Source organism: Crinia signifera, chromosome 2 (genome assembly GCF_055691185.1).
Source record: "Crinia signifera chromosome 2, ASM5569118v1, whole genome shotgun sequence".
NCBI lineage: Eukaryota > Metazoa > Chordata > Amphibia > Anura > Myobatrachidae > Crinia > Crinia signifera.
Window position 1 is genome coordinate 26,092,513 of NC_139218.1, and position 102,771 is coordinate 26,195,283.

At 46.9% G+C, this 102,771-nt stretch overlaps 1 protein-coding gene across 1 annotated transcript; it reads left to right on the forward strand.

Moving 5' to 3' along the window:
* Window positions 1-16,033: 16,033 nt before the first annotated feature.
* Window positions 16,034-76,576, forward strand: MAP3K7CL (MAP3K7 C-terminal like). Its single transcript, XM_083171834.1, has 5 exons — window positions 16,034-16,354; window positions 34,654-34,762; window positions 69,702-69,763; window positions 70,605-70,720; window positions 75,777-76,576. The coding sequence occupies exons 2-5, from the start codon at window positions 34,693-34,695 to the stop codon at window positions 75,955-75,957; spliced, it is 429 nt and encodes a 142-aa protein (XP_083027960.1). The 5' UTR covers window positions 16,034-16,354; window positions 34,654-34,692; the 3' UTR covers window positions 75,958-76,576.
* Window positions 76,577-102,771: the final 26,195 nt, after the last annotated feature.

The following is a 102,771-nucleotide window of genomic DNA, read 5'->3' on the forward strand; positions in this document are numbered from 1 at the left end:
TCAGTGCCAAATTTGAAGAGGTGTACATCCCTGAAAAATTTATTTGTATCGACGAGTCCCTTATACATTTTAAAGGAAGGGTTAAATTCCGCCAGTACCTTCCCAGTAAGAGGGCAAGGTATGGCATAAAAATGTATAAACTGTGTGAAAGCACCTCAGGGTACACCCACAGGTTTAGGGTTTATGAAGGGAAGGATTCAAGAATTCAACCGCCAGAATGCCCCCCCTCCCTCGTAGGTGTTAGTGGGAAAATTGTCTGGGATTTAGTGCACCCCTTCCTGGATAAAGGTTATCACCTCTATGTGGATAACTTTTACACTAGCATCCCCCTGTTTAAGGCCCTTGGTTCAAGAGGTACAGCAGCTTGCGGTACTGTGCGCAAGAACCAAAGAGGCCTCCCAAAAACGCACATTGCCCAAGTAATGAGAAGGGGTGAAAGCAGGGGAATATGCAACGAAAATATGTTGTTGGTCAAATATAAGGACAAGAGGGATGTCCTTATACTGACAACAATTCACGGAGACAGTACCACCTCCGTCCCTGTACGAGGTACCAGTACCCACACCTCAAAACCTAATTGTATCCTGGATTACAATAGGTACATGGGCGGAGTGGATCTTTCAGATCAGGTACTGAAGCCGTACAGTGCCCTGCGGAAAACAAAAATCTGGTACAAGAAGGTGGCCGTGTATATCATCCAGATGGCACTGTATAACGCTTACGTGCTATTCCGTTCTACCGGCCAGAGGGGGACATTTATGCACTTTCAAGAGGAAGTCATAAAGGGCCTAATATTTGGGAACCAGCAGGCAGAGGGCCCCAGTACTTCTAGTACTGGCCCCCGTATTGTACCAGGGCAGCATTTTCCTGATGAAATCCCCTCCACTGGAAAAAAGGGCAGGACACAAAAAAGGTGCAAAGTTTGCTATAAAAAGGGAATAAGAAAGCAAACTATTTTCCAGTGTGACACTTGCCCCGACAAACCCGGCCTATGTATAAAGGAGTGTTTTAAAATATACCACACATCTATGGAATATTAGGTTCATAATTTCACCGTGCTTCGGGGGTCTTGCTAATGCCACATAGCACCCACCATTCATTCCACCAGAATCTGAGCCGCAAAATCCAAAAATCACTCCTTCCCTTCTGAGTCCTGCCATGCACCCAACTGGTATTTTTTGGTCACATGTGAGGCATTGCCGTACTCGGGAGAAATTGGGGCACAGATTTTGGGGTGCTTTGTCTCCTTCATTCCTTGTGAAAATGAAAAATTTTGAGCCAGAACTGCATTTTTGTGTAAAAAAATGTAATTTTTCATGTTCACTGCCCAGTTTTATCAAAATTGGTGAAACCCCTGGGGGTTTGAAATGTACACTATACCCCTAGATGAATTCCCTGAGGGGTGTAGTTTGCAAAATGGGGTCACTTGTGGGGGGGTTCCACTGTATTGGTGCTTTGGGGGTCTTGCTAATGCGACATAGCACCCACCATCATTCCACCAGAATTTGTGCTGCAAAATCCAAATATCACTCCTTCCCTTCTGAGTCCTGCCACTTTTTGGTCACACATGAGGCATTGCCGTACTCGGGAGAAATTGGGGCACAGATTTTGGGGTGCTTTGTCTCCTTCATTCCTTCTGAAAATGAAAAATTTTGAGCCAGAACTGCATTTTTGTGTAAAAAAATGTAATTTTTCATTTTCACTGCCCACTTGTATCAAAATTGGTGAAACCCCTGGGGGTTTGAAATGTACACTATACCCCTAGATGAATTCCCTGAGGGGTGTAGTTTGCAAAATGGGGTGACTTGTGGGGGGGTTCCACTGTATTGGTGCAACATAGCACCCACCATTCATTCCACCAGAATCTGTGCTGCAAAATCCAAAAATCACTCCTTCCCTTCTGAGTCCTGCCATGCACCCAACTGGGATTTTTTGGTCACATGTGAGGCATTTCCGTACTCGGGAGAAATTGGGGCACAGATTTTGGGGTGCTTTTTCTCCTTCATACCTTCTGAAAATGAAAAATTTTGAGCCAGAACTGCATTTTTGTGTAAAAAATGTAATTTTTCATTTTCACTGCCCACTTGTATCAAAATTGGTGAAACCCCTGGGGGTTTTAAATGTACACTATACCCCTAGATGAATTCCCTGAGGGGTGTAGTTTGCAAAATGGGGTCACTTGTGGGGGGGTTCCACTGTATTGGTGCTTGGGGGGTCTTGCTAATGCGACATAGCACCCACCAAAATTCCACCAGAATCTGAGCTGCAAAATCCAAAAATCACTCCTTCCCTTTTGAGTCCTGCCATGCACCCAACTGGTATTTTTTGGTCACATGTGAGGCATTGCCGTACTCGGGAGAAATTGGGGCACAGATTTTGGGGTGCTTTTTCTCCTTCATACCTTCTGAAAATGAAAAATTTTGAGCCAGAACTGCATTTTTGTGTAAAAAATGTAATTTTTCATGTTCACTGCCCACTTGTATCAAAATTGGTGAAACCCCTGGGGGTTTGAAATGTACACTATACCCCTAGATGAATTCCCTGAGGGGTGTAGTTTGCAAAATGGGGTCACTTGTGGGGGGGTTCCACTGTATTGGTGCTTGGGGGGTCTTGCTAATGCGACATAGCACCCACCAAAATTCCACCAGAATCTGAGCTGCAAAATCCAAAAATCACTCCTTCCCTTCTGAGTCCTGCCATGCACCCAAATGGTATTTTTTGGTCACATGTGAGGCATTGCCGTACTCGGGAGAAATTGGGGCACAGATTTTGGGGTGCTTTGTCTCCTTCATACCTTCTGAAAATGAAAAATTTTGAGCCAGAACTGCATTTTTGTGTAAAAAAATGTAATTTTTCATTTTCACTGCCCACTTGTATCAAAATTGGTGAAACCCCTGGGGGTTTGAAATGTACACTATACCCCTAGATGAATTCCCTGAGGGGTGTACTTTGCAAAATGGGGTGACTTGTGGGGGGGTTCCACTGTATTGGTGCAACATAGCACCCACCATTCATTCCACCAAAATCTGTGCTGCAAAATCCAAAAATCACTCCTTCCGTTCTGAGTCCTGCCATGCACCCAACTGGTATTTTTTGGTCACATGTGAGGCATTTCCGTACTCGGGAGAAATTGGGGCACAGATTTTGGGGTGCTTTTTCTCCTTCATACCTTCTGAAAATGAAAAATTTTGAGCCAGAACTGCATTTTTGTGTAAAAAAATGTAATTTTTCATTTTCACTGCCCACTTGTATCAAAATTGGTGAAACCCCTGGGGGTTTGAAATGTACACTATACCCCTAGATGAATTCCCTGAGGGGTGTAGTTTTCAAAATGGGGTGACTTGTGGGGGGGTTCCACTGTATTGGTGCTTGGGGGGTCTTGCTAATGCGACATAGCACCCACCAAAATTCCACCAGAATCTGAGCTGCAAAATCCAAAAATCACTCCTTCCGTTCTGAGTCCTGCCATGCACCCAACTGGTATTTTTTGGTCACATGTGAGGCATTGCCGTACTCGGGAGAAATTGGGGCACAGATTTTGGGGTGCTTTTTCTCCTTCATACCTTCTGAAAATGAAAAATTTCGAGCCAGAACTGCATTTTTGTGTAAAAAATGTAATTTTTCATTTTCACTGCCCACTTGTATCAAAATTGGTGAAACCCCTGGGGGTTTGAAATGTACACTATACCCCTAGATGAATTCCCTGAGGGGTGTAGTTTTCAAAATGGGGTGACTTGTGGGGGGGTTCCACTGTATTGGTGCTTGGGGGGTCTTGCTAATGCGACATAGCACCCACCAAAATTCCACCAGAATCTGAGCCGCAAAATCCAAAAATCACTCCTTCCGTTCTGAGTCCTGCCATGCACCCAACTGGTATTTTTTGGTCACATGTGAGGCATTTCCGTACTCGGGAGAAATTGGGGCACATATTTTGGGGTGCTTTTTCTCCTTCATACCTTCTGAAAATGAAAAATTTTGAGCCAGAACTGCATTTTTGTGTAAAAAAATGTAATTTTTCATTTTCACTGCCCACTTGTATCAAAATTGGTGAAACCCCTGGGGGTTTGAAATGTACACTATACCCCTAGATGAATTCCCTGAGGGGTGTAGTTTGCAAAATGGGGTCACTTGTGGGGGGGTTCCACTGTATTGGTGCTTGGGGGGTCTTGCTAATGCGACATAGCACCCACCAAAATTCCACCAGAATCTGAGCCGCAAAATCCAAAAATCACTCCTTCCGTTCTGAGTCCTGCCATGCACCCAACTGGTATTTTTTGGTCACATGTGAGGCATTGCCGTACTCGGGAGAAATTGGGGCACATATTTTGGGGTGCTTTTTCTCCTTCATACCTTCTGAAAATGAAAAATTTTGAGCCAGAACTGCATTTTTGTGTAAAAAAATGTAATTTTTCATTTTCACTGCCCACTTGTATCAAAATTGGTGAAACCCCTGGGGGTTTGAAATGTACACTATACCCCTAGATGAATTCCCTGAGGGGTGTACTTTGCAAAATGGGGTGACTTGTGGGGGGGTTCCACTGTATTGGTGCAACATAGCACCCACCATTCATTCCACCAGAATCTGTGCTGCAAAATCCAAAAATCACTCCTTCCGTTCTGAGTCCTGCCATGCACCCAACTGGTATTTTTTGGTCACATGTGAGGCATTTCCGTACTCGGGAGAAATTGGGGCACAGATTTTGGGGTGCTTTTTCTCCTTCATACCTTCTGAAAATGAAAAATTTTGAGCCAGAACTGCATTTTTGTGTAAAAAAATGTAATTTTTCATTTTCACTGCCCACTTGTATCAAAATTGGTGAAACCCCTGGGGGTTTGAAATGTACACTATACCCCTAGATGAATTCCCTGAGGGGTGTACTTTGCAAAATGGGGTCACTTGTGGGGGGGTTCCACTGTATTGGTGCTTTGGGGGTCTTGCTAATGCGACATAGCACCCACCAAAATTCCACCAGAATCTGAGCTGCAAAATCCAAAAATCACTCCTTCCCTTCTGAGTCCTGCCATGCACCCAACTGGTATTTTTCGGTCACATGTGAGGCATTGCCGTACTCGGGAGAAATTGGGGCACAGATTTTGGGGTGCTTTGTCTCCTTCATACCTTCTGAAAATGACAAATTTGGAGCCAGAACTGTATTTTTGTGTAAAAAAAATAATTTTTCATTTTCACTGCCCAGTTGTACCACAATTGGTGAAACCCCTGGGGGTTTGAAATGTACACTATACCCCTAGATGAATTCCCTGAGGGGTGTAGTTTGCAAAATGGGGTCACTTGTGGGGGGGTTCCTAACTTTTAGCATCTTATGGTGCCTAGAAACCTACATGGTGCCTAAAAAATAATCTCATAAAAAGGAGGCTCCAAAATCAAGTAGGTGCTCCTTCTATTATGAAGCCTGTGGTTTGGTCACCGTGCACACTAGGGCCACATATAGGATATTTATGAAAACAAAAGAATTGGGGGAATCAATTTTCAGTCACATTTCTCTAGTAAAATGTACTGTGTTCCTTAGAAAAATGTATTAAAATTGCAAATCTGCAAAAAAAAAGAAATTTTGAAATTTCACCTACACTTTGTTTTAATTCCTGTGAAACACCTAAAGGGTTAACAAACTTCCAAAATGCTGTTTTGAATACTGTGAGGGGTGCAGTTTTTGAAATGGCATCATTTATGGGGGTGTCTCACATACAAGTCCCTCAAAGTCACATCAGAACTGAACTGGTCCCTAAAAAAATCAGTGTTTGAAATTTTCTTGAAAATTTGAGAATTTGCTATTCATATTGTAAGCCTCCTAGTGTCCCAAAAAATTAAAAGGAAGTTGAAATAATGATGTCAACATAAAGTAGACATATGGTCTATGTTAGTTATTCACTATTTTGAGTGGTAAGATTATTTGTCTCACAAGCAGAAAATTTAACATTTTGCAAATCGCTAAATTTTCCATTTTTTCACGATATTTTGGTATTTTTCACAAAAAAACACAGACTGTATCGACCCAAATTTACCACTAATTTGAAGTACAATGTGTCACGAAAAAACAATCTCAAAATCACTGGGATAAGTAAAAGCAAAAAAAAGTTATCCCCACTTAAGTGAGACATGTCAGATTTGAAAAAAAGGGCTCTGTCAGGAACGCAAAAACTGGCTCTGTCAGGAAGGGGTTAAAATTGAAAATCCGAAAAAAAAATGAAATTTTGAAATTTCACCTACACTTTGTTTTAATTCCTGTGAAACACCTAAAGGGTTAACAAACTTCCAAAATGCTGTTTTGAATACTGTGAGGGGTGCAGTTTTTGAAATGGCATCATTTATGGGGGTGTCTCACATACAAGTCCCTCAAAGTCACATCAGAACTGAACTGGTCCCTAAAAAAATCAGTGTTTGAAATTTTCTTGAAAATTTGAGAATTTGCTAGTCATATTTGAAGCCTCCTAGTGTCCAAAAAAATGAAAAGGAGGTTGAAATAATAATTGCAACATAAAGTAGACATATGGTCTTTGTTAGTTATTAACTATTTTGAGTGGTATGATTATTTGTCTCACAAGCAGAAAATGTGACATTTTGCATATTGCTAAATTTTCCATTTTTTCACGATATTTTGGTATTTTTCACAAAAAAACACAGACTGTATCGACCCAAATTTACCACTAATTTGAAGTACAATGTGTCACGAAAAAACAATCTCAAAATCACTGGGATAAGTAAAAGCAAAAAAAAGTTATCCCCACTTAAGTGAGACATGTCAGATTTGAAAAAAAGGGCTCTGTCAGGAACGCAAAAACTGGCTCTGTCAGGAAGGGGTTAAAATTGAAAATCCGAAAAAAAAATGAAATTTTGAAATTTCACCTACACTTTGTTTTAATTCCTGTGAAACACCTAAAGGGTTAACAAACTTCCAAAATGCTGTTTTGAATACTGTGAGGGGTGCAGTTTTTGAAATGGCATCATTTATGGGGGTGTCTCACATACAAGTCCCTCAAAGTCACATCAGAACTGAACTGGTCCCTAAAAAAATCAGTGTTTGAAATTTTCTTGAAAATTTGAGAATTTGCTAGTCATATTTGAAGCCTCCTAGTGTCCAAAAAAATGAAAAGGAGGTTGAAATAATAATTGCAACATAAAGTAGACATATGGTCTTTGTTAGTTATTAACTATTTTGAGTGGTATGATTATTTGTCTCACAAGCAGAAAATGTGACATTTTGCATATTGCTAAATTTTCCATTTTTTCACGATATTTTGGTATTTTTCACAAAAAAACACAGACTGTATCGACCCAAATTTACCACTAACTTGAAGTACAATGTGTCACGAGAAAACAATCTCAAAATCACTGGGATAAGTAAAAGCAAAAAAAAGTTATCCCCACTTAAGTGAGACATGTCAGATTTGAAAAAAAGGGCTCTGTCATGAAGGCACAAACTGGCTCTGTCATGAAGGGGTTAAATGCAAGGGCCTATTTGTAATCCCATTTCCACCCTCTCTCTGCTCCCCCCCCCTCTCTTTCTCCACTCTCTGAATGTGCAGACTGGCACCACTAACCCCCCCCTCCCATCCTCTCGCCTATCATGGTGCCCCCCCCCCCTGTTATTTTCTCCTGGATCTACCCCTGAGCTGGTTGGGTTGTATTTTATTACTTTCTCTGCAAGTCTTAGTACATACAGACCCCTATGTTGGAAACTACTATTTTATATATTCACTGCAAGAAAGAAAAATATTTGTTTTATTTTAACAAATTATCCTCAATCCCCTCACTAAAAGCTCTTCTCTCCATGGGAGGTGGCCATCTAGGCATCAATATCGAGGACATGCAGCTCATACAACTGAGCCAGTGATGGGAGCAGAGACAGGGAAGGCAGCAGTCGGCAGTAACAAAAATTGTCACCTTCCCTGGATGAAGGCTGCAGTACACTTGTACAGAGTCCAGAAGAATGAGCTTGTACTCAGTGTCTCTCTGCAGCCAAACCAGACTTCAATATCTGCAGAGTCTAAGCCGGGTGAGTGCTGTGCAAGGAAAAACGGGGTGGGGGTGAGTTGTAATAATGTGTGGCATATGTGTAAGTGGCATTACTGTGTGGCATTATGGAGGTGATTCTAGTTGACTCAGTAAACTGCAAAGCTCGCAGCTTACGGAGTCCTTGTGCCGCCGCCCTGGTGAATGTCCCCCCTCCCCCCCCCCCGCTGTTTCCCCTTGCAACCATGGGTCCTCAGTGGAGACTTATATATTTGTGGGCAGCAGGACGAAGACAGGATGTGCGGCTGACGTCACGTGACATCAGTTGCCCGCCCCCCAGCACACCTTGTCCCGCCTGCAATCCCATGGCAACGCCCAGCATTTTCATGGGGACACCCATGAAATGCTGGGAATTCCCCATGGGCGACAACTGAGCCCACCGCCACACGCCCCCGGCCTGCACCGCTCCTTGTGAATGGCCAGGCGACATTGTAAATCGACATGTCCATTCGCAATCTGGGTTTGTGCCTGCACAGAAATGCGCAAAGCCTGACCATCGGGGCAGGGGCTGAATTGGGTTCACTCTGAGTAAACCAGAATCTATGTTTATAAGCATGTTGCTAATGTGCGGCATAATGTGTAAGGGGATTTACTGTGGCATTTTGTGTATAAGGGCATTACTAGTATGTGGTATAATGTGTAAGGGGCATTACTGTGTGGAATTATGTGTGTGAGGGTCGCTATAACTGTGGCCCAACTTATGTGTTTAAGGTGCAATACAGTGTGGTGTAACATGTATAAAGGTCACTACTGTGTGGTGTAGTGTGAATAAGGAGCAATACAATGTGGTGCAATGTAAATAAGGAGAAACATGGTGTGGTGTAATATAAATAAGGAGCAATGGATTGGGGGCAGAAGTAGCAACGGTGCTAGCGGGCACCAATTAAAATCTTGCCTAGGGCAACAAATAAGCTAGGGCAGGCTGTGTAGGAGAGTGATAAACTGGAAAGAGATAAAGGGGTTGATATATCAGGCAGTTAAAAGAGAAAAGTGGATCAGTGGAGATGTTGCCAAGAGCAACCAAGCAGCATCCACTTATCATTTCATAGAATGTACTTGATAAAGGAATCCCCAAAGCTGATTGGTTTGCCATGGGAAACTCCTCCAATGGTCCATTTCTCGCCTCTTTTCACTGCTTGATACATAAACCCCAAAATACAAACAAATCAGCTCTTGACTGCCATTTTCCAAATAAAGCCTGTTATGTACATGTAATTATTGTTCTTAAGGACTATTCTACTGAAAAATGAAAAGTACACTGTCATTCTCTGCTATGCATAGCAGAGCAGTGGTCAGTAGATAGTGTGCGCATGCATGGGAAAGAGATACTGGTGACATGGCCAGCAGTCCCCAGAGTGTTGGGCATGTACCAACAATAATTGGAGGTGTGGATGACAAATGCATCATACCTGCAAAGCCATGCCTCTGTTTTTCAAGACCACACCCCCTTTTCAGATACGCGCCTAGGAGTGCCTTTTGGGACATCCATAATGTTGGAAGGTATGCAATCAGCAGATTTTGCAAATCATTTTTTCATAAAACTCATCTCCACAGGCCTTTTATAGTTACACAGACAAAATATGGTGGCATTCTGCCTATTAGTTAGAGACAGCTCTGAATAGCGAAACGTATGTTGGCAGCTCTGCTTTTCTGAAAAACAACAAAATAGGGATTCAGTATCGGTGTGGAAGGATATTTCATCTTAAAAACATATACGTTGCTAGATAATTTGAGGGCAATTTATTGGGCTTTATTTTTCTGAAAGTAATTTGCTCACAATCTGTTTTCTACTTATAGATACATAGGGCCTTATTCTGGTTGGAGCGGCCAAACGTGCGTACGTTCCAAAACAACGTACGCAATCCGTACGCGGCCGTTGGGGTTAAGTCCACCCACAACTCAGCCGCATACGTACGGGCAGAAACAACGTCGAAGGGGAGTGGCGTACAAATGTGCGTACGCCAACGTACACGGACGGGCCAGCCCTTACACTCCGACAACTGGCGTACACCTGAGCGTACACCACCGTTTACGGACGTCTCTCGGCCGTCTTCCCACCGACTTCTTGCGGCTATCTGAGCGTACGCCAGCTTGCACGGACGGGTCCCTATTGTTTTCAATAGAAAAGTCAGCTTATGTCACCGCTCGTGAGAGTGAGCGTACGTCCGTGTACGCTGGCATACCCTTCACATATATGGACCTGCAAATCTTGCCTTTCAACTATAATTATGAAAATTAATTAATTGATTGAATTAATTAATGGGCAAAATAGTGCCCATGGGCTTAAAACATTGCTGAAACATCCTTTGTAGGTGTTAGATGTGGTTTATGTTATTGTATCCTAAATACAAAACCTATGTTTGTATTAGAGTGAACACGTTGACACATGTCGACTTGTGTAGATTGAGTGTGCTACTGTGTAAAGTCTATGAAAGCACGTAGTGAATGTGTCTAACTGTTTAGCAAATAGCTACCTTAGCATATATAAGCAGGTCTTCAAAAGAGTCTTACCTTAAATTAAACAAACCTTTAAATGTCGAGAAGTATAGAAAGATAAGCTTCCAATGTGTTTGAGTGCTGTGTGTGGCTTGCAGGTAGTGAAATCATGGTTTGGACTTAATAGACTGCAGCATTGCTTATTACATTCAGGTGTATGTGTTTGAGTAGGAATCAGCGTTAATTAGCAAACTCAGGCGCACGCTGGCATGCGGTATCTGTAGGGGTGGTTTGAGATGGCGGTTGGCGGCCGCCTGTTTTGTGTCCGAAATGAACGGTGCCTTAGTCGATCGTGCGGTAGTAGCACCGCTCATTTTTGGTGCACACCCCCGTGTACGCCCATATTTACGCCCATTTTCCCTCATTATTTCGGCCGCTCCCCTCTTCACGCCCCTATGCCGCCCCCAATACCCGTACACTCGCGTACAGGTTTTTTCGCACGTAGAGACCCGTCCGTAAGCGTTGGTGAGTGGTCGCGCCTGCGCATTAGCGAATGTACGCATGCGCAGATCATAAAAAATCCCGGGGCGTACGGCCCGGCCGCTCCAACCAGAATAAGGCCCATAGTAGGTAAGGCTGAAAAAAGACTTGCGTCCATCTAGTTCAACCTGGTATAGATATCCATTGCTGATTCGGTAGGTTCTGATATTTTACAGACAGATTATATTTCTTATTTGTACCCATGGATGTTTTTCTCCAGTAAATATTTGTCCAACTTTGCCTTGAACGCATTTAATGAGCCAGCCGTTACCACCTCTCTGGGAAGAGAGTTCCAGAGTTTGACTGTTCTGACCGTAAAGAAATTCTTTCTACTAGCTGAATGAAATCTTTTTTCTTCTAATCTATACTCATGCCCTCGTGTCCTAGATTCCTTTCTAGTAGAAAAGAGGGTGTGTGACAGTTCCTTATATTGTCCCTTGATATACTTGTACATGTTGAGCATGTCCCCCCTTAAACGTCTCTTTTCTAATGTAAATAGTCCCAAATTGCTTAATCTCTCCCCGTAGCTTAAATTCTCCATTCCCCTAATAAGCTTTGTTGCTCGCCTTTGGACTTTTTCTAATTCTATGATGTCCTTTTTATAGTGTGGGGCCCAGAACTGTACTCCGTACTCTAGGTGAGGTCTCACCAATGCTTTATATAGTGGCATAATTACCCTTGAGTCCCTAGTTTCCATTCCCCTCTTAATACATGCCAGAATTTTGTTGGCCTTTTTTGTAGCTACATTACAATGGGCACTACATCCTAGTTTGCTGTCTATTTGGACTCCTAGATCCTAGTATGTATTATTGTATGAATTGAAAATTATATATTAAGATATCTAGATGTACAGCAGCTGTACCAGGTCATACGTGCCTACTTTTGAAAACGAGCTTCAGGGAGATTATAGTTGGTAATAGAATTTTGCACAGCGCTCCATTGGGAGGGCTTGTCATGCTCCACCCATAGGGCGTGTCTAGTTCCATATATGGAGAGATTGTGAAAAGAGTTTGTGAACGTGGCACCTAGAAGCGTGGGTGTATACTGATACATCGCAGGGGAATATTTTAAAATGACTTATATCTAGAGATGAGCGGGTCCGGATCCCCGAGATCCGTCAGATCCGAATATCGGGATCCGGGTCAGGATCCGAGTCGGCTCGGGAGTTCCCGCCTGAATTCCGGACCAATAACGAGGCCGAACGTCATCATCGCGCTGTCGGATTCTCGTGGAATCTGGATTCTATATAAGACGCACGCGCGCCCCGCCATCTTTACTCCAGCATAGGAGAGGGAAGAGGGTGGTTGTGCTCTGTGCTGTGTGCTGTGCTATAATAATAATATATTATTTTGCTGCTGCTCACTCGATTAGGGTCTGCAGGGGCTGCTGTACACAAGTCCAGTGTACAGGGGCTGCAGTGGCCAGTGTACAAGGGGCTGTACAGGGGCTGTGTTCAGTGTGACAGGGCTTGTGTCCAGTGTGACAGGGCCTGTGTACAGTGTGACAGGGTCTGTGTCCAGTGTACAGGGGTTGTGTCCAGTGTACAGGGGCTGTGTACAGTGTACAGGGGCTGTGTACAGGGGCTGTGTCCAGTGTAAAGGGGTTGTGTCCAGTGTACAGGGGCTGTGTCCAGTGTACAGGGGCTGTGTTCAGTGTACAGGGGCTGTGTCCAGGGGCAGTGAACAGGGGCTGTGTACAGGGGTTGTGTCCAGTGTGACAGGGCCTGTGTCCAGTGTGACAGGGGTTGTGTCCAGTGTACAGGGGCTGTGTCTAGTGTACAGGGGTTGTGTCCAGTGTACAGGAGCTGTGTACAGGAGCTGTGTCCAGTGTCCAGGGGCAGTGTCCAGTGTACAGGGGCTGTGTACAGGGGTTGTGTCCAGTGTGACAGGGCCTGTGTCCAGTGTGACAGGGGCTGTGTCCAGTGTACAGAAGCTGTGTCCAGAGGCTGTGTCCATTGTCCAGTTGCTGTGTCCAGGGTGACGGGCTGTGTCCAGTGTCCAGGGGCAGTGTCCAGGGGCTGTGTCCAGGGGCAGTGTCCAGTGTCCAAGGGGCTGTGTCCAGTGTGACAGGGGCTGTGTCCAGTGTACAAGAGCTGTGTCCAGAGGCTGTGTCCATTGTCCAGTTGCTGTGTCCAGGGTGACGGGCTGTGTCCAGTGTCCAGGGGCAGTGTCCAGGGGCTGTGTCCAGGGGCAGTGTCCAGTGTCCAAGGGGCTGTGTCCAGTGTGACAGGCTGTGTCCAGTGTAAAGTAAGGAAAATAAATAAAAGTAATAAATAAAATAAAAACACATTTTTGGAGGATGATGGAGGAGGAAATAGTGGGAGATCAGCAACCTGATAGAAGTGCTGAAGCTGCTACCACCAGTCATGACAAGGCTGATACCTCTTTGTATTTTTTGCTCTTTGGAGCATTTCTCTTTTTTTGGGATAATTTATTAAACTGCCACCCTGTCTGCCCCTGCAGTGCCGCTCTGCTTCCAAGATGTGCCAGGTTGGAAGTGTAAGGTCCACATGTATGTGATGCCCACTGCTGTCGCTTAGCTTAGTCATCCAGCTACCTCGGTATACCCTTTTGGCCCAACTACAGTAAATGAAAACAATTTTGTAAGCTGTGAAGTGATCAAAAATGACTAGAAATGAGTGGAAACTAATGTTATTGAGGTTAATAATACTTTAGGGGCAAAAACAGGCCCAAATTCTGTTATTTTAGCAATTTTTAGCATTTTTTCATAAAAATCCAGATCCAAAACCAAAACCAAAACCCACAAGGGTGGTTTTGACAAAACCAATCCAGATCCAAAACATGAAGGGAGATCCAGATCCAAAACCAAAACCCGAAAAAGTGGCCGTCGCACATCTACTTATATCCAAATGTAGATGAGCCCCAAAGCAGTTAGTAAGAGACACTATACTTGGTAAAGTGCTGGAAAATGGTGCTGATGATTCAATCTCTTTGGCTACATCTGTCACTCAAAGTGTGTCTGACTCTCTAATGCTGGGTGGAGCCTCTGACTCACATGACTGACTCACATGACTGAGAACCAGCCCAGTGAGCCCACAGTGCCAGACACCCTCTGCCTCCCCATGTTACCCAGCAAAGACACAGCTACTCACCAGACACACCAGGTGAGCGACCCCCCCTCCCGCGATTCACGCCCCCCGCGACCCCGCCTCCCGCGATTCGTGGCAAAAACCTCCCCCCCTCCCGCGATTCGCGGCACCCCCCCCCGCGACCCCCCTCCCGCGATTCGCGGGCCCCTCCCACGATTTGCGCGCTCCCCCGCCCCCGTGAACCCCCCCTACCACAAACCCAGCCCCCACGACACCCCCTCCGGAGATTCAGGGCACCCCGCGACCCCCCACCTCCCGCGATTCGCGGCAGCCCGCCCCCGCGTCCCCCCTTCCGCTATTCCCTGCACCCCCCGCGACCCTCCCGCGATTCCCGGCAGCCCCCCCTGACCCCCCCCTCCCTTGATTCGCGGCAACCCCCCGGCCCCGCGACCCCCCTCCCGCGATTCGCTGCAACCTTCGCCGGAGGGGGGGTCGTGGGGGCTGGGGTTGCCGCAAATCGTGGGGGGGGGGGGTGCCGCGAATTGCGGAAGGGGGGGTTCACAGGGGCAGGGGGAGCGCGCGAATCGTGGGAGGGGCACAGCAAATCGCGGGAGGGGTGGTTGCGGGGGGGGCTGGGGGCCGCGAATCGCGCGCGGGGGGGCTTGCCGCGAATCGCGGGGGGGCGCGTATCGCGAGAGGGGGGGGTCGCGGGAGGGTGTGTGTGCCGCGAATCGTGGGGGGGGGTCACGGGGGGGGGATGCCACGAATCGCGGGAGGGGGGTCGCGGGGTGGTGTGTGCCGCGGATAGCGGGAGGGGGGTATGGGGGGGTGCCGTGAATCGCGGGAGGATGGGGGTCGCGGGGGGCGATCACCTGGTGTGTCTGGTGAGTAGCTGTGTCTTTGCTGGGTAACATGGGGAGGCAGAGGGTGTCTCACTGGGCTGGTTCTCTGTCATGTGAGTCAGAGGCTCCACCTAGCATTAGAGAGTCAGACACACTTTGAGTGACAGATGTAGCCAAATATATGAGATATTTTTTTCTAGTTTCGGCCCTTCCCAAATCTAACTCTCTCTGCACATGTTACATCTGCCCCACCTGCAGTGCACATGGTTTTGTCCATCTAAGGAATTTGTCAGAAAGAGTGAACTAGAATAAGGCCCATAATCACAAGTGAAATAGTTCGCTCCACCTGTGGATCTTTTAAAATGTCTTAGGGCCAGATTCTCTAAGCTTCAAAAGTGATACAATGGAGAGTGATAAGCAGCCAGCCAATCAGCTCCTGCCTGCCATGTCACTGATTGTGTTTGAAAAATGTGAGACAGGAGCTGATTGGCTGGCTCTTTATCACTCTCCATTTTATCACTTTTGAAGCTTAGAGAATCTGGACCTTAGTGAATAATGAGTGACCTGGAAACGTGAACTGTTGGGGGTACTTGAGGACCGAGGTTAAAAACCACTGGTCTATACTATAACCGGGAAGCCCGCAGTCCTGCCTGTCAGAGAAGGTTGATGAAACATACATAAAGAAAAGTTTCAATAAAGTTTTCTTTTAAACTAGTACTGTGACTGTCTACTCCTCCAACGGACCTCACGCCTCTGTCGTCCTTGTCTATAGGGGAGCGGAAGCCTCCTAATTACCAACTCCGCTGGCACTTGGTCTATCTTGATAACCTGCCCTGCAGCCAGTCCAAGCTGCCTATGTCATCTCCCAGTGATTACAGCCCGCAGACAGTTTTGCTGACTGCAGTCCTCATCCCCTGCCAGCTAGCTGGAATAGATAGACACAGGCACAGATTGGATCATGCAAAAAAACATTCCTGCCCGGTGAAGTAATACTGTTTGTATTTTAAGTTCTCCGGGACTAATGAATTAAAAGCCTTGAACACCCGTGGTTTGTCACTTTCCTTTTTTTTTTTTTTAAGAGGCTGTGACAGGCGGATTTTTTTTTTTTTTCCATCCTTTCTTTTTTACTCCCAGAGCATGACAACAAACCAAGCCTCGTGGGGAAGGAGCATAAAGTAGGATAAGGGGAGAGAAGCAGAAAAAGACAGTGATTTATTTTTCATGTTTTTTTATTTTGTATTATTTAATAACAAGCAGAGCCAGCTCCAGTAGCCTTGCAGGTACCCTAACGCTGCGCTGCTGCCAGCTGTTCCCGCTTTTCATTCGCTGTCAGTGTTGCTATGCAGCAGGTGCAGACTTTCTCTCTATTGACTTCTTCCTCCATAAAGACGAGCACCAGCCAAGGAAGTGGCTGCTGACCTAGGATTACCGAGGCGCAGACACACTCGGCCGAGTGAGGTAAGACGACAGGTGCGGGCGCTGGACTGGAGAGAGACGAGGCTAGAACATCACTTAGGGGGGTTGATGCTCCGAGTCTTGGAGACGGAGAAAGCCCAAAGCTTCTAACTGCCATTTGTCTAGCACAGTCTTTGAAATGACAGACGCTGATTGGTTACTTAATTCCAGTCGTGTCCATCCAACACTTGGTGCAGCTCCCCTGTAATCTGTGATACACAGATTTTGCAAACAGCAGCTGGCAGCAGAACTGAATACTAATAGGTTCACGGCCAAGCTGCCTGCAAGTTCCCGGGCACCCCGGCCTCTGAACGGTGACTGTGATGTGTGCCTGGGAAGCACAGAGACAAAGGCAACTGCAAAAAACAATCCAGATTAAGATCATGGTTTTGTTTATCTGCCTTCCAATACATACAAATAAAGGCAACGCCAGACGCTGTATGGGAATTAAATACGCAGGCTGTGTATTTGCCAGCTTGACAGCAAGTAAATTGGGTAATATTTCTTATTCATTCAAAGCTAAGAACAATAGAAGGGCCTTTTATTAGCGTTTTAAAGAAAGGAACTTGTTAACGCCGGATGACGGGGAGTAAATAAGCGTTTATATAATCAGGCGTTGCTTTGTATACTGGAGATTTGTGTTTTTGCTTCTTTTTAAATACTGAATCGTAAATTTATTCCCGCCTGCGTTCGTGAAAGAATTAGGACGATAAACAATACTATCAATATACGGGATTGATTTACAGAACAATACCAGCGCTACCTATGGTATCATTTGTCTACTTGGCGTATTTGTTAAAAAATGCCGTCACTGTCAGTAGTGGTCTGTGCATATTGTTCTATAATCAGTGTCGGCTGCACCAATCGGCAGTTGACTAGGGGCCCCAGTATGTGCGGGGCACCACATAGTTTTGATGTCACAAAAGTAAGGATGTGTCTGAGGCGTCCGAGTTGAATTTAAGGCAGGTGGCGGCTGTTGAATGTCTGACTCCGCCTTCACACTTTCACATGAGGGACTGCAAAGTGGGTATTGGTGCATGGGGTGGGGGAGGGATGGGGGGCAGTAGCTAAAGTTTTGCCTAGGGTGCCGAGAAACCTTGCACTTGGCCTGTACATGGGGCCTGTTTCAGACCGTTTCGACAGCCTGCTTATGTTCACAGCCTAGCAAACAGGTAAACGCCGCCTGGCCGAAAGTCCCCCCCCCCCTCCCCCGCCGCGGATGTGTACACTTTCACATCTTCTAGCATGCGTACATCGGACAGTGGAGTGAATTTGTTCCGCAGCTAGAGGGTCTGAATCACCCCAATAATACAGGCACCAGAGATGGGACTCCCGGTGGCAGTGATGGCGTCGGGTGGATAGCTGACCCAGACTAGTCTATAGGGGATTGAAGTTAGGGCGATGTGCATTGAGGGCTTCTGGACCGGTTGGGCAGTGTCACTACCTGGCCATTGTCTTCATTTGTTTCTGCTCACACCCCATAGAGGTGCACATGAAATTAAGTAGGGTACTGTAAAAATACAGCCGGACATTTCAGAAATGTGGCAGCACGCCGCGCTGATTTATTATTGTTATTACTTATTATTTATTTTATTATATAGTGCAGCATATTCCATTGCGCATTACAATTGGAGACAACAGTGATTAAACAAACTGGGTAGATACAAACCAACATACAGTAGAGGTAGGAGGGCCCTGCTCGCAAGCTTACAATCTATAGGGATAATAGGAGGGATACATAAGGATAGGATTCCATAGCATGGCAGTCCCAGCAGATTACAGGACAGTCCTGATTAGATGCAATTAGATATGAAAGCTACTGGAGGTTTTGTGGGGTGACGGAATATGGTGGGCTGCCTGAAGAGGTGAGATTTCAATTGATTTGAATTGACATTCCCCTTGCGGTTATTGCTTTGAGGAAGTGTTTATAATTCCTGTGGATTGCTCATTGCTTTGCGTCACATCTAAATGAATGAAAATCCTTATATGCGTCACCATCACAACTGTTCCAGTTTTGCATAGATTAGGGTCCTGGTCTGTCCCATCAAGGATTAAACTGTACTGTACGGACTTTAGACCAAAGTTGAGATTTTGGAATTTACTGACACATAAAGTGACACCGTCTTAAACTAAAGTGTGACAAATATTCAGATCAAGGGCCATTAAACATACCTGAGAGTAACATATAATTGGGATATACAGTATATAGGGGATTATCCTCGGCCTGATATGTAGTTTCCGACTGTATCCGGATGACATATTGGCTGGTTTGTTCAGTGTGTGCGTCCGATCTGTGCACGTTCGTGGTCACCAGTGCGGTATGGGTTATAGGATTGACATTCATTAGGTCCACCACTAAAGGTCAACAGAAACAAGCATTAGGTCGACAATGGGAAGGTTGACAATGAAAAGGCCGACATGATTTTTTATGTTTTTCTTTTACCCGAATGTCGACATGGACTTTAGATCCGTGTACCGCGCTCGTCATGCTTTGGGTACTATTCCATTCTCCCTCCACGCCCAAGTGGTTGGTAGGGTATTAAATACCGCCTATTTTTGAAAAAAAAAATCTCATTGGTTGCTATCGGCAACATCACCGCTTTTAATTTTTAGAAGCTTTATTACATTTACCTCACAGTATTTAGCAGATTGTTTGTTTTCATCCCATCCAACATAACCCATGTTCTGCTAATTGTTAGAACACAAATCCTAATTATTACATTTTTATTAAAAATAAATAAATAATAAAAGTAATTCTGTGCTGGTAAGTACAATTATCTGGTAGCCCGGAGCTCAACATATAAGGGGAGATGTACATACCTCCGAAGCAGCAGAAAAGAGGTGGGGCTTTTGAGGTGGTGGGCATGGCCTTGCATTTAGGGGCTTGGCTGAGCACCACTAACCCCGTTTTAGTTATTGCCAGGGGCGTGTCCAGTGCGTGCCTAGATCCAATCACCGCACTACATAGATGCCGCTTTGTAGAGCAGAGCAGCGGTGATCTCCTGCTCCGCCAACGGTCCCCCCCCCCACCTGCGGGACTCTGCAACCCATGGGTGGGACAGTGTCCAATTAGTAGGGCTGTCCCACTGTAATCGGGACAGTTGGGAAATATGGATGTATCAAGCCTGGAGAGAGACAAATTAACCAATCAGCCTCTAACTGTCATTTCCTTGACTGTGCTAGACAAATGTCAGAAGGGGATACAGTCACCAGGTCTACAACAACTAGGTCGACAAGCATTAGGTCGACACCACTAGGTCGACATGCATGAATGTTGACATGACTGAAGGTCAACATGGGGTTAGGTCGACAGGGTCATTACATCGACAGGGTCATAAGGTCGACAGTCAAAAGGTCGACATGTTTTTTTTTTTTTTTTTGAGCCGACATGTGCCGACAGGCGGTATTTCATGCCCTACCAACCACTAGGGCGTGGTGTGAGAATAAAACCAAGCCCGAAGCATGGCGAGCGCACACTGTGAACTTTTTAGTGTCCATGTCAACTGTGTCGACATTCGGGACAAAAAAAGTGAAACCCCCCATGTCGACCTTTTGACTGTCGACCTTCCCCATCGACCTAATGACTCGGTCGACCTAATGACCCTGTCGTCCTAACCCCATGTTGACCTTTAGTCATGTCAACCTTCATGCATGTTGACCTAGTGGTGTCGACACTGGCGTAACTATAGCACCGCAGCCCCCGCCACCGCGGGGGGGGGGGGGGGGGGGCGCTGTACATATGGGGGCGCCGGGGGCTGCGGTGCTATAGTTAAACCTCCCCCCAATCCCCCGCAGGCTTACCAATTTCGCTGGTCCCGGCGGCTCCGTTCTTCTGCTGAGGACCACCACAAAATGGCTGCCCCCATATAGCACACAGTTCTCTGAAACAGTCTGCTGTATGGGGGACGGCCATTTTGTGGTGGTCCTCAGCAGAAGAACGGAGCCGCCGGGACCAGCGCGAAAGGTAAGGCTGCGGGGGATTGGGGGGGTTTGAATGGGCGGCGGGGGGAGCCCCCCCTAACGGCGGGGGGGTGCCCAAAACGTAGCTACGCCGCTGGGTGTCGACCTAGTTTCTGTCTATCCAATGATCCATACCCATCAGAAGCTGATTATTTGCAACTTCCCCATTTTCTCTCTCCCCGTGGGCCAGATTCTCGAAGCTTCAAAAGTGATAACATGGAGAGTGATAAACAACCAACCAATCAGCTCCTGTTTGACATTTTTCAAACACAGTCTGTGACATGTCAGGTAGGAGCTGATTGGCTGGCTGTTCATCACTCTCCATTTTATCACTTTTGAAGCTTAGAGAATCTGGTCCCAAGACTTGATAAGTCTCCCCGATTGTACCTTGTGACACGGATCACTTTGGATAAAGTCTGTGTTTGCTATGTAAATACTGTACATAGATACATGATGGAATATGCAAAGAGAGAGAACTGAAAGCCAGCCCATAATTTACATATCAGCATATTTACCGCCACAGATAATTCCTGAAAGTTACCGGAGCTCCGGAAGGAACCCAGAATCACCTGCTGCTAAATTCAGTATTGCTAATGCTGCCCACACACTAGGGTGATATTGCATACAATCCTTCGATTTCGACTGCATCTGTGTGATAAATCGATGTATTGTATACACGTCCAATGGATCACCTGACGCAATGCACGGGCCTGCGATCTAAGAGCTAATTTATTGTTGTGTCATTGATTTTGGCGGAAATTGTAAATTAAGAGTTGGTCGAATGTATTAAAATACACACACAGAGGCTCAGACTACAGAATAAGGGTGGGATGCACTAAAGTAAAAATTCGGTAAACCCCCCGTTGTTACTGCATTTTGTTATGCGGTAAAACCCTCACGCAGGGTTTTTGCTGCGGAGGTATCCCCCCCCCCCCCCCCCGAAGCCCACACACATAGCGATTTAGGGGCATCTCTACGTGTGCAGGGGCCTATTGATAGCGGAGAACACTGGCCCTGACAGGTCACTCAGCACACATCGCTGTGCCGCACTGTGTGCTGATCTACCATCGCTCAGCACGCTCAGCAAATTGCTACATTTGTAGGCCCCTTAAGAGTGGAGAGTGCCAGGAGGAATCCTACGCATCCCTCTCCCGCTAATATATGCAGCTACTGCCATATACTGCAAATAATAACTGAGGAATAGGTCCCAGGGTTCGCAAAAACGCGCTATAGCGCGTATTTTACCCTAAACCGGTCCCCGGGGACTCAGTTTTTAAAACTAAAAGGGTCCCCGAGGACGCGCTGTGCTGAACCTGTGAGCCGACGCCGTGTCTGGCTGTCACTGCGTCTCTTGTGATGCTGCAGTGTGGGCTGAAGAACCTTGCCCACTAACCTCCCACTCTGGAAGCGAGGAGCCGAGCACCTCAGGCCAGAGTGCCCCTCCCATACTGTGACATCAGAGTGTGGGCAGAAGTCGCCGCTTCCTTCTGGCTGTCCGTAGACGTAGCGCGTACGACAGCGTCCCGGGGCTGTGTCAGTGAGACAGACAGAGGGAGAGCACGGAGACGCGCACACAGCGAGTAACGGCTACACAGCACCGCAAGCAACATGGGTGAGTCTCACATCCAGCCCGGGCTGCGGCTGTGTGTACGGGCGGGGTGGTGGACGGAACAAGAGGCCCCACGCAGAGAGGAGGCTGGGCACCAGCAATGATGGGAGAGGACTACTGGGTGTGAGGGAGGCCCCGCTGTATGAATGAGCTCTACAGGCTGGGCGCGGGATAGCCTGATAAGTCACTGCCATGGGCTATATGTGATTAGAAGTGGAGTTATCAGGTTACCCCCATAATACTTCATGTGTCATTCTATATGGGGAGGCAGAGGTGTAATGGGGCTATGGCAGACCTTGGACTAATGTGGGCTACCGAATGGGGTTATGGGAGATCTTCGGGTAATGTGCCCTGTTTAATGGGACTATGGCAGATGTGTGCTGGGGCTATAGCAGACCATGGGGTATCTTGTGCTGTGTAGTGGGGCTATAGCATACCGCAGGATAATGAGGGCTGTGTAATGAGTCTATGGAAGACTGCAGGGTAACATCGGCAGGCTAATGAGGTTTTGGTAAAATGAAGGGTAACTTGGGTAGTATAATGGGGCTATGGCAGACCTCAGGGTAATTTGGGCTGTGTTATGGGAGTATGGCAGACCTCAGGGTATTGTGAGCTGCATTATAGGGCTATGATAGACCTTGTTCCAATGTGGGCTTTGTAATGGGGCTATGGCAGACGTCAGGGTAATGTGGGCTGTGTAGTAGGACTATGGTAGACCACGGGGTACCGTATGATATGTAGTGGGGTGTACCGCTGTGTAATGGGCTTTGGAACACTGCAGGGTAACATGGGCTGTGTAATGGGGCCCTGGCAGACCATAGAGTATTTTGGGCTGTGTAATGGGTCTTTAGCCGACCTGATGTTAATGTGGGCTGTTTACTGGGGTTATGTCAGACCTCAGGGTAGTGGGGGCTATGTAATGGGGCTATGGAAGACCTCAGGCTAAAATGGGCTGTGTAGTGGGACTATGGCCGACCACCGGGTACCATGTGTTGTATAGTGGGGCTATGGAAGACTGCTGTGTAATGGGGCTATGGCAGACAATTGGGCAATGTATGTTATATATGCTGGGAGCGTAAAGGGCTTGTCCTACTGTATGTAACCTGCTGTGTGCTTATGCTTTTCTAGTACTTTTTTGTTGAGAGAGAACTGAAGGTGTATAATGAAGCTTTCTGTACTACAGCTGTGTGGATTGATATGGACATTATTTGGACATTATTTCAATCATTTTATTTCTGATTCTGTGTTGTGTTTGTGTGTGCTTGTGACTTGTTTAGTTTTCAGGTTTATATAGTTTCTAGTATATATGTTTCTTTATGCGAGTGGGCCAATTGATACTTCCCCTCCGACCCACATGTGCCATGCTGGGGAGAGGAGGCTTTATTCCGTTGGGACCCAGAAAAGGTCAGGTAGGACCCCAATTTTTAGAAGTGAAGGGTCCCCGGGACCCACTTTTTTGGGTGGTTTTCGCGAACACTGGGTCCTAAAATTCTACAGAGATTATTACCATGTATCTGTAGAAGAGTAAAACAGTGATTAAACACATACCTCAACCGACATCAAATTCTTTCAGCCCCCTCCCATGCTGGAATATAAACCGGATGTTCTCCCTCACCCTGCGCTAGATCACACTGACTCTCACCCTCCAGCTTGGGGTGCCGGACGGGTTCCCGACAGTCATTTACCCGACGTCGGGATTCCGACGGCCACCCGCTATTTTCCCTCGTGGGGGTCCACGACCCCCATAGAGGGAGAATAGAATAGGTGGCCCGCGTAGCGAGCCACCGTGCCCGCAAGGGGCTTTTTTACGCTCGCCATGCTGTCTGACTCCGGGCAGTCGGGATCCCAACGTCGGGATAATGACTGTCAGGATCCCGACTGTCGGAGTCCCGTACCACACCCCCAGCTTGTGTTCTATCACAACGATGCACTCCCTTACCCTGCAGCCTGCGCTCCCTCACCCCATGGCCTGGACTCTATCACACTGACGCACTCCCTCACCCTGCGGCCTGTGTTCTATCACACTGACGCGCACCTGCGGCCTGGACTCTATCACATTGATGCACTCCCTCACCCTACGGCCTGCGCTCTATCACACTGATGCGCAGAGCCAGATTAAGGTCTAAATGGGCCTGGAGCTGAAAATTATCAAGGCCCTATTATGCGCAATAATAGGGGTTGTGGCCAGCCAGGGCCGTCTTTTCATATGGGCTTAATGGGCACTTGCCCAGGGGCCCCAGGTGTATAAGGGCCCTATGCTGATAGCTGAGGATCCCCTTTTTCCAGGGATACCAGAATTTTGAAAATCGGCCCTGGTGAACTGGAGATATCTAACTTTAAAGCAGCAGTCCACATCTGACCTGTTAATTGCAGTTCCCAATCATATTTCTCAGATTCTCTCTAACTTAGAGTTTTTCTGAGAGAATATTCCAAAAGCTGAGACTCTCCCCTTTCTGTCGACACTAGAGGCTTGTCTCTATCATGCCCAGAACCAGAGATATCAGCCTTCCAGCAGCCGGTCCCTGCTCCAGCTCCAAACATCTGGTGTACGGCTTTATATTTTTGTAAATGGGTTGCTCTGGCTGATGATCTCTGATCCCCAAGTTCCCAGCACCTCCTGAAGGTTGGGACTCTAGGTTTTTATACTATTGAAGGCTAAGAAATCTATTTCCAGATAATGGCAATATCTGCAGTCAAACAAGCTGCCCTTCCCCCGGAAAATGACGAATAATAAGCCCACTCCATTATCCAACCCTCCCCTGCTTATAAAACACCCCCTACCTCCCTGGAAGTCATTTACAGGGGACCCTTCATTCAGCTCAGTGCCCCCTTCCACACGTTAGTGTTCTCCCTCCCACCACCTGTGCAGTAAAGGAGTAATTAGCAGAAGTTACTGCTCCAGGTCCTACATGTTGAATGGAAGATAGAGCACCCCCTGCCACCCGTGGGACATCAAAGCTGCTGCTGATAGCACCCCCCACCCCTAGAAGAGGAGAATGGGTAAGGGCCCCAGTGCATTGCTTTGCCCAGGGGCCCACACTGCTGTTAAGACGGCCCTGTGGCCAGCACCTAATAATGTGGGGGGCGTGACCAGTGTTCTGTTTGGGTGGTCTGCTCATGGGTGTGTCTGTATTTGTGTAAATACTTTCAACTAATTATATATGCCTGGAAAAGGCAGGGGGATGGCATAAGAAAAATGCAGGGAGATACAGTATATTAACGGGTGCACCCGCAGAATGCTGATGTCCTAATATACTTGCGGGGTGAGGCGGCATTCCAGTCATAAAAAAAAATATTAAAAGCCGAAACTTCGTAGACAACATTTCAGCACATTTTATGTAGTCACCTAAGTTTACCACACCTTATACTGTACCCCTTATACAAATCATGCAACACAATAATAACCCCCTTATACTGTACTTGCCTCTTACACATTATACCACACCGATTGAGCCAAAATTCACAGTGGCCCTCCAGCTCTTGTGAAACTGCACGTCCCAGCCATAGGCGAATCTAGAATTATGGTAATGGGTGGTCCCAGATCTAGACATAACAGTAGGGGGACCTTTGCGCGGCATAGCCGCGCGGCAAAAAGGGGGTGTGGCCTCACAAAAAAGGAAAAGAGGCGTGGCATCACAGACAGGGGTGTGGTATTACACTTTAGAGCATACACAGTAATGCCCATTACACATTTTACCAAACTACGTAATACCCATTACACATAAAGCCACACACCGTAATGCCAATTACACATAAGGCCACACACCATAATGCCCATTACACATTGTGCCACACATCATGATGCCCATTACATACTATATAACAAACCGTAATGCCCATTACATATTTGGCACATAAGTGCTGCTTACCTACGTGCTCATTGCTAGGGGGTTCTTGCTTGATGGCACCATAGTACCCATTACACATGATGCCGCACACCATAGTACCCATTACACATGATGCCCCAAACCATAGTATCCATTACACATGATGCCGCGCACCATAGTACCCATTACACATGATGCCGCACACCATAGTACCCATTACACATGATGCTGCACACATAATGCCCCTTACACATGATGCTGCACACATAATGCCCCTTACACAGGATACTGCACACCGTAATGCCCCTCAAACATTAAGCCACACATTATGCGTAATGCCCCCACATACCGCCACTTGTAGCATCCCTTAAGCAATGCCCCCAAAAGTGCCATTTACTGTAAATTTTTATATGAGCCTTCGCTGCTGCAGCAGGGAGAGATGGAGAGCGGTGCAGCTGCTTCTATGGGGAGAGGAGCAGAGTGCAGCGCAGAGCACGCTCCCACTTCCCTCCTAGGGTCCCCTCTAGCCGAGTGGACATTTTAAATATTGTGCGCGCTGTTGTTGTGCGTGACGTCGGGGGAGCACGCCGGGGCGCCGGCACCACATGATTAAAGGGGGGGTGGGCTGAGGTGAAAGCGGGGAGAAGAATTGGGGCGGAAGCTGCAGGGGTGACAGTCATTGACAGCTGGGCAGAGAGCAGGGGGGCTGCCCGGCTGTTTTCAGAGCACTGCAGGTCACGACTATTTGAAATAATACTCCTTTCACAACAGAAAATGCAGGGATTTACCCGGGAATATGGTCCCAGGATCATGCAGGGACATTCAACCAGCTATATTTTCGGAACCAACTGACCCATTTGCATGAGACCAGTATCATATTGAAGAACTTTTGAGTTGGCTTCGAATGATTTTGGTCCCGTGAAATGGGGCTGTTTGGTTCCAGAGAAGTCTGCCCTCAAAGAACATAAACAGTCATGAAATTGCATTTAAGAAATGAAAAAAAAAAACGATTTAACCTCAATATCCCTGGAACCAATTAACCCATATGGATCCAGCCTGGTATCAGATTGAAGGCCCAGCGATTTGGGTTCGACTGAGATCAACCTCGAGCTTCAGTGATGCCGAAGGGGGAACTGGCAGCCGTTGAACTGGGTGGGGGTCGGAATTAGCGGGTCCCATGTTATCCTATAGGGAAAAACGTACCAGCTTTGCCTGGCAGTATCTCCGGTTCCCAGGGGGCTAGAGACACGGGGCTGGGCTCGTTGGAAAGCCCCATCCCTCAGCTACAAAATGGGCTAATGGGTGGTCCTGTGCACCCCCGGACCACCCCCTAGATTCGCCTATGGTCCCAGCATGCCTTGACATAGTTTTAGTATTCCCTAATAGCAAAACTGTGGCAATGCATGATGAGATTTGTAGTTTCACAACAGCTGCAGGGCCATAGTTTGGACATGCCTGCTATAACAAACAGATTGAGCAATAATGCACAATATGCTTCATAAATAGGGGCATTGCGGCCAAAGGCGCACATTAAAAATGTACACATAATGCCCATTACATGTTAAGCCTCACTCCATAATCTCCATTACGTATTATGCCATACACCATAATGCCTATTAAAAATTATGCTACATAAGTGTTGCTTACCTACATGTTCATTGCCAGGGGTTCCATGTTCAATGTCAGAGGGTTCCATGCTCATTGCCAGGGGTTCCATGCTCGTTGCCATGTGGGATTACATGCTCATTGCCAAGGGGGAATACATGCTCGCGGTAACTGGGGGACAGCCTAGGGTTACCACCCGTCCGGGATTACTCCGGACAGTCCGGTAATTAAGACCGGCGTCCGGAGTCCGGACGGGTGGCTTTCCCGGACTATACATAGTCCGGGAATAACCCGCCCGCCGCCGCCCCCTCGTCTCCCCGCTCCCCCGCTGCCCTGCTCCCGTCCCCTCAAGTCTCCCCCGCTGTGTATGCGGGAGAGACGTGCTGCTGCGGTGCTGCATATGCTGCTGGACCGCTAGCCAATGGCCGCTCGCGGTCCAGCAGCCACCAGTTGATTGGCTGCTGGACCGCGAACGGCCATTGGCTAGCGGTCCAGCAGCGGGAGTTAGAAATGTTAAAATCATACAGCACAGCAGCACGTCTCTCCCGCGAATACAGCGGGGGAGACGTGAGGGGACGGGCAGGCAGGCACAGGCACACTGACAAGCCTGTCTGCCTCCCGCAGGCGGGGGAGGGGGTTTCTATCCCCCTTGGCAACGAGCACACTGGCACAGATCAATCCCCCTCGGCAACGAGCACACTGGCACAGATCAATCCCTCTCGGCAACGAGCACACTGGCACAGATCAATCCCCCTCAGCAACGAGCACAGAGGCACAGATCAATCCCCCTCGGCAACGAGCACACTGGCACAGATCAATCCCCCTCGGCAACGAGCACACTGGCACAGATCAATCCCCCTCGGCAACGAGCACACTGGCACAGATCAATCCCCCTCGGCAACGAGCACAGAGGCACAGATCTATCCCCCTCGGCAACGAGCACAGAGGCACAGATCAATCCCCCTCGGCAACGAGCACAGAGGCACAGATCAATCCCCCTCGGCAACGAGCACACTGGCACAGATCAATCCCCCTCGGCAACGAGCACACTGGCACAGATCTATCCCCCTCGGCAACGAGCAGAGGCACAGATCAATCCCCCTCGGCAACGAGCACAGAGGCACAGATCAATCCCCCTCGGCAACGAGCACACTGGCACAGATCAATCCCCCTCGGCAACGAGCACACTGGCACAGATCTATCCCCCTCGGCAACGAGCAGAGGCACAGATCTATCCCCCTCGGCAACGAGCACAGAGGCACAGATCTATCCCCCTCGGCAACGAGCAAATTCAGTCCACCTTGGCATCGGCATGAAGCCCCTGGCATTGAGCATATAGGTAAGTGGCACTTATGTGTCAAATGTGTATGGTGTGTTATACAGTATGTCATGGGCATTGCTTAGTGTTATATAGTATGACATGGGCATTGCTTAGTGTTATATAGTATGACATGGGCATTGCGGTGTTATATAGTATGACATGGGCATTGCGGTGCTATATAGTATGTCAAGGGCATTGCGTAGTGTTATATAGTATGTAATGGGCATTGCAGTGTTATATAGTATGTAATGGGCATTGCGGTGTTATATAGTATGTCATGGGCATTGCGGTGCTATATAGTATGTCAAGGGCATTGCGTAGTGTTATATAGTATGTAATGGGCATTGCAGTGTTATATAGTATGTAATGGGCATTGCGGTGTTATATAGTATATCATGGGCATTACGGTGTGTTATATAGTATGTAATGGGCATTGCAGTGTTATATAGTATGTAATGGGCATTACGGTGTGTTATATAGTATGTAATGGGCATTACGGTGTGTTATATAGTATGTCATGGGCATCATGTGTGGGCTTATGAGTAATCGGAATTACAAAGTTCATTAAAACGTGCAATGGGCATTACGGTGTGTGGCATAAAATGTAATGGCCATTATGGCATGTGGTATACTATATAATGGGTGTGCGGTGTGTCAGCATTATGACAAAAATGTTTTCCATCCTGTGCAAAAATTTGGTTGAGTCCTGGCATAATGTGTAATGGCCATTGCAGTACATGGAATAATACATCGTGATTGGCATCACGATGTGTGGCATAACTTGTAATGGCCATTATGGCATGTGGTATACTATATAATGGGTGTGCGGTGTGTCGGCATTATGTCAAAAATTTTGCTGCGCGCCTTCGGCGCGCACTGTCCATGTTGTCCATCCTTTGCAAAAAAATTGTTGAGTCCTGGCATAATGTGTAATGGCCATTGCAGTACATGGCATAACACGTAATTGGCATCACGATGTGTGGCATAACTTGTAATGGCCATTATGGCATGTGGTATACTATATAATGGGTTTGCGGTGTGTCGGGATTATGTCAAAAATTTGACGCGCGCCTTCGGCGCGCACTGTCTATGTTGTCCATCCTGTGCAAAAATTCTGTTGAGTCCTGGCATAATGTGTAATGGCCATTGCGGTATATGGCATAACACGGAATTAGCATCACGATGTGTGGCATAACTTGTAATGGCCATTAATGTATGTGATATAACATGTAACTGGAATTATGGTATGCAAAATCAAGAATGAAATGGAAGCAAAGGTTTAAAAAAAAATCAACATAAGGCGGGTCTGGGGGCGGGTCTGGGGGTGGGGCTGGGATGGGTCAGTGGGTGTGTCAAGGGGCGGGCCAATGTCCGGGAATCTCTCAACAAAAAGGTGGTAACCCTAGGACAGCCGCCACCGGGCAAAAATGACAGCCACTGACAGCTGGGCAGAGATCAGGGGGCTGCCTGGCTGTATTGAGAGCACTGGATGTCCCGGCTATTTAAAATAATGGTACTTGTGGATAATCACGGCTCCCACGATGTGCATCGTATAGCAAAAAATTCGCATCGCATCGCATGCAAATTGATCGCATGCGATTTGATCGCATGCGTTTTTTAACAGAAAAGCATCCAAATGCATTGAAATTAGTATCAAACATGTTCAATGACCCCCAAATGTCATTTTTGAGTCTGTACCACCCCCACTATCAACGCGAACCCGAAGCGTGGCGAGCGCAGTGAGCCCGCGAGGGGCAGCGGTACGCGTCCTACGACCATTTCATACCCCACTATCCACGTCGGCGTGGAGTTGAGAGTAGAAAGTGTGGTGAGCGCAGCGAGCCACCGAGCCCGAAGCGTGGCGAGCGGACACGGATACCTTCACAGGTATACGCGTCCCCTCGCGGGCTTCACAGGTGTCCAATTGTAAAAAAAATTGGTTAAAAACGTAAAAATCGTATCCAGTCTCATGCCAACGCATGCCACTATATATGGCATGCGATGGGAGCCGTGATACTCCACAAGTACCAAAATAATACCCCTTTCACACCAGAAAATGCAGGGACTTACCCAGAAATATGGTCCCAGGATCATGCAGGGACATTCCCGGACTGGCCCCTTTTACACCAGCCTAGTCCCTGCATTTTCTGGTGTGAGGGGGAGAGAAAACCACCCCCGCCCCCCTTTAAACAACCAGCTATATCTTCAGAACCAACTGACCCATTTACATGTAGGCTTCGAATGATTTTGGTCCTGTGAAACTGGGCTGTTTGGTTCCAGAGAAATCTGTCCTCAAACAACATGAACAGCCATGAAATTACATTTCAGAAATTAAAAAAAATTAGTTTACCCGCAATATCTCTAGAACCAATGAATCCATATGGACCAGGTATCAGATTGAAGGCCCAGCGATTTGGGTTCGACTGAGATCAACCTCGAGCTTCTGTGATGCCGGAGGGGGAACTGGCAGCCGCTGGAACCGGGTGGAGGTCGGAATTAGCGGGTCCCATGTTATCCTATGGGGAAAACGTTCCAGGTTTGCCTGGCGGTATCTCTGATTCCCGGGGGACTAGCGACATGGGGCTGGGCTCGTTGGAAAGCCCTGGCCCTCAGCTACAAAAGGGGCCTATTTGGAGAGTGGGCCTGGAGCTGTAGCTCCATCAGGCCCATTGTTAATCCGGCCCTGCTGATGCGCTCCCTCACCCCATGACCTGCGCTCTATCACACTGATACGCACCCTGACCCTGCCGCTGGACTCTCTCACACTGACGCACTCCTTCACCCTGCGAGCATGTAACCCCTGGCAATGAGCATGAAACCCTTGACAACAAGCAAGTAACCCCGGGCAATGAGCACGTATGTTGACACGTAAAACTTTTTGGCAGGGGTGCGCTATATGTCAAGTTACACCACTGGTTAGGCTGCAGTGGGGAGAGGGATATGGTTAGGCTGTAGGAATGGATGGTTAGGGTGGCAGGAGAAAGATAAGTAAACTTTCCAGCCTCCTGTCGGAATTTCCTCCATCGGGATGCCAGCGCTGGTATTCTGACTGCCAGCGTCCCGTCTACCAGTCATCCATATGTAGACATTCCATTACAGATTATTCCTTCATAATGACCTCCTTATGATACCTGCCTTCACACTTAAAGACGTGAGCTTTATACATTCTGTTGCTTTAAGATTGTAAGCTCTATGGAAAACATTTCCCTGCTTTCTGTACCGTTAGTAGTCATGGTATGTCCGTGTGGATTCCCATATTAGGAAGCTCTGCGGAACGTACTGTTATGCTGACACTATATAAATATTAGTGACAATAACCGCTCACATTCCCGAGTCACACAGACAACGATCAGCTTCCAGCTAGATCAATTCTTCATATGGAAACATTGAAGATAATTGCAAACGTCAATACTAGTAATCTGGTAATAACCCCAAATATACCCGCTACCATGAATCCTATACTAAACAAGACACCTCTATTAGCTTTAATATATACAGAGATAAAATAATAATATAAAACTTCATCATATCAATCTATATTTATCGTATCATTTGCACAATAAAACTGAATACAAAATATATATTGCGGGTATTTGGGGCATATTTAGTATCTAACTGATTCATCGCGCCCCATGGGGCTCCGCCCCCTTAACCTGTAAACGATATGGTTTAAGAAACGTACCGTGTTAAAATGTTAATGACTGTACACAGGGCGTGATTTAGATGTGATCGTACGTCTGCTTTTTTTGCACGACTGCAAACAGGTCCCAAACTGGGCATAGCGTATGCACCGCAATGCACATGCGCGTTGTACCTGTAAGCGGAGCGCCGCTGGGTGAGGGGCCTGTGCGAAGAAAGCGCTCACACAGTCCTTCGCTAGGACAGTGACAGAAAGAGGGCGGATATGGGCGGAATAAGGTGTCAGCTGACCGTTTATCACACTGACGCACTCCCTCACCCCACGCCCTGCGCTCTATCACAATGATGCACTCTCTCACCCCACGCACTGCGATCCATCACACTGACGCATTCCCTCACCCCACGCCCTGCACTCCATCACACTGACGCACTCCCTCACCCCACGCCCTGCCTTCCATCACACTGACGCACTCCCTCACCCCACGCCCTGCGCTCCATCACACTGATGCACTCACTCACCCCACGCTCCCCCATCACACTCACCCTCACACCACGTCTTGTGTTCTGTCACACTGATGCACTCCCTCACCCCACGCCCTGGGCTCTATCACACTCACGCTCTTCCTCACACCACGTCCTGTGTTCTATCACACTCATGCTCACCCTCACACCACATCCTGTGTTCTATCACACTCACGCTCTCCCTCACCCTGGGGACAAATTTCTATCAGACTCACGCAATCCCTCACCACCTCATGTCCTGTGCTATATCACACTGACGTACTCTCTCACCCCACGCACTGCACTCTATCACACTCATGGTCTCCCTCACCCTGGGGCCTGCATTCTATCACACTCACGCTCTCCCTCACCCTGGGGCCTGCACTTTATCACACTGACGCACTACCTCACCCTGTGGCCTGCATTATATCACACTGATGTACTTCCTCACCCTACGGCCTGAGCTCTATCACATTGACACACTACCACACCCTACGGCCTGCACTCTATCACAGTGATGCACTCCTTTACCCTGCCGACTGTGCTCTATCACGCTGATGCACTCACTCACCTTACGGCCTGTGCTCTATCACACAGACGCACTCCCTCACCCTGCGGCCTGCGCTCTATCACACTGATGCACTCTCTCACCCTATGGCCTGCACTCTATCACACTGACACACTCCCTCACCCTGCGGCCTGCGTTCTATCACACTGACATAAACCCTCACCCTGTGGCTTGCGCTCTATCACACTGATGCACTCCCTCACCCTACAGCCTGTGCTTTATCACACTGACATGCTCCCTCACAGAGAGGCCTCTCCTCTCCCTCATGCTGAGAAAAAAGCAGCAGCCACCTGTAGTCCCCCCCCCCCAACCAAATCCCCTCTAGCCCCGCCCCCATCGGGTTTCTGTGTAGCTTCGCCAACCTGCTGAGTAGGGCAGCCTGGCTGTTGGCTAGCCATCTCAGGGGGTGAGAGCCATAGGTGGTACAGTAACAGTGAGGGAGGGAGGGCAGTGTCTATGTACCAAGCCTTGAATAGATAAATGAAGTACCAACCAACCAGCTCCTAACTACCAGTTTTAAAACATAGACTGTGACATGGAAGTTAGGAGTTGGCATGAACATTTATTTAGCTTACAACATGGCGGCTCCCCTGCAGGGCTGTCTTAACAGCACTGTAGGCCCCGGGCAAAGCAATGCATTTGGGGCCCATCCACACCCATTCATGGGAAAAAATGTAAACAAAAACATGTGCCCCATTTCTCCAATAGCATCCATACAGTGAATGGTTGTCATCACTCTGATTGGTGGATAGCTCCAGCCATCAACCAATCAGCGTGTTGCAGGCTGGGCGGCAGTTAGAGAATGCTGGACTCTGATTGGTGGATAGCAATAGGCAGTATTCTCTACTGCCTCCCCAAAAACTTAGGACCCACAACATAACCTGTCCCAGCTTGAAGGCCCCCAGAATTGGGGGGGACTTTGGGCAAATGCCCATTGAGCCCTTACGTTAAGATGGCCCCTCCTCCCAGTGTGTGTTTAGTTTATTTTAAAATGTAGTTTAAAAAAAAAAGCCTGCAAATGTTGTAATTGTGCTTTCAAGGAAAACAAGAGAATCGTAAACCAACGTTTCAAATGGAACGTCATTTTGTAAAACACTCAATGCGCAGAACCTTTGTCCTTTACATAATTGTTATCTCGGTATGACAATGCTATTGGATTATTATGTTGTCTGATCTCTAGTTGCTGTTTCTCGCCTTTCATCGTCCTTTCTGTTTTAAAATGAGTTTTTCTTTCTGCGTTGCCAATTGTTTGTGTTATTATTCTCTTTTCAGTATTATTCCAGATAAGGTGGTTGAAGCCATTGTATCCACATGATCACCACAGCCAGAATTCCTGCTGATAAACCCGTTCGGATTTCCTTCAGTCTTAATGACTCTACAGGTACTGATCCGTCTCTTCTGCCTGGGTGAATGAGAAACGGCTACACATCCTGTGGCTGATTGTTATCTGTAATCGCCTCATAAGCCTTGTTACAACAACTCATACTGTATGAAATATGTATGAGCCAAGACACTATCCAGCTAGACTACTTATGAGGGACTTACCGTTACATTTATCTTACTGTACTGTGAAGGGTGAATGCACATAAAATCTGCGAGACTATAAACCTCAAGGAACTGGAGCTAAAGCAAAACATTCATGGTAAAGAGTAATACAAACTGGTTCCTGTCTTAGTCATGGATATGGCCGGATTAAGGGGGGCAACATGAGCGGTTGCCTGGGGCCCCCACAGTGACATTACTAGAAATTTAGCACCTGTCAAAAAAAATTCTGGCACCTTTTTACTATAGCCTATTACCTTTTTTACTATAGTGCATGCTCGGTGCCAAGGGGGTTTCTTACTCTTTCCAGGGGTTACATGCTCATTGCCATGGGTTTACATGCTCGTTGCCATGGGGTTACATGCTTATTGCCATGGATTACATATGGAGCCACTCTCGTTTAGCAGGGGTCTGTCGGTCGGATCGCTATCTGCCGGAAGGGGACGCGCATGGAGGAGACGCTCATGCGTCCCCTTTTGACGGAGGTCCTCCCCTGTCCCCTCCACATCCCCATCGCTGTCCGCCAGCCCCCTCCACCTCCCCGTACCCCCTTCTAACCCTGCTCATTTCCCTGAAGAGGAGACGGGCAGGGTTCCCGTCCCCCACCCCCGAAAACTGGGACGCATGTGTGTGTGAGACGCTTGCGCATCCCAGTCAGATGGAGTGCCTCTCCACCAGCGATCGCCAGCGAGGACATTCTGGCGATCCCCGGCGCTGACTGAGAGGCGCTCCATCTGTACATGCTTGTTGCCAGGGGTTACATGCTTGTTGCCAGGGGGTTACCAGTTTATTGCCAGGAGGTGCCATCCTCACACCGCACTTGTGCTCCCACAATTTGCCACTTCCATGTAGCGCTGTATGCGTGTTCTCCCCTGACAGACGCTAGAGGTCAGTAGGGCCTCTTGCATCCATCTTCTCCAAGGCAGAGACCATTTTTTGGAGGGTCATTTTTAACAGGTGTGGACGGGCACACTGCTTTGAATCTGGAAAGATCCTGCAGTCCCCCCCCTCCCCCTCAGGCCCTAAGTTCCCTTTACAATGTGCAAATAATTGGAATAGTAGCATGCCATCTGATCTGCATATTAATGAGTATATACGTTATCTTAATAAGTGAAATAAATACCCCCCAGAGTTACTGCAAAATACTGTTTATAAATAATTAGTCCCCATAGAAACAATCAGTGTCTGCTCTATTCAATAGATATTTTATTTTTCCCCCAAAACTGATGACATAGGACATTACTGTCAGGGCCCAATTAACAATGAAGTGGGTGGAGCTACAGCTTTACCCAGACCGACGTGGCACCTAGTTTGACCCAGCTTACTGTATGGTGAAAGCAAAGCTGTTTATGTGCCAATGGGACATTTGTTCTCATCAAAAGACATAACTGGTGTTTTATTATATGGCTTTGTAACCAGAGCTGGCGGAACGTGGTAAGCGGAGTAAGAATGGGGGTCAAGCCAGAGAAGCGCTCCCCTCCACCGGTGTACCAGCAGGTGATAGCCTCCCGTTTAAATTGAAAAGAAACAGGAGTCGGAATAAATGGACTGAGGGGAACAGCACCTCAGGGGCTCGGCGTCTCTGTCCACGTACAGACACAGACCCTGCACCACTCCAAAATGGCCACCGCCTTAGAGGAGACAGACGCTAGAGGTTGGGCAGGGCAAACGAGCATGTAAATCCCCCTGGCAATGAGTATGTAATCCCTAGTGGCATCAAGCATGTAACCCAACGTGGCTATGAGCATGAAACCCCTGGCAAGGAACATTTAATTCCCTGGCAACAAGCCTATAACCCCTGGCTTCGAGCAAAAAACCCTGGCAACATGCATGTCATTTCTGGCAACGAGCATGTAGCTAAGCACCACTTGTGTGACATTACGATGTGTGTGGCACAATATGTAATAGGCATTACAGTATGTTTTATGATATGCAATGGGAATTATGGTGTGTGGTATAATATGTAATGTCCATTACGGTTTGCGGCATAATGTGTAATAGGCATTACGGTTTGCGGCATAATGTGTAATAAGCATTACGGTGTGCGGAAGAATAAGGTGCACAAATTAAAGTTGTGCAGAATCCTGGTGCAATGTGCTCAGTCTGGCAATACTACTTTGGGCATTATACATCCTTTTTACAGCATGCGCCTTCGGCACACTCTGTCTCTTTGTAAATACGGAAAAACGTATTAAAAGTGTAGTCGGACGGGCCTCTAACCGGCCGGTCTGCTAGTAACGGGTGTTGGTGTTGCTTTTGGATTTAGACTGGGGATCGGTTCTCTGGCGGTCGATTTGATCTATTAGTGGTCGACCCGATTGCCTTTTGACCTATGAGCTGTCGATCTATTAATGGTTGACCTTAAAGATGTTGACCTATGAGTTGTCGTTCTATTAGCGGCCCACCTATGAGCGGTCGATGTATAAGCGGTCCACCTATCCATGTTTCAATTCAGTTAATGTAGATGTAAAGTGTTGTCAATGTGTTGCTGTTGTCGATGATCTGGATGTTGACCTATGTACGTTGTCGATCTTGCACATGTCGACCTAATATACTTGTCAACCTATTGGTTGTCGACCTTATATATGTGTTGACCTCTGTTTAAGACAGCAAGTGGTTTGTGTAGACCTGATGTACTGATGACACGATCCTCATGTACAGCTAAGGAAAATGTGTATGTGTGTGTGTGTATATATATATATGGGGGATGGCGGCCTGGCACTCTCCCGGCTGTGGTTATAGGACCCCGGTGCCCTTGAGGAAAGATGTGAAGGCTTGGGAAGAAATCACGGCACTCCAAGGACTTTTTCAAAAAAATATGTATTGAAGGGAAAACACGGTACTTATGTAATATCTGGGCTCCCATTTTTCTTATGAGACCGCGTCCCCTCGCGGGGCTCGCTGCGCTCACCACGCTTCGGGCACGGTGGCTCGCTGCGCTCGCCACACTATATAAAATCAACTCCATGCGTAATTGGATAGTAGGGGTATGAAAAAATGGGGTGCATTTAACATGGGAGTCCAGATAATACATAAGTACCGAAAACACACACCAACGTTTCGGAGCTTAGCGCTCCTTTTTCAAGGTGAAAAGGGTTACACTGTTTTTTCACCTTGAAAAAGGAGCGCTAAGCTCCGAAACGTTGGTGTGTGTTTTCCCTTCAATACATATTTTTTTGAAAAAGTCCTTGGAGTGCCGTGATTTCTTCCCAAGCCTATATATATTTATATATATACAGGGGCCCCAGTGTGTGATCACAGGCCAATGCACCCCATCCTGGGAAGTGGGTGCTGTTTGCGCCCCATTCTTATGAATGGTGAATGTTTTGGTACTGCTATATGTATGTATGTATGTATGTATGTATGTATATGTGTATATATATATATATATATATATATATATATATATATATATATATATATATATATTTAATACAGAACATATAAAGGCCATTGCTCTGCTGAATAGGCCGGGCTTGGACGGGGAACGCTGTGTGGGGGTAAGTGCATGTCTGTTCTCACCAAGCATTTAAGGACATTCTGAATACCTAAATAGATCGGCATATGACACAGCCAGTACTTGGCTCAGCAGTGAGGCTGCCATGGCTGAGGAATGACTTCTGTGATGGGCGTGGGATCCCCGTTTAAAGGACCCCTGTCCATCGTACCAAAAGAGTGAATAACAAAACACACAGGGCGAGATGAGCTTAGCCTTCAGAAGTGATGAAGTGCACATCCAACGAGTGTTTGGGGTAATTAGTATCCCCCCGCTCACCATCATTACCGCTCTCTGTGCCCGCCAATACATGACCGCCAGGAACCCACTATAGTGTAATATTTCTATATTTTATCATCAGATACCATACAGCTTTGGGGCGGGATGCTCTAAAGCAAAAACGTGTTAAAAACCCAGGTATATGGGTTTTTACAACATTTCCGTATGCAGTAAAGCCCCTCAACCGGGGCACCGCTGCGGAGGGAATCACCAGATTTTGCAGGCGATATCCTATAGAAGTCTATAGGGGCATACACACTGAGCAATTTTGTGCTCTTTTCTAAGCAATCTGACTAGATTTCTTAGAAAGTAAGCTCAGGTCTCTCCGTGTGTATGCCCTGAGCGATTACGATGCACGGTCCCGCACATCGCTATCGCCTGCTAACTAAGTCAGTGCATACAGTCAAAATCTAGTCAAATTGCTTAGCAGGTGACTGCAAATCTCTCTGTGTGTACAGAATGAGGAATAGTGATCGAGATCTCTCATTCTGATCCACTACCTGGCCTTATTTTTGATTAAGCAAATTTGCTTAGCAGAAATCACTACATGTGTATGTGCTCTCCATGGCGCGATCCTGACATTCCCTACCCTAAATAGCTTAGCACACATCTCTATGTATGTATGCCCCTCTCTGCAGCACTGTCGTGGGTCCCTTCCCAGCATGCCCCGCGGCCGGAGCCGTCACTCGGCGCTGCATCACAAAGGACAACTCAGCGCAATAACTCCATGCCAATAAAATAAATGATCCTTATAAAAAATAAATAAAAAATAAGTACAAAGCCATAAAAAGTAAAAATAAAAAGTGTGTAATTAAAAGTTGCAGGACTGCACTTAAAAATTGCTAATAGCGAGGTCAAAAATCTTGAATTAATGCAAACATGCTAAGATCCCTATGGTCGTGATGCTCTAACATCCGCCGCCTCTTACCACATCCCGTCGCCGGCTACCGCATCCGCATCTATACTAATATGCTGTAATATATGCGATTAGTATCGCAAAGGGCAGCTGACAGGGGGTGAGCGGGACCCCGTGGCTCTCCCCCTCCTCATGTGCCCGGCAGCTCCCTGCAGCAGGAGGCTGTATGGACATCAGGTGAGGGGTGGGGTCTGTGTGAGCCGGTGGGGGGTCACAAAAAGAAGCCTATAGGTTTCTATGGAGTATCACCAGCTTTTGCGAAGCTCAGGCATGAGTACAAAAATGGGTACTCTTTACCTAGCACGGCGCCCGCGATTTTGATCGTGGGCATCGCAGGTAAAAAAATCGCGGGCATCGCGGGCATTGAATGCACTAAAAATCGGGTGCGACGCGACCGACGCGATGCCTGCGATTTCCCATAGGGATCAATGTTAAATTTCTCAATTGACCCGATTTTACTGTTCAATGCCTCAATTGACACGATTTTTCCATAGGAAACAATGTTAAATGGCCCACAGAGGCCAAATAGGCACCCTGAAGTGTGAAATTGCCCCCACAATTGTTAACGCCACCCCACGATCAACGTCAACCCGAAGCGTGGCGAGCGCAGCGAGCCCGCGAGGGGCGGCGGTACGCGTCCTACGACCTTTTCATACCCCCACTGTCATGATTGGATGCCATCTTGTCATGAGCGATCGCCATTTTTACGCCAGAAGGAGCGTAATTGTACGACGCCATTCTGCCCTAATTGTAAATGTAATGGAGAAAGTGACCTGCCTTTGCCCTGGATGGTTGGGAGGACTGGGGGGTGAAGCAGGAAGGCAGATGGGATCTCCTTCCTTTGAAGTCCATGCTCTGTTTACAATACTGTTTCTGATATGGTGTGCAATCTACTCATCCTGTATTTTTATGTGGGTAAAAAGGTTATTCCAACAACCCTTGCTCATCTGTTTGAAACCTCAACAGGAGGTTATCTCCTTCCCCCCCTGCATCTATAAAACTTGTACTGAAGTCCAGGGTCTCTGGTAAATGTCTTCCCAGACCAGAAGAGATGTCAGAAAAGCAATTCCCTTAGACCTCTAGAATGACACCTTATTTGAGATAAGAATTAGCAGGGGGTGATTGAATGGCTAAATTGCTAAGCCTCAAAAGAGAAGTCAATTAGCCAGCCCCTGGGGATATCCTCAGGAAACCCCTGGACAAGGAAGATTCCTGAGGTGGGGGCTGTGATTGTGTGTGTTTTTGCCAATCTTAAAAGTGTGTGTCTCACAAGACATTTTGTTCATTTTCCTTGGGATGATACGGGTCCGATACCTGTCTCTGAAATGATCCAATATCCGGAGAGATTTCCACTCCAAATCCCGCTTCATGCTGTGTGTCCTTGAAGTGGTTTGTTTCTTTATTCCCATTTTGTTTTATTTTGAAACTGTTTTTACGTTTGACTTACCTATTAATCATATATCTTGTAACTTATGTTTTCTGTAATATACTGTAAGCCTTGTAGTGTTTTCACTTAATTAAAAAGTTATAATTAGTTCTGGTATCTGCTGTTTTCCAGCCCAAGCCTCTGACGAATTTGCCAGGGCGCTACCCTGTAACTCATAATTTGGTGTGTCGGCAGAATCAAAGCTGTCGCGGACTAAGTCCAAAAAGCTTACTTTGATTGGTGGCAAGCGGAATCGTGGTGAAATACGCACACGCTTGGGATACCCAGTAGAAGTGTCACGTGGCCGCGATTCTCAGATTGTCGTATCTGGGGAATCGCCGACTAGGGTCGTGACAAACTGGTGGCCAGCGGTGGGGATATTTCAAAAAGCAATTTTTGTTTTTATTTGGATAACTTAAGTGAATACATTTCACCAGATACCAAAACTCAAGGCTTATGTAGTAGTGTAAGTCACTGTAAAAGCATTTTCTGTTCCCCATCCCTGTTTTATTATTTTGGAGAAGTAACTGCAGCAGAATGGCAGCTACTTATAAGGAGGCACAGATTAAGTGGAGATTGACCTGTGACTCTATGGAGGAAGATACAGAGCATCACGATGGCGGACTTGTGCGTGAGAGTTCACCAGCCAGGGCTACTGAGGTAGCAAGAGGTGGACTTCGTACGGAACTTTTACTTTCTGCGGAAATTAATAGTGTGAAGTTGGATCGTGATGTGGTCTCTGGTATCAACCGAGTGGAGCCTGCCAAGGGGCAGACCAGGGAACAGATGATCCAAGTCCTCAGAGATGCGGACCAGCAGGTAGCTGGGGGGAATCAAGCGGATTCCAGGTCTGAGGTTGGGAATCATTCTGGTTCCAGAACAGAGGAAGAGGAGAAGCGGACAATGAAGATTGCAGGCCCCACAAACCGTGGATTGGATGCCTCCAATTACTGCTCTGCCTTGGATCTGTATATGCAAGAGGCTCTGAAGTATGTGAAAGAGCCAGATAATGCCGTGGTGCTGAAACTGATAATGCAGTTTAATAAAAGGGAGTCCACTGCTGCAAAGGAAGCAGCAGATCGCAAGCTTCAGCTGGAACTAGCTAAGCTCAGCTGGCAGCCTGTGGCAGTGGATGCAAATTTCAATGGACTGCGTCACAAGGATTTCCCTGTCTTTGAAACACACAGGGAGAGCAAAGTAAATGCCGGCTTGGTTGTGGATAACCAGCTGGACCTGGACTTTACTCAGGGGACTGGCATTTCTGCTAGTACCAGGGAGACTGGAGGGTGCATGGCAGTCACAGAGGCTGCGGAGTACCAATCCCCTATGGTACCGGAGGAGTCCAGTGGGTATATTGACCCAGAGGAGGATGATGATGTGTTTACCCTAATGAGCACAGAGGAACTAACGGAAGAATGCCAGCTGCAAGGTATCTCCTGCCACCACCATACTCGTGGGGAGATGATCACGCAGCTCACCAAGGCAAGGGACGATGAGTACAATGCCTTCAGCCAGTATCGTGCAGCATTTCGTGTCTGGGGTCCATCTGCGTCTCCTGAGGTGCTGCTGAGAGAGCTGGGAGAATGTTACCAATTCGCGCAGCAGGAGGTCGCTGCTTGGAGAAAGCTGGATACCCCATTTTGGAGAGATCAGTGCCGCCGGGTAGATGCGGAGTGGCATCGCCTAGAACAGCTGCTGTTACCAGCTCTGGAAGCAAAGTCCCAGTTTAAACTGCTGGGAGAAGCAGAAGCTGAGGATGTCAGCAGCTTGCTCTCACCAGGAATGCCCTACCAGGACAAGGTAACTCTGCCTACTACAGTCGTCATGGAACCTGCTCCGGAGACCTCACATCACAAGGCCCAGTTTAAACTGCTGGAAGATGTGAGCAGCATGTTCCCACCCGTTGCTCCAGATTTGTTGCCGGAAGAGGCTGGCTGCATAGTGAAAGTATGCAGGGAAGGGACAATGTCGGAAAGAGGAATGGGACTTTCTGACTGCATGCACACAAATGTGTGTGGGACTACTGATGTGGGACTTTTATTCACTCCACACATATCTGTCAATATTGTCCACACTGTCGCTAACCCTTCTGAACCATATGATGCATCTCAGGTAGTATGTAACCATGCTGAACATTGCAATGTTGTGATTTCTTGTGAAACTCCTGGGATGATCTGTGATAGTGCCGTACCTTCTGTAGAGGTAAGGGAGGGTGAGTTAAAGACAGGTATAGTGGGTAATCCTTGCCAGTTTGTGGGGTTAAACGAATGCCCTAATCTACTTGGGAATGAGACACCCTCACTCACCAATGGTAGGAGTGCTGAGGGTGATGTCATTCAGGTTGCGGTGCTAGAAGCTAACCCTATTCTTCCCCAGGGACCTGAGGCTATAGAGGTTTTACCACTGGCCAATTGTAAGCCAGGAGGATGGGTCCCATGTGTTGTGGAAGATGCACAGGCTAATTTGCAGGTAGTGCAGGATGCCTTCCCAGGTTATGAGATTGATGTTAATGTTGACAATGTGATGTCTTGCACTACTGTGGGAAATGTGGTACCAAGTATAATAAGTGACCCGGTGGGTCCTGTGTGCACTGCAGACCTGTCAGATAGGGGAGGGTCTGTGTGGGCAGCTGTAGTCACTACTCGCTCCCAAAATAGGGAGAGAGTGTCCCTTGCTGCAGCTTCCCCCACAGACCCCCCTTCTTCTTGTCGGGACACAGTCACACAGCAGGAGGTCCCTGCACACCCTGAGGGCTCAATAGAAAGTGGATCTTTCAAAACTGAATTGATAACGAGTCTCAGGGCTGCAGCTGCAGCTCAGGAGTCAGATGGCTCCCAGGGTACTCCCAGGCTGTACTGGGAGAATGGTTGTTTGCATAGAGAGTATGGAGTCCACAACACTCCACCGGGGCAAGTTACGGAACGTCAGCTGGTCATACCCCAAAGGTATAGGGAGGGTCTGCTTAAGGTAGCTCATGAAATTCACCTCTCTGGAAACCTTACGGTTAAAAAGACCGGGGCTCGCCTGCCTAAGTTCCACTGGCCAGGTATGATGAAAGAGGTGGACTGGTACTGTCGGACCTGCCATACCTGTCAGATAGTGGGGAAGCCTGGGGATGTGGGCAAGGCCCCCCTCATTTCTTTCCCCGTGGTATCAGAACACTTTGAGAGGGTGGCTGTAGATATGGTAGGGCCCCTTGCAGTGCCCAGTAGCTCCAGAACAGAGTACATTTCACTAGGGGTAGACTACGCCATCCGTTACCCAGAAGCGGTGGCCGATGCCCTTGTCCCCATATTCTCCCTGGTGTGGTTCCCCAAGGAGATATTGATGAACACCGGAACCCAGCAGGGGTCCCCTCCAAACACGGAGAGATTCTGTGACCAAACCACCGCCATGGAGGCTGCAAGCCTGCAGATGCCTGGTGAGCCGCCTCCCACTGCGGCTGCCCCGTACCTGGGAAGTGTGAAAGATACACATGGGTATAGTGAGAGGGTTGCTTCAGTAATAGAGCCAGTGGCAAGTCGTGAAGCTGCTGTGTGTAACCAGAAGGGTCTGAGGGCCCACGGAGCACAGATAAACTCAGCTCCATTAACCTCTAAAAGGCTGGAATTGGATGTTTCCAACACAGGGGACAATGGCCTGTTGATTTCCCCCCCTGCAGAAACCTGCCCCCCTTCACAATTCACACACACAAAGGCTTTGAGGGAGTGTATCTTCCCCCAAGTGAAAGGTAGGGGGAGTCAATCAGCTCAGGCAAGAGAGCAGGACAAGAGATTCTTGGAAGGTGACAGGATTACCTGTCCCACTGTATGTAGTGCTGAGGTAAACACAGGAAAGGCCCTAGCCCATATGATTTGTATCATATTTATTGTTGTTAACCTCATGTCATGTCAAGGTACTTTACAACACCTGATAGCATTGTCCCACAGTCCTCTTAAGGCTGCCCCAATCAAGCAGAGGCTCGGGAATGCCTACACCTCAGGGGAATGTCTGTGTGGGGTGTGGCAGAAGAGGTTGGTTCTGACCCCAGGATGGCAAACGGAACTGCCGGCGGCAGGTGAGAATCTATGCCCAGGAGTCCAACGCACAGCGGGGGTGGGCTGTGTCCTTGCCAGCAAGGATGGCACAAGGGGACACAGCTTCCACTGTATCAGTGTACCCACAGATGGCTTGGGCAGGTACACCTGTTTGCCCGCAGCTTGCTGTCTCCTGGAAGAGGAGCAAGAATCCGGTAGTTCGGAGACCCCGCCCATAGCGCTGGTCCTAACCTGGAAACTGCAGCAGTCTGTCGGGCAGGGCGCTGACAAGTGTCAGGGCTCAGCATGGGATACTGTGGCTGGTTTGGCCACTGCTCCCATGCTGATCTTTAAAGGGGGAGGTGTCATGATTGGATGCCATCTTGTCATGAGCGATCGCCATTTTTACGCCAGAAGGAGCGTAATTGTACGACGCCATTCTGCCCTAATTGTAAATGTAATGGAGAAAGTGACCTGCCTTTGCCCTGGATGGTTGGGAGGACTGGGGGGTGAAGCAGGAAGGCAGATGGGATCTCCTTCCTTTGAAGTCCATGCTCTGTTTACAATACTGTTTCTGATATGGTGTGCAATCTACTCATCCTGTATTTTTATGTGGGTAAAAAGGTTATTCCAACAACCCTTGCTCATCTGTTTGAAACCTCAACAGGAGGTTATCTCCTTCCCCCCCTGCATCTATAAAACTTGTACTGAAGTCCAGGGTCTCTGGTAAATGTCTTCCCAGACCAGAAGAGATGTCAGAAAAGCAATTCCCTTAGACCTCTAGAATGACACCTTATTTGAGATAAGAATTAGCAGGGGGTGATTGAATGGCTAAATTGCTAAGCCTCAAAAGAGAAGTCAATTAGCCAGCCCCTGGGGATATCCTTAGGAAACCCCTGGACAAGGAAGATTCCTGAGGTGGGGGCTGTGATTGTGTGTGTTTTTGCCAATCTTAAAAGTGTGTGTCTCACAAGACATTTTGTTCATTTTCCTTGGGATGATACGGGTCCGATACCTGTCTCTGAAATGATCCAATATCCGGAGAGATTTCCACTCCAAATCCCGCTTCATGCTGTGTGTCCTTGAAGTGGTTTGTTTCTTTATTCCCATTTTGTTTTATTTTGAAACTGTTTTTACGTTTGACTTACCTATTAATCATATATCTTGTAACTTATGTTTTCTGTAATATACTGTAAGCCTTGTAGTGTTTTCACTTAATTAAAAAGTTATAATTAGTTCTGGTATCTGCTGTTTTCCAGCCCAAGCCTCTGACGAATTTGCCAGGGCGCTACCCTGTAACTCATAATTTGGTGTGTCGGCAGAATCAAAGCTGTCGCGGACTAAGTCCAAAAAGCTTACTTTGATTGGTGGCAAGCGGAATCGTGGTGAAATACGCACACGCTTGGGATACCCAGTAGAAGTGTCACGTGGCCGCGATTCTCAGATTGTCGTATCTGGGGAATCGCCGACTAGGGTCGTGACACCCACTATCCACGTCGGCGTGGAGTTGAGAATAGAATAGTATGGCGAGCGTAGCGAGCCACCGAGCCCGAAGCGCGGCGAGCGGACGCGGATACCTTCACAGGTAAACGCGTCCCTTCGCGGGCTTCACAGGTATCCGCGTCCCCTCGCGGGGCTCGCTGCGCTCGCCACGCTTCGCGCTCGCCACACTATTCTATTCTCAACTCCACGCCGACGTGGATAGTGGGGGTATGAAAAGGTCGTAGGACGCGTACCGCCACCCCTCGCGGGCTCGCTGCGCTCGCCACGCTTCGGGTTGACGTTGATCGTGGGGTGGCGTTAACAATTGTGGGGGCCATTTCACACTTCAGGGTGGCTATTTGGCCTCTGTGGGCCATTTAACATTGATTCCTATGGAAAAATCGTGTGTCTGCAGTGTGAAACCTCTTCTACCCATTGATTTACTACAGCCATCATCACCAGCCCCATGCTAGGTGCAAGCGCTCCATCAGAAGCAGGATCAGACAGACAACCATGACACTCCCATAAGTTACGGTGGTTCTGAGCGATCGCAGTATCACCGCCCAGTTCCCTCTCCCCTCACTTCCATTGAAAGATAAATCCGGCCAAGTTCCGTCCTACTTAGAACAGGACGGCCATCTGCGCATTCTACTCGCCATGTGCGTCCGTTCACAGAGCCTCGGAATCAACCCCGATGCCAGAAGGAACACTCAATAAATGGAATCTATGGGGAAATTTACTGAAGCTTCTAAAAATGAAAGGTGATGCCACCCGTAGCGGGTATCCGAAAATGGGGTACAAATCCCAATAGCAGGGTTTTTACCGCATTTTCGTGTTAGAACATCCCGCTCAACATCTAGAATTTATCTATTGCACCCTATCAAATGATAGACAGAATCTAAATGGTTGCTACGGGCAACATCACCTGTTCATTATTAGAAGCTTTAGTAAATGTACCCCTATCCCGTTATTATGTCACCTTTAGGAACCTGGTTTCCAGCATGCTGCAATTCCCTGGGCAGTGTTTCCACAATGAAAGTCATGCTCAGCGCCAATGCGTATGTCGCCTGGTATAAATGTCAGTTTGCGCTCTGGGTGCTCAGCCTGTCTCTGTACATTACCCCCGCTTCTGATGATGCCCTTCTAGGCAATGAGCCATAACTGATTCCTTTCTCACACAGGTAAATGCTACAAAGCACATCGGTCACATCCCAGTCTCTGCGGCCTCTGCACAAAATGCCACAGGGCACTGGATGATAGGAAAACATTGTTATTAAAGGTTAACAACTCTCCTGACATTATTTACACTGGATGGTCGGTAATCCGAGCTCGGGGTTCTCTTCTCACCGTCTTTGTGTAACAGGAATTCGAAGGAACTGCCAAAATGTGGCCTATGTACAGGGGCGCTGGAACGTTTTTAGGTTGGGGGGGGCAAGATATAACCTCATTTTGGCGCCCCCTAAATTGCTATATGTTACCCCCGGGCACTATACACACTGGCAGCGGCATATACACGTGGGCATTATACACAGGGCAGCGGCATATATGCATGGGCATTATACACAGGGCAGCGGCATATATGCGTGGGCATTATACACAAGGCAGCGGCATTTACGCATGGGCATTATACACAGGGCAGCGGCATATACACGTGGGCATTATACACCGGGCAGCGGCATATACATGTGGCCAGAGACACCAGGACTGACATTAATCCAGGGGTTGTCATTTACTCGTAAAAAGTGGAAAAAGTGGCAGTGTCACCCCCAAACAGATTTATGTGATTATGTCTGATTATGATAATCAGACATAATTACATAAACCTGTTTGGGTGTGAATCCAGGGGTAAATGACAACCCCTGGATCTGTCAGTCACTGGGGAAGGGAGGGTGAGAGGAGCAGCATTTACCTTTAAGTTTTAGTTGTGGCAGCACAGCGTGATGGCTGCTGCTGCGGCTGTTGTAGGATGCTCCCGCGGCTCCCGCCCATGCACTGATCCACGCGACCAGTCTCCCTCCCTACGGCCCGCATCCCGCCCGCCAATCACTGTGGAGGCATCATATACACAGCCACTGTGATTGGCGGGCGCTGGTTCTCAACATCTCCCCGCAGCAGTCATCCATGTGGGCGGACGGCTGCGAATAGGAATCGGATTCTTGCTGAGGCGCTAAAGCAGCTGTGCGGGCGGGCGGCTGCGATTAATCAGTAATATAGGCGGACGGGCGTGAGGCTGGATCAAGCTTAATCAGCCCACCGCCCGCCCGCCTATATTACTGATTAATCAGCCGCCCGCCCGCACAGCTGCTTTAGCGCCTCAGTAATTTTGGGGGGGGGCAAGCTGCCCCCTCGCCCCCCCCCCGTTCCGGCGCCACTGCCTATGTACAATATTCGCAGTGCTTGTGACCGGTGTGACCGACGCGGATGTACCAGGGATCATGTCCGTCTTCCTCCGCGGGTCTCAGAGGAGCGGGCGGAGATAAAATGTCACAATCGCGTCATTTCAGCCCCACCACATTTTTTGCATGATGGGGGCGGGGCTTAATGATGCCACACTTAAGCCCCGCCCTCAGAACTGCTGCTGAAAGTCTCCTCTCTGTGCTTCTCCCAGAGAGGAGATTCTTAAAGTCGGCAACCCTGAGATGTATGCTGACACACTGCTACCACCTCACACTTAATTATATCTACTGAAAGCTCTTATTGATTTCTTTAAGAATCAATTATGTGAAATGTAATTATTAAATCAATGCTAATTGAAAGCAAGCTCTGTTCCGTTCTAGGGAGCTTGGGTTTTCTTTTAATGATCAATACCAATAACCAAGTGTCCATTCAGCAATGTCGCTAAAAATTGGCCAGGCTTACTTATTTATGTAGTCAGTTATTTGTTTGTTTGTTTGTTTGTTTATTGATAAGGGACGCATGAGGCACAGTGGATTCAATTTTTTTTTTTTTTGTAATATCTGTTTATTGGATTTTCAATATGTGAAAGAACAGATTGTACAAAACGAGACATATACATATACAGTATAAGGCTGTGTACATGCAAATGGGAAATTACATCTTTGCATAGAATCAGAAACAATAAACAACAATAAACAATAGCCAGTTAAGTAACGGCATTACACCCCTGATTGACAGTAGGCGTTAAGCATGTACGGTTTGGTGTGTAACATATAGATTGGGACATCTGATACTTTTCATGTCTAGTCAGAAGATGGAACGATAACTTGGTCGAGGTATATGAAAGTATGTGAGACGATGAATCGTCTGAGGTAGGCCTGGGCCTGGGCGTAATAAGCCTTGGGACATCGTTCTGTCTAGAGCCTAATTCAAACTGTGTTGGCGAATCACAGATATCATCATAGAATCTATGCATATATCTCTAATATTCTAAGCATAACAAACTTATTCTATAGGGAGGGGAGCAAAGACAAAGACAAAGACAAATATAGACAGGGGTGAGACACGTGAGGTATGAGAGGGAGGGAAGGGTACATTGTATTTTCCTAACAAGAAACATTTTTAGAGCATGAGGGGCTTATGGACTTCTGGCGGTAGGTATCGAAGTAAGGGTAGGTGGTCCAGTTAATGTGGATCTTGAGGCAGATAGAGTGTGTTGGAGGTAGATTAATCTTTCTTCTGTGTCGAATACTTGTAAAATGGATTCCTGTACCGGGGTGTCGAGATCAGCAATGAAGGGGGCCCATTTTGCATAAAACAGAGTGAGGCTAGAGGCGAAAGGAGTCAGAGTGGTTTTCCTATCAAAATATAACAGTTGTAGTAGTTTCTGCTGAACCTCTGAGAGAGAAGGGGATGTGGGGGATAACCAGTGTGTCAATATAATCTTTTTTGCAACTGTAACAATGAGAGCGGAGAGGCGAGATATTTGCGTTTGATGTGGTCCGAAATTCCAGTTGGTAAAATCCGCAAGGATGCAAGCTGCCGGATCTGGAGTTATTGAGATGTGGAATAGGCGTTTGAGGTAATCGGTGATTTTACACCAGAATCGGCGTATATAGGGACAGTCCCATAGGCAATGTAGGAGAGAGGCTGTTGCACAATGGCATTTCGGGCATTCAGCCGTAAGGGAGGGATCAAAATTAGCATATTGGGCAGGTGACACAAATGATCTGTAGACCGTCTTTAGATGCACCTCTTGTAGGTATGAGGATTGAAGTGTTTTCATAGTGAGTATGAAATTGGATTGCATTTGTTCAGTAGATGAAGAAATTGTGATATCTCTATTCCACTGGTCTTTCACATTGATCCAGCGTCTCTCAGAGGTTCTTGTCGTTAATAAGGAGTATAACATAGTTAGGCGGTATGCCTTAGATTCACATAGAGTTAACAACCTTTGGAGAGGGGTTTGGGTACGGGGTGAGGAATGTGTGAGAGGATTCCCGGCTAGAGAGGAAAGGTAATGTCTGGTCTGGAGATACATGAAGAAATCTCGCTGCGGGATATCAAATTTTTCCTGAAGATCTCTGAATTGGAGGAGATTCCCTCCAGGATCAAATACTTTCGATGAATTGGTCAGTCCCTTATCTCTCCAAAGCCGAAACCTGGTGTTAGAGATGGAGGGGGGGAATGCCGGGTTGCCCCAGAGAGGTAGCTGATTTGAGTAATGGGGGTTACTATTTAATTGTTTGTTAATGGACCGCCAGGAGTGATATATATCTCTAAATAGCAAGTGGTGTTTTATCCTGGTAGGGAGTAGCTTGGGCGGGGTATGTAACAGTGCAGCTGGTGAGAATGGATGGAATAGGGCATTATCTAAATCATTATTTGTATAATTGGATGAATTGTGTAGCCAATCTGTCACATAGCGGAACATAATGGAGGCTGAGTATGTGGCGAAATCAGGGAGACCTGCACCGCCTAGACGTCGGGGGGAGGTCAGTTTAGAGAAGGCTATCTTAGGTTTTTTACCGCCCCACAGAAATAATGTGATAGTTTTTCGTAAAATTCCTAAGTCTCGAGACGATAGTGTGACAGGGAGTTTTTGCATGATATAAAATATTTTTGGGAATATTATGCTTTGGATAACGGCTATACGACCCAACAATGAGAGGGGTAATGATCTCCAGCCTTCAAGTAGGGTTGTGACCTTTGAGATGATAGGGGTGAAATTTAGAGAGTATAGGTGACAAAGTTGAGCAGGAATTTGGATACCTAGGTATTTAATGGATGAGGAGGCAAGACGGAAGGGAGATGAGGATAGATAAGATGGGGGGTTAGCACCGGGGGGGTGTAGAGATAGAAGTTCGGATTTTGTTATATTGATTCTGTAGCCAGCTGTGGCTCCAAAGGAAGCAATAATATCTAGTATAGCGGGGATGGATTGAGAGGGCTTTGAGATGAACAGGAGCATATCATCAGCAAACAGTAAAAGTTTCAGAGTTATGGGGCCTACTTCTATACCAGTGAAGAGCGTGGTGGATCTTAGGGCCAAAGCGAGGGGTTCTAGTGCAAGGGCAAAAAGTAGGGGTGATAAGGGGCAGCCTTGTCTTGTGCCTTTCTTTATTTCAAATGGGTCAGAGATTAGGCCATTACAGGAAATATGGGTGAAAGAGTGGAGGTACAGGCCTTTGACAAGGGAGATGAATTGAGGAGGGAAGCCGAATTTGGAGAGTGTGGAAAACAGATGATTCCATTCAATGAGGTCAAAGGCCTTCTCTGCATCCAGTGACAGCAGCATATTTGAGGAGGCCCCCTGAGCACTGGAGGCAGAGATGGCAGTCAGGACTTTCCTGATGTTGGTTTCTGAGTGGCGACCTGTAATAAATCCCGACTGGTCGGGGTGTATAAGCGATGGCATGATAGTTTTAACCGGTCTGCTAGAACTTTAGTTAAGAATTTATAGTCAAGGTTAAGTAGGGATATTGGGCGATATGACCCTGGTTGAGATAGATCTCTTCCCGGTTTGGGCAGAACTTTGAGGGTCGCGGTGTTGAAGTGTGGAGGAATATTGGTAGAGGAAAGAACAGAGTTTAAAGCTTTAACCAGGGAAGGGCCTAATCGAGGTAATAGTATTTTAAAGAAATCGGCACTCAGGCCATCTGGGCCGGGGGCTTTATCAGATTTGGAATGCCTAATAATTTTTTCTAATTCTTCTAGGGTTATGGGAGCTGTTAGGGCTTTGACGTCTTCGGGAGATAGTTTAGGGCATGTAATGGAATCCCAGAAGTTGTCTTCAATATGAAGGCTGGAGATCAGGGGAGGCTTGGGTAGAGGGGGATCGGAGTATAGTGCTTCATAGAACTGTCTCAAAACATCCGCAATTTCTGGATCAGATTTGGTAATGGAGCCAGATGCTGTGCGAAGCGGGTGTACAACTATTGGTGGATGGGAACCCTTTAGGAGATTAGAAAGTAGTTTCCCATTTTTGTTACCAAATCTGTGGAAACGGTAATTCACCGAGAACAAATGCCTGTCACCCAAAGAGGTCATATACTCTTCAAATTGTGTCTTAGCCTGGATATATGGGGTTCTTGTGGCTGGGCTAGGGGCAGACTAATACCCCTTTCAGACAGAAAAAAAGACCCGGGAATTTCCCTGCTCTTGCCGTGTCGACCCGGGTTTTTCTTCTGTCTGAAAGGGTCAACACGGGTCTAAAGTTCCGGGACTTCGACCCAGGTATTTACCTGGGTTTTTCCCGGGTCTGTATTCCAAAAACCCGGGTCGCCGTCTGTCTGAAAGGAAACGACCCGGGTTTTTGGGATTATTACACATTGTTAGGCACTGATTGGCTCTCCTGGTGGGGTGCTGGCTGATTGGTTGTGAGGATAGGCTTCTCTGATTGGCTGGGAGGGCATGGCAATGGAGCTGGCCTCTAAAGGTCATTAGGGAGCTGAAAAAAGGATAGCATGGCCCACTGGTAGAAGCAAGAGGTGAGAGCTGCTGGCAGTGAGAGGGGAGGATGATATCGGCAAACAGATGACTGGGACAGTCAAAGATGCCACAGTGTACTCAAACATTGCAAATATACTGACAGCCATGTGAGGTAACATGTACCTTCCAGTATATAAAAACAATAAAACTTGTTTACAACATATCCTTGTGTCATGCCATGGTTAATGCAATGCAGTGAGCAGTCACCACCCACTTTTGATGACCTCATCTCTGTGTGCCTTTAAAACTGTCCTATTCTTATGACACACAGAGTTTTGCAGGAAAAATCCGGCTTCTGTGTGAAAGGGGTCGACACGGGAAATACCCGGGTTTTTGCTCCTGTGTGAAAGGGGGTCAGCCCCTTGCTGCCTAGTTGTACCCGGGTTTTTGTATCCGGGAAATACCTGGATTTTTGGGATTTTTCTGTCTGAAAGGGGTATTATATTGCTGGAAGGTGGTAGTCAAGGTGGTCTGAAGTGATAAATATTGTGATGTGAATTTACGTTTAGAGTGGGCAACATAGGACACGATTACTCCTCTGAGGACTGTTTTGGCCGTCATCCAATACAGCATTGGGTCTGATTCCAGATGTGTATTATTATGGAGAGCAAAATCATCCCATGCGGACTCCAAACGCAAACGGAAATCAGATGATTTGGCCAAGTAGGAGGGGAATTTCCATGATTTACGTATCCGGGAGGTGTTACCTAGAGATATAGTAGTTGTGATTAAAGCGTGGTCGGAGATAGTTATAGGTTCAATTGTAGAATCCGTGACAGAGGGGAAAAGAGTGTGAGATAATAGAATGTAATCTATTCTGGATAGAGTAGAATGGGCTGCAGAAAGACATGTGTAGTCTTTTTCTATGGGGTGCTGTGCACGCCAGATGTCTATTAGATGTAGTTGTTCTGAGAATAGGGGGACACCTAGTTTAGGTAGGGAGGTGGAAGAGGATGAAGTGTTTGACCTATCTAGGTGTGGAGAAGAAATTAGATTAAAATCACCCCCGATGAGTAATGGAATGTTGGAGAGTGGTGAGAATAGCGCTATAAGGGATTGGAAGAATTTTTTGGAGTAATTATTTGGGGCGTAAATGTTGCCTATGAGGATGGGGGATCCTTTGAGTTTTATATGGGCTGCCACATATCTGCCTTTGGGGTCTGTGAATGTATCTAGAATTTCTTGGGGAATAGAGCGTTTTATTAGAATAACCACGCCTCGGGCCCTGGAGGTAAAGGGGCTTGAGGCCAGTACTGACCAGCCTAGCATCGCTAGTTTCGTGACTTCAGTGGGAATAAGGTGGGTTTCTTGCAGGAGTGCTAAGGTTGTGTTTATTAAGATATAGAAGTACCTTTCGTCTCTTAGCCGGGGAGTTGAAGCCTCCCACATTCCAGGAACCAATCTTCACGTCAGCCATTTACAATGATTGAAGGGGTCGAAGTTTCCCGTATCTAGAAATGCATAGCAAATACAAAGGGGGAAAGAGGAGGGAAAGAGGGGGAGGGGAGACAGACATGCACACAAGACAATTACATAGAACAAATAAAGGACATAACAAATCCTAACCAAAGGCATTTTGAAAATTTGTTAAACGTAACCTAACGTGGGCAGTAAATGCCAACTTCCTGGGGTAAAGGAATCTAATTTAAATCTAACTAGATTCAACCAGCGGGACATGGGTGAGGAGAGCTCCGCCACCCTCCGCAAACTTGACGATGTTAATATAGGGGGGGGGGGATGTAGTTCTCTTAGCATCCGTAGCCCTGAAGTCACCGGTGTTATTAGAACAATCTCCATGTTAGCAGGCAATCAGGGAGCTGCTGTTTTTGATGGCATCAGGAGATGTAACATGCTATATAGTGGAAAGGGAAAGGGGAGGGGGGGTATAGGGGTAAGGACTGATGGGGAGCCACTTTATGCATTAAGTCAGCATGCCGGGCTGGGGCCAGCGCGGATAGACCAAAAGACTGTAGCCAATCAAGACTTTTCGGTCGGGGCAGTGATGTGTTTCAGCAGGGATAAGTGAGATGAGACAAGCAGCAGATCTGGAGTCAGGTGTGTGGTGGGACTAGTGATGAAGGATGAAATATCCAGTGGTAGTTTGAGATGAAGGCATACAGCCCCGTGTTCAGCAAAGGTTGTAGGTGTAACAAATTATGAGTCCGGGATTGGGTTGGTGTCGGTGATGTCTTCCGGTGGTATGCGTGTTAATTCGCGTAAATATGACTCGGCGTCTCTTGGCGAGAGAAAATCTTTGTGGGAGGAGCCATCATAAATACGAAGACGGGCTGGGTAGAGCAAGCCAAATTTGCGACCCTCTGAGACCAGTTTTGAGCAAATGGGGGAGAATGCTTTCCGGGCCCTGGTCAACTCCACGGAATAATCCTGGAATATGAACAACTTTGTGCCCTCCCAGTTGAGATCCTTGACTCGTCTGGAGGCTGACCAAAACGCCATTTTATGTAGGTAATTCAGACACCTGAACAGGGTGACCCGCGGTCTGGGTTTATTTGGGGTGGGTGTAGGGCCAACCCGGTGTGCCCGTTCAATTACGAGGTCTTGGCATTCCTGGGTTATGCCCAATAGTTCAGGGAGGGTATTACGTACAAAGTGCGCCAGTGCTGGACCTTTTATAGATTCAGGTAGCCCCACAAGCCTAATATTGTTTCTTCTGGAGCGGTTTTTTATATCGTCCAATTTATTCCATATTTGGAAGTTGTCAGATGTGAGAACCTTGGTGCTCTGTTTAAGATCAGAGACATCGTGCAGCACTGCCCCCAGTTGATTCTCCACTGTGGAGACTCTGTGAGTGAGAGACTTTATCTGGGCTGTTATGTCTGACACTGCCTGTGTCAGGAGCGGAGCCATTGTGGAACGAATGGCATCCACTACTTCCCCATAAGTGACAGGGGCATCTGGGGGTCGGCATACCTGGTGTACTGCGTCTGGGTGTTCTGCGGCAGCTTTCTTAAGTGCAGGTGAGCCCACGCCATTGCCCTGGCCCGGCGCCATATTGTCTGCTGAGCGGCGCTTCTCTTGTCGGGGAGCCAGCGGTCCCGGAGTCCCGGCGGGGGTGACACACTTGTCCATCGGGGGCTGAGGGAGATGCGGGATCAGAGTTGGGGGAGATTGAGGCTGGGTAGAGCCTTTAAAAGGTTCCGTTTGGTGGAAGGCTGACGGAGCTCCGGGCTGCGTGTATTAGCCCATGTAACCCGGAACCGGAAGCCCAGTGGATTCAATTTACTAAAGGCCCCCATGCATTAAGGCCCCCATACACTATGCGATTTGGTCCCGATTTCACCCGATTCAGATGGATCGGGCAGTGAAATCGGGCCAAATCGCAGGTATAGACACCCGGTCCGACCCAATGCACGGTCCCGTGCGCATCGGGTCAGAGTCAGGAGGTCGGACCGGCTGCACATAAGATTTGCTAAATCTTATGTGCAGCTGGGCAGGGGACACAGGCAGCGGATGCTGGCGAGGGAGATGGGCAGGGGGAGCCGGAGCAGGGAGCTGTCAATGCTCCATCCGGTGGAGGGAGCGGGGGGGGGGGGGCGGGGGACGCTTCTAGTAGCGCAGAGGCAGCGGATGCTGCGGGGGACACAGGCGGCAGTAACGTAGAGGCAGGCAGGGGGAGCCGGGAGCTGTCAGCGCTGGAGAAAAAAAAAGCCCATACAATGAATGGGCAGACTGTGATTGGCTGAGCGCTCTCTCAGCCAGTCAGCAATTGGCTGAGAGAGCGCTCAGCCAATCACAGGCCGCCCATTCATTGTATGGGCTTTTTTTTCTCCAGCGCTGACAGCTCCCGGCTCCCCCTTCCTGCCTCTATGTTACTGCTGCCTGTGTCCCCCGCAGCGTCCGCTGCCTCTGGGCTACTAGCAGCACCCCCCAGCCACCTCGCAGCGTCCTCCACCCGCCACCTGGATGTCCCTTGCCCCGCTGCTCCCTCCACCTTGTAGCTCCCCGGGAGTTGCAAATGATACATCGCATGCAATGTATCATTTGCAAAACTTGGCACATCAGTGCCTAATCGTGTGTCCCCTTCCCGGGGAGCTGCAGGGGGAAATCAGGTTCGACTTGTCCTTAGGACAAGTCGGACTTATGTATGGGGGCCTTTAGGCCAGCCGGCAGCTCCCTGGGAGGGCCCTCACACGATTTGTCAATTTAGTCAATTCAGAGGGTAAATAAACTGGCACAACAGATAATAGGTACTCCTCTTCCAGCCGTTGAGGATATTCAGATGAAGCGCTGTCTGCGAAGGGCGCATAACATCTTGGTAGGACTCATCCAGCTAACGGATTGTGTTATTGCCTTCAGGTAGGCGTTTTAGCTGTATTAGGAGTAGGACTAATAGGATGAGGAACAGTTTTTTTCCTAGGGCCATTTTAGAATGAAATGCTACTTTGGGTTAGGGAGGGAGGGTTAATGTGATCTAGGTTTCATTTTGTTTACTGTATTTACGATGGATGCAAAACTTGATTTTGTTGCCCTAATGTTTAGGGTGATGACAATAAAGTTGAATCTAATCTAATCATAGCAGTAACCAATCAGCATGACAAAGCAATAACCAATCAGCACATCATAGCAGTAACCAATCAGCACATCATAGCCGTAACCAATCAGCACATCATAGCAGTAACCAATCAGCACATCATAGCCGTAACCAATCAGCACATCATAGCAATAACCAATCAGCACATCATAGCAATAACCAATCAGCATATCATAGCAATAACCAATCAGCACATCATAGCATTAACCAATCAGCACAACATAGCAATAACCAATCAGCACAACATAATAATAACCAATCAGCACATCATAGCAGTAACCAATCAGCACATCATAGCCGTAACCAATCAGCACGACATACCGATAACCAATCAGCACATCATAGCAGTAACCAATCAGCACATCATTGCAATAACCAATCAGCACAATATAGCAGTAACCAATCAGCACAACATAGCAATAACCAATCAGCACAATATAGCAGTAACCAATCAGCACATCATTGCAATAACCAATCAGCACGACATAGCAGCAACCAATCAGCACATCATAGCAGTAACCAATCAGCACATCATTGCAATAACCAATCAGCACAACATAGCAATAACCAATCAGCACAATATAGCAATAACCAATCAGCACATCATAGCATTAACCAATCAGCACAATATAGCAGTAACCAATCAGCACAACATAGCAATAACCAATCAGCACAATATAGCAATAACCAATCAGCACATCATAGCAGTAACCAATCAGCACAACATAGCAATAACCAATTAGCACAACATAGCAGTAACCAATCAGCACAACATAGCAGTAACCAATCAGCACAATATAGCAATAACCAATCAGCACACCATAGCAATAACCAATCAGCACACCATAGCAGTAACCAATCAGCACAATATAGCAATAACCAATCAGCACAACAAAGCAATAACCAATCAGCACATCATAGCAGTAACCAATCAGCACATCATAGCAGTAACCAATCAGCACAACATAGCAGTAACCAATCAGCACAACAAAGCAATAACCAATCAGCACATCATAGCAGTAACCAATCAGCACAACATAGCAATAACCAATCAGCACAATATAGCAGTAACCAATCAGCACAACATAGCAGTAACCAATCAGCACAACAAAGCAATAACCAATCAGCACATCATAGCAGTAACCAATCAGCACATCATAGCAGTAACCAATCAGCACAATATAGCAGTAACCAATCAGCACATCATAGCCGTAACCAATCAGCACATCATAGCCGTAACCAATCAGCACATCATAGCAGTAACCAATCAGCACAATATAGCAATAACCAATCAGCACAATATAGCAATAACCAATCAGCACAACATAGCAGTAACCAATCAGCACAACATAGCAATAACCAATCAGCACAATATAGCAATAACCAATCAGCACAACATAGCAATAACCAATCAGCACAACAAAGTAGTAACCAATCAGCATAATATAGCAATAACCAATCAGCACATCATAGCAATAAGTGGTGACTTTGACAAGCCGCTGTTAGTAAATAAACCACTTGGACTTTGAAGAAAGACTTTTGCACATACTGCATAAAACAAATTGGCCTTCATCGCTGTTGATATATGATTATATTGTAGAAGTCTATCACCTTCTCAAATTAGACGGCGCAGCAGTGGCCCCCGGCCCATTAAGACATTTCCATGACACTGTATTTGCACCTACTGTAGCTGTAAAGATGTCTTGGAACCGACCAGGCTAAAAATACAAATTGCAGCTGTTCAATAGATGCTCGGACAAGCCCATTATGAAATGTACTATGGAATGCAATAATGCTTTGCATAGCAATCAGCTATTTCCAAAGCCATTGACTCAGTTGTTTTATGCTTATAAAGTGCTCTTTCAGCCTATTCAGGGAACTAATTATGCAATAAATGACTGACTTCGCTGTAACATTGCTGTGCACCAGCTTTATTATCCCTGCGAATTCCTTCCAGTCACATTTTACTGTGAAATTGTAGACGGTTCCCTAAGTGTAAACATACAGAGACTTTCAGCAAGGTCAGACCTGAAAAACGCTTTAAAGAAAAAAAGAGATCTATGAATTTATATTTACATACCTCCCAACTGTTCGCAAGACAGTCCCGTTCTTGTTTTTTTTTGTGCACTGTGCCATTGTCCCACCTGCGGCCAGCAGTGTCCTGGAGGATGGGGGGGCATTTGAGAGTCCCTCTGTCACTCATTGCCCTGCTTAGCAGAGCAGCATGTAATAGATGGTGTGCACAGTACAGAGAGGGCATAGGGGCTGTATATGCTCGTTGGGTATATAAGGTCAACATGGCTAAAGTCGACATGGTTGGAAGGTTGACCTAGGTCAACAATGGCTAGGTCGACAGACAGACACCTTCAGTGGTAGACCCAATGACCCATACCCATACGGGAATGACCAGTAGGGCGGAGTGAAACAATTGAAATTGAGAAATTTAAAATTGGCCAGTGTGGGAAAGTTGTGACTTGACCTGAATAAGAAACGTGCAAAAGCATTTTGATCTGAGCATCGTGCAAAAGCATTTTGATCTGAGCATTTTGACCTGAATAAGAAACGTGCAAAAGCATTTTGATCTGAGTCAACATCTTCTGTTCTGGCAAGAGGCCTAAAGTTTCACTTTTTAGGTGAAAATAACGAAACCTATGAAGAAGCTCCGATCTAGTTACATTTATGTCAGGATGTCTTAGAGTGGTTCATTAATATACTTTAGCATAATAAAAAAAAGTACAAGCTTGTCCTAGTACAAAGTGACTGACTTTGGCGGGAGAAAAAAATCGTGAATATTGTGTGTTTTCTCCTAAACATGTTTTTTTTTGTTTGTTTTTTGGAGAGGATGCTCTGTAGTTGAAGTGACCAAGAAAAAAAACTTGGGGCAAAAAAATCAGGGAAAATCCCTTTTGTTTGCCCTTAATAGAATAATGCACACCTGTGTCTTCTAATGTCCAACAAACTCTTTACTGAATGCTCTGGTAAGTTCAGTAACAATGCATTACACTGTGTTCTTTAGGTGCAGGATTTAAAACATTTCTGTTTATTGTCTTTACTTGTGGTAGTTTATTTTAAACATGAATTGGTATGAAAAACAGTTTGGCATCCCCTATGCTGAGAACATGAATGGGCTGCATTACAGCATATAATTATGCAAAGATAAGCCAATATATTAACAGTTAAATACGTTGAAGTGTATTATGATGTAATAAACAAATACATCTAATGGGTAGAAAAATAAAATCAAGAACATTGATTTAAAAATAACAGGTTAATCATTCTATGAGTGGTGTCCAGCAGTACATATATGCCAATCATTGTGTTCATTTCTAGGCAAGATTGATCAGCAATAATTATTACACTTATTACAGCATAATGCACTTTAACGTATTTAACTGTTAATATATTGGCTTATCTTTGCCATAATTATATGCTGTAATGCAGCCCATTCATGTTCCCAGCAAAGGGGATGCAAAACTGTTTTTCTGTCAATAAACAGAAGTTATATGTAAAATGATACATTAGACAGTTTACACTGTTACTTGTAATACTTATTGTAACAGTTACTGTTTTTCAATGACAGACTGCAACAGTTATTTCTTATTTATGTACACAGGATTGTCTATCTGTATATGCACTGCAAAGAGAGCAGCATAAATCCAATTTCATGTATTTCAGTGACACTGTGTGAAATATAACACTGCATAATGGTCCTTAATCAGACCTGATCGCAGTACAAATTCGTTCTAAAAATGGGCAAAAAAATGCTGCCCTGCAGGTGGGGCAGATGAAAGAGAATGTGCAGAGAAAGTTAAGGTGGCCATACATCTACAGATCTATTGTCAGATTGGGCTGGTTGGAACAAAATCCTGGTAATGGATGAGAGCAAATGACAGTTGACCAAATGCTTTGAAATGCTGGAAAACTGCCAAAAACTGTCATTTAGATATTACAGATGGGGCAGGTCCCATCTTGGCAGGGGATGGCGACGGCGACGCCAGCCGCCATCCTCCGCCAGCGCCATATTGATTGCGAGAAGGGGACGGGCGTGCGCGTCACCTTCCGACGGCGCTTCCCGCTGCTCCCCCGGGTCCCCGCCGGCTTGTCGGCGGTAACCCGGGGTCCCCGCCGCCTGCCTGCACTCCCCCCCTAACCCTGCCCGTCTCCCTGAGGCGGAGACGGACAGGGTTCCCATCGCCCCGCCGACGGAGATTGAGACGCGTGTGCGCGTGAGACGCACGCGCGTCTCAGTCTGATGGCTGGCGAGGCTGCTGGCGGATCGCCAGCGGGGACGTTCTGGCAATTCGCCAGCCAGGAAGAGGCCTGCCCCATCTGTACCAGGTGTTTGTTCCAACCAGCCCAATCTGACAATCGATCTGTAGATGCATGGCCACCTTTAGATTTGTGTGAGTTATTTTGTTTCTGTGCAGGGTAAATACTGGCTGCATTATTTTTACACTGCAATTTAGATTTCAGTTTCAACACACACCAGCCAAATTTAACTCTCTCTGCACTTTACATCTGCCCCACCAGCATTTTTTTTGCCCATTTTGAGAACAAATTTGTACTGCGATCAGGTCTGATTAAGGACCATTATGCAGTGTTATATTTCACACAGTGTCACTGAAATTCCATTTAGAGTATTTGTGCTTCTTCTATTATAAACACGTTCAGGAGAAAACACACAATATTCACAATTGTGACCATGAAAATGGGTCAATTATTAGGATTTTTTTCTCCCGCCAAAGTCAGACACTTTGCACTAGGACAAGCTCGTACCCTCTTTTACTAAGCTGAAGTATATTAATAAACCACTCTTAGACATCCTGACATAATTATAACTAGATCGGAGCTTCTTCATAGGTTTCGTTATTTTCACCTAAAAAGCTGGGCGTACGTATGGTAATCCGGCCGTGACGCACGTGTGGGGGGCGGACAGCTGACATAGCCGGATGCCAGCTGCCCGCCCATATCCCTGCTTTCACACGGAAAAATGTCTGAGTGGTCTGGGGCACTCGGTGCTGCCTGACCGCTCGGTCCATCACTCGATGGTCGGTGACCATCGGAGGATGGGGGAGGTTCCCACAGATGGAGGAGGTGTTCACATGAAACATCCACTCGCGGTCCATTCGCTCGCCGTCTTATCGCATTCGGACGGTCTGTGCGATCCGTACGGTAGGCGGGGCTAAGAACACTCGGTGGCCCTCCTAAATACACATGTGACCGAGTCAACTAGAATAAGGGCCTGTGTGAGGTTATAAAATCCGACCAGGATGTCACCACTTTACAGAGGGACTTAAACAAACTGGAGACTTGGGTTGATAAACGTAGATAAATGTGAGATCATGCACTTCGGAAACAAAAACCAGTGCATACATATAAACAAATGGGGAAGAGTGAGGTCAATCACTAGGGGAGAAAGACTCAAGGGTACAAATAACAATAAACTTAGCTGCAGGGTTGCCTACCCTCCCGGAATGGGTGGGAGGGTCCCGGAAATCGGGTCCTCCTCCCGGCCCCTTGGAAAGAAGGGCAACCCTCCCGCAAAGCCGCCCGGCTCTTGCGACCCCCCCCCCCCTCCGCCACCACCCGCAACCCCCCCTTGGGAACACCCCTTGAGAAAGATATTATATAACTGGAGATGGTCCAGAAAAGGGCAACCAAATTGATTTAGGGGTTCGAGGTGTTGGGCTGTGACGAGGAACGGTTAGCCAGGCTGGGAATGTTTACATTGGAAAAAGGTGCTTAATAATTAATATCTCTAAGGGCCAATACAGAGGACTGTCAGGTGCTCTGTTTACCATGAGGGTTATGCACAGCACAGGACACGCGGGTATCCCCCTAACGCTGGAAGAAAGGAGAATTCACACGCAGCAAAGGAAAGGGTTCTTCACAGTTAGTGCAGTTAAGATATGGAATATCTGACAATAAAGGTAGTGATGGCTGATTTTACTTAATATATTTAAGAAAGGGATGGGAATTTTTAGTGGAGAAAGACATCCGGGGATACAACCAGTGGCGGCTCTTACCTTTGTGGAGGAGGGGGTCTGCCACGATGCCGCCCCCCCCTGACCACTGTTGCAGCTGCTGGTACCCTGCCGCCTGCTGGTCTCTGCTGCTAGGCCCGACCCCCGTCGCGGGACCGGCGCACGCTCTGTAGATTCTTCGATACTGCGCATGCCTCTACGGGCTGCTTCGGGAGCAGACCATAGATGCATATTCACGGTCCCAGGTACGGTGCATGCACCGTATCGTTCTCTGTACTGCACATGCACAGAACCCGTTTTTATGGGCTGCCCCCGCAGCAGCCCATAGAGGCCTCCCGGAGGGAGGGAACACATGTTAGACCTGTACATTTTTTCGGAACTGATCCAGCACCAAGTGATGAATTAAGATTGTCCTCCATAACAGCAACTGTTTGATGGACAATGAGATTAGGGGGGTCATTTAATAATTTAATAATGAAAAGCGGTGATGTTGCCATAGCAACTAATAAGATTCTAGCTATTAATTTTCTGTTGCATACAAGCAATAGACAGAATCTGATTGGATGATGCCACCACTTGTTTGATTTGGTAAAGAAAAAGATTTAAAAAAAATAAAAAATTGCACCAAAATTATTTGTCAGAGTCCGGTTGTGTCTTCCCAGCCCCGCTCCGCATGATTCATCCGTCCGCTTTTAGAGCTTTCTCCTATTTATAAAGGTGGCAATTCATGCCTGGGAGCGAGATACATTTATCTGTGATAAAATAGCAGTGAGCCATAGCTGTCATACCTGGTATTTATAGCCAAGGAACTGAAAGCTAATATCCTTTTATCATCTTGTTTAGTCTCGTCCCTTAATGTTGCTGTTAATCCTTATCTAAGTCATGCCATGCTGTCCTCTCATCTGTGAAATCATCGTGTCACTTTTGCTGTAATTACCTTGTATTACTACTTGCTAACGTACTGCGGGTGCCCCATGCTGGCTCATATCAGATAATGCCCTCCCTCCTCCCCCAATTCTTATTTTCTTTTTCTCTGAAAACAAGCTCAGGCCCTTCACAGGAGTTACAGGAGGGCGGATTTACTTTATACCAGTAGGGGGCAGCAAAATACAGCATGTGGTTATAATATCTCGTTTCCATCTATAATGGGTGCAGTGGTGCACATGAGCCCCTTAGTCTCAGGGGGGCCAGCACCGCGCACACTGCACCCATTTTACAAATACTCACTCGCCGGAGTCCAGCGGCAGCAGCAGGAGTGAAGCTGAGATTCTGGAAATATGGCGTGGGTGCCATTTTTCCGGATGTTTGCGCATGCGCAGTAGGGTCTGAGCCCTCTAGTGCTCAGACCCTACTGTTCCCACCAGAGATGAGGTAGGGATGGCCATTGTTGCCATTGCCATCAATGGTTGCCATCGCTGGCAATAGTGCAACTGGCCATCGATAGTGCTAAACTATGTAATGGATCACCATCGATTATTTTACCTATCGATGCTCATCCATTGTGTTTGACTGATTGGCCTGTGGGCCAATCGAAACACAGGGGAGGGGCTTCACCGGTGTTGGGGGCGGAGCTATGCACAATGCCCCAGCACTTTGAAAAAAAAAAAAGCAAAACATCGTTCTGCTGTGCCATCGATGGACGGAAACTATCTGGTTCTCCCCCATCGATGGTAAAAGTATACGACATTGACCATAAGCCATCAATTATTTTGAATCATCGATGGCCATCCCTAAGATGAGGGGGCCCGGCCGGAGGAGATTGCACGCAGTCCTCCTCCTCTCTTAAGATGCCCCTGCACCAATACCTACCCCCCACCACACAAAAAAAACCCTGCTCCAACCTAGGTAGTTGAACACAGTTTCAAGCCATATCACAGCGGTTTGAAACCCTGATCACACCTTGGGATGGCGGGCCTTAAGTTACCACTGCTGGTACTTGGAGGTGACATCATCTCCAAACGCCGGTGTGCCGACTCTCCCTATGCTTTTAGCGTGGCAGATAATAAGAGTTGCACATTTGTACCGTAGCATTACCTGGGTTCGACCCTTGTAACTACCAGGGTCTGCTACCCTGGTAACAAGACTTGGATCTTTTTTATATCAGACCCTGGGCCAGATTCTCTAAGCTTCAAAAGTGATAAAATGGAGAGTGATAAACAGCCAGCCAATCAGCTCCTACCTGCAATGTCACAGACTGTGTTTGAAAAATGTCAGGCAGGAGCTGATTGGCTGGCTGTTTATCACTCTCTATTTTATCACTTTTGAAGCTTAGAGAATCTGGCCCTCTTTCCTAGTAAGGGGGTTATTCAGACCTGATCGCAAGGCAGCTTAAAATAAGAGCCCTTCAATAAGGTATACACACCGTGAAAAAAACAAGTGCGCAGCAGAGAAAAACATTAAAATGACAAATTTTACTTAACAGAACAACCTTAGTTAGGGGATTTAGAGTGCACCCCACCCGAGTTTCTTTTTTCTTATTTTGCTAAATACTACGTGGCCCTACTCGGGGGTGCACCACTGAACATCACTTTCACAGCCAAAGACCCTAGGGTAGAGGTTTGTGTGATGTAAAATATAAGGAATATTCCTTCAAATTAAAATCAGTTATATCCCCTACTTTATCTAATTAGTGTGATAATTATCCCCAATAATTAGTGCAGTTCCCCATAACAACTCCTAACAAATACACACCATGTCGCCAGCGTGAAAGTGATGGCACTAGCAATACTGTACTGTAACTGCTCTGGCCACACACCAACTAATTACTAAATGACTGAATTGGCTGATTGCTTCTGAATCCCCTATTGGGACATCATGGCGCTGAAGTCGCGCTTACAACGGCCACCACTGCTGCCGGGAAACTGTCCAGTCTCCTGCAGGTTACAGACCCGGTTGGTTAGATGAGGTATTTACTGTACATGCAGCAGCAGCTGCCCGCAGCTCCACTACTGCCACTACAGATAGGAGAGACACCCTGGAGTCAGGGCCGGATTAACAATGGGCCTGATGGAGCTGAGGGTCAGGGCTTTCCAATGAGCCCAGCCCCGTGTCGCTAGCCCCCCGGGAACCAGAGATACCACCAGGCAAACCTGGAACGTTGTCCCCATAGGATAACATGGGACCCGCTAATTCCGACCTCCACCCGGTTCCAACGGCTGTCCGTTCCCACTCCGGCATTACAGAAGCTCGAGGTTGATCTCAGTCAAACCTAAATTGCTGGGCCTTCAATCTGATACCTGGTCCATATGGGTTCATTGGTTCTAGAGATATTGTGGGTAAACCAATTTTTTTTTTCATTTCTAAAATGTAATTTCATGGCTGTTCATGTTGTTTGAGGTCAGAATTCTCTGGAACCAAACGGCCCAGTTTCACGGGACCAAAATCATTCGAAGCCTACATTTAAATGGGTCAGTTGGTTCCGAAGATATAGCTGTTTGTTTAAAGGGGGCGGCGGTGGTTTTCTCTCCCCCTCACACCAGAAAATGCAGGGATTAGGCTGGTGTAAAAGGGGTCAGTCCGAGAATATCCTTGCATGATCCTGGGATCATATTCCCGGGTAAGTCCCTGCATTTTCTGGTGTGAAAGGGGTATTATTTCAAATAGCCGGGACATGCAGTGCTCTGAATACAGCCGGGCAGGCCCCTGCTCTCTGCCCGGCTGTCAATCAGTGCCAGATTAAGCCTTCGGGGGGCCCGGGGAACTTTAGACAGGGGGACCCCCTTGCACTTGTCATTACTGGCCACAAATTGCATGAGAGAATATTATACTGTCAAAACACAGAGTAAAGACAGTATAAACTTGGTCAATGGGTAACTGCTTACTCTGTAGGACTGTAGGAGACCTCACAGTGTCAGTGCCTCTGATTAAAAACCCTCCCATGACTAGGCTGCTGCTGCTGTCCTCCATAGGCCTGAGAAGCATGTAATGAGCTCCACCAATCAGAGCTCAGCATAAACCTCTCAGCCTCTGCCTTCTTGTGCAAAGTGTCATGGGACTTAGTCAACTCCCAGTAATGCACTGCACACTTGTGCAGTCAGTGTGCCTTGGCTTCCGATGCTCAGCACCATTAATCAATGTCACATTGGCAGAGAGGTGAAGCTGCAGCACTACCCCACTCACATGCACAAAACCTTTAGCTAAAAAAAAATAATAATAATGTTTTTGTTAAAAATACATGCCAACCACAGGGGGCCCCTAGCTAGAGGGGGCCCATGGGTACTGACCCCTTTTGCCCCTGCTTTAATCTGGCCCTGCTGTCAATGGCTGTCATTTCTGCCCCACGGTGGCTGTCCCCCAGTTACCGCGAGCATGTATTCCCCCTTGGCAATGATCATGTAATCCCACATGGCAACGAGCATGGAACCCCTGGCAATGAGCATCGAACCCCTGGCAATGAACATGTAGGTAAGCAACACTTATGTAGCATCATTTTTAATAGGCATTATGGTGTTTGGCATAATACCTAATGGACATTATGGTGTGTGGCTTAACATGTAATGGGCATTATGGTGTCAATTTTTAATGCGCGCCAAATGCCCCTGTTTATGGAGCATATTGTGCATTTTTGCTCAATCTGTTTGGTATAGTGCAGGCATGTCGAAACTATGGCCCTCCAGCTGTTGTGAAACTACAAGTCCCACCATGCATTTCCACAGTTTTGCTATTAGGGAATGCTAAAACTATGTCAAGGCATGCTGGGACTTGTAGTTTCACAACAGCAGGAGGGCCACTGTTTGGACATGCCTGGTATAGTGTGCATTTTGGCTCAATCCATGTGGCAAAATGTGAATTTTGCCTTAATCTGTGTGGCATAACGTGAGTTTTGACTCAATCTGTTTGCCATAGTGTGAATTTTGGCTCAAACGGTGTGAATTTTGGCTCATTTTATATGTCATAATATGTAAGAGGCAAGTACAGTATAAGGGGGTTACTATTGTGTTACATGATTTGTATAAGGGGTATATGGTGTGGTAACTTTAGGTGACCACATAAAAGGTGCTGAAATGTTGTCTACCAAGTTTCGTTTTTCAGTATTTTTTTATGACTGGAGTGCCGCCTCACCCCGCAAGTATCTGAGGACATCGGCATCCTGCGGGTGTACCTTTGGAGGGCACCTGCCAATATATCTCCATGCATTTTTTTTATGCCAGCCCCCTGCCTTTTCCAGGCATATATAATTAGTTGAAAGCATTTACACAAATAAAGACACACCTATGAGCAGACCACCCAACCAGAACACTGGTCACGCCCCCCACATTATTGCGCATAATAGGCCCTTGATCATTTTCAGCTCCAGGCCCATTTAGAACTTAATCTGGCTCTGCCTGGAGTGAGTCCCTCCCAACTGTCCCGCTTACCGCGGGAACGTCCCGGTATTCGGGGACGTTCACGTGTCCCGCCCGGGGCCGCCATTGTCCCGCGGTGGGGGGGGGGGCGCTGCCGGGGGACGTGTCATCCTGTGAGGCCATGCCCCCTTTTCAAAGGAAACGTCCCCTTTTCGGGAGCGTCCAGATCCGTGTGTGTGTGTGTGTGTGTGTGTGTGTTTGTGTGACATATAAGACTTGTTAGGGTTCCCAAGCATTCCTTTTGGCACAGAATATCATTAAGACACAGGACTTGTATACTAGCCATGAATAGCGACACAGAACATCCTTTTGTCAGATTAAAGGCAGCACAGAATTGCTTTCATTGGAAATATCCTGGGCAGAACTCATGTGTGCCGTTCACTCTTTCTTACAGATGAGTCGTCTGCAGAGAAGGCCTTCCCCCTCTCCTTCCCAAATCTAGACCAGCAGCTTCAGGTAAGCATGGATACCGACATGCTGGCTTGTCAAGTCAACATGCACACTAAGCACATAATAATCACATATTCTGTAAGAGGGGGGGATGCAGCAAACCGAAAAATGCTGCCAAACCTTAGAAAATGCCATTTCCGTAGGCTTGGCCATTTGCCTTGTATGCCTCAAGGCCCAGAATGTGACAGATTCTGGTGCTTTGATGTGGCGGGCAACACCGTCTTTAGATGGAGTTGCCCCACTGTTTCCAACATTCTGCCTGTTCCCTCCTGGAGAGAACCGCCAACTCGGCTTCGTAGGGGCAGAATGGGTGGGTGTGATGTGGCATAAGGGGGAGGGAGTGGGCGGGTCTTGGGATAAGAGGCAGCACAAGGGGCATGGGGCTCGCATCATTGTGGTCACACCCAGGGGTTGAAGTGTGTGCGGGGGGGAGGGGGGAGGGAGAGGCGCAACTGAAACTACCACCTGTAATGGTAGGGGAATGAAGTTCATCAAACTGCCCACTTTGCACAAGTTGGCTGCGTCACTGCAATTTTTTTTGCCCATCTTTCCAGAGGGCCGGGGGTGGCACACAATTTTCTGTAGCCTCATGGCCGTTCTGGGGTCTGTCCTGGGTCAGCGGCACCATCTGGTTGGCGGAGGTTGGCATCGGCTATTTTGGCTGCATTTTGCACAGTAGGACAATAACCAGGAAGACCACCGTCACGCCATTTCCCTGACTTTGGTACATTGCTAGGGTCTCCTCATGACTCCTAGAGAGGAGGGGGTAGTGATCTCTTAGTGTGCTCTTGCTGGATACTACTCTCCATCCTACATACTTTGATGCATTATTCATCTTTCCTTCCAGCCTCTTCCGCCATGTAACACTTCCAAGGAGTCCATGCAGGTGTTTAAACAACACTGCAAAATCGCAGAGGAGTACCACCAGGTGAAGAGAGAAATCACACTCCTAGAAGAGAGGAAGTAAGATGCTTGAGGTTTACATAACTGTGTGGGGTTACTATATGTCATTCAGGTACACTACAGGTACATTATAGGTACATTACAGGTACACTACAGGTACATTATAGGTACATTACAGGTACACTACAGGTACATTATGGGTACAAGACAGGTACAAGACAGGTACACTACAGGTACATTACAGGTACACTATGGGTACATTACAGGTACACTACAGGTACATTACAGGTACACTACAGGTACATTACAGGTACATTATAGGTACATTACAGGTACATTATGGGTACAAGACAGGTACACTACAGGTACATTACAGGTACACTACGGGTACATTACAGGTACATTACAGGTAGTACACTACAGGTACACTACAGGTAGTACATTACAGGTACATTACAGGTACACTACAGGTACATTACAGGTACATTGCAGGTAGTACACTACAGGTAGTACACTACAGGTACATTACAGGTACACTACAGGTAGTACACTACAGGTACATTACAGGTGGTACACTACAGGTACATTACAGGTAGTACACTACAGGTACATTACAGGTACACTACAGGTGCACTACAGGTAGTACACTACAGGTACATTACAGGTACACTACAGGTGGTACACTACAGGTAGTACATTACAGGTACACTACAGGTAGTACACTACAGGTACATTACAGGTAGTACACTACAGGTACATTACAGGTACACTACAGGTAGTACACTACAGGTACATTACAGGTAGTAAACTACAGGTACACTACAGGTACATTACAGGTAGTACACTACAGGTACATTACAGGTACATTACAGGTAGTACACTATAGGTACATTACAGGTACATTACAGGTAGTACACTACAGGTACATTACAGGTAGTACACTACAGGTACATTACAGGTACACTACAGGTAGTACACTACAGGTACACTACAGGTAGTACACTACAGGTACATTACAGTTAGTACACTACAGGTACACTACAGGTACATTACAGGTAGTACACTACAGGTACATTACAGGTACACTACAGGTAGTACACTACAGGTACATTACAGGTAGTACACTACAGGTACACTACAGGTACATTACAGGTAGTACATTACAGGTACATTACAGGTAGTACACTACAGGTACACTACAGGTACACTACAGGTACATTACAGGTAGTACACTATAGGTACATTACAGGTACATTACAGGTAGTACACTACAGGTACATTACAGGTAGTACACTACAGGTACATTACAGGTACACTACAGGTAGTACACTACAGGTACATTACAGGTAGTACACTACAGGTTCATTACAGGTAGTACATTACAGGTACACTACAGGTAGTACACTACAGGTACATTACAGGTACACTACAGGTAGTACACTACAGGTAGTACACTACAGGTACATTACAGGTACATTACAGGTAGTACACTACAGGTACACTATAGGTACATTACAGGTACACTACAGGTACATTACAGGTGCACTACAGGTAGTACACTACAGGTACATTACAGGTAGTACACTACAGGTACACTACAGGTAGTACACTACAGGTACATTACAGGTAGTACACTACAAGTACATTACAGGTAGTACACTACAGGTACATTACAGGTACACTACAGGTAGTACACTACAGGTACATTACAGGTAGTACACTACAGGTACATTACAGGTAGTACACTACAGGTACACTACAGGTACATTACAGGTAGTACACTACAGGTACATTACAGGTACATTACAGGTAGTACACTACAGCTACATTACAGGTAGTACACTACAAGTACATTACAGGTAGTACACTACAGGTACATTACAGGTACACTACAGGTAGTACACTACAGGTACACTACAGGTACATTACAGGTAGTACACTACAGGTACATTACAGGTAGTACACTACAGGTAAACTACAGGTACATTACAGGTAGTACACTACAGGTACACTACAGGTAGTACACTACAAGTAAATTACAGGTACATTACAGGTAGTACACTACAAGTACATTACAGGTACACTACAGGTACACTACAAGTACATTACAGGTACACTACAGGTAGTACACTACAGGTACATTACAGGTACACTACAAGTACATTACAGGTACACTACAGGTACATTACAGGTACACTACACATACATTACAGGTACACTACAGGTAGTACACTACAGGTACATTACAGGTAGTACACTACAGGTACACTACAGGTACATTACAGGTACACTACAGGTAGTACACTACAGGTACATTACAGGTAGTACACTACAGGTACACTACAGGTACATTACAGGTAGTACACTACAGGTACATTACAGGTACATTACAGGTAGTACACTATTGGTACATTACAGGTACATTACAGGTAGTACACTACAGGTACATTACAGGTAGTACACTACAGGTACATTACAGGTACACTACAGGTAGTACACTACAGGTACATTACAGGTAGTACACTACAGGTACACTACAGGTACATTACAGGTAGTACACTACAGGTACATTACAGGTACACTACAGGTAGTACACTACAGGTACATTACAGGTAGTACACTACAGGTACACTACAGGTACATTACAGGTAGTACATTACAGGTACATTACAGGTAGTACACTACAGGTACACTACAGGTACACTACAGGTACATTACAGGTAGTACACTATAGGTACATTACAGGTACATTACAGGTAGTACACTACAGGTACATTACAGGTAGTACACTACAGGTACATTACAGGTAGTACACTACAGGTACATTACAGGTAGTACATTACAGGTACACTACAGGTAGTACACTACAGGTACATTACAGGTACACTACAGGTAGTACACTACAGGTACATTACAGGTACATTACAGGTAGTACACTACAGGTACACTATAGGTACATTACAGGTAGTACACTACAGGTACATTACAGGTGCACTACAGGTAGTACACTACAGGTACACTACAGGTACATTACAGGTAGTACACTACAGGTACACTACAGGTAGTACACTACAGGTACATTACAGGTAGTACACTACAAGTACATTACAGGTAGTACACTACAGGTACATTACAGGTACACTACAGGTAGTACACTACAGGTAGTACACTACAGGTACATTACAGGTAGTACACTACAGGTACATTACAGGTAGTACACTACAGGTACACTACAGGTACATTACAGGTAGTACACTACAGGTACATTACAGGTACATTACAGGTAGTACACTACAGCTACATTACAGGTAGTACACTACAAGTACATTACAGGTAGTACACTACAGGTACATTACAGGTACACTACAGGTAGTACACTACAGGTACACTACAGGTACATTACAGGTAGTACACTACAGGTACATTACAGGTAGTACACTACAGGTAAACTACAGGTACATTACAGGTAGTACACTACAGGTACACTACAGGTAGTACACTACAAGTAAATTACAGGTACATTACAGGTAGTACACTACAAGTACATTACAGGTACACTACAGGTACACTACAAGTACATTACAGGTACACTACAGGTAGTACACTACAGGTACATTACAGGTACACTACAAGTACATTACAGGTACACTACAGGTACATTACAGGTAGACTTCACATACATTACAGGTACACTACAGGTAGTACACTACAGGTACATTACAGGTAGTACACTACAGGTACACTACAGGTACACTACAGGTACATTACAGGTAGTACACTACAGGTACATTACAGGTACATTACAGGTAGTACACTACAGCTACACTACAGGTACATTACAGGTAGTACACTACAGGTAAACTACAGGTACATTACAGGTAGTACACTACAGGTACACTACAGGTAGTACACTACAAGTAAATTTCAGGTACATTACAGGTAGTACACTACAAGTACATTACAGGTACACTACAGGTACACCACAAGTACATTACAGGTACACTACAGGTAGTACACTACAGGTACACTACAAGTACATTACAGGTACACTACAGGTACATTACAGGTACACTACACATACATTACAGGTACACTACAGGTAGTACATTACAGGTACATTACAGGTACACTACAGGTACATTACAGGTAGTACACTACAGGTACACTACAGGTACATTACAGGTAGTACACTACAGGTACACTACAGGTACATTACAGGTAGTACACTACAAGTAAATTACAGGTACATTACAGGTAGTACACTACAAGTACATTATAGGTACACTACAGGTACATTACAGGTACACTACAGGTAGTACACTACAGGTACATTACAGGTACACTACAGGTACACTACAAGTACATTACAGGTACACTACAGGTACATTACAGGTACACTACACATACAATACAGGTACACTACAGGTAGTACACTACAGGTACATTACAGGTACACTACAGGTACATTACAGGTTAAGTCTCCCATATCCAAAATTTCCACATGCGGACTATTCCTAAATACAGATTTCTTGCGCATGACTGAGATAGTGACGTCTCTACTTTTTGATGGTTCAATGGGGGAGATTCATTCCCGCTGTAGCGATCAGGTCTGAATTGCCCTCATTGTTTCCTTACATGAACACAATGTAAGGCCACATACACACTAGATATTTTGTTTTAAAAAGTGTCTAGTGAACACTCAATATCATTAACGATGCTCGCTCCCGCGCATCCTTAATGACCCCCCCTCCCCTCCCGTCAGCTGAACATGAGGTCAATTTTGGTTGTATATTGTATTAGAAGGGGGGGGGGGGGGGTAAGGGGCCCTGCCTATGTCATCTGTCCCAGGCCCCCAACATTTCTGATGGCCCCGGCCCCCAAAATTTCTGATGGCAGCCGAGGGTACAGGCATTAGGACCTGGGCCCCTTTCAGAATCTTGTGGCAGCAGCTGCAGTGGGCGAGTGGCCATAGGCTACCATTCTCATTGTGCCTGGGCTGAGACTGCTGTACCCACGGTACCCCCTGGTGGCGGCCCTGGCACCTGATGAAAATACTTGCCCTCGGTGTCATGCACAAGAATGCCAACATAAGCTTTCTCTGATTCCTTCCTTCTAGAAAGGAGCTGATGGCCAGGCTGGATCAATTCGAAAAGGAAAATTCAGATGTTGCTCACTTAGCGGAAGAATACGAGGACCTCAGCAAGGAGAACCAGAGCCTCATCCTGGCTCATTCCCGCTGCAAAGAGCAATTCGAGAAACTGAAAATCCAGTATCAGAAGCGGCAGGGGTCGTCCTAACAGTAACCGGACGCACAGCGCCCGCTACAAAGTGATCAACACACCAGCACTTTTATCGAAATAAAAAATGTTAATGTGCCACAACCACTTAGGCAACACCGACTCACTGGCCACACTCTCGTTAGGGAAGGACGGAGATTGAGAGCAACATTGGAGGTTATTTACCAACACACTACAGATGTGCAGTAACCCAGAGCAACGACCTAGCAGTTAGGTTTGAACTTCAGACAATAATTAGACAATAAGGGGTAAATCTACTAAGATGGGATTTCTGTTGAAGATGGGATGTCGTATCCAATAAAATTCTATCTGATCTTCTAGAAGGTGCTAAATAAATAAGTAGATTCTGATTGGTTGCTATTAGCAACAGCCCATCTTCAATAGAACTCCCATATTTAATTTACCCCTAAGGGGAACATTTACTAAGATGGGAGTTCTGTTTCAAATGGGATGTTGCTATGGGCAACCAATCAGATTCTACCTATTATCTCCTAGAAGGTGTTAAATAAATGAGAAGTATAATCTGATAGGTTGCTATGGGCAACATTCATCTTTAATAGAACTCCCATCTTTAATCACTTGAGTGGTGGGTTTTGTTGGGGCAGGACAACCTACCACCCCCCCCCCCCCCCCCCCCCCCCCACCACCCCCCCACCTCTGCTCAGGCGTTTGTAAGCTACCCAGTCACAGCAGTGACTACAGGCGGCAGGCTCGGGGATGTTTGCAGTGGCTCGGGAGGACTCTGCGCCTAAACTCTGGAGCGCTCCCGAGTCCCCCTGAGCCGCCTGCCCCCCCAGCGCCTGCCGCCTTCGTCACTGCTGTGAAGTGAATGGCGGCTGGCGACTGGGTAGCTGCGGTGATGGGGGGGAGCGATTGGGGGATTGGGGGGGGGGGGCAAGAGGTCGTGCGCCAGTGGTGCACAGCTGGAGGAACCACCCAAATTTTCCGGGACAGCCCGATGCAGCAATTTCCGGGCATACCACCCAAAGGGTTAATTTATCTCTAAGGGTCTGCTTAGTTAGGAAAGCAAACAAAAAAAGCATGCCAAACCATACTGCACTGCATGTGGGGCAGATGTAACATGTGCAGAGAGGCTGGGGTGTGTTCAAACCAAAATCCAAATTGCAGTGTGCAAATAAAGCTGTCTAACATTTGTGGGCTTCATGCAAAAGCAGCGAGTATTTACCCTGCACTGAAAACATACAGTATAAATCTATTTGGTCTCCTGCCATGGCAACATGGTTTGTTCCTGACACAAAATGGCGTGCTTTTTTTGTTTCACCAAATCTGGCCCAACAAGATGCAGACCCGCACTTTTTCTTAATTGTCTGACTAGCGCATTTCACAGCGGTGTGGGTTTGTCTTCTGAAATACAGGCCCCTTTAGATTCATTTATGTCTTAAATTATTCTTAGGTCAAGAGGCGGATTTTGTGAATGTCTTATAATGTGACGTCTGTGTGTTTTATTATGTTGGTTGCAGGGCATAGACAGAAGTGCAGCTAGAAGGTGCACTGTTTGTATCCTTAACATGACAGTACAAGAACTGGTGTCTGGCACCAGCGGGGATTCCAGGGGAAAAAAAGGGCCTCATTCAGTCGGATGCAAACCCAGCGGAAAGCACTAAAATCTGCGGCAGCCGTAATGTGGATATCTGTCCACCTATGTCAGTCCTCATACCTATAGTCGCACTGATGCAGCAGTAGGTGAACCTAAGACACATAATCATAACACCTCCAACACCATCAGCCGGTTGTCTGACCAATGGGGTCGTGCAAGCCAACCACCAAATTTACTAAACATGGCATCTTCACTGTCTTTAGGGATGATGTCCATTGGCGTGCCAACCTTTGATGGAAACCTTCAATGGAGAAATGGCATTTGTCCATCGAGGGTTACACAACCCTATGGCCATCCCTGTACAATTGACTGTTATATCAGAAGCTGAGGACTAGGGGCGGAGCTACGCTTCATATCATGTCTCTGTAGTGGGGAGGGGCATCCGGTGGTTCTATACCATTAATGGTGGAAAATCATTTGGTTCTCACCCCATCAATGGCAAATATTTTCAACATTGACCATAAACCATTGATACTTTTGAATTACCAGTGGTTGATGGCCATCCCTACTCCTGCGCAACACCGGCGACACATCTCTGTTTTAGGGAATGGAGGCTGTTGCCGCCCCCAAACAGCATCCGACTGTCAATCACTGACAGTCTGATGCCATCCTGCATCCATTGCCGCAGACCAGTACATTATGAGTCCAGCACATGCGCAAAGAACATCGGTACTGTGGCGTGCGAAGCAAACCTTCGTAACGAACAATGGCTTTTGAGGCATTGAGTAGATTTATCAATGAACACTTTCGGTGTGCTGCCCACTCCTACCACTGGGTGGCGCACCAGACAGAGTGAACCACATCCTGCAGATCAATGCACTTCCCTGTAATACCGTGTGCACTTAGACATCCCATGATGTCAAAAAAGGATATTTGCGCTTCGCACCTCTGCACTAATGAGCCGTAGAGAATGTGAACCTTGGTTGCTATGGGTTTTGCACCGTTGTATTTTGTTTGTAAATAAGCCCTATAATCTTTACTTAAAGTTGAAGTATAGTAAACATAAGTCATTTTAATATGTTACATGAAATTAAATATTAATTGAACATTGCGTACTTGGAAACACATCCTTCATTTTTATACTATTTATTGGTTTATTCAGATGCTCCTTAAATGGACAGGTACTGTGTTATTACTCAACCAACTTAAAGCAATAAATACAATCATAATCATTTCTTTTACTAAAAGAAAGAATAGTAAGTGCAATTCTATTTAATTTTATACAACATATGAAAAGTTATATGCTAGGAAATTTTCTTATTTGACTGTAATCGTAATTTAATTAAATACTTATTTGATTGATTATAAACCTGTGAATGTGTGTGTTTTTTTTTCTCCATTCTTTTCTAAACAGAATTATATTTTACACTTTGTTTACTGGCAATTACATGCAGGGCAGTAGAGAAACTGATCGGGCCCAGGTACTTTTCGGGGGGCGTGGCCTAATTACAGGAGGCGTGGTCATGCAGCCTTCGAATAAAATACAGGAAAAATAGTACTTAAAGCATCTCCCTGGCCACAGGGCAGCCCAGGACACAGCAACATGTACTGTCACAGTGCAATACAAGCTGTTAGGGTGGTTGGCTCTATGCGTCTCCATGGAGATGCATAGCTCAGCCATGATTGGTTGAAAGCGTCTCCATGGAGACGCATAGAGCCAACCACGCTAACAGCTTGTATTGCGCAGTGACAGAGCTATACAAGCTGTCAGCAGCTACGGAGGCAGCCGGGGCTGCTGCTGGGGACAGAACAGAGTCAGCGCTGGAGCCTGGTGTTGTAAATAAACTGGTGTAAAATTAATGTGCGTTTAAAAATCTTTTACTTTTCTCCGTGTCTGTGTTTTTTTTACAGGTGGACTACAAGTCCAAGGGTGGCCATTAATGCTCTGCATGTTGGGACATGTGGTTCGCCAAGTCCCAGCATGCGAGGGAGGCCTGCTGGGACTTGTAGTTCACCTGTAAATAAACAATGTTTTTTGGGGATTATTTTACCGTATCAGGCCGGCGACCACAGCCCACAGACACTGGTGACAGCCCTGGGCTTCAGCCCTGGACAGGTGAAGCCTGGGGTGGGGCTTTCCCCCAGGTACCCCGTCCAGGGCTGACCAGCCACGGTGAGCATGATACGGCTGGGGGACCTTATGCAAAAAGTGTCCCCCGGCTGTGGCATGACACTGCGGGCTGTTGGAGCCCGGTGCTGGTTCCAAAGTACGGGTGACCTCCAAATCACACCCTATATCGCAAAACTCAAGAAATCGGACCCTATTAAATTTCACCATATGTATGATTAACTTTGGGTGTTTAGTGGTGAGCTGTTATATGGACTGACCACTCACCAAAACAAGAGACAGGAATTCCAGTTGGGGAGACTTGAAGGTACTCGTATGTGCGGCCGACCATCGCCTGCTGTGAATGTAGTGCTATCCCAGCAGGGATTTCCGCTGAAGCCCTGCACCAGTGGGAATATGAGAGAAGATGTCTCCTTTAACTTACTGTACTTGGCAGCAAAGTTTGACTGTAACACAATTCATGGGAGGTGGAGGATTATTCTCCTATTGGACTCTCATCTGTACTCATTGCAGGGTCTGTGACTTACCAGCAAAGGTGTGCCCATAAACTAGTAGCCTTATCACCCATTTATATGTCAGCAAAAATCTTACAAATAGAATGGAAGTAATAACCCCCTCATGGCTTTCAATGACCCTTGTTTACATGACTTTCTAGTGTGAGGATGCGGACCACAATTACTGATTTGGGGGGGGGGGGGGGGGGTGGTATAGTGCAGCGACAGTTGGAGTTCTGACTGTCAGTTCTCCGACAGGGGGGGGGGGGGGGGGTGCGAGCGCATTGAAGTCCCTTGCGGCTCATGTGTAAGTTGGGATCCTGATTGTCGGGCATTTAACAGTCGGGATTCTGATAGCGGTATACTGTCCATTAGAATCCCGACTTTCAGGAGGTCATCCGGCACCCGACTGAGACACGTAGCAGAAGAGGTCTAATGACCGCTTCATATGATATTCTTGTATGTGCTACTGCCTCCTAGTGGCTGAATCCTGGCAGGAAGAGAGGTGACGCTGTTCTGGTATAAGGACTATTACACACCTTCAGAACAAAGGAATCACATATGGGTGTGTAATTCTTTATTCTCTCTGGTAATACATTTCATTTTGCGAACAAGTTTAACGGTGGGATGTACTAAAGGGAAAATGCGGTAAAACGGGGGTTTTACCGCATTTTCCTATGTATCATTACCCGTCTGCCCCGTCTCCGCTGGGGCCTATGGGCTTCTATCGCCGTCCGCGCCCCCCCCCCCTCCCGTCCTCCATCGATCTCCTCCCCCAGCAGGTGTCACAGCCGGGAGGACAGCCGGCTGCACGGGGGGGGGGGGAGAAGGAGACGCAGGGGGACACTGACAGCCGCCGGGATGTGACGGAGACCCCCGCACACAACATTACAGGTATCGCGGGGGTCTCCGTCACCGCAACCCGATGCTAGCCGCATATGTTAGTACATATGCGGCAGCATCGCGGCGGCTGGCTTCCTGAAATACAAAGTAAAAGTGAACATTTTTGGCATGGCAACTATGGGCCTGATTCGGACCCATTCACTAAGCGAGTTGATGGTCGCCGACCATTGAAGGATTTTTTTACCCGTTCGCAAATAAAAGTCCTTTTTCGCACTCGTGCACACGTCGGCACGCGAACGCATGTTCTGCGCATTCGTTCGCTGCCTCTCCCGGTTTGCAGGAGAGGGCATAGTAGTGGAATGTGAGGCCCCCCTCTCTCCTGGACCCCAGCGGCACACAGAGAGAGCCGCCGGACCCGCCGCGAGTCCAGGGGCTCTCTCTATGCACCCATCTGGAGGCGGAGCCTCCACCTTGCGGCAAGAAATTGGCCCGTCTGGACATCGGCCCCTCTGGCATTTGCCAGAAGTGCCAAATGGCCAGTCCGGCCCTGATAATAGACAAGCGTGTAATGCCAAGCACAAGGTGAAAAACACATGGAACTCACTCTCTGAAAACAAAATTCTGACTTCTGAAAATGAAGGTGGAATCTTGAAAATTAAACTTTGCAATGAAGGCACTTTTTTTTTTTTTTTGCATTCATGCAGGCAGGGTAAATACTGGCTGCTTTTGCATGTAGCCCAAAAATGCTGGTCAGCTTTACTTTTACACCACAATTTCAATTTTAGTTAGGACATGCCCCTCCCACATCTCAATCTCTCTGCACATGTGACATCTGCCCCACCCGCAGTGCAGCTCAGAAGCAAAGTTAAAGGTGCTTTCTTTCTTTAATCCAGCCATTAAGCGCCCTTAATTAAAAATTTTAATATGCCCGAAAATGCGTGCAAACAAAAGCAGAAATGGAAACACATTGTCAAAATTAAAATGAATAGTGATGACTATTGAGTCAACAAATAAATTCCCGGAATGAATGCTGAGTGTTGCAATATTTCCTTCAATTCACAGAAACATCTGCCTGTTGCCTAAGCTTCCAGTAGGGGATAACTATATTTATACATAATAATTTGCAATAAGAAACGTTTTGGCGAATTGCCATCATTGCCTTCTCAGTATCATGAATAATGTATTTTTTTTTTACTTAAATAGATAAATAGTAACATCAAATCTAAAATTAATCGCTTCCTGTGTGATCTTAATAGGCTGTATTACAGTATGGGGATCGCACGGCCATGAACTTGCATAGTACGCATGCGGGAGGCCGCGCTGCGATAACATCCCGCTACTCTTTCTATTTGCAAGCCGTTTGTAAGATGATTGACAGGAAGTAGGCATCTGGAGGGCGGTAACCAGCCAATTAGTGGCAGTGCTAAGAAAAATGCAGGCGCGCCAAAGGAAATGCTAGGAGTGTCTATGCGATTAAGGGGAGGGGGTGTGACTTCAGCTCCAGGCCGGATATGCCTTTTTCAATTGCACCGCCGAGTAAGTCTCTTGCTAATCCGTGCTTGCGATAACTGGTGCCCAGTGAGCCGGTTACAATGGGTTATGGCATGGTTGCCTACCCTCCCGGAATGGCCGGGAGGGGCCCATCCTCCGCGACCCCCCCCCCCCCCATTGGTGGGAAGTCCGTGGGACCAAATGAAGCATAGCGCGTCATTGTAGCCCCACCCCTGCTGTGCAATGCCTGAAATAACGGCATTGCACTGTAGGGGGCGTGGCAACAAGGATGTGATTGCACTGGCCACACCCCAAAAGGCATCATACCTTTATAGCACCGCCCCCATCCTGCCCCTTTCCATCCCGCCCCCATCAGCTGCCCCGGCCCCCTACCTCAAAAGAACTGCCTGCCTTCTCCCGGAGAGGGCAGCCCAAAGGTAGGCAACCCTGGGTTATGGACATATTCACTGCAAGGGCATCTATGTGGTCAGGTCTTAATTAGCCCCTATGTGCCGGCCGGCAAGACAGATCTCCGACAGTGGGGATCCCGACAGTCAGTATCCCGACAGGGGGGCGAGAGCAAAGAAGCCCCTTGCTACGCTCGCCACATGTTCTATACTCCTTCTATGGGGGTCGTGGTCCCCCACAAGGGAGAATAGCCCCTGTGTGTCGGTATCCCCCCTGTTGGAGCACCGGCAGTCAGGATCCCGACATCGGGATCCTGACTGCCGGGATCGCCACTGTCAGAGCGTCCCTTCTCCTCCCCGATCTTCTGGCTCATGCTATGGACGGATGCCTCAGTTCTAGGTGTGATAGGGGCAGTTGTAGAATGTATTTACGTGTATTGTGTGTGTATATGGGGCTAGATTTATATGCATGTGTTGCTTTGTGTGCATATGTAGCTGTGTGTATACAGAGGTGTGTGTATTTGTGTGTGTATACAGTATATACTCAGGGTTGCCGACTTTTTAAATCACCTCTCTGGGAGAAGCCCGGAGAGGAGACTTTCAGCAGGCGTATGGGGGGGGGGGGCGGGACTTAAGCGTGACGTCATTAAGCCCCACCCCATGGTGTAAAATGACCTGATTTGCTGATCACCGCCGAAGGGGCAGGGCTAAAATTACGCGATTCTGTCACTTTAGCCCCGCCCCCTCATCGGAGATAGGCATATCCGGTTATTTAAACGGCGCGTCAGGGGTGAGCTAGCTGGGAACAGGGTGGAATGGGGGGAACAGGAAAGAATGACCCTCTCGGCCATTCCGGGAGGGTAGGCAACCCTGTATATACTGTACATGTGGGTGTACGTGCATATGTAGATGTGTGTGTGTGTGTGTGTGGCTGTGTGTATACATGTGTGTATGTGGCTGTGACTGTGTATACATGTGGGTGTATGTGCATATGTAGTTGTGTGTGTGTGTGTGTGTGTGTGTGGCTGTGTGTATACATGTGTGTATGTGGCTGTGACTGTGTATACATGTGGGTGTATGTGGATATATAGTTGTGTGTATACATGTGTGTGTGGCTGTGTGTATACATGTGTGTATGTGGCAGTGCGTATACATGTGGGTGTAAGTGCATATGTAGCTGTGTGTATGCATGTTGTTGTGTGTGTATGTGGTAGTGTATATACTGTACATGTGGGTGTAGGGAGGATGCAGAGTTATGGTACAGGTGAGTGTGGAACACTTTAACCATTGATGGTGGTTTGATGGCACTGAACACTGGGCAACACAGACACTTGAGCTTGAGATAACAGAGTCGGTATGGCAATCGATGGTATCAGTGTAAAAAATAAGGATCAAATATGGTTTGAGTAACATGTTTAAAAAAAGGGGCAGACTAGATGGGCCAAGTGGTTCTTATCTGCCGTCAAATTCTATAACTGAAGTTGATGGTATAGCCTTGGAGCCAATGATGGAGATGGTCTGAGAACCAAAAGTGTGGCCTGAGAGCCTATGGTAGCAGCGGTCTGGGAACTGATAGTGCAACCTAGGAACTGGTCATGGTGTTGGTCTGGGAACTGATGGTGCAGCCTGGGAGACAATGGTAGTGTTGGTCTGGGAACTGATGGTGCGGGATGGAAGCCAGGAGTGGGTTTCGGTCTGGGAATTGATAGTGCGGTCTGGGAGCCGGTGGTGCGGTTAAGGAGCCGATAGCAGGACTTGGTCTGGGAATCAATGGTATCCAGAGCCTGTGTAGAGATCCTGGGCTGGGCACAGAACACTAGGACACACTGGAACTGGTAAGTAGTGAAGTCTCTGGCAGCAGTGGAACAACCAGTGAATGAGGTACAACAGGATGCAGTAATCCGGATCTCTGGAGCAAGCCTGAAGCCTTGGGAGTGGACGCTGGAGAACTTGCTGGGAAACTGACAATTCTGGGAGGCTGGCTTATAATGGTTGCTGATTGGCTGCAGCTTGCAGCAGCACACACAGAACTAGGAAGTACACCTGTAATTAACTGGATCATGTGACTATGTTGGAGTCAGAGAACAGGTGTCCGATGGTCTGGTTATCCTGGGTGTCATGACGGCGCCCATTTCCCTTGGACATTACAGGGGGGTGCGGGGTGACAGGCAGCCGGGCAGGACTGTGACACAGAGACATCATGTCAGTAACAGCAGAGTGCCCCAGCGGGCAATCCGCACCGTAGAATACACCAATGCGCCAGTAAGTGGCGCGCGAGCAGCACAAGAACTGGGGTTCCTGACACTATCATTGTGAGCTTTCAAATTAATTCATAAACTAAAAATGTAAACTGATTTAAACTGGGTGGTTGGGAGGAGCTCGCTCTGACAAGGAGGCGGACAACAAAATTCAACAATTACATTTAATGGGGTCTCAGGGCATAAGGAAATATCAAAGGTATTCACTAACAACAGAGTTAACGCAAGCTACAAGAATTGAAATGCAATATACTCAAGGGGCTTTGTTGCGCTGGCCACGCTGAGTCCGGCCAGTCGGGATTCCGACGTCGGGCTAATGACTGTCAGGATCACGACTGTCGGAACCCTGTACCACACTCTATCAGTGGCGTAGCTACGTTTTGGGCGCCCCCCCCCCATTACCGCCCCGCCGAGCACCCCTACCCCGCTGCCCCGCCGCCCATGCAAACCCCCCCCTCAATCCCCCACAGCCTTACCTATCGCACTGGTCCCGGCGGCTTCGTTCTTCTGCTGAGGACCACCAGAAAATGGCCACCCCCATATAGCAGACAGTTTCAGAGAACTGTGTGCTATATGGGGGCGGCCATTTTGTGGTGGTCCTCAGCAGAAGAACGGAGCCGCCGGGACCAGCGCGATAGGTAAGTCTGCGGGGGATTGAGGGGGGGGTTAACTATAGCACCGCAGCCCCCGGCGCCCCCACATGCACAGCGCCCCCCCGCGGTGGCGGGGGCTGCGGTGCTATAGTTACGCCGCTGCACTCTATTTATCTTGCCTCCGGCAACTGGGACAGACTTACGCCACTGCTTTCATGTTAGTGCGGCAATAATAATACAATGATCACATTAGTAATTTCTATTGCACATTTAGCTTAAATTGTTATAATCCTTTCAGGAATCGTCTCCTTGATTTATACACCCCGGGGGAATCCTTGTAGGTTGAAGTACATAGAGGAAGATGAGAAACTGATTGTTGTGCGATAGTCTTAGGAGCTCTGATATTACACAATAAGTGTGGCACATAATATCGTCAAGCAATGATTTATAGCTATTGCTTCTCATAAAGTGAAGTTAGTAAATTATAATATGGCAGATGTATTAAGCCTTGTAAACTGATAAAGTGGTGATAAAGTGGAAGGAGATAACGCAACAGCCAATCAGCTGTGTTTGAAAAAAATGACAGCTAGGAGTTGATTGGCTGGAGCATTATCACCTGTTCCGGTAAATGGGGGGGGGGGGCACTCTCCGCCAGTTATCGATTGGGTGCAGCACTATGTAAAATGAGAGCTAGCAAGCTGACAGGTTAGGATTCACCCATCAAGAGAGAGATTTTCCAAGTGTGGATATCAGAAACAATGGTACTTGTTTCCTAGCACGGCGCCCGTCTCGTTGATTGTATGCCTTAAGTTTAAGGTACTTAAGGCATACAATCAACGCGATGGACCCGATTTTCTGTCAATCACCAGCTAATTTGCTGGTGAAAGAGAAAATCGCGTTGATCGCGTCCATCGCGGCCCTTAATAAGGGGCCGTGATGCGACCGACGCGATCAATGCTATTTTCCCATAGAGATTAATGTTAAATTATTTTTAAAGTGAAAATCGGGTTGATCGCGTCGGTCGCGGGCCATTATAATGGTCCGCGATGCGATCAACGCGATTTTACATAGGTGACAATGTGAAATTGCCCAATATGGCCAATTTCACATTGAATATGTTTAAAAAGTATGTTTAATTGTTAACGCCACCCCAGTATTGACACCAACCCGAAGCGTGGCGAGCGCAGCGAGCCCGCGAGGGGTGGCGGTACGCGTCCTCCGACCTTTTCCTACCCCCACTATCCACGTCGGCGTGGAGTTGTATTTATAAAGTGTGGCGAGCGCAGCGAGCCCGAAGCGTGGCGAGCGCAGCGTGCCCCGCGAGGGGACGCAGGTGCCTGTGAAGCCTGCGAGGGGACGTGGATACCTGTGAAGGTTACCGCGTCCCCTCGCGGGGCTCACTGCGCTCGCCACGCTTCAGGCTCGGTGGCTTGCCACACTTTATAAAATCAACTCCACGCCAACGTGGATAGTGGGGGTATGAAAAGGTCGGAGGACGCGTACCGCCACGCTTCGGGTTGGCGTCAATAGTGGGGTGGCGTTAACATTGGGGAGGCATTTAAAACATGAGGGGGGTTTTTCTATTAAAATGGGTTTTTTTTGGGCTTTTTACATTGAAATCAAATCTAAGGCTAAATTAAAAATAAGGTACTTGTTTCCTAGCACGGCGCCTGCGATTTTGATTGTATCGATCGCGGCCGCAAAAATCTCGTCGATCGCATCGCATGCCAACCAAATCGCATGCGATGCGATCAACACGATCGACCCGATTTTTACATTGGAATCAATGTAAATTGGTTCCTGAGACCTAATTTTACATTGATTTCTATGTAAAAAGCCCCAAAACCCCAATTTTTAATTGAAAACCCCCCTCATGGTTGAAAATGCCCCCCCCATTGTTAACGCCACCCCACTATTGACGCGTCCTCCGACCTTTTCATACCCCCACTATTCACGCTGGCGGGGAGTTGATTTTATAAAGTGTGGCGAGCGCAGCGAGCCACCGAGCTCGAAGCGTGGCGTGCGCAGCGAGCCCCACGAGGGGACGCGCATAACTTCACAGGTATACACGTCCCCTCGCCACGCTACGGTGGCTTGCTGCGCTCGCCACACTTTGTAAAATCAATTCCTCGCCGACATGGATAGTGGGGGTATGAAAAGGTCGGAGGACGCGTACCGCCGCCCCTCGCGGGCTCGCTTCGCTCGTCAGGCTTCGGGTTGGCGTCAATAGTGGGATGGCGTTAACAATGGGGGGCATTAACCATACTTAATACCCATGACGGGGGCATATACAATGAGAAATTGGCCCATTTCCCATTGTTTCCTATGTAAAATCGCGTTGATCGCGTCGGTCGCATCGTGGTTGGCTCGCGATGGACGCGATCAACGCGATTTTCACTTTCACTGGCAATTAAGCTGGTAATTGACAGAAAATCGCGTCCATCGCATGCCTTAAGTACCTTAACTTAAGGCATGCGATCAACCCCGACAGGCGCCGTGCTAGGAAACAAGTACCAAAAATAATTATTCCATTATCAAATCTAACTTTATATGTTTTTGTATATACACCACTGGTCAAAAGTTTCAGAATACCCTTTGATCAGGTTTGACTGAAATTTAAGCAAGTCAAATCCAGTGAGAAACATGAAAGGGCGCAGAAGGAAAGTGGTAATTGCTAGAGGTTAAAACAAAGGATAAAAATTTGAAAAAAATGACTTTTTCATGGTACAAATAATGAATTAAAGACAAAAGCTGATTACACACTGGATGACATCTTAAACGATTTTGCCGATTTTGATGGTCCAGAATGACATAATCTAAATGTTGTCCAGTGTGTATACACAATATTGCTGATGATGCGCTTAACATGCAGGGCAACGGAGAATATTGCCATGTGTCTGTGCCCCTGCTCCATTGCTTAGAAACCAGCCAGCATGCTGCAGCCTTTGGTCTAAAGTAGATAAAAAACAATATTGTAAGCTGTGAGGTGGACAAAAAGACTGGAAATGAGTGGAAATTAATGTTTTTGAGCTTACTAAGGGACAAAAAAAAAGCACCAAATTATTTTGGGAAAAAATATAAAAAATATTAAACCAAAAGTGATCATGGCGTTTGGCAAAACCAAAACCGTACGATGAATTACTGTAGAACCAAAAATCAGCAAAAATTGTCCAGCACACATCTCTACTTTTATGTGTCAAACCTTTTTATTCCATTTTATTAAATACAAAGATTTTTTTAATTTATTTATTTTTATTTCCTATAGTTTTTATTTCTTTGTTCTGTGCTTTTATTTCTGAGTACACAGAGATATTAACCATTTACCCTGCAAAATTATTTTCCAAAAACCGATCAGAAATTGTCTGTGAATTAAGTGAATAACATGTATTTAAACTTACCCAAGATGATTTTATAATTAAAATATGTAAAAAAAAAACATCGGAAATTCAGGTCATTACCAGGGAGTAACCATGACTCTGTTCTAACTGAGTCTTGCATATTGGGTCCACCCCCTCAATTGATCTGCAAGGAGGCGGGGCCTTGTAATATCATGCCTGCCCTCTCTCTTTGTCGGGGGGGGGGGGGGGGGGTCTGGGTACTCAGAACCCCCCTGTGTGTGCTACTGATGGCCATGAATGGAAACAGATGCTGTGCGCACAACGTGTCTTAACAAGCCTGTAAGCTTACCAAAGTAGGGATGTCCATCGACCATTGATGTTTTGAAACCATCGATGGTTTATGGTCGATGTAGAATAGTTTTGCCATCGATGGGGGAGAACCAGATGCTTTGCCTCCATCGATGTCAAACATAAACAAATAGTTATTTTTTCTTTTTTCCCCCAGGGGGCCGGAACACAGAGCATAGCTCCGACCCCCTCCCCCCGTGAAGGCCCGACCCCATGTTTTGATTGGCTCACGGCCAATCAGGCAAAAAAAAATGGATGACCATCGATAGGTAAAAACATTTATGGTCACCCATTGCATAGCAAGCCACTATCAATGGCCAGTTGCAGTATTGCCATCAATGGCAAACATCGATGGCAATGGCAACGATGGCCATCCCTATACCTGAGATGGCATACACTATTTAGGCACTCACATTGCTGTATTGAAATGGCACAAATTTGATAGGATACTGAATGCATTTATAGAACGGTTTGGGCGTCGCTGGAATACTGAACATGCTGCACATACTATACAGCGGCTCTTGTACCAGCCCATAATTACTGTGCTGTCAGGGCACAGGCCCCGTTTTAGCCACAGAGGGACAGCTGACAGTGACAACAAACTGCTGCATAAAGTTTCTGCTATTTGTAGGGTAAAATTATAGCAAAGCCGCTTATTGGAAAGTGGCAAAGTATTTACCATTTATTTCACTTGTCTTTATCTGAGACCAGCCCCAGGCACATGTAATCTGAGCGATGTGACATCTATTTTATAAATCCCTAGAAGGTGGCATTTATAAGGGCTATGAATGTGCAGCTGGGTACACAAACACAATATTTTACCTCTGGAGATGAGGAAATATCACAAAAGCTATGAAATGTTTAAAGAGGGATTCTTTGTGGTAGGTAAAGCGGCTCATATGAATAACAGAATGACTGCAATAGGCATGTAGTGGGTTAAACATCCAAGGCTGTGTGAACCTTAAGGAAGCAGGTGACTCAGTATCCAATAAGGATGCAGGAATGGCAAAGTTAGCTGGGGATAGGAGCTGCAGGAAGAGGAGGAGTCTTCCTGTTTTTCGTGAGTTTTCCACCCTCCCTGCACTTTTTTCTTTGACTGTGGGTGTTTTTTTGTGTTGGCTGTTTGCTCGGAAAGAATGTCAGGTTAATTGATTTAGGTCTTCATTAAATGATGATGCGTTGTACTGTGTATATATATATGTTTTTCGGTGCGCTCACCTTCGTTGACTATAGGCCTTCGCTGGATCACCCGCTCGGGGACAGTGACACCACCTGGACGGGAGGGCAGTCAATGTAGAATTCTGAACGGATACCACTTCTTGTTTGATTGAGTAGGTCAGTTGTGGGTGGAGCTTAAATAATTAGCCATTCTTTCTTGGTCACCATTAACTAATTCATTAATTATAATTGAATTAAATAACTTAAAGTGCTTCAATAATAAATACAGCTTACACTGCCAAACCTAAGTCTCCGAGTCTTTATTTCAGGTTTAGTGGTAAGTGGTAAACTGCATACATGCACAAGGTCACACATCAGACGCTAGCATGTTTAACAGAATTAATGTATTGATTTTGAAAAAACAGCGCTAATTTATACTTGCCTACTTTTTAAAAAATAATTTCAGAGAGACTGTGAAGGTGGCACCTAGAAGCATAGACTTGTGCTGCAACATCTGGGAGGTGTGTTATAAAATGACTTACATCCAAATGCATATGAGCCCCAAAAGCAGTTAGTAATATCTACTTTACCTGTTGAAGAAAAGACACCAATATGTGTCGGGGCTTGTCCATGTATTGTGTTTTACACCTGGTTCTGTATAAGTGGCCATGACAAACCTTATTTAAATGAATGCTACATAGGCATCATTGTGCTTTATAACCAATGCAGGGAAATGCCACTGATGATTCCATTTAAATGTATATCTCTCTTTTTTCCCCAAAAAAATATGTAACAGCTGCATAATAAGGGTTTGGTGAAATCAGGGAGATTGCTAGACTTTTCAGGGAGACAGGGAGATTGCATCTATTTCAGGGAACCTCCTGCAGAATGCAGGAGGGTAGGGAACTCTGCGCTAATTGTAGGTGTTAGGTTATTTAAAATGTATAAATAAATTGGAATATTACACTGCACAGGCACTAAAAGAAGATACAATATCAATCAGTGGCGGTTACAGTGGGGGGGGGCGCACCCACTGCCACCAACTGCCAAGGGCGTAACTACCATAGGTGCAGGGGGTGCAGCTGCTATGGGGTTCAGAACTGTGAGGGGCCCATCTTCCCTGTCAAAGTGACATGTGTGCAAACTTTTTCTATGGGGCCTACAAATTTCTAGTTACGCCCCTGCCAACTGCCATTCCAAACTGACTCACTTGCAGTTGGTGTTTCTCCCCTATTTAAATTTTGAATTGTGCTGCAGCCTCAATGATAAAACCATTGAAATGATAAGATACAATATATGTATCTATTAATGTTTTACTGCTCTTGTTAGCCAATTGGAGAGATCCATTATTTCCCAATTGCATATGGTAAGCCCAGTCCTGTACAAGGTGGTGAAAGTGACTCTAAGCTGCCCTTTAGAAAAGAACCCATGGCGAGCACATCGAGCCACTGAGCCGGCAAGCGGCTTCAGCAACCTCGCCCCTCTGTTGGAGTACTGGCGGTCAAGATTCGGTATACTGACCATCGGAATCCCAACCGTTGGCCCGCCATACCACACCCCAGAGTGCAGGTTACTTTTTACATCTTTTTGTGTAAAGTGAACTTAAGTAGGGTTAGGGACTGGCAAGGTTTTAACATTTTTAATTAAAAAACAATTGTATTGTTTGAAAAAATATTTGCAGAAAATAAATGACCTGCTGTGAAGGAAATAACATTTGTGTTGCACCTTAGATTACTATACACATACTGTAGGCCCTTATTCTAGTTGAATCGGACGGATGAGTATTTCGAACAGGAACTTAGCCCCGCCTACCATACGAATCGCTCACACCGTCCGAATGCGGTAAGATGCCGAACGGACCGCGAGTGGATGTTTCATGTGAACACCTCCTCCATCTGTGGGAACCTCCCCCATCCTCCGATGGTCGCCAACCATAGAATGATGGACCGAGTGGTCAGGCAGCACTGAGTGCTCCAGACCACTCGGACATTTCTCCGTATGAAAGCAGGGATCTGGGCGGGCAGCTGGCATCCGACTATGTCAGCTGTCCGCCCCACACACGTGCGTCACGGCCGCATTACCATACGTACGCCCATCGTTTTCATAGGAACACCCATGAAATGCGAGGCGTATGCATATGGTAATGAGCCCAAACAGCCCTTCACGCCCCTCTCCTCCCCCTGTTCGGATGGTTCCGTACGACCATTATCTGCACGGAACGCAAGCCGTGCTCGTACGTGTGAGGCGTTCGCACATGCGCAGATACACCTCCGCACATGCGCAAACACCAACCATCGGCCATCCATCCGCATTCGGAGCCATCCGACTCAATCAGAATGAGGGCCAAAGTGACAGGCAGCGACGGACTGGGCCGCCGAATCGGCCCTGACATTTGTGCATGCGCGCAGCTACGAGCACGGACATGCATGCGCTGCCTATCCCAGCTTGCAGGAGAGAGGGAAATAGGGGCATGTGATGCCCCCCTCTCGTCTGGACCTCAGCGGCGCACAGAGAACTGCCGGACCCGCAGCGAGTCCAGCGGGTCTCTCTGTGAACCAATCAGGAGGCGGAGCCTCCACCTTGCAGTATAAAATCGCCTCCCCTGGGCATTTGCCAGAAGTGCCAGATGGCCAGTTCGGGCCTGGTGACAGATATACAAAGTATTAAAGGGAATGATAGAGAAATGTTCTTCAGCAAAATCCATTGCATTACATAGCAAAATATGATTAAATCATTGACTAATATTAGACTAATACGTTGCCTGTGATCCACTGACTAAATATTGACTAAGACAAAATTAAATTAAAAAAAAATACTAAAATGTGACATTTAGGGGGAAATTTACTAATATGAATTCGTAAAAACTAGGTGTATTCGTAGGCAGAACTACACCTATATTTTACACATTTGTATTTTCGGGATTTACTATCCCGAAAATACAGCAATTCGTATTCCTAAAGATGGCACATTCGTATTTGTATTTACAAATACGAATGTCTACACACCATCGATAGAATATGACAGGAATCACCAGTCAAAAGAATGGTGGTTCCTGATTTACTAAGCAGCCGTACTGATAATACGGCTGCTAATTGGCGTGAAACAGCCACGAAATATTTGGCAGGAAAATGCACCTTGATTGTCCTGTCGTATTTGGCTTTATCCTGCACGGATCAATCAGATCCGTGCAGGCTTTAGTGTAAAATAAATGGAAAAATAAATACATAAAAAAAAACAGCGTGGGGTCCCCCCCACAGCTGTAACCAGCATTAGACTGACAGAGCCGGGGCCGGTAATTAAAAATTAGGAAACCTGACAAATAGGGGTTCCCCGATTTTTAACAACCAGCCCCAGGCTCCAGGTCCGGGGCTGGTTCCCAAAATACGGGAGACAAAATGACTAGGGGTCCCCGTATTTTAAGAACCAGCCCCAGGCCAAACCAGCCAGCAGGGTAATGCCACAGCCGGGGGAGACTTTTTATACAAGTCCCCCCGGCCAAAGCATTAACCCTACCGACCAGTCAGCCTGGCCAGGGGCCCTGGGGGAGTGGGGTCCCCCCCCCCCCCTCCAGGACTTACCTGACCATCATACTGAGAAGAGGCGGCAGAGATGTTTCATGTTCGGCGCCTCTTCTCAGTATGATTTCTATTGGCTGCCTAGCGGCCAATCAGGAGTCAAGAAAGTCTGCTCTTGATTGGCCAGAAATCATTCTGAGTAGAGGCGCAGAGGAGGAAACATCTCTGCGCCTCTCAGTCCGCAGCGGGGAGATGCCGGAGTCGCCGGCAGCTTGAAGAAGATGGAAGAAAACCTGGACTACGTCGGATAAAGAATGAAGAGCTTCCATGGAGGACCTGGGTGAGTTGGATTTCCTTCCACAGGTCCACCATGGATTTCTTCGGACCCCGGACCGGACGCCGACGTGAAGATCGACATGCTGAAGAATGACGACATGGATCCGGAACCAGGACAAGGCACCGGATCAAGACCCTGGGACCTACCTACGGGATCAAGATAGGTAAGTATCAGTATGTGTGTAATGTATGTATTAAAGTTTTATTTTTCATATGTGTCAGTGTGTATTTATTTAACTATTTTTTTTACTGTGGAACTACAAGACCCAGCGGGCCCTTTAATGCCCCGCAGGCTGGGACTTGTGGTTCTCCAAGTCCCAGCTTGCAGGGGAGGCTTGCTGGGACTCATAGTTCCACAGTTTAAAACAATAGTTTTTTCATCTATTTTTTTACACCGCTATCAGCTCGATGCCCATCGCCCAGGGGCATCGAGGACAGCACCAGGCTTCAGCCTGGTCAGGTAAGTCCTGGAGGGGGGGGGGACCCCTTTATTGGGGGGGTCCCCACTCCTCCAGGGCCCCTGGCCAGGCTGACTGGTCGGTAGGGTTAATGCTTTGGCCGGGGGGACTTGTAAAAAAGTCTCCCCCCGGCTGTGGCATTACCCTGCTGGCTGGTTTTGCCTGGGGCTGGTTCTTAAAATACGGGGGACTCCTAGTCATTTTGTCCCCCGTATTTTGGGAACCAGCCCCGGACCTGGAGCCTGGGGCTGGTTGTTAAAAATCGGGGAACCCCTATTTGTCGGGTTCCCTGATTTTTAATTACCAGCCCCGGCTCTGTCAGCCTGGTGCTGGTTACGGCTGTGGGGGGGACCCCACGCTGTTTTTTTTTTTATTTATTTATTTTTCCATTTTTTTACACCTTGCAGCCTGCAGGGATCTGACTGATCCATGCAAACTGCCTCCACTAATTCGTATTAGCGGCCGTATATATGGGCAGTTAATACGAATTACTACGACATTGGAGGGTTACAAAGCAGTCGTATATGACTGCTTTGTAAATCCCCCTCTGGAACACGACTTTGCATACTACTGAAACCCGGCAGACCCCATCCAGACATGCACAATGCACAGTGCAGCCTGCAGAGCGCCGAGCTTAAGACACAGAGGGGCTCGGGGCTCTGCACGCTGCACTGAGCAGTGTGCACTCTGGACCGTGAAGGAGGGAGACAGAGATGCCGCCGCTGCTGGTAAGTAATGGGGGTGGGGTGCACGTCAGTGCGGGCGGGTGTGCGTGTGAGCGGGAGGCACTGTGTCGCTGGGGACCCGGACTGAAGGTCAGTCCCGGGCCCCAACATTTCTAGCGGCGGGCCTGAATAGCGCTGCACTATAGGAGGGAGTACAGTATGCACATTTTATACCATTTCACTTTTATAAATGCATCTGAGCTGGAAAGTGGAAATGAAAATTTCATTATAGGAACTTCTATGGGTCTGCTTTGATAGTGCTGAACAAAAAAAAATTAAAAAGACCATCAGTATGCAACACAAAATATCAAACACCAATGAAGGAAGTGATACAGAAAAAGAGGAAATAAAACCAGATCTCTAAAATCAGACGCAACATGGGGAATAATTAAAAATACAATGTACGGATGAAGTATACTAGAGAATTTTGGAATCAGACATGGGGACTCCCCAACTTTCACCCACTCACATTAAGTAACCAGTTTCCACTTGCAGCACTGCGTGATATGAGCCACTTGTCCTGGGCTTGATACACAATGGAGAAGGATTGTCAGGGCTCCAGGCATGGCTGTACAGGTGGTTGACAGATCGCCCATACACACAGCACGATATGCCGATACTCTATAGCTACACCATTCACAGAATCATTAATGGTACACACTGGCCGATGATGCATTGATATATCAACCGTTTAATCGAACAGCCGATATATTGGCCAGTGTGTACACACCTTTACACGCTACAGCAGGCATTCCCAACCACGGTCCTCAAGGCATACCAACAGTGCAAGCTTTAGGGATATCCAAGTTACAAGAGGAGTACCCCAGTGATCTGTACTTGGACCAGTGCTTTTTAATATCTTTATTGGTGATATTGCAAATGGAATTGAGGGTAAAATGTGCCTTTTTGCAGATGACACAAAGGTATGCAACAGGGTAGACACACCAGGAGGGGTAAAACAAATGATTGATGATCTAGGTAGATTAGAGGAATGGTTAAGAGGATGGCAACTACAATTTAATGCCAAAAAATGCAAAATCATGCTCTTGGGTTGCAAAAATCCGAAGACTAAATATAGTATAAATGGCACTATAATGGAAACAACTGAGGAAGAGAGGGATCTAGGTGTCTCTATTTCAGGGGACTTAAAAGCAGGTAGGCAATGTAACAAAGCAATGAAGAAGGCAAGTCAGATGCTTGGTTGCATAGGGAGAGGTATCAGCAGTAGAAAGAAAGAAGTAATAATGCCACTGTATAGGTCATTGGTAAGACCTCATCTAGAGTACTGTGTTCAGTTCTGGAGGCCATATCTCCAGAAGGATATAAATACATTAGAGACTGTACAAAGAAGGGCAACTAAAATGGTGCATGGCCTACATCACAAAACGTACCAGGAAAGACTAAAAGATCTTAATATGTATACTTTAGAGCAGAGAAGGGAAAGGGGGGACATGATAGAAACTTTCAAATATATCAAGGGTTTTAACAAGGTACAGGTGGGAGACATTCTTCACAGGAAGAGGAGCAGCAGAACACGAGGACATGCACTGACACTAGAGGGAGGAAGATTCAGGGGAAATGTGAGGAAGAATTACTTCACAGAAAGAGTAGTAGATAAGTGGAATAGCCTCCCATCAGAGGTGGTAGAGGCAAATACAGTAGTACAATTTAAACATGCTTGGGATAAGCATATTGATATCCTTACAAAAAAATAAGGATCAAATATGGTTTGAGGTAACATATTTTAAAAAGGGGGGGATCTTAGAATGCACACCCGATTTACATGAGGTGCTATCATGCTGGGACTTGTAGTTCTGCAAAGAAAGACATGTGGTGCAGATGCACACTCCATATTATTAATCAAAATCAATCAATAATAGAGGTTCTTGGTATATTCGTTGGCCAAGAAATATATGCACACCAACCAGCTTCACGGTAACCTCATTTCTGGTGGGTCCCCAATACTAAGAATCTGAATATTTAAAAAAGGGGCAGTCTAGATGGGCCAAGTGGTTCTTCTTATGTGCAGTCAAATTCTATGTTTCTATGTTTCTATCCAGGCATCAACACAGATGACAACAAAAGACAAAAGAGGGGATAATACCACTCCAGCTGCTGTCTAAATGGGACCAGTCACTCCCAATAGGAATAAGTAGACAGCAGGGGATATTATCATGAGGCCCAGATGGACCTCTGGATCCACACCCAACCAACCCAACACGGCAAAAGATGGAACCACTGTATCCCCATTAGGGATGTGCACCGGCTATTTTGGGGGTTTTAGGTCTGGATCTTCTTTGATTTTGGGTCTGGATGTGTTTTGCCAAAGCCACCCTTCTGGGTTTTGGGTCTGGATTTTTTTAGGAAAACACGTGGTGCAAGATGGATTTGTTCTTGGGCCTGACCACCCAGCCACCCTATAACCAGGACACAAGAAAAAGGTATACAGCGCTTGGGTTAGTCTGAATGATAGCCAAACACAAAAGTGATGAAGCCACCCTATAACCAGGACACGCACACTTTAGCAAACCAATCACTTCAGCACCAGGGTCTGCCACACGACTGTGGCTGAAATGATTGGTTCATTTGGACCCCCACAACACATTGGCAATGCTCCAAAGAGCATATAATGCAAAGAAAAGAGGTGCAAGATGGATTTGTCCTTGGGCCTCCTACCCACCCTTATGTTGCATAAACAGTACACGCACATTTTAAGAAAGCAATCATTTCAGCGCCAGCGTCGGCCACATGACTGTGTTTGAAATGATTGGTTCATTTGGATCCCCACAAAATAAGCTGGCAAGTAATCTGCACAAACTGACTCTTCAGAAGCAAGATGTCATCCTCCTCCTCATCCACCGATTCCTCACCCCCTTCAGTGTCATGTACATCCTCATCCTCCTCACAGAGTATTAATTCATTCATCCCAGTTGGAATCCACCACCACAGGTCTCTGTACTTTGTGAACGCTGGTCTTCCTTTAAGAATCGATCATTTATTTTGATGAACATCATCTTCTCCACATTTTGTGGAAGCAACCTCCTACTTAATTCGCTGACAAGGTTCCTGGCTGCACCAAAAACTCTTTCGGAGTACACACTAAAGGGGGGGGGGGGGCAACTGAGGTAACAAAGAGCCAGTTTGTACAGGGGGCTCCAAACTGCCAGTAGAGGTACGGAATGTCTGACATGTCTACTTGGATTCTGTCACCCATATAATCCTCCACCATTCCGTTAATGGTGACAGCATCATATGCAGAGAAAGTAGACTTGTCAGAAATTGTTGCCAGATCCTTCAGTTCGGACAAAATGTCCAAACTTGGTCCTGCCTGCCCTGCATCACTGTGTGTGTGCCAGCGATGTGTGCTGAGCCATCTGTAATTAAGCAGATCGCGAAGCATGGGGGCACTTGTCACCCGTGTGTATGGACCTTTAGTGTCCCTTGAGGTTGGTAATGCCTGCTCTACAGGCCATATGTGTGTTCCTTGTAAGGGTATTGGAAGAAACAAAATACAGACAGACCCCTTATAAAACCTCACCAAATAATTAATTACCTCCTTCAAATATTCTACATTACCCATGATTCTCTCCCCGGATCACTGAGGCTCATTGCTGGGGGTCTGAATGTGTATCAGAACTGTAATGACAACTGTTTTCCCTCCACTTTCCACTCTAGACTTCTGCTTCCAGACTGCGTTACCGAGGCGATGACTCAAAAATGCAATTAATAAACCTCATTTCGTTGCCGTGTAATTAAACAGGAACATAGGAAATAAAAACGGCCTGCTGCTGAGTGGAAATGAAACACAACTGATTAAAGCCCACTAATTAAATGGCGCTTTGTTAATTGCTTTTAAGGTGAACGAATAATGTGATATGATACAGATATACTCACATTCAACAATGGACATCAATTATTTCATTTCTGATAACTTTGTCATTTATAAAGTGTTCTAACCATTTCCAGGGGATGGGGCAGGTAGCTAGGCTCCCGTACATACAGGGGGTACATTATGGGGCCACTCTAGTTACTGTACATTCCCCTGTAGGTAAAAATCTCATTTCTCAGAATTCCTTACCCGGGACTTGAACTTACAACCTCAACTACCACAGTCAGACATCTAACACATGGGTGGAAAATTATCAACGTTTAAAGGGCGATAAAGTGTAGATATATAAAGTAGGAACTAATCAAATTGTAATTGCCATTTTACAGGCTGATTGCTTGGTGCTTGATACAGATGGAACAGCTCTCATTAGAGCTGCTCCTGGCAATTCTATCGCCAATCGCTGCTGTTCGCCATCCGCCAGAAGGGGGCACACGCACATGAGACGCTTGCTCGCCCCATTCTGATGGAGCCTGCTGCTCCCCCGTAGCTGCCCACACCCCCCACTAACCCTGGCTGTCTCCCTGAAGCGGATCCACATCCACATCCCCTCGCATCATCACAGGCGAAGTGGGCGGTGGGGGTCACAGGTGTTCAGTGGGGTGGAGTGCGGCGCTGACCTGTCCGCTAGGCTGCAAGTATACGCAGCCTAGCGGACAATTCTGAATCACCCTGCACCTGGCAGCGGATATTTTGTAGCTGTATCTGTTTCTTTCCATTTACAGCCTCTCTGACTTGTAGCTCTTGGAATCATGTACCAATTAGCGGCAGGAATGACACCCTTCCAGCACCTGTCTGCCCTGTACAAGATGCCAGCGAAGACCTTTTCCCAGCTCAGTGGAGAGCAGCGCGGGCTCAGCACACAGAGCACAGCCTACGTCTGCCTGACTGTAACACTTTCATAAATCATGGGGAACAAACATGAAAGTGCCAACAATAAGATCCTGCTATTTAACATAAATGTATCATTAGGAAATGATGGTGGTCAGGAAATGATTGTAAGAATGTCAATAAACATATTTCTATGCTAATTGAAGATTTTTTCATAGTAATTCCACGCAGCCTATTTATTAAAATGCGGCTATTAGGCACTGGAAGAAGGAATAAACTTTACTGCAATTTAGGAGGAAAACAAAAATAAATGATTGGGCAGTTTATCGAGTCTCCATCATATATGTGACCCAGCCTTAGAAGTTGTGACGCTATTCATGTGTAGCCAACTGTCAGGGCTGCCATCAGGAATTTTAGGGCCCTGGATGAATTTCAAGTTCGCTTGACTTACCGTAACCCGGCTCCTGCTCCCCCATGTCTTCTTCCGCTGAGCTGTGGCTTGGAGGTCCCGGAGCGCAAACTTCTTTAACTCAGGATGCTGGCAGCCAATTAAAATGCAGCACCAGCTGGTGAGCAAATCGGAGCTCGCGTACCAGCAGCCGCTCTGATTGGCTGCTGGTACGCGAGCTCTGATTGGCTCAAAAGCCAGTGCAGCATTTTAATTGGCCGCCGGCATCCTGGGTAGAATAAACCTGTGCTCCGGACTTGCTTTGTTTAACGGAGCACAGCGGAGGCAATCTGGGGGGTTGCGGTGGGCAAAATGAGCTGCCCGGGCCCTTACAGAGACCAGGGCACATGACAGCTGTACCCAGAGCACCCCTCTATTGGCGGCCCTGCCAACTGTGACTGTGGACCTGATCAGCTTGGATCACACTGCCCACATCAGCTTATCAAATGCAATCCCTAAGAAATGAAAATGCAAGAGGAGGTGCATACCACCTCCTACCTCTATACCACCCCATACCTCCATTCCACCCCGTGCCGCCATACCACCCTCTGCCTTCATACCAGCCCATACAGCCATACCACCCCTACACATGCACAGTACAAGGACTGCGTGTACACAGTTCTCCCACCATCGGGAACTGCACTGCGGAACGCATAAGCAATCACAACTGAATCAGGTCCTATGTTCTGTCTGAGGGTTAGAACAACCAAAACATTGGTCAGTAATTATTATTAATTACGAATTTATTACACATATTCTACAGCACTTTAGCGTGAATATTTGCTCGCTCATATCAGTCCCTGCCCCTGTGGTGCTTACCCTCTATGGCAGGCATGTCCAAAATATGGCCCTCCAGCTGTTGTGAAACTGCACATCCCAGCATGCCTTGCCATCGGTTTTAGCATTCCGTAATAGCAAAACTGTGGCAAGGCATGATGGGACTTGTAGTTTCACAGCAGCTGGAGGGCCATAGTTTGGACATGCCTGGTCTATGGGGTTGATTCATACCTGCTTGTTTCCCTGACTGCTCAGGGCAGGCGGCTGACATCACATGAACAGAGGTAAAATCCTTTGATGGTTACTTACTTTTTGGTACTTGTTTCCTCTGTGCGGGCGCTTGTGAGTGGATGTGTAAGCATACACATCTGCTTGTAGCGGGGGAGGGGGCATTCGTCTCCGAATATATGCAGCCATAGGCAAATCTAGGGGGTGGTCTGGGGGTGCACTGGACCACCCATTAGACTGCCGGCTGCACACAATTTAAAACAATGACAGCCGGGCAGAGAGAGCTGTGCGCTGCCCGGCTGTATAATGAAAGGGTCAAAGTTTCCGCCGCTATTTTCAGCTCTCCTGCTGGACCGTGAATCAATAAGAGCTTGTGATCCAACAGCCAATCAGGAGCAGCATTGGTGGCTCCCGGATTGTTCCAGCGTAGAAGAGCCACTGACAGGAGGGGCTGACAGCGCACGGTGGCAGCCTGGGTGGTAAGCGGTGCAGGGCAGCGTTAAAGAGTGAGGTGCAGCAGAAAAAAAGAGGCCGCCAAAGAGAGCCAGCCGTAGGAGAGCACCCGCACGAAGGAACTGCTGTTGGCGGCGCCTGGCTCAACATAAGCAGCAAGGGTCCTGATGACCTAGGAAAAGTCGTGCAGCCCTCTATCTACCTGGCTGGCTGTGTCATTGCTTTAAATTGTATGCGGTTGTCGGCCTCACTCCCCCTTGGCAACGAGAAATTCCCTCCCCCTTGGCAATGAGCAATTCACTCCCCCTTGGCAATGAGCAATTCACTCTCCCTTGGCAACAAGCAATTCACTCCACCTTGGCAATGAGCATGTATTTCCACTTGGCAAGGAGCATGAAGCCCCCTTGGCATCAAGCATGAAGCCCCTGGCATCAAGCAAGAACCCCCTAGCAATGAGCATGTACTGTAGGTAAGCGACACTTATGTGTCAAATATGTAATGGGCATTATGGTTTGTTATATAGTATGTAATGGGCATCTTG

What these genes read in the sequence shown, in the direction of transcription:
- MAP3K7CL (XM_083171834.1), top strand. Translation starts at nt 34,693, where the DNA reads ATGATCACCACAGCCAGAATTCCTGCTGATAAACCCGTTCGGATTTCC. An exon ending in ATCTAGACCAGCAGCTTCAG is followed by an intron (nt 69,764 to 70,604) that starts GTAAGCATGGAT and finishes CTTTCCTTCCAG; the next exon opens with CCTCTTCCGCCATGTAACAC. An exon ending in ACACTCCTAGAAGAGAGGAA is followed by an intron (nt 70,721 to 75,776) that starts GTAAGATGCTTG and finishes CCTTCCTTCTAG; the next exon opens with AAAGGAGCTGATGGCCAGGC.